The 140,985-nt window shown below is 47.5% G+C and overlaps 4 protein-coding genes and 2 long non-coding RNA genes across 6 annotated transcripts in view; 3 read left to right on the top strand and 3 right to left on the bottom strand.

Moving 5' to 3' along the window:
• Positions 1-499, top strand: part of LOC135825156 (uncharacterized) — a 5,039-nt gene extending 4,540 nt beyond the window's left edge. The window contains exon 6 of the mRNA XM_065337884.1: positions 1-499. This exon is cut by the window's left edge and continues 78 nt beyond it. The gene's annotated coding sequence lies outside the window, so the exon portion shown is untranslated.
• A 1,691-nt stretch (positions 500-2,190) lies between these two features.
• Positions 2,191-4,317, bottom strand: LOC135825400 (uncharacterized). The gene is made up of 3 exons (XR_010555074.1): positions 4,077-4,317; positions 3,562-3,789; positions 2,191-3,034 (listed from the first exon to the last, which is right to left on the bottom strand). It is a non-coding gene; the product is annotated as an uncharacterized LOC135825400 (long non-coding RNA).
• Positions 4,318-4,556: 239 nt separating this feature from the next.
• LOC135824248 (uncharacterized) lies at positions 4,557-5,234 on the bottom strand. The gene has a single exon (XM_065336977.1). It carries the CDS (start codon positions 5,232-5,234, stop codon positions 4,557-4,559), a length of 678 nt encoding a protein of 225 aa, XP_065193049.1.
• Positions 5,235-16,445: 11,211 nt separating this feature from the next.
• On the bottom strand, positions 16,446-18,058 carry LOC135824931 (uncharacterized). Its single transcript, XR_010554977.1, has 2 exons — positions 17,448-18,058; positions 16,446-17,037 (listed from the first exon to the last, which is right to left on the bottom strand). It is a non-coding gene; the product is annotated as an uncharacterized LOC135824931 (long non-coding RNA).
• Positions 18,059-29,374: 11,316 nt separating this feature from the next.
• Positions 29,375-86,363, top strand: LOC135824246 (ankyrin repeat, PH and SEC7 domain containing protein secG-like). Its single transcript, XM_065336976.1, has 8 exons — positions 29,375-29,823; positions 42,472-42,614; positions 47,274-47,402; positions 61,918-62,022; positions 65,754-65,852; positions 66,225-66,323; positions 85,628-85,726; positions 86,286-86,363. Exons 2-8 carry the CDS (start codon positions 42,474-42,476, stop codon positions 86,361-86,363), a joined length of 750 nt encoding a protein of 249 aa, XP_065193048.1. The 5' UTR covers positions 29,375-29,823; positions 42,472-42,473.
• A 9,896-nt stretch (positions 86,364-96,259) lies between these two features.
• LOC135824549 (uncharacterized) lies at positions 96,260-125,210 on the top strand. Its single transcript, XM_065337282.1, has 12 exons — positions 96,260-96,615; positions 97,351-97,449; positions 98,202-98,264; positions 98,681-98,791; positions 99,581-99,622; positions 103,716-104,345; positions 104,590-104,838; positions 106,080-106,911; positions 120,345-120,701; positions 121,817-121,858; positions 122,041-122,367; positions 124,124-125,210. The coding sequence occupies exons 1-11, from the start codon at positions 96,568-96,570 to the stop codon at positions 122,340-122,342; spliced, it is 2,775 nt and encodes a 924-aa protein (XP_065193354.1). The 5' UTR covers positions 96,260-96,567; the 3' UTR covers positions 122,343-122,367; positions 124,124-125,210.
• Positions 125,211-140,985: the final 15,775 nt, after the last annotated feature.

The following is a 140,985-nucleotide window of genomic DNA, read 5'->3' as shown; positions in this document are numbered from 1 at the left end:
AGTCGGTCGTCGATACTCTCGGCAGACTTGCACCCCGGAAACGAGCCGAGGCGAAAGTTAAAATCCAGCAAGTCTTGTTAGAGATGGAATTCGACGAGTAGCTGGACGATTGCCTTCCTTGCTTGTGTGTGTTTTTTCCTTTCGGTTTTTTCCTGCACGTTCTTTTGCCAAGTTGTTGTTTGTTTCCGCAAAGCTTCCGGTTGTTTGCTGTGCAGTTTCTTTTCTAGTTGTGCTTTGCTGTGCACATTTTCGTCTTTCAACGCTTGATGTTCTTTAATACCATTATTATTTGCCATGGCGACCCCCGTAAGTCCACGTAACTGGCAGGGCAGGGTTGGGCCTTTTCTATTTCTTGAAAAAAAAACTGTTCCTTTGAATTGGGATTGAGTGAAATGTTGTGCGAAGGTTTTGCTCTGAACAATGCTACACATTGTTTTTTTAGTCAAGGCAGTCATTGCTTTCTTTTCGCATGTAGGGAATTACAAGAAAATGAAGAATGCCATTCAAGTCTAGTATCTTCTGTGTGTCATGCATGAACACCGATCAGTTTTAAATTAATTTATCAACTATGATGATGACAACTATCCAATTTAGGATAGGGCATACAGATACAACCAGTCCAAAAGGCAAAACGTCCTCGTAATAATATGAACATCGCTTCCGCACCTGGACATCATCAGCTCCAAATCATGCATTTCTTCTTGTATTGTGCCATGTGTGTGTCCACCTGTTGATGAAACTACAACACAGCCTCACAACCTATCTAAATTTTGGTACTGACATTGAAACTTCCCTCGTCACCTCCAAGAACGGTCTCCTCACTGCGATAAATCATTTAACATTATACCGAATTGTCGGGCCTGGCCCATTGGAGTTGAGGAGTGAAGTTTTCCTTCATACTTTTTCCCTTTGTAGCTTTCCCTTAAACCAATGAATATATTAAACGAACACAACAGTTTGCGTACGTACAGTCTACACTCGATAAGTCACGCACCCGATCTTGAAGACAAAAAAGCATATGCCCTCCAATTGCAAAAGTGGGCGACTTATCGCGAGTAGACTATACACACATGAAAACAGGGACTGAGACAGAAAAGAATGTCACCAGAACTGCAAAGCATGCTCACACGTGCACCCCCCCCCCCCCACACACACACATGATGAAGAACAATCATAAACACGCACATGTACACACATACACACACATGATGAAGAACAATCATAAACACGCACATGTACACACATACACACACATGATGAAGAACAATCATAAACACGCACATGTACACACATACACACACATGATGAAGAACAATCATAAACACGCACATGTACACACATACACACACATGATGAAGAACAATCATAAACACGAACATGTACACACATACACACACATGATGAAGAACAATCATAAACACGAACATGTACACACATACACACACATGATGAAGAACAATCATAAACACGAACATGTACACACATACACACACATGATGAAGAACAATCATAAACACGAACATGTACACACATACACACACATGATGAAGAACAATCATAAACACGCACATGTACACACATACACACACATGATGAAGAACAATCATAAACACGCACATGTACACACATACACACACATGATGAAGAACAATCATAAACACGCACATGTACACACATACACACACATACACACACATACACACACATACACACACATACACACACATGCTGAATGCTGACTCCTGCGGCTCACAGTATCTTGAAATGAACATATTTAAATTCTCAATACACTAACAGGATCTGAGACCGAAATGAAACACGACACATGGACAACCACACCGTTGACGGAAATAACGGGAAAAGAAATGAATGAATGGCTAGCATCAAGTTCAGGAAAAGAAGAAAAGAACAGGAGTATGGAACAGGTTAGCATTTTGGAATGGGTAGTTTACTAGTTTGCACTCTCTCTCTCTCTCTCTCTCTCACACACACACACACACACACATGCACACACACACACACACACACACACACACACACACACACACACACACATCCACACATCCACCCACACCCACACCCACACACATGATGACAAGCAATCATGAACACACATGCACATGTACACCCATCCACCCACATAAACATAAAAACAGGAATCCATGTTGCACACAAGCACACAAGCACACACACACACACACACACACACACAATACCCTCGCATCCTCAGATATCTGTATGCAACGTTATCTGCAAAGCTTAACTGCAGTTCAAAGACCGTCATCATTGAATGCGAGGCAACTCACAACCCACAAGAGTTGGAATTGAGGGCTATCCAGCAGTGCAGTTATACAACATCGCATTGAACCAGCAATGATGATACCACAAGCCTTCATAGACGTCAACATTATCAAGCATTTCAAGTCCCCACACTTCCCTTGACGCAGTGAGGCCAAATACAACACTGTTTCCTCATTCATCACCAGGCAACACCTGCCCGAATCACCGGGTGTGGAGTCACAAGGCTACCCAAACATTCACATCGTCAAGCATGTCAGATCCCCAAATTGTCCTTCAATGAGGAAAGTTAAAAACACCCGCTTCATCGCTCCATCACCAAGGAACACCTGCCCGAATCACCGGGTATGGAGTCCCAAGGCTGCCAACAGCTCACATTGTCAAGCATTTCAAGTCCCCACATTTCCCTTCAAGCAGTGCGGCTAAATACAACACTGTTCTCGCGTTCATCACCAGGCAACACCTGCCCGAATCACCGGGTGTGGAGTCACAAGGCTATCCAAACATTCACATCATTAGGCATTTCAAGTCCCCCACGCTTCGCTTGAAGGAGCAAGTTTAAAAACAAGACTGCTTCATCGCTCCATCACCAAGGAACACCTGCCCGAATCACCGGGTATGGAGTCACAAGGCTGCCAACAGCTCACATTGTCAAGCATTTCAAGTCTTCAAGTCCCCACATTTCCCTTGTAGCATACTCGAAGTGTGCCACGGTTGTCTCTGCCATCCACGAAGCCTGCATGTAAAGATAGAAAATACAGGCGTAACGACTATAATGACACAGGCCAATAGCACAAAGAAATGATAATCCTTTTCTTTTTTTAACATACCGGGGGTGTCAGAAGATACTCGACATTGGTGCAATCATGAATAGGTTGAGTGAAAAGCCTTGGCTGCACCTGCCGCACAGGTTCCGACGCCCCTGCATACCCATGCAATATTTATAATATGCAAGATTGTGATAATTGCCATATTCACCCACACACAAGTACATGCCCTTATATTATGTAAGGAAACATTCCATTCATCCCTGAAACAAATGTTCTGGATACAAGGGCATGTCTTTCAATACAAGTATTCAAGTCTTCAAAATACACTCTTGGGTCTTGAGTTTTGTTTCCATGCCTTTATGTGTGGAGGTGGCCTTGTATGAGTGGACTACCATTATGACAAACACAAATAGTGTGCATCCCATTGAAAACTGAAGAAATGCTACATGCAATCAACAAATTCTGCAAGAAAGCTTATTTTATCCATGCTTACCAGCAGGACGAACCTTTCAGCACACGCGGCTTACGGACTCAACCTGCCACGGAACTGAACCGGGTGCCGAAACGAAGTACTGGGACAATCTGTCCCTCAAGGCCCTTGCTTGCGAGGTATAATTGTTACTGGACATCCTGCTGATGGGTGCCACACCCCCATCTTCCAGGTTCTCTCGCCAAGCACCAGTTACAGTATTGCCACGGTTGTCTTCGCCATCCACGAAGCCTGCATGTAAAAATAGAAAATATATACGCTATAACCGATACGCACTGTACTATACATACATACACATGCTGTATTTTTTACAATGCAAGATTGTGCTAATGAAACTTTATTCTAATATACGTTAATTGATTTAACCAGCGTAATTGCCACCCTAGCTACATGTACATTCTTATATGCGTGGACCACCATTATGATAATCACAAATAGCGTACATCTTATTGAAAAGTCACAGAAGAAGTGCTACAATCAATACATTCTTCAAGAAAGCCTATTTTATCCATGCTTACCAGCAGGACAGTAGGATGATGACTGCTCCACTTGCAGGTAGTTGTGGAGAACAACGCAGGCTTTCACGAACACGGCAATGTTTTCCGGCTTTGCATTGATTGGTTGGCGAAATATACGCCACCTAGCAATCAAAATACCGAAGGCATTTTCAATGATCCTCCTGCTCCTGGATAGGCGGTAATTGAATATCCTCTGCAACAGGGTGAGGCCTCTGCCAGGATATGGCCGCATCAAGTACCCGTGGGACAATAAGACATGAGACAATATTTACAGGTAGACAATAATAAAGTATTGCCAAAGGATTCAATCTCCTTTCAACATATTTAAGAAAGAAAACAAATCTAAGAACCTCACAAACCACATGCGCGCAGGCGCATCCAAGTCAAAGCATGCACACTTGCATGATAGAGAGCAGAGTACATCGTATTATCGTATCATATTACGGTACAAGTGTGTCGAGGAGTACTCCATTACATAACTTACCCTCGGAGAGGGAACGCCTCATCGCCAACAAGGCAGTAGGGGAACTCTCCCAACTCTGGCACGGACTGATCTGGCGCTGGCACGCCCAGACTCGCGTTTTCCAGTGCCTTGCCAAATACACTATTGCTCAGAACCCCACCGTCGCTATGGCGTCCGCTTTCGCCAATATCCACAGCCAGGAATCGATACTTGGCATCTGCAACTGCAAGTAGTACGATTGAGTTACTGTTCTTGTAATTGAAAAACTCACTGCCCGAGTTGTTAGGTGCCTGTATCACGACGTGTTTGCCGTCGATGGCACCCAGGCAGTGTGGAAAATGCCAATATCTCACGAAGTCACGAGACACAGCATGCCACTCCGCAGGTGTTGATGGGCACTTCAGGTACTCCTCCATTAATCCAGACCATATGGCGTTGCATACTTCCACCACCACATAGTGGACGATGGAATGTCCCATCCGGAACGCTATGGCCAGTTCCTGCATGGACTGACCGCTTGCCAAATATTTCAACGTTACCACCAACTTGCAAGTATCAGACATCTCTGGTCGTGACCGGGCTGCACGGCGAGACCGTTTCCGCAAGTGGGGCTTGATTTTCGACAGGAGCTTGTCAAATACGGACGGCGACATGCGGACATACTTGAAGTGGAGTTCAGAATCACTCCTCCTCATCTCCAAATAATCGAGGAATGCTCCACGGTGCTCTCTTGCACGGTAGAAAGGACGTATCCACCATCTCCTAGGAAGCGGTCGGCACCGACGACGGCGAAAAACCACCGCAAGTATTATCGCAGCCGCAGCTACACAGGACTGTTCCATGCTGAGGTGATCCATGCTTGAAGCAACTCGAAAAACAACAGCACAAAACTTGAAACTCAAACCACCTGAAGCAGGAAGAGCTGAGCTGACAAACCAAAAATCGCAGAAAAGCTTCTGTGAATCCCGCTACCTGTTTGGGAAACGCGGACGGAAATTTTTTTTGTAAACAAAATATGCTGCATATTTTGCGGGAAAAAGGGGGTTATTCTGCAGCGGGATTTTCAGGATTTTCAGGAGTATTTAGAAAAGCGATCCTGTCAGCTTTTCTATTATTGTGTTCACATGGCAGAAAAAACGACACCGCTATGCTACGTAAGTTTCTACGTAAGGTGCGCGGTACTTCACTTAGGCTACGTAAGTTTCTACGTAAGGTGCTCGGTATTAGATTACCAACGCGTGGTAGCCGCATGCTGTGCACGTGCACGGCAGACATTGTGTTGCATGCAGTGCAGTCCGTTTTCGGATGTGCATGCGCGAGGAACTTCCTTCTTTGGAACTGCTTCTTGCATGAGCTGTTTCGGATATTTCGTGTCCTGGCTTATTTCGCTTCGGCTCTGCTGAGACCTCTTTTCACGGAATATTACTCAATGACAGGTGAGTTGACCAGTTCCCTTTTATTCATTTGCTTGTGTTGACTCTTTCATTTACGAAAAGTGGGCTGATTTTAGGTGGAATACAACAAAATTAATAATGGAAAAGCTGACAGGATCTCGTTTCGATACTATTAACTTTTCTGCTGTCGAGGCCTCCTTTTACGGGATACTCAATGACAGGTGATCTCTGAATTGACCAGCTTCCTTCGATTCATTTGCTTATGCTCACCCTTTCATTTACGGAAACGTGTGCTGTTGTTATTCGGATTTAGATCCATTCGTATCTCTTTGCCCTTGCCAACAGTGTGCGAAGAACGCGAGTTCACCTTCTTGACGGTAAGGCTTATGTTGCTGCTGAGGCTTAGATGTGTTGTCGAAATACTCATGTTCATTGTACATTGGTACGTTACAAGTAAGGCACTGGTCATGATTACTTCCGGCATTCCGTGCTCCGATCATAGGGTAGAATCTGAATCAGTGGCATAGCATCGTTGGCAGTTCCCAATCTGGAGGGAAAGGTTCAAGGACGCATTGGCCGAGTATTAGTATGCAAATTAAATTCGCATATCAGGGAAAATCTCCATTATGGAGAGGTTCATGCATTCAGTGACTTGTTTGCTTCATACGAAACAAGCCAATGGGTGCAGTCTCGTGAAAATCTCGTACGATCGGATTTGTTTACTCGAGTCTGGGCTGTTTGATTTGTGAGTAGCGCCGAGATTGCACTGCCCCAAATAAAGTTGCGTGCCGGTAGAGCAAGAATTACGATCTGCAATCTGTTTGTAGTACCTGCAAGAATGTGCTGTACATGTATCGTATTTTCTCTGTTGTTGTTTCAGTTGCCGTCATGATGTTGCTAAAGAAAGGTTCAGTGACTCATTTCTTTCATAAAAGACTAGTCAATGGTTTGGTCTGGCTTCGAATCTTTCGCTGTAGAAGAAATCTATTCGTGTCTCTATTGGAGAAATAATTGTATTCACTCGTTATAAAATAGGGTTAAGACAAACTCACAGAGCAAATGCCATCGGTCCCTTGATGTTCGTCCTAAAGAGGTTTGACTGGATATCATTCATACTCCCCCAAAGTCGTGTAACATATTATTATTATGGAGTGCCTTGTTTATCTCTCAGTACCTCCAACCATATATCCTTGCCCCTTATATCCTCAGGATCAGTGTAGTTGTTGGAACGAGGTGTCGAACTCAGCAATGTATATGTTTACATTTTAATACATGTTTATTGTTCCCACTTTGCTGTGTTGTTTTAGACAATCGTGGACTTGTAACACTTTGAAGTCATTGAACTGCTTCCAAAAGTTTTATCGACATCAACAGGATTACGATTTCACTACAATATGATGCTGGATGACCTTATCACGACAACCCATGACTACAATTATAAACACAGAATCAACAAAAACATCTGCGGCACGCACCTTGTTACAATTCTCAAGTAAATCTGATTTAGGGTGTGGACACCTGAATTTTCTGAAAGACAAGACAATTTTATGACAGAGTCATGAAATTCTGCAACATCCACAGAATGACCTGCGTATAAAAAAGTATCACCGCCACGACCCATACGATTCCCCTGCGGAAGAACATGAATACATGTATGCAAGACTAGTTCCATTTTCTGCAAGAAAAGGCTTGCACATCAATGCGTAATTGCGTATACTACGGTATTGAATTTGATATGATACACGTACATAGGGGCTCCCGTAAGAAGACCAGAGGTCTGTGGGAAACACCCTAGTAAAATAAAATAATAATAACATGTAGAGGCGCTACATGTAGGCCATCATTTATTTGGGCATTCCATTGGTGACACAATTATATCCTTTAGCCAAAAAAACAAAAGAAATTATAGCAATAAAAACTGCTTTATGGCAGTTTTCTAAAAAAAGTTATTGTGTTCTAGTCCATGGACCCCGTCTAAAAAGTAAAAAATTAACGAAATGTGATAGCCGAAAATTACAATTTCACACAAAACCTCACAATAATCACACACAGAATGCGAGACGACCTTTTCCCCTCGTGGTCCTCTTTCATATGCATGTACTTGTACAAGTACAAGTGTCGGAATAAACAAGTGTTGAAAGTGTCGTGATTATTGTGAGGTTTTGTGTGAAATTGTAATTTTCGGCTATCACATTTCGTTAATTTTTTACTTTTTAGACGGGGTCCATGGACTAGAACACAATAACTTTTTTTAGAAAACTGCCATAAAGCAGTTTTTATTGCTATAATAACTCTTGCTGCTACCGATAACAAACTAACGTTACCGTGAAGTTTTCAGCTCTCACCGCGGCACTGACAAGGGATTTTCCCCTTTTTCCCAGCGCGCATGCAGCCTGAGCACTTTTTTACTGCCGCAGCAGCCGCGGCAGTAAGGCTGTGTTTACATGAGAAATTTCAACCCGGGTCGAGTTCAGCCCGGGTTGAAAGTCTGTACGACAGACAAAAGAGGTGAGCGTTTACATGAAGACAGTTGACCCGGGTCAAATACTGATCATGATGCCGCCAAAAGTCCACTTCTACAGTCCTGTATGGTCACGTGAATCCGTTCGCGCGAAATTTGCATCTGCAGTGCCGTTCAAACCTGGCGCGAGATACGCACAGAAGTACGTTTGTACGATTTTCTTGACCCGGGTTGATTTCAACCCTCCCCTTGGGGGGAGGGTTGAAATCAACCCGGGGCGAAATTTCAACCCGGGTCAAGCGCAATGCGTCATGTAAACGCGCCATTCATTTTATGCACATGGCGGGTTGAAATCTGACCCGGGTCGAACTCAACCCGGGTTGAAACGCTTCATGTAAACCAGGGAGTAGTACAATACCACTCCCTGATGTAAACACAGCCGATTCCCACTACGGTACCGTGAGTGCCGTGCTTACGATTTGGGTAGGTCACGTGTACCCCACGGTACGAGCTTGAAGCTGAGAGTGATTTACACCTGCGCCCAATCATTCCGTGCATTCCGTCGGCAGGCCGGATCACCATTTTTATCAATTTCTGACTTTGGTCCTGAGGGAAAATAGCGGGGGAGATGACTGGAGAAAGCTCAAGAATCAACCAATCGAAAAGCCAAAAGCCAAGAAAAAACTTCGTACCACAAATACAAAAGAAAGAAAAAAACTTCCGTTCAGGGAGTAGTAAAATACCTACTACTCACTGCATTCGACCTCACGGAATACCACGGCATGCCATTTCCACCCCCCAGAGACTCTCGGCACCGGAATGTCCACGGCGCGGTACGGCAGGAGCCACGGAATGAACTCGCGCCAAAACTGCCCCTCACGTGAGCAAATCACCATGGGTACTCACGGCACGGCACTCACGGTACCGTAGTGGGAATCGGCCCTAAAACTTTCCCACTGGTGACCTCAGGTTTTCCCGTGTGTGTGAATCCCCTATAAGGGCGCGCTCACACTGCGACCATGAGCACGCGTCCATGCGTCAGCAAAACGCAGAAACGTGGCAGTCGTGCTCACACTAGGCCTCGTACACGCGTAGACGTGAAGTTGTCACACAAACTTTACGAATTGCAGTTCGTATCCAAAAGAGTTCGTGCGTTTCCTAATAAAGTTGTGGCCCGTTTTGGATGTAATTTTTCGCATGTTGCATGTTGGAGGAAGTGCCTCGTGGCTCGTATCATTCTTGAAGTCGACGAAAATAATTCATACAATCAGGTAGGTTTGTACTCTTGAGGGACTGCCGCTCACATCCAAGCGCTTTCGCTTTCCTGACCTCGTGGTCAGAGCAAGTGCTAGTGCAGTGGAAATTCCGGTAGTGGTTTCTTTCGTCTGTTGCCGAGATGAGAACTGTATTTTCCGATGATATGTAACTGAAATGTCTTGAGGTATGGCATTCCATCATTGCAGAAAAGTAGAGAAAGATAATTTCCGAAACCGAAAAGCCAGACCAAGCTGCCATCGTATTGAACGAGTACACTGTAGAAATAAATTGGTCACTGACCCGATCACAACGAAGCAACTACAAAAACAAAAACAAAATCGACATCGTCCAAAAAGGGCAAAGAATGCATATATGGCGGTGCGTGCGTGCAGGACCACAACTACAAAATTTTAAAAATGTGCAAATGTCGAGGTGACATCGACAACCGCCGATTTTCATGAATCAACACACCGGAATTTGAGAAATTGAACATACTTCAGGCCAGGTTGTACACAAATACGCTTCACGTCTACGATCATGTTGCCGCCAAGTCGTGGCACCCCCCTCCGGAGGTCGCGGTCACGATTTGAAACGTGGCCGCGACGTAGGGCGCGCTCACACTGCGACCAAAACCAGCGTCCATGCGGCCATGCGGCCAAGTTGCATGGCAACGGCATGAACTTGACCAAAACGTGGCGGCCACGTTTCAAATCGTGACCGCGACCTCCGGAGGGGGGTGCCACGACTTGGCGGCAACATGATCGTAGACGTGAAGCGTATTTGTGTACAACCTGGCCTGAAGTATGTTCAATTTCTCAAATTCCGGTGTGTTGATTCATGAAACTCGGCGGTTGTCGATGTCATCCTCGACATTTGCACATTTTTAAAATTTTGTAGTTCAATTATGTGGTCCTGCACGCACGCACCGCCATACATGCATTCTTTGCCCTTTTTGGACGACGTCAATTTTGTTGTTGTTTTTGTAGTTGCTTCGTTGTCAGTTGATCGGGTCAGTGACCAATTTCTACAGTGTACTCGTCCAATACGATGGCAGCTTGGTCTGGCTTTTCGGTTTGGGGAATCATCTTTCTCTACTTTTCTGCGATGATGGAATGCCATACCTCAAGACATTTCAGTTACATAATATTATCATCGGAAAATACAGTTCTCATCTCGGCAACAGACGAAAGAAACCACTACCGGAATTTCCACTGCACTGGCACTTGCTCTGACCACCAGGTCAGGAAAGCGAAAGCGCTTGGATGTCAGCGGCAGTCTTTCAAGAGTCCAAACCTACCCGAATTATTTTCGTCGACTTCAAGTTCAAGAATACGAGCCACGAGGCACTTCCTCCAAAATGCAACATGCGAAAAATCACATCCAAAACGGGCCACAACGCACGAACTCTTTTGGATACGAACTGCAATTCGTAAAGTTTGTGTGACTACTTCACGTCTACGCGTGTACGAGGCCTAGTGTGAGCACGACTGCCACGTTTCTGCGTTTTGCTGACGCATGGACGCGTGCTCATGGTCGCAGTGTGAGCGCGCCCTAACCAAGAGTACGTACTCTTGCTGTTACTGTGGGCGGCAGTGAAGTAATCACAGTATCGGTATTTGGATGCCCATTGCATTTACATTATAGCAATAAAAACTGCTTTATGGCAGTTTTCTAAAAAAAGTTATTGTGTTCTAGTCCATGGACCCCATCTAAAAAGTAAGAAATTACCGAAATGTGATAGCTGAAAATTAAAATTTCACCCAAAACCTCACAATAATCACAACACTTGAAATGCTGCTTTCAACTTTAACTTGTACTGCACCAACAATTGGCAACATGCATGCATAGGAAAGAGGATCACGAGGGGAAAAGGTCTTCTACATGTAGCTTTTGTGTGTGATTATTGTGAGATTTTGTGTGAAATTTTAATTTTCAGCTATCACATTTCGGTAATTTCTTACTTTTTAGATGGGGTCCATGGACTAGAACACAATAACTTTTTTTAGAAAACTGCCATAAAGCAGTTTTTATTGCTATAATGCTGATTGTGTGTGAAGAGCATCAATTACTGTACATGTACATGTATATGGTAGTTGAAAGTACTAGTGTTAGATAACCTTGTTTTGTTGAAAACATGTTGTCGCCTTGTAACATGCTGTCAACAAACAACATAATGTATATAGATGTAATGCTCTCCAGAGTCCAGACACAATCTTCCCCAGCCTACTCAAGCTCAACTGATGAGAGGTGAATCCCCCCCCCCGAAACGCTGTTTATTGAGCAGGGAGTGGTGCTTCCTTGCAGGTTTGCCGAGTCGAAGGTTCCATGGTATGGACCTCGTATGTAGGCATTGGCGGATAATGCTCGAAAAGGTGGCAGATTCTGCTCCAAAAGCAGTGAAATTGGCAGAACCATACAAACCTTATGGTGGGCAATCCCTCGAATTCTGCTCCATTTCTTTATCCTCATACCAAACATGCATGAAACTTACCAGAAAAAGTACCGAATTCTGCCAATTGTTTTCCCGGCATTATCCGCAAAGGCCTACTCGTATGCTCTGGATGTCAGTCGTGAGTTGGTACATTATCAAGTCAAGTCGGCTGAAAAGCACGAGCTCCGGTGTGGGGATCCGGGAGCGAACACCTTTCCTGTTTTTTGTTGTTGTTTTTTTTCCCTGTAATCTCGTGCCATTTAATACTGTGTCATCTCTGCGAGGTTTTCACCATCCTCATATCTTGTTACATGTAGGTTGTTGGTTTTTATTTTACTTCGCACATTCAAAGGGGATGACGACCCAATAAAATGATGGCGAAAGCTTACCCTAGATACTAGTACAGTAGTAGATAGGAAAATAACCTTCACTGTTTTCACACTATACTTGGCCATCACCAACTGAAGAGTACAATAGAGGCCTGCACACAACCATACTGACAAACGCAATTATTTGCTCCAATATAGATGGCAAAATAGCTTTTCTGCTGCTTTCTGGGTAGTAATTTCACTAGTTTACTGATGACAACTCATTCTTCGGAAGAATTTGCGAATTCCGTGATTTCCACGAAAACTGCAAAAGGCACCAATGACGGCGATTTCTGCGAAAATTAATCGCGTCATTCCAAGGGCACGGTAAAAACTAATAGAAGGGGCAGAGAAGAGAAGGGGGAGGAGAGTGTGGCGGGGGGAGGGGGGGGGGAGAAGTTGTGCGCATGTAGAAATGAGGCGAGTGGACAATGAAAGGAAAGAGATTCGTGATGTACATGTACATTGTACATTGACGCCATGGGCAGGACTGAGCAAGGGTTGAGCACATTGAACAAGAAGAGCAAAGCAGGACTGAGCAAGGGGTTGAGTACATTGAACAAGGAGAGCAAGGCAGGACTGAGCAAGGGGTTGAGGTCATTGAACAAGAAGAGCTAAGGCTAGGCAGGATCAAGATAAATTTAGGTGTACATGTATCATCAGTGGCAGGAGCAAGAGTTACAATCATGACGATTGTTGCTGCTTCTGTGTTGCTCCACGTGTGGGACCTTTTTTTTTTTTTTTTTTTTTTTTTGAGAACGGAGAGCGGCAGCAGCCTGCAGGTCTTATTCGATAGTGAGGAAAATGTTATCAACTCCAAAGCACGAAAAAGGCCAAAAACTAAACCAAGAACATATGCAATAACATGTTATTTATAAAGACAGGACAAGTGAATAATTAGTCAGTCCATTGTTCATGATGATCTCCGACGGTTACGTCGGCAAGCGAGCCTCCGCCACTGCCAAAGCAGCGTGGGCTCCGCAGGAGGGTGCAAATTTCAAACCAAAATTTAAACGCCTACAACCGCGAATGCACATGATACAGGATTTCAGAAGGCTGAAGGAAATCCTGCATCTAACAAATGCCATAACATGAGAGTAATGCTCACCCCTCTTCTCCGCCAACAGATGAGCAATTCGTTTGTACAGTGCTGTTGATGCTGGACCCATTCCGCCACTGGCTGACATGACCGCCGGAACAAAGGAGGCTTGCTCAACCTGCCTCACCCGCTCCTCATAGTGCCTTCTCTTTTCTTTTTCATGTCGCTGATACACAATAGTATGTGGTGCAGATCAATTTGAGCGTGAGTGAGGATTAAAAACCCGTATATCAATAAGTGTACGCTCAAAACGACTGCCCCACAAACCATTGGCAGCGACATCCAACCGGGCACGGTCTTCCACATTTGCGGTCCGGTAGCGAAGACGCTCCCCCGTCAGCGGTTGCAGCAAGGGCTCGATGGACACACTGGTGCACACCTCGTCCAGCAGCCGGGCCGTGACGTCCCGAATACCATTGTGTCTAATGGAGGGAAACCCTCCATAGGGGCACGACAGGGAATGCGCGACAGTTGCCTCTTGGCCGCAAGAGCAGTGTGACGGTACCCTGGCCGGTGTCCATCCGTAACGGAGGCAGAGTCCGTCCCAAAACTCTCCCTTTGTTAAATTAAAATGATATTTCTTAAGTGGACGGCACGTCAGCCAGCTCGACGACCCTTTCTCCTTCGCGACGTCTATGACATGTCGTAGCGACTCCGACGCACTGCCCGATATCGCGTCGAATTCCAGTTTCTGATGACGTCGAGAAGATGCCTTGGCGTCTCTCTTGGCCGATCTGATTAACACTACCGAGTCACCGATGGAGTCATCCCCTGACAAGATTCTCCGAGACAAAGGGTTGGTCATCCGAACCGACGAGTCGTATTGTTGGCATAGGGACACAGGGTTAATCAAACCGAGCCCACCCAGACGACACGGCAACGCCATAAGCCGTCGGAGGGTGTCGCCTGGGGGTGCACGGCAAGTTAAGGCGGGAATCAGTTCAGACTTCACAATGTCCTCCAGCGGTGTGGGACCTACTCTATCGCGGGTCATACATGTAAGTCCATGCCCCCCCCCCCGGCCGCGGGTTATAAGTCCATGCCCCCCCAGTCCATGCCCCCCCCCCCCAGTCCATGCCCCCCCCCCCCCAGTCCATGCCCACCCCGCGGCCACTAGCACTAGGTTGACGATCCACTCGGGTTACTGTACGGGTCGGTTGCATGTTTTCGAGCTCTGCGGTTTTTCGCACACTTTGGATCTTTCCGGCCAACCAGTTATCTGTATCTGTATCTAGCTTCTAAGAACAAAGCAATCATTAATTTTGTAGTGTGTGAGTGAACGTAGCTGTGAGTAGGCCATGGCTACCCAGAGCAGAACACCCAGTACGATTTCTCAACGGATGGCCCAAAAAACCAAACCAACGTCACCGTTGGAGGGAGTTCAGAAGAAGAGAAGCGAATCTGCTGACTCTTATAACCTTGGTAAGATCAACGACCTGCTTCTGGAAATCCGTAGCGAGCAGACGAACTCCAGGGAGAGCATGGAGGCCATCGTCCAGCAAATTGGTTCGAAAATGGAAGGCATCATGGCGGAAAACTTGAAGATGAAAAAGACAATCGACAGCTTGGAGAACCGTCTGTCCTCGCTTGAAGTACGGTACGGAACTCTTACCCCCGACTCCGTACAGCCCGTACAGTCTACATCAGCCTGGACTGTCATCAGTCCGAGAGATCGCCTAGTTAGGACAGGTGACGTCCGATTGTTGTTACCATGGAAGAGCCTTGTTTGTACGCGTGGTTGAAGCGTTTTGTACACATTTCGGCTGCATTTGGACCATCGATTTCGATTTTTCAAAATGTGGTTTCCACTTTCCAGACCGCACGTGGTGCTTCCTCCATGATCAATTTTGATACTGAGTCGAGCAAGTCTGGTCACTAGAATTGCAAGACGAAGATATGGACACCAGACCAGCCGTGAGTGGCCATCGTAGGCGCCAAGTGACAGGATATATAGCGGACGGAGCAAGACGGTGGAGTTGCCTAAGCAAAAGGAAAAACGGGCTAATGAAGAAAGTTTGCTCTCATTAAAAAATATTTAGCTCTTATGGTTTAGAAACGTTTGACAGTCGCATCTTTGCGTATTGACAGTTGCCTTGGAATTTTCCCTGCGACGCTCACTAGCAAGAGTACTAAGAAAGCTTCGAAGAGTCGCTGTCCTTACCGTATATACATTTAGCTATAAGCTGATTTTTGAACACTGGCATACCACGTAAAGTGGAGAACATGTATTTTATGTAATGAAGTACATGTACTGCAGTTCACTTCGAAAAGAACAACTCCTCCCAAACAAAGGATAACTTAATTTCATTCACAAAGTCGATACACCATTGAAAGTACAAAATTTGTTCCCTGGTGTGCCTCTAGGCAATGGAGCTGTCAACAGCCACCCAGGCCAAAGTACTGGTGTTGGTGATCGCACCATCTGGCGTCCAACACCTGTACAATAGCCACCCACTACACGACTTCCTTCCTGCACTCCACATCCACACATCACCACAACCACCACCCACGACAACACAGCCACCAACACCAGCTGCCTGTTCTGCAAGGAGTGGTTCACTTCAGCAACCGACAGCAGCAACAGTCACTGGCACGGCACCAGTGCAGCAGCTGCAACACCAACAACCACCACCGCCACAACAACAACAAACACAACCACCACAACAAACACAACCACCACAACCACAACAACAAACACAACCACCACAACAACAGGAGGCTATTGAAATGCCACTGCTTCAGCAGCAGCAGCAACCACCACTTGCGGCAGGAGCGCCAACCCAAACAAATGTGTGTATTGCCTGCAAAGGCGGCCCACCTCCCCTTCTCAGGACATGTCGTGGATGTGCACGACCATACCACCACATGTGCCAATCAATGGACGAAGACGAACAAACATTGTGTGACCAGTGTTATCTCGGTAGAACCTTGAAAGAGAAGGGGCAACCACCTGAACAAGAGCAGCAGCAGCAGCAGCAAGAACAACAACAGCTGATACCATTGCATGTACAGCAACAGCACCAGCTGGAGCAGCAACACGTGATACAACTCTACGTACAGCAACGGCAGCAGCAGCAGCGCCAACAGCAGCAGCAGCAGCAGCAGCAACAGCAGCAGCAGCAGTAATAGTCGCACCTACTAATGCAGGAAACAAGAAGTGGCAAGACAGAGAAAGAGATGGAGCGCAACAGCAGCAGCACTCGGACAAGAAGCATAATGCTATAATTCATGAATGAATATACCAGAAGTTCTGGCCGCATGGCATCAATGATATCAAGATTGAAGAATTACAAGCACACAATTTCCTGTGTGGTGTCATTATGAACTGTCATATTCCTTGTGAGGAACTTCCGTGTAATGCCTTCAAGGCCACCATATTGCGCCATGCATTCATGGGCATGGTGCAGAAAAATTCAGAACTGTTCAGCTGCATAGGACGAGTGACGGCTTGACTGAGAGCATCCAACGCACTTCGCACTACAGTATCACTCCAAACAAAGAGAGCAAACAGCACAAGAAAACGCAGCATCAATGTTCATTGAATGTTTTCTTATGTAGAGCATACTGACCGCCGAGCATACTCAACACGCAGCTCGAGAAACAGAACAGTACAGATTACAGAGGTATGTCAGACGCACATAACAAAGAGGAAATTTGTGTACGAACAACTTAGTTATGAAACCGTTCATCATACATCACTCCCAGAACACCTGCGATGTGCCTCGGAATTCAGCCAGGCTAGATCTTTTTTTCCGTATTTTACTACAACTGTGAAACTACCAGTACTTTATAACAACATTTTTATTCTTAAAATGCCAGTTGCAATGAAAAATCAGGTATGTTTTCATCTACAGTACAACAAATTCGACCCTTAGAATTTCACGGCCCCATGCCCTACCTGCAGAGAGACTTGATGTTCCGTCCGCTGATGCTGGAGAGGACATCCAACAGCGACTTGCTGGCGTTTTTGTCCTTCCTTGTGGACGTACTCCCCCACTGGTAGTGGAAGGGGTTTCCACACTGGTAGGCCCCAGGAGTGGCACGACGCGAGGAACGTCTGGCCTGCACGTCATGCTTCCGCGACGACATGATCAGTGGTCTGGTGGCACTGGACGAAGAGCTCCAAACGTAGACTGGTCAACAGACTGGCGATCACCAAACTAAAAAAGACGAAGTCTGTGCCCTATTTCTAGTATTTGGGCAAGCAAAACCTCTCAACGAAAATAAACTACACATGGAATCCACAATTTTTTTCAGGGGAATGCATGAAAAGGCCATTGCCAACACGTGGCTGTACACGTGTACGCCTGCATTTGTCGCATGTGGTCTGCATTCGTGCATTTCTCCATCCGAATCAGCCCGAATCCACCATTCCTCCTTCTCTGCATCAAAACAGCAGAAACAGATCAAGTGAATTTTGAAACGCTCAAATGACGCGTACGCAGTACTGAATTTCTATAGCAACCACCGCCAACAGTCACCTGTCCTAACTAGGCGATCTCTGAGACCTGGTCATGGAACCGCCCGCAGACAAAGTCGTTGACTTCGCTGCAGTGGTGCAGGAGGAAGTCGACAAGCAACAGCGCAAGAACAGCATCATTGTACGTGGCCTTCCTGAGGCAGATAATGAGCAACTCTTGCAGCAATGCAGCAAGACCCTCCACGTGGAACCATCCCTCATCCAAGTTGTTGAGAGGATTGGAGAACCTCCCAAGACTGTCACGCCCGGTGCAGCTGGGGCCGCCGCTGCACGTGGATATCGCCCAGTACGAGTACAACTGACAACTGCGGGTTCGAAATCTGACATATACAAGCGCCGCTTCGATTTGAAAGCTGATGATGGAGCTCCTCTGTATGTCGGGCATGATCTGACTCGCAAGCAGCAACAAGACAGACGGTCACATGTAGCAACGTACAAGGAACTGCGCCGGCGAGGCATCAAGTGCTCTCTGCCGTTCGATGCAATTCTCATGGAGGGTCGACCGATCTCTGACCAAGAAGTCCAACGGCTCCTGTCGGATTCAACAGCCTAGGATCACGGGGGGTCTCCTAACCACCATCAGTGTCGAACTACCACAGACGTGCAGCCACCACTCTCCCCTCCTCCATCACCGAACACTTGTAAGTTACCCCACACTAGCCTTAACGTACTGATAGCACGAGACCCACCTACGGCAAGCTACCACACCATTGCTCATATCAACATATGTAGTCTTCGCCATAAAGTACACCACATCCATCGCCTCTTGTGTGCTCATAAAATTCACATCTTATCTATTAACGAAACTCATCTTGATAGCAGTATACCCGACTCCAGCGTGCATATTCCAGGCTATAATCTGTACCACAGAGACCGCGATTTACATGGTGGTGGAGTTTGCCTTTACGTCCATTCTGACATTCACTCAGTGAGAGTACCAGTGGCTGACTCAGGAGTGGAGTGCCTGTTTGTCCGTGTACGTATTAGCGCTACACCAAAGGCCACGGAATTGGTTGTGTGCAGTGTGTACCGTTCACCCAGTACTGCTGTTAATTTTTGGGACATGTACAGCCAGCATCTTGACGCCGTAACCCGCAGCGACTGTAGACTTATTGTGCTTGGAGACTTCAACATTGATGTGCTACACCCCACACCCACTAGTAACCATAGTTATAAGCACCTGCTCAACTTGTGTGCAGAGTTTCACCTACACAATGTTGTGACCACGCCAACTCGACTGGCCAAGACATGCCTCGACTTGGCATTAGTATATTATGCCACTGCACCACATCGTGACACAACTGTGGTATGTGTCGATGGTATCAGTGACCATGACCTTGTCCTCAACCAGTTCGCATACACGGTGCCACTGCATGCTAAGTCAGCCTCTCCGATCTTCAAGGTTATCAGGAAGCCTCGTGTCCGCGAGGTAGACCAGGATACCTTGCGAGTAGACCTGGAAGGGCAACTGCTGTCTTCCCACTGTGCAACTGATGTCAACGAGATGGCAAATAGTCTATCAACCGCACTGACCACAACCTTTGATAAACTCTGCCCCATACGCCGTGTTCGCCTGCCGTCCTTCACGAAGCCCAAGCCTCAACCCTGGTTAACCCCTCACCTGCGATACCTTCTGCAGCAGCGCAAGCATTTCCACAGAAAGGTCCGGTTACATCCCTCGGATCAACAGCTAATGCAACAGTATCGAGCCGTGAGAAGGGCAGGGACACTCCTCAACAGGCGCCTGCAGTCAGAGTACCTCAAGCAGCAATTTAGAAATATGAAGCGTGATCCCCGTGGACAGTGGTCCCTCCTAAACAAGTTATCTGGCCGAGCCATTGTAAAGTCTACTCCCGCCGCACCACTTCCAGAACTCACAGATACGTTTGCAGCAGTTGTTCATGACCCAACCCGGCCACAACCACTGCAGATACCTGCTTCGACAGATGCTACCAAAACGAGCACCCTGACTGATTTCACCTTAGTAAATGCGGAGACAGTTATGGACATACTGACCAATCTTAACTCCTACAAGTCTGCTGGTTCGGATGGCATTCCTCCATGCATGTTTAAGTCATGTAAGGCGTCCATTGCCGCCCCGCTAGCGTCAATTATCAACCAGTCTCTCCTCTCGGGTGTGTTTCCTACAGCGTACAAGCACGCACATGTCTGTCCTCTATTCAAATCCGGAGACAAACTGTCAGCTACAAACTACCGTCCCATATCTCTGTTGCCACTTGCCTCCAAGGTATTGGAGAAAATCGTTCATCGACAGGTTGTGGAGTTCTTTAGTGATCACAATGAGCTTTCTGCCCTTCCACCGGAACAGTTTGCATATCGCTCCAACCACAGATGTGAGGATGCCCTTGCTCTCTGCATTGATAGATGGAACCGAGCATTGGACGATGGTCAACGATGCGCAATAGTGTTTGCAGACATGAGTAAGGCAGTTGACCGCGTTCAACATCAGCAGTTAGTCCATGAGCTGGCTGATGTTGGGTTACGGGGCACTGTATTGCAGTGGTTTGCAGATTATCTGTCACGCCGCAGTCAACAAGTAATAGTCAATGGCGAGCATGGTGAGACCGTGCCTTGTACCAGGGGCGTCCCGCAAGGGTCGGTCCTGGGTCCCCTGCTCTTTTGCATTTATATTCGCAAGGTGCCGGAAGTTCTCAAGCACAGCATGTCACAACTCTATGCTGATGACATTGCCTTCTTCATCATCGGACTGGACCTTCCTGCTATGTTACAGGATCTCCAGGACGATCTAACTGCCCTGGAGGTCCATTTAGATCTGAAGGGGCTCATCATGAACCCCGACAAGACGCAATTTCTAATCCTGCAGCGGTCACGCCTGCCAGCAGCGCAGTTGCCACAGCCCTTGACCTGTAAAGGAAAGGCTATTACCCCTACGAGCACTGCCAAATACCTTGGTTTATTGATAGACGAGCATCTCACCTTCCAGCCACAGGTCCATAAATTGTGTAACTCGGTTTTTGCTAAAGTTGCTGCTTTCCGACATGGCCGTAGAAATTTAACAAATGATGCAAAGCGAACATTCTACTTGTCTATTATTCAGTCTACCCTAGACTATGCCAGTAATGCTTACCTACATTGTTTAAGCACAACTCTGTACAATAGGATTGTGACCGTTAGTCACATAGCAATGAAGAGAGTGTTTGGACTCGATCGTACCACGCCCACTGAACTAGTTCTTCGCTTATATCACCTCTATTCTTTGGAACAGCGCATTAGCCTCAAGCTCTATGTTTTTGTGTACCGCTGCTTGGCCCAGCATCTTGCTAGTCCTCTTCTTCAGTCTTTGTACCAGCTTCGGTCAACTGCACCTGGTCACCAGGCATGCACCCGGGGCAAGGCACAAAGAGCCTTAGTTCTCCCACTCGTTTATACGCAGTATGGCATGCGCTCTATTTCTTTTCTGGCGGCAGGCAGGTGGAACTCTCTTCCAGCTGACTGTCGACAGGCCCACACTCTTGCTCTGTTCATTAATATGGTTAAACCTCACCTAGGGTTCCCAGTAAAAAGGCAGTAGCCTGTTGGGACTCCCCTAGTAAAATAATAAAAACTACTACTACTACTACCACTACTGACGCCGAGTGACGGCTTTTCACCATCCTGAGGCGATCCTGACCAGGATGGCAGCACAGAGCGTCGCGGTTCTGACCGTAAACTGGCCGCACTAATTATAGTAATTATTATTATCGCTACTACATTGTACATGCAATTGTTTGATTGACAGCATGAAACAAGGTGGAGGACACCGTGTTCGAAAACAGTGACCTTACTACAACCTTCCGCGGTTTGCAGAGCCCCGGTCCCTGCGGACCATTTGAACCATATGGGTATCGCACCCGGTTGTGACCCTCATTATGCTAGGGGGGGGGGGGGGGGATTAGGAGACTACTCCTGATGTCGTCGTGTTGTCTTCGCTCTTTTCTTTAACTTGTATAAAAACTTCTTTTTTCTTTTTCTTCCAACTTCTGCCCATGGCCGGGGCTCTGCCAACCGCGGAAGGGTGTAGTAAGGTCACTGTTTTCGAACACAGTGTCCTCCACCTTGTTTCATGCTGTCAATCTAACAATTGCGTGAACTACAACAAGGTTTATCTAATGCTGGTTTACCAATGTTGGATTCTATCATACATTGTACATGATTGTACTAGTAAATATAATACTACATAGACCACCCTTTTCAGCTTCTTCTTGCTCTCGCAGCTGTCGGTATTTCGGGAGTGGCCCTGGCCTGGTTCCGATCATACCTTTGTGCCAGACAACAGCGGGTGGTTACCCACACTGGAACATCTCCGTTGGTGGCAATCACTAGTGGCGTGCCACAGGGCACCATTCTGGGTCCGGTGCTATTTAACATATATGTACGGAAGCTCCCATTGACAGCAGAGGCCTTTTCTTGCAAGCTCCCGATGTTCGCTGACGACATGACGTTGTATGCCAGCAGACGTACACAAGCTGAGGCCGTCGCTACCGTTACTGATTCGTTATCTGCAATTTCTGTGGATCTAGACGAGCTTGGGCTGCGCATTAATACAACAAAGACTGTAACTTTGATGATTTCTAAGTCTTCTCAACCCCTCTCAACTCCAATCGTTTTTAACCAACAGCCTCTGACTCAAGTGTCTAGCACGAGAATCCTGTGAGTCATTGTAGACAGTGATGTTTCTTGGTCTGGTCACATAGACTTTATCGTTAGGAAGACTGGTGTAGTATCCCTGCCCGACCAATACGGAAGCAGTACGGAACTAATACGGAGCTTTGCCTGATGTATATTTAGTGTATCTCCGTATGTAAGCGTACGGCGTCTGCTGCATAAAAGCGGCTGCGCATTTCTGTTTTGATAAAGAGAAGATTAGATTAGATAGCAACGAAAGCTAACTCGAAGATGAGATTTTGATAATAACGAGCTATCCAACCTCCAGGTGTGCACCGGAGAGAAAGTCAGTTATTTTGCCGCTTCTTCTTTCACTAATAATTATATCTCAGGTGTGTACCTGAAAGAAGTAGAATAAAAGTAATTCTTGTTGATTTCACCGCGCCTACCACTCGGCTACCCATTACATTGGTGGCAGCGGTGGGATTCGAACCCACGCCTCCGGAGAGACTGGAGGCTACCCATTACACTTGCACGAAAATTGGCGCTCTTCGACGGTGTTTTCGGCAACTAAGTTTGAAGGCAACACGGCAGTTTATCCTCTCGGTTATCCTGCCTGACTTATTATACTGCTGCTCTTGCTTTGCAATGAAGCTATCCGCCAAGGACCGACAGCGACTCTCGTCCGTTTATCGTCGTTCTGTACGCGCTGCTTGTGGCTCGAAACTACAAGAGGACGTCATGCCGCTGTTAGCTAGATTGTCGATTGATCCGTTTGAACATTACCTTGTTCGTAGCATTGCTAAATTTATCCATGTTAATCATGTCGTTTTCCCTCTCCCAAATCTGACGGACCTTTTCCCTCAAGTTTCAACCGGCCCTAGGACAACAAGAAGCTCTTTTAATGCTGCTATTGCAATATCTAAATTCCGGACGACTGACGGTGTCAATTCCTTTTCAAATCGTGCTGCCCTGTTCTTTAATTCTTTGCCTGTGGAGTGGCGCACCCAGCACCGCACTACATTTGCTAAGCACCTTCAGACCATGCTAAAAGACGCAGCGTCTTTTCAGAAGTATTTTGATCTTCTTTTCAGCAAACTCCCTCATTGATCTGCACCGCCTGTATTGTATAACTGTGTTTACTGCGTTCCTAGTTTAAATTCGTTTTTAAAAACATCTCTTTAATTCTTGCATTATCCCATTATGACCATGCTTAAAGACGCAGCGTCTTTTCAGAAGTATTTAGATCTTCTTTTCAGCAAACGGCCTCATTGATCTGCATCGCTTGTATTGTATACCTGTGTTTACTGCTTACTGCTTACTGCTGCTTTATTGTTCCAAGTATCAGTTTAGTTTAGTTTAAATATCTCTTATTATTATTATTATTTATTTTTCTCACCCCACACCCCTCTACCCTGTTATCGGCCCTCTTAAGAGTTGTGTTCATCACTGTTGAGGCTTCCGATGGAAAATAAAAGAATACTACTACTACTACGAGCGGTTTTTCCAGCCGTGCTGCTACCCACAGTCAACTGGGAACTTGTGGCCAGGCACAAGGGGTACATGGATGCAGCTAATGGGGTCGCTTTCGGCACTTGTGCCAGTGGTTGTGAGACTTACCCACTCACCCCCACCGTTAGGCGCTGCATCTGCCGCTAGGGTTTATCGGGTGTTAGCGGCCGTCGTGAGTTCCCTTCGGGAACGGATACGATAATTTACTTACTTTTACTTTACTACTACTACTACTACTACTACTACTACTACTACTACGGATATCTCCCCTCGTTTGAGGGGATTATGGCTCATAATCCCCTCAAACGAGGGGATCCCATATCCACAGGAAATCTTGTGGATCCCCTCGGACGGTGGGTCGGACCCAGTCCTTCTACCAGCATAACCAAGAGAGCTAGCTCCCTTGGCTGCTGTTTGAATATGCAAGAATGGGCCTTCCAGATAAGGTCTAAAAAGGGGAAGTGGCTATAGTTGTCAAAAGAAAAGCATATTGGGGAAACAAAACTAGGGAAGAGGCAATCTTTCTATCAGCAATAAACAAGAGCATCTTTATTTACAGCATACTACATGAACCGGATGTGCCGAACACCGGTAACCATAGAGACAGACCACACTCGCATATAGATTATTATTAATACTGGTCATAAATAGACCGGATAAAGAAAATAATCCGATAGCCCATGAAGAGTAAAAGAAATTGAACCAATCACAACAAAAATGCTCGTCCAGTAGCCCTTTCCCGAAGGTACTCTTTTAATTCGCACTTAGTGCTTTTCGCGTCCCTCAAAATATGCCGAAAAGTGCTCTTTTTTCAGTGAAAACAGGCAAAAAGGGCTCTTTTACATGTTCAGATATGAACCCAAGCTGAGAAATGAATACTAGTACGCACTCTTCCATTTATGGGTCCACGAAAGGCAAAACAGGAAGTTAAGTTAAAAAAAAACCCACTTTTTACAGCATTCTGTACACCGGGTACAAGCTTCACCAACTTGTTGCCCCTCCCCCCCCCCCCCCCCGAAAATGCGGCGTGCCAAGGCCCATCCGGATCGAGCACTCGGAAACTGTGACCGCATGCATGAGCAAACAGATTTTAGCACTTTTTCAGCTAAAAAAGCTCCAAAAGGGCGATATTCACCAAAAACGAAATAAAGGGCGAAAGAAACGGGCTTTTCCAAAAAGGGCCAAAAAGAGCGAAAAAAAGGGCTATCGTCCAGCACACGAGTTGTCATAGAAACATTAGAGAGGTTAAGATGCACGTTATTTCCGACGTGACGCGAAAGTTCAGCTCGCGTTATTTGCTCGCACGTCGAAAAATCAACGCGAGCGACCTGCTGCTCACGTCGAAATTTGGAGTTTTACGCCAAGTTCGACGTGAAATTGCGCGTCACGTCGGAAATAACGTGCATCTTAACCTCTCTATTGCACGAAATGACAAAGACGCATAGTAATGATACTAATGTAATGAGCATCGCCGTTCAATGCAAAATTGGTTTCTAGGTCAGTATTTGGAAATTTCCTTCTTTCACAGACCTGAAAGACAAACCGTTGCAGCAGTTAGCCTACTACTAACTCAATGTCATTGGTTCTACATGTGGCATTCACGCTTTACTGGTCTTGTCAAATTTACACAACACAATCCATCTTATTTCGGATACTCTTACAACATTAGACTAAGCCATAGGACGGACGTCAGTGTCTGACAATTCTTCATTGTAGTCTTTGATTTGTACTGGGAATAAATCGCCTCCACGCAGCATATTTTGTTGGTGTCAGACGAACAAAGCATCTCAAATTATTTTCAAATGATTACAATATCTACTATTTCGTCGTCTTGACTTGATCACAATCAGCACCGCCTTTTCTCACGGTCTTGTCAGCTACCAACAAGCAGCGGACTTCATGAGGCTTCCTTCGTCTTGGGAGACAAACCAAAGAAAGTGTGTGACATTCCGCACTCGCCTCAGTCAAACCAACAAGTGGATCTACATGTAAACCAGGAGAGGCGACGAGCGAATGACTATGTCAGAACTAACTTCAGTGTTCCGTTCGCACTGCACATGTACTGTGTCTGCGCTGCTGGTCACCCGAAAAGTGTGGTTTATACAGGATATTGCACAGTGTCCGCGAGGATTATTTTTCATAATCCCCGCTGCGCTGCGCGCCTTGGGGATTTGAAAAATAATCCCCTCGGAACCGTGCAATATCCTGTAAACTATAAAGTACGTTGTTCTGCTTCGGCATTTCTGATTGCCTGATTGCCGAGAAGCTTGTCGTAATGAGCTAGGGGTAAAATATGTGAATACTAAAATATTAAAACACGGCTGGTTTGATAGGAATTAAATTCTATTGTTGAATATTGAACACAGCCGGCGATCATGGAGTGGAGTTCTACAAACGAATGCCCTATCGTTCACTTCCACAACCGGCTCCAGGCACGCTTGTCGCCAGCCATCTCCCTCAAGTTCTGCAAATCTTTCGTATTTTCCATGGCAATATCCTTCCCTGCCAGGTCCTGTTTGTAGCCCTTGGCGGATTATGCCGGCATAATATTTGGCATAACCTTGGGATTTCGTCAAAACATTATGCTCCGGCATAATATACGGATTCCAACGTGCAAGGTCGGCATAATCTTTCGGTTTAGACAAAAATTATGCTTAGGGGCATAATATAGCTTTGCCAGAAAGCCTGCAGATGTTTTTTGTTTAAATACCCCAGTTACGACTCCTTGTCATAGCCCTTGGCGGATTATGCCGGCATAATATCTGGCATAATCTTCGGATTTCGTCAAAACATTATGCTCCGGCATAATATACGGATTCCAACGTGTAAGGTCGGCATAATCTTTCGGTTTAGACAAAAATTATGCTTAGGGCATGGCCGTGTGTGTATGCGTGGTTTCTCAATCCTCTATGTACAGCGTGAATACATAGTGGAACCGAGCATAATTCAGCATAATTCAGCATATTTGTTGGCATAATTGTGGCATAATCAAAAGCATAATTTGACGATTGGCCGAGCATAGTCCGCCAATGGCTACCTGTTTAATTGTTGTAGCGAGGGTGGTGAGTGGTCGGCCCCTTCTGCCTGGCCCGGTATGCGCCAGATAGCTCTCCATTGCTTTTCGTGGAGGGGTGTCGCCATCCAGTCGAAGCATATGTTCCAGCATGGACATACGGCGTTTCTGAATCATCCGGCAAACCGGTAATACGTATCTAATAATTATTTGTTTGTTTGTATACATGTACATGTACATTATTTGAATTCGCAAATCCAAACGAGCACAAAATGCTCAATGACAAGGCAGTGAATATGTTATTATGTTACAGGGAAGGAGCGTTGGGGAGAAGATGAGGAGAAAAAAGAGAGAATGATAGATATCTCAATGAAGAGCGAAGCGTTATCAAAACTACAAGTAAGCCAGCGAACGACAGTTCTGTTACCCGCCTAATAAACTAAGTACTTTAATAATATTGACTTCGTACTTGGTCAATATTGGAAATAAAAGCCGAGTATACGACCGAGGCGAAGCCGAGGTCTTTTATTTCCTATACTGACCAAGTACGAAGTCAATATTAGGTCTATCACGACTAGCCAAAGCCTGTGTTCAACCCCTAAAAAGGAGTCAAAACTAATATAAGCGGTCAATATAGCCCTAAGGTCCAGGAGTGAAATATGCAGGAATATTTGACTGCTTAGCTATAGCAAGAACCTATGGGAGTGATAATCACCAAGATCGTGATAGCGGCTTCGGCGATGATTAGATAAGAAAGGTGTTTGCTCCCCACACTGAAGCTCGAGCTTTTCCGCCGACTTGACTTGACACTTGACTGAGTCACAACTCGACTCAGAGTCAGACTACCACTGTACCAGTAAGACAACTCCCGGCCTAGAATAAAGAGGGTCAGAACCACCGGGTCTAACACCCATACCGTTCAGATGGTCAGAAAGACCGGGGCTCTACCAACCGTGGATGGTCGCACTCATGGTACTTGAGTATTACGGTCACTGTTTCCGAACACGGTGTCCTCCGCCTTGCTACATGCTGTCAATCAACAACATGTTTTCAACAAAACAAGGTTTATCTAATACCCTGTACAATCATGTACACTACATGACTGTATAAATGCAATTGTTAGATTGACAGCATGAAACAAAGTGGAGGACACCGTGTTCAGAAACAGTGACCTTTCTACAACCATCCACGGTGGTGAAGGCCTACCCATGGCCGCGTCGCGACATCACCAACCTCGTCTACAGAGAGCACCTCGTCAAGACAGTGTCAGGGTGGTGACAGTGACTGTTGTCAGCTGACGAGCTGAGAAAGGGACGCCATGGGCAGAAGTTGGAAGAAAAAAAGAGTGTGAAAAGGAAAACAATTCAGGTTAAAATTGTTACTATGTTTTATGACTATTTAAAAGAAGACATCCAGGAGCAATCACAGAATACACGACTGACGTTAGGAGAAGTCTAAAAAATCTCCCCTGGAATAAAGAGGGTCAGAACCGGGTCTAGACCCATACGGTTCAGATGGTCTCAACAGACCGGGGCTTTGGATGGTTGTAGAAAGGTCACTGTTTCCGAACACGGTGTCCTCTACCTTGTTTCACACACTGTCCAACCTCCTGGCCACCCCAAATCTGGACACCCTAGTACCCTCTATAGTCGGTCTAAATTTTCTTTTCTTTCTATATAACTGAAAAGATCTGAATGCACCCGACGTGATACAGGTGGGCATAAAGCTGCCACGGCAGCCAACAAAAATAATGTGCTTTCGGATACTACAGGGTGGCAAGTACCGGTAAGTAATATTAGTTGCATGAACACGAGCTCGTGAGCTCGGTGTCCGAAGAGTGCACGCATCAGCCATCTTTTCCGTGTGATCAATCGTGATCTGTTGTCGGAGTCAAGACGTGAAAAGCAGGACAACAGTGTCGATTTTCATGAAGTCTGGACAAAAGGCGTCCGGATGAGCACCTCGGCAGGACGCAGGACAATTTCTCTCAATTCCGGACTGTCCAGACGAGGTCTGGACGGTTGGACAGTCTGGTTTCACGCTGTCAACCAACAACATGACTGTGTGAACTAAAACAAGGTTTATTGCACGCAGACCATGGTAGAGGACCTGATAAGACTTGAACGTCTAGTGGTAGTACAGCTAGAGACGTGGAGCCTAGACGTGTGAGACTGTGAGATGATGAGGGATTCCTAGCTGAGACGCAGCGCTAAAATTGAGAAGTAATGAGGTGACATGACGCACGGACGGTCTACAACGCCAACGGTCTACTACAACGGTCGGTCTACCACCCACAGCTCCAGCACTGCAGCACTGCCAGCTCGTCAGGCCCCTGCGCACGCGACTACACGTCTACAGAGTTCCCCCCTGAAGAAAAAAAAGTGAGTCATGCCACCAGTACTAGAATCTTGTTTTCCAGGCACTTGTCGTCCCACGCAGTGCAGTCAGTGTTTATTTGGTTTGATTACAGTCGGTAATGGAACAGGAAGGTTGTGTGGTGTTCGAGCTGGTCATTTTGTATAGCGTTTTGTCACGAGCTCGTGCTAGTTCTGCGGGGAAGTGAAGACTCCTTGCGGCCATCGCCGGACCGCGGAGTTGGAGGAGCCGCTATCAATTGCCAGCTGCTTAGTGCAGCATCGGCAGGTAAAGTTTACGATTATTATTATTTTGTGTTTCCTGAATATACCATACAGTGTATCCTGGAATGCGTGCGCTGTTACCGTACTAGGTAGAAAAATACCTGTAGCAAGAGTACATCACCCGGGGTTACCAGGGTTACACAGACAGCAGAACGAGTAGTTGGGGTTTCGTAACTCTGAGTTTCACGAACTTAATCGATCATCAGACAGGGGGGGGGGGGTGTTATGTAGTCTTGGTACTAGCTGTAGCAGTTTTCCCCTGACCCTGTACAAGACAACCCATTCTAAAACAATTCTTATCGAACCCCTCCTATACAAGACAACATGAAACATTGATCGAGCTACAGGAGCTAGAAAAAAACCCAGAGAAATCACTTTCAAACTTTCCGCCTAGTTGCTGGCAGGGGAACATAGGGGCATCCGAGCAATTTTGTAATCCATGGTCATTTGCTTTGTCTTGTAATGACTGGGAATCGAACCTGTGAGACAGCTAAAGGTGATTTTTATAATGAATTTTTCTACAAACGAATTGTCTCTTATCCGGATTTGCATATACTACCATTATACAAATGAGAGTCCTCCAGCTCAGTAGAGTGCTCAAATAGAGCTATCTTACACACGACACAGAGCACCACACATCATTCGTTGCCGATGGGCATGAAACAATAAGTTACAAGGAATGATTCGTGGTGCTCTGTGTCGTGTTTTTTGTTTGTTGGTTTTTTTACTACGTTCACATACCCAACTCATAAATAATACAGAAAGACAATGGTACTGAGACAAGGACAAACGTGAAAACTACTGAGAAGGGGCTGCACCGAGATGCAGCAGTGATGGTGGGGCATTGATGGCTCTGCCGACCTGAGGTCTCGGCATCACGGCCAGAAACACGCACCAAAAACAAAAGATAGAGCTGTAAGGGTCAGCAAAAATAAAAATAAAGCAAGGGCAAACAACAGCTAGTACTAGTGTGCAGCGCATTCGTAGCAATGGGAGTCGTTGACGGGGCACTAGAATGTAGGTGGGTTGACAGGCAGAATGTCCGTGGACCATCGCCAATCCTGTCGGCGGAGGTACTCGTTGACGTTGCACTTAAACTTTTGAAGATTTTTGCGAGTTGGGGTGGAGTCTAGAAAAGCTGGCGGCAGGGAATTCCACAGCTGGATTGCACAATGTAGGAAGCTGCGGAGAATGGTGTCTGGTGCTTGACGCGGTAGGGGATTCCGTAGCTGGTAACTGTGGCCGGCGACCATGCGGAGATCGTTTCGAGTGCGAGTGGCGTCACGGGGCTCAAGCCTTGGTGGGAGGGCTGCTAGCAATTGAGTTGGACCGGTGATGAAATGCAGTTTGTACGTGTATGTTAATGCAGCAACGTATCGCCGTAGGCTGAGGCTCTGGAGCTCCGTCCCGGGACCAATGATGCGCAATGCACGGCGTTGGATGCTATCTAGGCGTGCAAGATGGGAGGGAGCAGCTCCCATCCAGACGAGCGGAGCATACTCCAAAACGGGTCGTACAAGCCCCTTGTACACCATGAGCCGGCCTTCTCGGGATAGATAGGGCGCAGTTAGCCGCAGGAGGCCCAAACGCTGTTTTGCCACGTATAGACACTGCGCGGATGTGCTCCGCGAAGGACAGCTTCGGATCAAAAGTCACCCCCAAGAGCTTTATTATGGATGACTCTGGCACAGGGTTGCCTCCAAAGAGGAGAGAGGGCAAGGCTAGCTGCGCTCTTTGCAGCGTGACTGTCATAGCCTGGGATTTCGATGGCTCAAACGCTACACGCCATTCCTTGCCCCAGTCTGACAGACGATTGACAGTGTCCTGAAGCAAGGCAGCAGCAGTGGGAAGGTCGTTACGGAGAAGAGTGTACAATGTCGTATCGTCAGCATAGGCTTCCAGCTGCGTGTTCCCAGCAAGGCATGTTGATACGTCGTTAATGTATATGAGAAACATGGTTGGCCCCAAGATTCTGCCTTGTGGGACTCCCGCCTTGATGGGGTATGGACGGGAGGTTGCACCACCGACAACACACTGTATGCTTCGGTTAGACAGGTACGATGTCAGCCATGCAAGGAGGATTCCTTGGATGCCACATTGCTGTAGCTTGAAGAGGACACCTGCGTGAGAGACCTTGTCGAAGGCTCCAGCGATGTCAACTGCAAGTACGCGTGCTGCGCCCCCGCGTCCGATTGAGGATGCCCAGGAGTGGTGTAGCGCCGTAAGAGCGTCGGCTGTACCCAGATTCCGTCTGAAGCCAAACTGATTCGCTGCAAGCAGTGAGTTACCCTCGAGGTAGTTCGTAATTTGCATGTTGATAATGGTCTCCATTACCTTGGATATCACACTAAGGAGAGATACAGGGCGGTAGTTCTTGAGCTGTGAGCAAGATGAGCGTTTATGCACAGGAACAACATTGGCGAGCTTCCAGGCCTGAGGTTGGTATCCATGCCGGAAGCACAATGAGAAAAGCTTGGTCAGGACCGGTGCGAGCACCGAAGCGCATTCTTTCAGGACACGGGGGGGGGGGGGAGATGCTGTCCGGCCTCGTGGCTTTTGACGCGTCGAGACGGCGCAGGAGGCGGTGAACATTCTGGATGCGGAAGTGGACGTGGGTGAGTGGTGGATGTGGGTGAGCAGGCGCTGGGGTTCCAAGGGAGGCACGATGTAGGTCCCTGTCACCCAGGCTGCACTTGCCAGCAAAGAAGTGACCAAAGCAGTCAGCCTTCTCCTTGCTGGTGATGTGTTCCTTCCCGGCATTGTCGAGGAGGAGGGGATGTCAGAGTTTCGGCCAAGACCGCATGCTCCTTTCAGGTTGCACCACCATGCCTTGTCGCGAAGCGAGCTGCAGGTGAGCCGGGCCCGAAGGTACCGTTCCTTCTCCTGCCTGGAGTGCTGAAGTGTGGTGGTAGCGCGGGTAACAGAGTCGATGAAGGATTGCTTCTTGACATCATTGCCGAGGTCGTGCCGCCATTTCCTCCGTTCTCTTTCCTTGATACGCATCACTTGTGTGCACTCAGGGGTCCACCACTTGGGATCAGATGAGCGGATGACGAGAGTCTTATGGGGAATGAACTGGTACATGCCTGCAGCGATGGTATTGGTGATTTGTAAGCAAGACAACTCTGGATCGTCGGTGATAATGGAGGCCCAAGGGACAGCCTTGAGGTGTGCTCTGAGTCGTCCCCAGTCAGCACGCTCGTAACGCCACACAGTACGCGTGGTGGCCTCTCCCCGGCATGGTGAAATGGTCGGGAATTGAGCTATCACAGTTCCATGATCTGAGCGTCCAAAAGGGGCAAGTATAGTGGTGCTGATGGATTGTTGGAAAGTGGACATGATTAGGTCTAGTGTGTTGGCACCTCGAGTGGACTCTCGGACATGTTGCATGAGCTCGTGGGTGATACAAAGATCCTCGAGGGCATCCCCGGCCGGGGTTGACTTCGTGCTACCAAGCCAATCTGCACTATCCACGTTGAAATCCCCAGCGAGGATTACGTTCGGGGACAGCTCTTTGGCCTGATGTAGTGTATCGTCAAGTGAATCGATGAGACAGAGGTCGGTGGGGCTACAGGAGCCTGGACGGTGCACAGAGCCGATCACCAAGCTTGTGCCACCACGGAGGCGGACTTTAACCCAGAGTGTTTCGTGTTCTGCAGACTGGAGTTGGTCTAGATGAGCAGAAGCAAGGGTGGACTTGATCCACACAGCGATACCTCCGCCGTGCTTGTTCCGGTCTCTGCGATATGGGACGCCGTGTCCAGGGATGGACGAGTCAAGGCTAGGTATGGCATCAGCAGAGAATTTAGTTTCAGTGATAATTGCTACATCTATGTCGTGCTGGTTGAGTGCATGCCTCAGGTCGTCCAGCTTGTTACGAAGGCTACAGGCATTAGTCACCAGCAGTTTGAGTCCTGTTGCAGAATTAGGGTCACCCAGTGCTGCCATCATTCTTTATCATTGGTCAGCTGGCATGATAGTTGCATCAAACTTGGTCTTGGTCACAGCAGCGATGTCAACATTGTGATGCGTGACAGCGTGGACAAATTCTCCAAATTCGTTTGCTAAGCTAAAAGCATTAGTCACCAGGAGGCGGAGTGACTGGGTCAAGGAGGTAGGTGGTGCTGTGGGTGTTACATTATAGTTATAGTTCTGCATTTTTTCTTTTCTTTTTCAAGTCATGATTGGACTCTGGCAAGCTGACTAAATCGTGAGCCTGTAGCTAGATTTGTTGGCTTCCGGGAATCCTTCTTCTTCACCCCAGTTGCCAACTCTGGTGAGGACTCAGTGCTGGCATTCCTGCCTCAACGTTCAGGCGTGAACCAAGTGTGGATCGCTTCCGTGTTGATGTTTGATGCCACTTCTGATAGGAGTCGCTCTGTCCGTTCTAGATCTCGCTCTGCAATGTCTACTTCGACGTCCGAGAGGGGAGTTCTGGGGTGTGCTGTCATGCTTGACAGCGATCCCTGTGCGGACGACAAGTTGTTCGTAGATGTTTTCACATACGACGGAATCTGCATGTTGGGGCGAAGAGAGCATGTGGCGAAGCGGATACCAGTGGCAATGGCGAGCCCTGACTTCGTCTTGACAAATCCATGGCGAAGAGGCCCAACGGCCGATCCATAGACACCCAGGCTTTCGATAATAACGCCGTCCTGGACCCAGATGGGCACATCGTGAATTTGGATTTCCACGGAATCAGGCACCAGTTGAGTGACGCGCACTTCCACTGACATGAGATGAAAACCGTTTCGGCAAAGTCGTGTCAGAGTGTCTCGGGAATGAAACGTGGCCTTGCAGCTCAAGTTACTGGTCAGCTGCACGGATATCAGGTCGGAGTAGCCATGTTCAATCAGGGCCTCAGCAACTTCGAGGGTTTCGTGTGCAGTGGAACGTGGAAAGTCCCCGTGTTCCTCTTTAGAACTTTCGGAGAGACCGAATTCCAACTGCGATTTTCACCGGACGTGGGCATTTTGGAACGCTCTAACTATCTACTGCCTAATTTTAAACTATCCAGTCCCTACCCTGCTTCAGACCGGCCTGCTGCCGGCTGGCTCCTACAAAACCTGCGAAAAACTACGGAGCTCAAAAAAGCTAACTGCCCTGTCAGCACATAATGGTCCACGTGTGTACTGCCATTACACAATGTACACATGGTGTCAGGGAATTTTAGATCTTTGTCTGCTAATGACGGTTGTCTTGTAACCTATGTCGTACTAACAACGTTAAATCTACACTAGTACACTCATGTCTCTCTAACCCGGACCTCAAAGTTACGGGCACCTACACTATAGGTATAGCAGGCACCCTGTGGATGGGTTTTACAGTCCATTCAGAAAAAGATGGACTTCTAGCTTTTGGCCATAAATGGGTCAAATGTTGAGCTTTTTTAGAATTTTTTTCTGCAATCCCCTATAGAATCCTCTTCCAATTATGTTTCTGAAGTCTATTTCTCAAAAAAGCAAGCCATAACAAGAATAGGATTTCGGCCAGGTTTTGCCACAAGAGCACTGAATTGGGAAAAACCATCAAAATTCAGGCCGTTTGACCCTGCCTGCAACAGTGCATTGTGCGGTTCGAACCCCAGTTCAGGTACCCTTTTTGGACCCTTTTTCAAATTTCAAATTTCGCAGCACTGCACTGTGTACGATAAAATCTGGAAAAATCGCCAAATACGGGAGCTCGCCAGAGCCAGGGCCCATATTTTTGTGAATGGACTGTAGTGGTAATATTACTACTCATGTTTTGTGCAAATACTGACGTCATGTGGCAGATCTCTGGCCCTTCCCCATGCAAACGCATGTGATTGAGAGCTAGGGGCCGTCCGTAAATACATGTGTTTACTTAGAGACGTCTGACAGGCTAGGCATTTCTTGTGGGTGGGTTCTCCTGTTTCAAAAAAATACGTTTCGGAGTGCAAGCATACCATACCGCGTGTACATGTATATGTGCATGATATGGCATTGCTACAGCTAGTAGTACATGTATATGTGCATGATATGGCATTGCTACAGCTAGTAGTACATGTATATGTGCATGATATGGCATTGCTACAGCTAGTAGTACATGTATATGTGCATGATATGGCATTGCTACAGCTAGTAGTACATGTATATGTGCATGATATGGCATTGCTACAGCTAGTAGTACATGTATATGTGCATGATATGGCATTGCTACAGCTAGTAGTACATGTATATGTGCATGATATGGCATTGCTACAGCTAGTAGTACATGTATATGTGCATTATATGGCATTGCTACAGCTAGTAGTACATGTATATGTGCATGATATGGCATTGCTACAGCTAGTAGTACATAGATATGTGCATGATATGGCATTGCTACAGCTAGTAGTACATGTATATGTGCATGATATGGCATTGCTACAGCTAGTAGTACATGTATATGTGCATGATATGGCATTGCTACAGCTAGTAGTACATGTATATGTGCATGATATGGCATTGCTACAGCTAGTAGTACAGGTAGGCGTTGAGACTGTAGTGCCTGCACGGATTTCTTGCGATTTATCTTTCGTTCCGCGAATTTGTAATTTTGTACATTTCTCAAGCTTCTGTGCGGCAGCATTTTGTTTACAGGATGTAGCCTTTATCATGTTGCCATTGTCGGCAGGCACAGTGGGTTGGTCAAAGACCATGATTGAGATACGAGAGGTACCTGGTTCAAGTCCTGCCTGGGAGCGGTTTTTCCAGCCGTGCTGCTACCCACAGTCAACTGGGAACTTGTGGCCAGGCACAAGGGGTACATGGATGCAGCTAATGGGGTCGCTTTCGGCACTTGTGCCAGTGGTTGTGAGACTTACCCACTCACCCCCACCGTTAGGCGCTGCATCTGCCGCTAGGGTTTATCGGGTGTTAGCGGCCGTCGTGAGTTCCCTTCGGGAACGGATACGATAATTTACTTTTTATTATTTATTGTCGGCTACGTAGAGTACCATGCTACGCATGACCCTCGAAACGTTGCGCAGATGTACCACTTCCTGCGAACTCTGCTACATGCTTATGTACTCTACCATATTTGTATACATGTGTATTTGTTGTTTTTCCACTTCTGGACTTCTGGCAGTAGTTTGTGGTTTGTCTCTGCACGTAGAATTCTTCCCTTGTTGGACTATCTCCTTGCCATTTCCTGTGTGCAATATACCGATTCTCGCTGACTCGATACTGGGAGTTAAAATTTTATGTTAAAAGAACATTGTCTGCTGTACGCGTGATTAGAGGCACATTTCCAAACCCTCTAAAAGACACACTACAATAGTCATTGCACTGCACGCGTCAGGGACACATACCTGTTCGCTAAAAACATGATAAAAGGTCAATTTTGAAAGGGTTCAAACAGGGACATGGACAAGGGTTCGCTATAATTATCACGAAATTCGCTATATGCGAGTTTGTTATAAGTGGAGTCGCCTGTACTGCATATGTGTGCATAGTATCAAGGGTATATATCCCCCGTTATAATCTCTTGATAGTATGGTGTTGATTATGAGTGGTATTATCTGCAGTTTTGGGGGGTGGGTGGGTGGGTCAAGAAAGAAACGCCTGTTAGACGTCTCTAAGTAAATACATGAAGAGAAAAAGCTTCGTTTATGGGTGGGTGGGTCAAGGGGAGTTTCGTTTTGAAAAATATTGATATACGAGACATCAAAGCATTCTTGCAGTCAAGTCAATCTATTTTTCGTTCAGGGGGGGGGGGGGGATCGTAACTACTTCAAAATATACTTTTCTTCGTTTCGTGAAAATTATCGATAATGCCGGATAGCCCCTTCTGGACATTTCAGAGTTACAGACCATTCCAAGTTACAGGCAGTGTCTGGTCTGGGACCGCCCGGAAAAGAGAGATACAATGTATGAGTATGAAGTCGGCATGGAAACAAGCTTCAAATCTAAAAGAAATCAATAGTTAGGATTCAGCAAATTGAAAGAACCCATATAATTAGATACCGTAATTTCCGGAGTGTTAGCCGCACATAGGTCTAAGCCGCACCCCCCGCCCCTCCCCCGTCGGGTCCAACATTGGTAGTTTTGTTGACATTCGGTATAAAAGCCGCACGTCAGACTGATTCTGTGTTTACATGAGAGTTTCCAACCCGGGTCGAGTTCAGCCCAGGTTGAAAGTCTGTATGATAGACAAAATAGGTGAGCGTTAACATTAAGACAGTTGACCCGGGTCAAATACTGATATGCTGCCAAAAGTCCACTGTATGGTCACGTGAATACTTTCGCGCAAAATTTGCATTTGCAGTACTATTCAAACCTGGCGCGAGATACGCACAGAAGTATGTTTGTACGATTTTCTCGCCCCGGGTTGATTTCGACTCTCTCCTTGGGGGGGGGGGGGGGGGTGAAATCAATCCGGGGCGAAAATTCAACCCGGGTCAAGCCCAATGCGTCATGTAAACGCGCCATTCATTTTGTTTACATGGCGGATTGAAATCGGTCGAACTCGACCCGGGTTGAGAACTCTCATGTAAACACTCACATCACGTGACGAACCCGTGTACATTATTTGCACCCTTTGCATGATAGATTCATGGCTGTACGCAATCCTGCTTTGGGTTCATCTATCTTGTGGTCACTTTGCACTGTTTGCCAGAGTAACCTTTCGAACCATGTCACGTGATGTGAAGTTCTGCCGTCGCAAAAACTGCATAGAGGCAGTGCAGGCAGTTGCACACTCTTGGGGTTATGTACTCTTGCTTATTACCTATGCCAAGGATGTCCAGTGATAAACGTGATCGTTGACATCTCACTGCGAACCACTTATAGCACCAGAAGACAACATAAGTGAAGTGTCCAGCACAGAATCCACTTTGGTTATTCGATAAAAACCTATTCACAAGACCACTTATTCAACGCAGTACGATCAATGAGAGGACTTGCGTAGTACGGTTGGATACACAATGGGGCAGAAGTTCGAGAAAGATCCCGATGCCTTTCCTGGATGTTGCAAGGTTATCAATGACCCATGGCCAATGCTCCTCATGAGGATCATATTATTATTACTTTTTTAAAAAGGATCAATCGGGGAAGTGAACTGCCTGAAAAGAGAAACAACGCCAGACCCCCGGGACTCGAACCCGCCGGGACCTTGCTTGTCATGAGCAATGCTCTAACCACTGAGCTATGGGACCAGGCAGACCCTAGAAGGCGCAGACAAGTTTTTCAGTCTGTCAGCACTTGTTGGGGAAGTGATTTATTGCATGTCACGTGAGGGTTGCCTGTACTACAGCCAATGAGCGCTCTTGCTCAGTGGTCTGTATTTCTCGGTATTGCCAGCTCAGGCGGGCAATAGCTTTCAGTATATTGCCCGCTGAATCCGATCACTCTGCGCATGCCCGTTCGTCAGTTGAGTCCTTCACATCTCCGGAGCAGGTTGTCATTTTGGTGCGATCGATGGTAGATGGACAACATCGCCATCAGACACCGATCACCAAAAGAAGCAACAGGCTCGAAAAAACGGGGGACTCTACTGGCGACGAGTATGTACAGAATAATCGGATTCAACAGTCAATACGCCAAAAAGCTACTGCCTACCTGCACGGACTTGTCTCTTCTCTCCGAAGTTAGGACCGGCATTGATGATGTGAGTCGGCCTTCGTTGACCAACTGTTCGAAGAGCTCAGGGAGCATCGCAAGCGCAGGCACCTTGAAAACAAACGGGAGGTGAAATAAAACCTACCTTGTAAATAATTGTTTCCAGTCTTGGACGTATCCGGCATCGCACCACAAGAAAAGTAATGGTGAAGAAATTAAAAATCAGTTCTCAAACTTTCAAAGCATCAAACGACGTACATTTCAGAATTTTCTCAACGAACTCCAAGTCCACAGCAGGATCCAGGTCGAAGAGGTGCAAAAAAAGGACTTGCAATGCTGATCTGCACTCTATATAGAACGTGGGTGTCAAGCATGCAATAAATGATTTACAGCACCTCGTACGCGCTCGTACACGTCCAATACCGGCTTGATACATGACCTCAGCCGGTATTGCCCTTGTACTCGCTTGTACTCGGGCTGTAAATCATACGTATGATACAGGAAGCAAGAAGTCATTTTGGCTCTTCCCTCGCGCTGTTGAACACTTTGGAAAGTACCGTAAAGTACCGCCAAAGCGCCCCACCATCTCGTCCTTTCGTGGTCATATTGTGGAGGTGATCTCCTATCTGTAGGTCATACAACACGAACCTTGTACACATATTGCGCGCTGTGCAGTCAATCCGTACTCAATTTACCTTCAAGCGGACACAAGCTCCACACAAAATCAGCAAAGTGTGACTTTAGTATACTAAGGTTCTCACACCGTACAAACTTCGTTGCACTCTGCCATACGATTTTCCTTTCCCTGGCTGTAAAATCAAGATGGGGCGCTCTCGCGAGACGGGGCTTTCTGGCGGTACTTTACGATACATGTATGAGCAACTTGACTTGCAGTGTTGTTGCCAGAACTACTCTGAGGGGCCGTTTACATGAGAAAAATAAGCCCGGGCTTATTCAACCCTAGGCTTACGATACGCCCGCCTTGATCAGTCACCCAAGTCATTTTAGAGCGCGCGTTTACATGGTCAGGCGGGCTTATTCAGCTCGCCCCGAGCTGAACTAGCCCTACCCTTGACCCCCGAGCTTATCCAACCCCCAGGGCTTATTTTGTCATGTAAACGGTCAAGAAGGGCTTATAAGCGAGTTTTTCCGTATTTTTCGATTTTGCCTCGTGAACCTGAGAGAATGCGGCCGTGGACAGCGCGTCTCTTTTATTTATTTCTTGGTATGTTTTCTTCTGTTTTTTTGTCCAGTGGAAGGTCCTAGCCCATCCTTCACCTTCTCGAAAAATAAGTGACAATTGGAAAGGCAGTAGAAACCTGAGCTGGCATTTCTTGATCCAAATTTCATCAAACACGAACATTTACCACTGCGTTCATGTGCGATTTGAAAAATATAATGCGCGCAGAACTCGCAGTCACTCACCTGAACTCAGCCCCGTACAACCGTCATGTAAACGGTTGAAAAATAAGCCCAAGGCGAATAAGCCCGGGCTTATTTTCCTCATGTAAACGGCCCCTAAGAGACAGTGCTCTTATAGTATAGTGTCGACTATCCGCACCACTCGGGGTGCGGACTGTCTCCAGGGGGTTCGGATGAGAAGATTGTTTGGATAAGGGCGCAGTCACACATCAATCTAAAACATACATATTCCCGCATGTTATCATCATTTTTCTTTGTTAATGCGATTAATAGTATAAGTGAAGCGGACATTACAAAATGATGAATGAGAATACATGTATCTAAAATGGTTGTTCCTAATCGATTTTCTTGAGACTATCGTCAGGGGAAATCGTCTCACAATAGAGGCTATACGGAGAAACAAACTACTTATAGGTTATCGGATAGTGGGAAGAATACAAGGTGAGGTGTGAAAAAAAAACTAAGTGGGAGAGAAGACGAAAGAAATTAGACGAAAAGATGTGAGAGTGTTCTGACGGTGTGAGCTACTACAAAAGGTGAGTGAAATGAAGGCGTGGAAGCAGGTGAATGTGATAGAGTGAGGAACTGTGAGGTGTAGGTGTATGCGAATGAATACGTGTGTGAATGCTAGTTGAAGAGTCTCAGTTTTGTGACATTTTCTTTCTGAATGCATAGATTAGGATTGTGTTTACGAATGAAAACAGCTTTTAATACCTTAAGTTCACGAAACCTACGAGCACGACACAAAACAGTGAAGCATGAATCATCATACACTGAGCGGCATTGGCTACTAGACAAGAGGTGTTTCTTAATTGCTGACCCTTTCGTTGTGGTCTCACCTTCAGTCCGGTCATCCTCATCTTGGTTGTCCAACTCACTCTCTTCATCACTGCTCTCACCTTCCTCATCCTCTTCCTCTTCCATCCCGTCCTCTGCACCCAACGACAATCCCACGCTACTGCTCGCTGTTGTTTGACGCCACACCGTCAGAACACTCTCACATATTTTCGTCTAATTTCTTTCGTCTTCTCTCCCACTTAGTTTTTTTTCACACCTCACCTTGTATTCTTCCCACTATCCGATAACCTATAAGTAGTTTGTTTCTCCGTATAGCCTCTATTGTGAGACGATTTTCCCTGATGATAGTCTCAAGAAAATCGATTAGGAACAACCATTTTAGATACATGTATTCTCATTCATCATTTTGTAATGTCCGCTTCACTTATACTATTAATCGCATTAATAAAGTTATTGTCTCCTCGTCGCCTTTTCATTTTTCTTTGTCTTTGGCAGTACAGCAGAGACTAGGCGCACTTCAGCTCCTTACAATGACACTATCGTTGTACATTTTGACTCCAACCTGTTGTAATACATATTGTGCATCGCTTGAATGGTGCTCCGAGTGGGGAAAATCAGCAAAAATCTCGAAAAGCTGCTATGATCCAACCCTATCCGGATAGTCGATCATCCGGATAGTTGACGTCTGGGTAATCGTCTACTGTATTCTTTAAAATCTAGAAGCCCTTCATGTGCCCCAGGTCACCAGTAGAGGCTTGGCTATTCTTATAACTCTTGATCAGGGTCACTATTACAGACTGGGCTATTCATTACGATGTTGTATCTGATGTGGTGTGTTTAGTGGATATGTTTGTGTTTGATATGCCTTACAGTGATGGCAGCGGTGAATGTAGAGAGGATCTATCGGTACGCTAGGGAGGATAAAGTGGAGGAGCTAAAAGCAGAGATACTTGAAGATGGTGTGCTCAAAGAAGAAATCAAATGCCATACTGGTACCAGGGGAGATCCATTGTTGGTATGCAGAACTTTAGAATTGTGCTACAATCTGTCTGCATGGTAAAGTGCTGTCGCATGAGTGTCAGGCTGAGTGTGTGTATGTGTGTGTGTGGGCGTGCGTGCATGCGTGCGTGCGTGCACTGTACATCGACACATTTTCGGCTTATTCAAATTTCGGCCTCCCAGGGCATCATATTTTCAGCCTGTACTGCTGTCGCCTGTATGTACTGTCACACTAAACTTTGCAAAACCAAAATTTCGGCCGCAACAAATTTTCGGCCAAACATGACCAAGCCGAAAATAGCCGAAAATAAATATGTGCTGAATATTTGTAGACTCACAGTACGTGTGTGTGTGAGAAAACGAGAGAGTGTGTGTGTGTGTGTGTGTGTGCGTGCGTGCGTGCGTACATGTATGTGTGTGTGTGTGTGCGTGCGTGCGTGCGTGGGTACGTGCGAAAGGGAGAAAAGAAGGCGTGGGATTATTGTTGAATGCGAAGGCGACGGAGTTGTGGCGACGTGGCGGCGAGCAATGGAAAGCTATCAGTTCGCGCATTGTAACTGCACGGATTCTAGTCGGAGCGAAGGGCTACGAGATACGACAGGGTAGCAATCTCAAGGGGCGGTCTGACTTCTTCGTGACAGTCGTCAGCGCCTACGCTCCAACAACCAAGGCCACGCCGGTAGTCAAGGATCGTTTCTTTTCTGCCACTCATAGCGTATTTCAATGCTCATGTTGGTTCAGCATGCGACCTGATGTTTGGTGATGTTGCGCGTTTCGATGACATGCGTGGCGACGGTGATGGCTGGAGTCGTGTGCGTGACCGGCTTTTGATCATGCACTGAGGCTGGGGAAAACTTTCGCTCGTTTTGTGCGATCCATGATCTGTCCATCATGTCCTGCCTAAAACACAGTCCAACAAGCGGAGGACGCCCTATGCCGTGCATAGGCTGCAGAGCGATCACATCTTAGAGTCGTTTCGTAAGGAGATGGAGAATGCCTGCGAACGGGCTCCTGACATAGATGAGAATAGCAATGTCAAGGAGGCTTGGGACGCTGCATGTACTGATATATTCAAGATTTTGCATCTAGGGTGCTGGGCCACGGCAAACGCAGACAACATTACTGGTTTCTGGAGAGCCAGACAATGTTGGAGCCCTTGGTTGAGGAGAACCAGTTGATACATGAGCGTACGCGTGCAAACAATAGTGCCTCAACGCAAAGGGAATTCCAGGCTGCCCAAAGGTCAGTGAGCCGAGAGGTTTGTCCGGCGAAGGAGAGGTGGATTGCGGAGGTCGCTACCGGCGCAGAAAACGCACAAAAGGATGGTTGCACGCGCTGGAAATCCAACAGGAAACTGCAGGGAGTACATTCTGGGAGACAACCGGTTACCACTTCAGCCGTTTACAATCAAGAAGGTGTTTTAACGTCCAGCCCTGACAGTGTCAGGGATTGCTGGAGTCACCACTTTGCGCAGGTATTCACCATTGTTAGTAATGTTGATATCACTGTGTTACAGAGTATACCTACTGAGGAGCCACGTGTGAGTCTAGATCTCCCTCCAGGTTTCGACGACGTGATGTGTGCAATGCGGAGACTTAACATGGGTACAGCTGCGGGGGAGTCTGGGATTGCTCCAGAGTTCCTTCGCTACGGCGGGGAAGGCTTGCATCAGTGTATATCTAATCTTGTTCGGGCGGTGTGGTTGAGCGGTTCAGTACCTCCTGAATGGCGTGATGCGGAGATTGTCATGATTCCAAAGAAAGGAGACCTCCACTGATGTGACAATTGGCGTGGCATAAGTCTTCTGGACGTTGTTGGGAAGTTTTTTGCTCGTGTCATCCAGGTTCGCCTAATGAATACTGGCAAAGGATATTTTGCCTGAGTCGCAGTGTCGTTTTCGGAAGGGCCGTGGTTGCTTGGACATGTTGTTTGTGGCTCGCCAGCTTTTGGAGAACCCATTGAGCATACGTCCCAGCTGTACGTCCTTTTTGCCGACCTCAGAAAGACGTACCACTCAATTCCCCTTCATGCGTTGTGGCTAGTCTTGGAGAGAGTTGGTGTGCCACAGCATATGCTCGGCTTAATCTGGAGTCTCCACGATGGCCTAGAGGCCAGGATGCACGTTGCTGGAGGGCTAACAGATGCCATCTCAGGCTGTGGCCAATGGTCTCCGGCAGGGCTGTACCCTGGCACCTACTCTGTTCGATATATACTTTGCCACGGTTCTTGCCTCGTGGCGTTCCAGATCGACTGTGCCTGGTGTAACTCTGCGCTACCGCATCGGACGGAAGCTTGTTGGCGATAGGTCAGCCTAATCGAAGCTGCTGGAGACCGAGATAACGGAGTCGCAGTTTTGAGAATGATGCAGCGCTTTACGCACTGTCTCAGTGTGGGGTGGACATCAAGCGAGGGAATTTGTTAGCTGCACTGCGCGTTGGGGCTTGTCCGTGAGCACTTCCAAGACGAAGGTGATGGCCGTGGGTGATAACTCAGCTCAGTGTGGCGCAACTCTGGAGTCTGGTGATGTAATTGATCAGGTGGCCAGTTTAACCTACCTCGGTGGTTCTCTGGACGATAACAGTTCACTGGATGGCGAGGTAGCAGTGCAGCTGGCTAGGGCGTCACGTGTTTTTGGCTCCTTGCAGATGCCCATTTTTCAATACAAGCCCCTATCCATATGCACGAAAAGACTGGTGTATACGGCCATTGTGCTCAGCACTCTGTTTTACGGTGCCGAGACCTGGGCACTGAAGGCGACACACCTGCGGCGGCCGAACGTCTTCCATCACGGGTGCAGTCGTGCCATCCTTGGTGTATCCCGCTCCACACAGTGGCAGGACAGGCTTACCAGCGAGGAGATTGCAAAGCGAGGCAGACTCCCAGCAGACATCGGTGAGCTTCAGCTATGCCATCGTCTTCGCTGGCTTGGCCACATTGCCAGTATGGATTCCCGCCGGCTCCCCAAGCAGGTTCTCTTCGGGGAACTTCCTTCACGGGGCCCCAGTAATGGCCTCAGGAAGAGATGGTGTGAAGTGGCTAGATCTGACCTGGCCATGGCGGGGATCCCGGAAAGTGACTGGTGTGATGTGGCACAAGACAGGAGGGGAGAGTCCAGGAAGTTGTCTCGTCGTCCTCCGCCAGGGTCAGCGAAGAGTTTTCAGTGCATGTGTGGAGGAACATTTTGCCGGGCGCGTGACTTGAAGCGTCACTCCCCATATTGCTCAGCTCGCACGCTATCATCGCACTAGCGATGGGCGTTCAAGGACCAAGGTGTGTGCGTGAGTACGTGTGTGTGTGGTTGTGTGTGTATGTGTGGGTTTTGGAAGTATTGTACATTTGTAAGCTGTTCCTTGAGCTGTTTGTACAAAATGAGAATATGTTGTCTTTGCAGTTACATGTTGCTAGTCCTCATGAGTGTGTTATTAGTACCATGTGACGTGTTCTCCTGCCTTCTTTCTTTTTCACCCACTGAGTAAATGTGAAATGCTAGATTTAATATCTTACAAACTCGTTGCCTTTATATTTGTAGTCTTTGAATTCTTTCATCATTCCCTGTATAGCCCTGCGAGAATGGAATGAAAATGTTCTCCAGTTTCGCTCTGTCCTTCTGCCTGGTTCTGCAGCGTCGGTGCATGCATGGATTGACATGAGGAAATGTGCATCGTTTAGATTATGTGTGACTGCTCCCTTATCCGACCATTCTCCTTATTCGAACCCCCTGGAAACAGCCTGCACATCAAGGGATGTGAGTAGTCGGCACTTTACTACAGTAAAACATGTAATGGCGACCACTCGGATATGACGACCACTCGACCATGGCGACCACTTTTCCTTGTCATGGACGTGTGATGTATGTGTACAATATCTGTATCAGGTCACGTGTGGAGATTGCCTTGGGGGAATCTCTACCGTATCTGTTCTAGAGTTTTTGGTGATGACGGATCATTGTTCTTTTAGTTTACTAAGTAGTCTTGGTGACAACTCAAGTTTCATCTCTCCAATGTCGTTTGTTTATGTGAGCTCGAACGAACATAACAGGACGCATTCACATTCAAAACAGCTCGGTAAGGCGACCACTCGCTCAATGCGACGGACGACCATCCACTCGCGACCATGTTGCACCCTGCTAGTACATGCATATGTATACAGAGTGCACCATGCATGGTAGATCTACACATCAGTGCAGGAAGTGTAGATGTACATTAACATGGTGCATGCATGACCCTCGACAGGTCTGAGGACCCCAGGCACATGACTCATGACTCATGAGTCATGAGTCATGTGTCATGGTAGCCTAAACTAAAGTGGCATAGGTGGGTGCACTGTGATACACTGAGCAAAATAATATAATACGTCAATTGACATAATACATGTGATATTATCACATGTATTATGTCAATTGACGTGGAAATGGTCCCGTGACCCACTGAACCTGGATAAGAAGACCACCTGGCCACGGCAACCACTTTTTCTCGCCCCTTGAGGGGTCAACTTAGACAGATTTCACTGTATATTTATTATAGTCATTTGCTATTTGGCATGCTGAATTGTTTCATGGCGAGGTATTCTTTTCGTTAGTACTTAAAAGACTAGTTGTTTAGTGCTCTCTGCTCTGTTGTTTGTTATTAACTTTAGTGCACTGTGTTCTACTGTGCTGTGTTATGTTTTCTTGCAGGCAAGGTTACTGAAGGATGCCTGTAGCCACAATGCTACTTCTGTTGTCAAGTTCTTGGCAAGCACTGTTGACAAGCACATGCTGAACCATCTAGGGTATTACAGTTTCACTCTTTCTACGGGAGTACTGGTAAGTGTACTATAAGTGTGAGTGTAACGGACCATCGTTTAGAAGAACACTGCGAAGCGAAGGACTAAAGGGACCGTCACTTAATTTTGTGCCGACTACCCACCAAAAAACCTTTTCGTTTCACGTGTCAGACACGTCCGCGTACGGCTCGCTACCTTTCACGTCAAGCAATCTGTTCACGCCACATGGCTGGATCCATGGATAGTGAGTACATGCAAACATGATTGAAGACTTGCAAAATTAATCTTTACAAGTCCAGGTGCTAGGCCAAGGCGAGCTGCTATGCCTGTTTCAGCCAATCAGGAGCCTCGCTGACCGGGAAATAATAGCCAATACAATCCCGCGCGGGATGATATTCATTATTAACTGGGTTCACTTTTACCGTACCTACGGTGCACCCTGCATTGGCATGCCCCCACCCCCTCTCGATTCGATGCAATGCATCTTGCCACTGGAGTCCTTTCAATCAGAAACCCAGCGACAAAATATACTACACAGAACCGTGAGAGGGTGGGAGTATGCCAATGCAGAGTGTACCGTCGGTACAGTAAAAGTAAACGGAGAGAACTTACCTACGCGACTAAGTCCAAAACCAAATTCCACACAAACAAACAACGAACTCCAATCATTACGGAGGATTAGCAAGACGAAATTCGTGTTCGCATTCGCAAACATTTTTCAGTTCGCGAACTGGATTGCGTACTTTCGCATTTTTCGTTCGGAAAAGTAGTCGGAACACGAATCGCGGATTCGTGTCAGGGCAGTCATAAATTTACCACGCTGTACTGTCTGTACGCAATGTACGTCGTGTCAACGTCATGCATGTGCGAATTCTGTTTGCTAATCCTTCTCATAACGCGAATTCCGTCACTGAGTTCGACTTTCCTTGGAGAGCGAACGCGAACGCGAATTTCGTCTTGCTAATCCTCCGTATTATTCAACTCAACACTACGACACAAAGGAGACTTCGAAGTGCATCTGTTCTAATTCACTCTTTTTAAACTCGAAAACTACACAAAGTATCACCATCCGAGTGAATATTACTAATTGCAAGGAGAGATACCGTAACAACACGAAAAGTACAAGACGTGAAAGTGAGAGGAAAAATCGTGTACAGAATATTCAACAGTGTGAAAGAAGAAGAGCTCAGCAATCCATGTGTGATGTAGTTAAGATATGGATGCAAGATGTGACCTGCAGTGATTATCATGACACTGTATCCAGTACGATTACCACAAGAACAATCTAAAACGTAGATGCTGCTACACATCCAGTATGCCTATAATAATTATAACAAGATCAACGTTTTAGAGCGGGGACGAAACGTACGTCGCAATCGAGCTATGTCGTTGCTGTGTCATCATCTTTGTGCCATGCGCTACTTGATGTACCAGCCTGCTATGCCGGATACCGCCAGCCATGCATCGACCAGGCGCCAGGCGCGAACTGATGGTGGTGGTGGTGAGAAGGAGAGCTCTGTGCCAGAACTTTGCAGCCTAGAGAGCGTGTGTGGGCAGGCGTGTGTTTACCGCCATATTGCCAGGTGTGTCTTTACCACCATATTTATCAACCATAAGATCAACGTTCTTCTGATTGCATAGTGGCCGTTATAGTGATACAACGAAGAGTCTTGATACAACGAAATGCACTTTACTCACTGGTGCCAATGTCCGGCAATATGTACAATGTGGTTACTGCCTGCACGGACCACTGCGGACAGTGTTCAGCAAAGATCACAAACCGTTGAAAGTTCCACGCCGATCCAATGACAAGGAAGTCAGCACCAGCCTCCATACTGGCATACATAATGACGTGGTATCTCGCCGTGACTTTGAAGTATGGCCCTTACTTTGAACCAAATGACTATGTATCATAACAGTGCAATCTTCGTCCATTCTCTAGTCCAACTACTAAAATGCAACTTGTCTCCCGAGCTCCATCGCTCTCAAACCTTGACTGGATTGAAAAGAAAGGCAGCACCTTGTTTTTGGTATAGCTGTACCCTGGTAATTGTATTCAGAACGCAGTTGCGTCGATCCCCAAAATGCGTAGATGTACCTGGGATAAGTAGGATATTGACCCGCGTACTCGGGTTTTACCGTACCCTCATATCATCCCTCCTGCTACGCAGTCGGGATGATATTCGGGAGGTAACACCCTCGTACTTGGGTATTATCCTCTACGTATCTTTCTTGGCTCGATATGAGTTCGTTTATAGCTGTAGCCACCCTGTCCACGCCGGCAGGGGTTCGTATGGGTTCATGACCTTTACGTTTCTGGCGTTTGTACATTTCTGTTGTACCAGCGCTGCTGCTAATTTTTTTTATTTTTTTTTAAAAGCCTCTTGCACGGGCAAAATAACACATTTTGTGAAGAATCAACACTTAAAACGAATCATCAGATACAGTATTTACAGAGTCTGTCACTCAGTAGGATCACTGCACTGTGCAGGTTCACTGGATGCGTGCCTCCGCCGCCACTAGCACAGCAGGGGACTCAGGCACAGCAGGAGCAAACATGCTCCTTGAGCCACGCAGGCACATAGCACCACAACGCACCAGGGCAAAACCAAGGCGGCAGCGCAGCAAGGAGATAATCTGCCCGTATGGCTCCTTACTCTAATTTGTCGTAGGTTGCGCACATGGCCCTGCATGTGCCGTACGCGCGGCTCCTTCTTTGCTTTTTTTTGCTGTTTATCCCTGCTTGGGGGAATGGTCGAGAGAGAGAGAAACAAAGTGAAATGGAGTTTGTCGTAGAACTACTAGAAATAGCATAAGCGTGACTCCGCAACACAGTTCTTATTCGGAACATGCTTGAACACCATCCCAAGTCTGCTGATAATCCGCAGAAGTCCAGAACAGGAGGGAGGGTGGCTACAACTATACCTGGAGTACGAGTCTGTGCATCCCACAGGGGATATGACACAGACACAACATTCTAACACCACACATTTCATCTCGTACACGATTTAGAGGTAGTCCATCATTGTTCTGCTGCACCTCTGTGAAATTTGAGCTCTGTGGGAAAGTGGCAGCATACGCGTCAGTGTGCCATGATTCCAGCACTGAGCGCAAAGAGTTCTTACCTCATCAATCACAACTTGACACAAGTACTTAGTTCAGCTCTTGCCCCATCCTAGGGTTTTGGTGTTCCTCGCGGAGTCCAGGGCGGCAGACCATGTCACTACAGTCCATTTCAAAACTATAGACGCGTAGTGTTTTGCAAAATTCGATGGGATTTATTTAAATATTTTTTAGTTTTTTCTCCAGATTCCGTCTCTGCATCGCTTCACAATTCTGGCTATATAGGCTTTGTTTTCGCTTCAATTGAAGTTTATTTTTAGGCCAGGTTTTCCGGTTTTACATGTTATTTCTGTTTTGAAGGGTTTGACCAGTTTGTTTTAAGGGTTTGACCAGTTTGTTTCGGATTTTTGCTCCTGCTGAGACAGTGCTGCGCCCAGACTATCGCGGGTGCATTTTTGTACGGGTCCTGGTAGCCCCATGGTTTCGATCCGTGATTTCCAGTACAAGTGTGGGGCATTCGAATCCCATCACGCCTCCTGCCATTTTTTCTCTTCTTTTCTGCTTGTTTTGGATCTTGTTGTTGGGTGAAATACAGTAGGGATGATAATTATATTTCTCTTTTTGATTTGATTTGAGCCTCCCTGTTCCCTTCGCCTGACACAACGAGTGACAATGGTTTCACTCACGCCAGTTGCAAGGTGAGTTCGACGACGAGGATTTCGGATACTCGAGCGTCAATCAAAATCCAGCTCTTGTTCGAAGAAACAATGAACACGACTAATCATATCTTTCTCGGCATCACTGAGATTCTTACGGGCCTTGGAAGCCATTACAGTCAGGCACTCAGAAAATGCAAACAAGAAGAAGACTCATTTGAGACTTTCATTTCTTTTGAGACTTTCCTCACACCTTTTCATTTGCGATTTTTCGTGTTTTGCATCTTTTGTATTTCCCGCGGCGACGAAGAAAAACCTGAAAACACATCTGAAAACCAGAAAACACTCATGCAAAACTCACGGCTGTTGTGCGCTACAGTACGTACGACTCGTACGTATGAGTTCACGCGTCTATAGTTTTGAAATGGACTGTAGTGGCAGCGCTCTTTCGTCCGTGCTCGAGTTGATCCAGGACTTTTCAGTTCAACTGCTTCTGTTGCCGTCGCCTCACTAGTTTCTACTCATTGAGTATTTCCCCCCAGCGGAGCTGTACTAAAATCAAAAGGGCCCTACGAGGATTTCCAGATGTCAGAAAGTACTTTCACCAGCACACATCTCCTTTGGCGGAGCGCCTAAATCAAGTTGAATTTTTCGTCACGAAATAGGAATTGGGCGTCGACAAAAACATCTTGTGAGGACTGTCGTCGTGCTCTACCAGACGCGACGATTCCTACCTAGGAAGTCCAATGACATCTGGCAGAGATGGACGGCAGTTGGCCATCGTGAGCGAACGCTGCTACTACACTTGTAGGACAGTCAAAAGCTTTCGTTGTCACCATGAACTAATTTTTGTTTGGATGTGCACAGCAAAGCAAGAGTTTTTTTGCCGTGGCAGAAAATGATTTTTTCTGCAAGAAATGATTTTCACCTGAAGGTCGATTCTCGCTGATACTGGGCCATATATTACCACATGGCACGTGATTGTTGCCCAAACTCCAGCGAATCAGCACCACTCCCGCCACGGGCAATAATATGCGATATTGCCCGCAAAAAAATAGTTTATTTGCCCGCAATACGACTTTGGTAACGGTTTTGCAGACGGAACTGTCATCATGGCATGGACCCTCCACCAGCCGCTAGATGCTGACGCAGTCCGCACGCTGGCAGCGGACCGACGTGCATGGCGTGGAGCCCGCGCCACCTAACAAGACTGATCCTCGTGATCCACGTGATTCCGCCAGACATGTTGTATGCATACTCTATTTTATTTTATACTTTGGAATGAGTTTGGATGAAGTTTTCCATTAGTCCTGTTGGTGTTGTTACTAACTGCTTTTGTTGACGTCACTTCTGCCATTTCATTGTATCGTATTACTCTTAAGACATCGGTCCTGAATGGCATAAGCGAAAGTGGCACCCTCGCCACCTACGCGGACATGCTTTTAAAATAATGCCCGCAATAAAATAATTTATTTCAGTGATCGCGTGACTACGTACTCTGTAGACTGTACGACTCTACGATAGTTGCAGTGTAGCATCGAGACGAAGATGGAATTCTTTTCAGATGGATGTCCCGGCAATGGACATGGCCTCCGACTTCCGCCATGTGGTGCTTGCAGGGATCATTTGTTCAGTCATGTTGGTAGCCTGACCGTCGGTAAGATTGTGGATAGGATTCAGTTCTGCTCGATGTGGTACTGTGATCACAAACAATTATTTGAAATAACACAAATTCAACTCAGCATCGTGCGTTTTCAGATCCTCGCAAAGTAACTACCTGTGTGTGGTCTTCCTGTGCCACGCGCAACGCTTACCAGGCTCATCTGTCCTCTGTCTTCGCCTTTTCTTGAACAACGAACACAACAATTGAGGAATGTTTTGCAATGAAAAATAAAGCTGTCTGGAGCTGAAAAAAAGAAAAAAATTGTCCCCAGAATTACACACCAGGGATGCGTCAAATACTTGTAGTACTGTATTTGACAACTTCCTGATACACATGTAAACATGAAGAAACTCTTTGTGGGAGTACTCTTAATTTTTCAACTGAAATTATGATTCTGCTGTGTTTCATTGTGGTTGCCACGTCTATTGCTATGACGATGCCGTACCGGCACGTTTTTCTGTCTCCGCCTTTCAGTACTGTATACTCTCTGATGGCCTGCAGAAGACTTTTCTGATAATGATAGCACATCAATATAAATTGTGGTCATAATGTGCTGGCATTTGGGCTAGTTTCAACAGCAGCCCAATGGTCTGCTCTGTGGGCCATGTGATGAATTTGTTATCGCATGGTTGCTGCGGGCCTTATGGCATATTATTGCCCCTCCAGGTTAGCCCTCGGGCCTACGGACCTCGGGCTTACCTCTCGGGGCAATAATATGCCTTAAGGCCCTCGCAACCATGCGATAACATATACATACATCGCAACATTACGCTTGTACGTGAAATATAAACCGATATACAAACGGCGCAGGCGAGGTTTGCATGATGGTTTATATTTCACGTACAAGCGTACTGTTGGGATGTAGTATACTTATGCTGACCTTCGTACAAACTGACAGTCAACTCATTCTTCTTTCATTGCACTTTTTTAAAAAAGGAGCGATTTTTGAGTCTGCGCAGTGGAAGTCTGCAGAGCTTCACCTCCGAAAGTAGTTGAAATCAGAACATTAGGGAGTGACGACCTTGGAGAACACGCTGTGTTTTCCTTGTTGCTTAGAAACGCGTCCAGTTTTCCTGGGGGCCAAAACAGAAAGTAAAACTGGCCACACTAGCTGCTAAGTACTCATTCCTTCTGTGTCTCTCCTGGGTTCGGTTAGTGTTTTCGTGCTTCTTGTTTTCTAGAACAATGAGTGACCAGCTCCTCAGAAGCGTGTTTTCGGGTCTATCAGCGATGATGACCAGACCAAGCTAATAGCTGAGGGTGTTCCCAAGAACACTCGCGTGTCTACTCAGTCCTGGCTGCGATTGTTTGATGAGTTTTGTTTGAGTGGTGACGGGCCTTTAGGTATCTTTGAGTTCAAAACAGTCACAAGTGAAAGACTTTGTGATGTTCTCTCGTCCTTCTACACGAATGCAAAGAAGAAGGATGGTTCTGGGTTTGCAAAAAACAGTCTTCAATCTGCATGTGGTGCTCTTCAGCGTCACATATCATCATTCTCGAGGCAGATCAACATCTTCAACGACATTACTTTCTCAAGGGCGAACAAAGTCCTGTACGGAGAGTTGAAAGCACGCAAACGCGATGGTCACAAGCCTACAGTTCAACACAAGCAACCGCTATGCGAAAAGGACTGGTCTCTTCCAAGAGAATACTTCTCCGATGTACTGGAGACAATGGATGTGGGCAAGGTGATGTAATTCGTGTGGTTCCAGCTAACCATCCACTTCTGTTTGAGGGGTAGAGAAATGCAAGGACAGCTGACAAAGGACGATCTCCAATTCACGACCATCAATGGCCAGGAAGTCTTGCGGATCGCAGCATCATTTGTTTCCAAAACCACCAAGGCGGACTTCAAGGCTCTGACTGGTCTTCTGCTGGTGTAATCCGTGATGAGTTTCAGCTCTCGGCAATCAAGCGCTATCTGTCCAGGCTACATTACGATGAAAACCGCTTGTTCCAGCGAGCGCTATCAGGTGAGATGGCCGATTCTGCCAACTGCTGATTCATAAAAATGCCTCTCTCGCACAATATTTTATCTGGTATGATGAAGCGTTTGTCTGCAGATGCTAATTTGTCCATGCTTTATACGAATCACTGTGTAAGAGCAACATCTATTACCAAACGTAGAAGAAATGTGGAGTAGATGATAGGCGAATTTGTTCCGTTTCTGAGCATTGAAATGTTCAATGTCTTACCGCTTATGAAAGGCCCACCTTGAAAGATTCCTGTTCCATGGCTGAAGCTATTGATTTGAGACCGCCTCTTGCTGACATGTCAAACCATTCTGGGCAGCCTGTTACACCCACCCCTGTTCAGAGCTGTTCTTCTACTGCTCAGAGTTCTGTTTCCTCTGCTGTTCAGTGTACTTCTTCTGCTGTTTCCCCTTATCTAAATGCTGCTTCAACCACTTTGAATGGCAGCTCCATTGTTTTCAATATTCACACAGAGGGTGCTGCTGTCGCTCGCAAGAAGTTAAAGCGTAAGCGTTCTCACCCATCCCCTTCTGCCTAGGTGATTTGATAACACTTTGAAGCTAGTTTCCTCCAATCTCTAAAAAGGAGTGTATATTGTGGTGGTATATATGAGGTTTTTATAGGGTATATATTTTATTTATTTTTATTTTATTGGGAACACAGCCCTACAAAGAGACATGTGGAGACAAACACAAGACAAGACACAGGGGATGTAGGGACGACGTGCCGATGTACAGAGAGCAACTCGACCGACCAGGGGTCTCGGCGTTAGCGTTGCAACCTGGCATCGAAAAAAAGGGGGGGGGTTGCATGGTCAGGTAGCAAAAATAATAATTTGGTGCGAGAAAGGGGCGCTAGTATTGCACCAAATAATATAAATACGTGTAATGACTAAACCAGAAGGGAAAAATTAATGAAGAAAGAGAACAATAATCATAATAAGCAAGTAGTAGTAGAGAGGTAAATACTAAATGGGTCTCAAATCTCAATATCATCGTCACAGGTACTGTGTGGACCACAGCCATCTCTTTCGGATTAGATCCTTACATACGTTGACCTTGAAGGTTTGGAGGCGTCTTGAATGAGGCTCGTGAAGCAGGAGGTCCGCAGGCAGGTTGTTCCAGGGTGTGATGGCGGAGAAGGGGAAGGATCACAGGAGGTAGTCAGGGGCTGTGCGAGGGGGTGTCCACTTCACCTGAAAGGCATGGTGCGTCTGACGTTTTTGCCGTGTGCACATGCTAGCTACGGCAGGGGCTTGGTTGGTGGCAGCATGGCCTTTACCTGGGGAGGCCCTGGAATGTAGTGCAGCTTGAACAAGTATGACAGGGCTGCCACCATCCGACGAAGCTGGAGACTTTGGAGGATGGTTCCAGGTCCCAGGAAATGCAGGGCACGTTGCTGAACCTTGTCCAGCTGGGCCATGTTAGTTGCGGCTGCGCTCGACCAGGCCAGTGGGGCATATTCAAGTAGGGGTCGCACGAATCCCTTGTAGACCGTCACTCGACCATGGTCGTCCAGGATGGGTGCTGCCTTTCGTAGGAAACCCAGCCTTTGGGAGGCGCGCAGTGCAACACTGCGAGTGTGCGCTCTGTGGGAGAGAGTAGGGTCAAGCATGACTCCCAGCAGCTTCAGGGTATCTGTCTCCTGGAGTGCTTCACCTCCAAAGGTGACTGGTGGAGTGCAGGGAGGAACGTGCTTGCGATGTAGAGTCATGCGCTGTGTCTTGGCTGGCTCAAAACAGATACGCCACTTGCGGCCCCACTCCTCAAGACTGTTGAGGGACCCTTGGAGGGAGGCGGTGGACTGTTGGAGATCGTCAGTTGGCTGTACTAAGCTGTAGAGTGTGGTGTCGTCTGCAAAGCTGCTCAGCTGTGTTCCTGGAGTTAAACATTGTTCAATGTCACAGGTGTATAGAAGGAAGAGGCTGGGTCCTAGGATGCTGCCTTGGGGGACACCAGCCTGGATGGGTTGAGCATCTGACGTCTGGCCTCCAACCACAACGCGGATGTTTCGGTTGGTGAGGTAGTCCTGTAGCCATACAAGCAGGCGTCCGTCGACGCCGGCCTGCATTGCTTTGTACAGCACTCCTGTGTGCGATACCCGGTCAAACGCACCGGCAATATCCACGGCGAGGACCTGGACACAACCGCCAGTACTTATGGTGTGGACCCATTCATGTTGGAGAGCCGTTAAGATATCTGCGGTTCCTCTACCACGTCGGAATCCAAACTGGCTGTTTGGCAACACCTCATGCTTCTCTAGGTAGTTAACCAGTTGCGTGTTTACAATGCCCTCCATGACTTTCGACATGATCGTTAGCAGTGATATTGGTCGGTAGTTAGATGCCAACGATCTGGAGGACCGTTTGTGAACTGGGACTACATGGGCAAGTTTCCATGCCCCAGGTTGCACACCGGCTAAGAAGCAGAGGGCGAAGAGCTTTGCCAGTGGGTCTGCAAGTTCAGATGAGCACATCTTGAGCACACGAGCAGAGATGCCATCCGGTCCAGTTGCTTTTGATACAGCCAAGTTCGCCAAGTGCCGTTTGACCGTTGCTGCGCGGAAGTGAATGTGCTTTAGCGTGGCATAGGCAGGTCGTTGCAGGTCAGGCAGGTCAGCAGCACAGAGGTCGTTATTGCCAAGGCTACACTTGTTCGCAAAATGCGCTGCAAAGCACTCGGCTTTCTCACGAGAAGAGTGGAACTCTTGTCCTGCAGGGTTGGTCAGCAGGGGGATGTCAGAGCAACGTCCCTTGCCTGCTGCGCTCTTGATGGTTGACCACCACTCTTTGTCCCGGAGGGAACCTGCAGTAAGCTTGTTGCGAATTCTACGTTGATGTGCTAATCGCGCTGCATGACACGCTTCCACTTCGTGGTTAACAGTTGTGATGTACTGGACCTTGTGGTTATCGTTGCGGGGGTTGCGTCGCCACAGCTTCCATGCCCGCTCCTTGGCATGATTGGCGTTAGAACAGTCCGGTGTCCACCATACAGGGTTGGATTGGTACACCACAAGCTCTTTGGATGGTATGAACTGTTTCATTCCATGCATGATGACATCAGTTACGCGCTGACAGGAATGCTCCGCACACCCATGGATCTTGGCGGGCCAGTCTATGTTGCGGAGGTAGGCTCTCAGGTGGTGCCAGTCAGCAAGGGCGTATTTCCAAACCTGTCGAACAGCAGGATCTTCGCGTCGTGGATGCTGTTGGAGAAACTCGGCAATGATAACGGCATGATCAGATCGTCCAAGTGGTGCATAGGCTGTGGTGCATACGGGGTGTGGGAAATCGGAGATGATAAGATCGAGAGTATTGTTGCCGCGGGTTGGCTGGGTGACATGCTGGACAAGATGATGTGCTGCGCAGACTTCCTCCAGGCATTCACCGGCTCGGGTAGTCTTGCTACTCTGTAGCCAGGCTGAATTATGCACGTTGAAGTCCCCTGCAATTATCACATTGCTTCCAAGACGGCGGACATCATCCAAAGTGTTGTCTAGGTAGTCCATCAGGCTGGTGTCTGTCTCTGCACAAGAGCCAGGCCGGTAGAGCGCACCCAGAACAGTCTTTGCTCCGGAGTGCATTGCCAGGGAAATCCATAAGAGCTCGTGATCACGGCATTATCGTCGTGGTGGGTAATGGATAGTTCACTCCTAGCCCACACTGCCACACCGCCACCATGGGCATCTCGATCCTTCCTTATAGGGGGTGAGTATCCTGGGATGGTCAACTCATGGGAGGAATTATCTGAGCAGAGCTTCGTTTCTGTTACTATTGCCACGTCTACATTATACTGCAGGATTGCATGCTGCAGGGCACCTATCTTGTTGCTCAGGCTGAATGCATTAGTCACTAGCAGTCGCAGAGGTCTGGAATCCATCATTGGGCATGAGAGGACTGGGCATCCTGCTGGGGTGGCTGCGCATCATGCTGGTCATGTTGTGGCGCAGATCCGTTTGATCTCTTCAGGTCTCCAGCCTCTGGTGGGGAGAGGTGGGAGTTTCTCCGTTTTTGGCCACTGTGTAGTGGAGTGGAGATGAAGTCTGCCGGTGGTGGTGGCGGCGGTGGTGGTGGCGGCGGGGAGGAGGAGGACGTTGAACCCGGCTGCTGTTGTTGCTGTTGCTGTTTAGTCAGAACACTGGCAGAGGTGCTGTTTCTGCTGCTGTGGCTGCGACTGCTGGTGCTGCCCTCAGAGCTGGTTTCTAAGAACCTCCATGGCCTGCAGTATACGGGCCGTGGCCAGAAGTTGGGCGCTGTCACTGTGGAGAGTGAAGTGGCATCGATGGTCACTCTTGCGGAAGCATGCCCACTTTCTGACAGCCATACACTGCAGGTGTGGACAGGAATTGAGGCGCCCAGAAACTCACTCCTGGTTTTGATAAATTGCCTGAAGTGGCTCTCAGTGCTATCTGTGGCGATATTGCCCACATACACCACAGCACGCTTGTTTTTGGGTCGTTCTGAGGAGACAAGCTTCCATGAGTCATCCTCAATAACATGGAAGATTGGCTTGGATTCTGTCACATCTGTCTGGGACTTGGTGGGGATGGCATCTTGGTCGCCATCCCCTTCACACTCGTCACTGCTACGGGAGATGTTGCAGGGGACGCTGCCATCCTCTTCACACTCGTCACCGCTACGGGAAATGTTGCTGGGGACGCTACGGGACATCGTGGTGTCATGCTTTCGAGTACCTGTACCCGCACTTCCTGCTTTGGTACGCCTACGCGAAGGTTGATCCGCACCCGTACCCTGCTGTGTTTGAACTTGCCTTGGGGTAGCTTTTCGCAAGGCAATGGCGGATTCTCGGAGAGACACTAACTCTTCATTCACATCTTTGAGCTGCCTGGACAGCTCGTCAACCCGTTTGTTTAGGCGCGTCTCCCGATCAGCCGATTCCGAGACAAATGCGGCCAATGTTTTCAGGATTTCTACTACAGATACCTCAATGCCCGGCAACGACTCCATCAGCCTCAGCTTTTCATCACTCAGGGCAGTCGCGCGAGTGTTTGTTCTCGTGGTGGCCCCAGGCATGGCGGAGGTCACCAATTTCTACGAGCACTACTAAAAAAACTTACTGCTACCCTACGGAAACTACCTCCAGTCCGGCCTGATGCCGGCTGGGCTCTACCAAGAAAGATTTACGGGAGCTTCAAAAAGTGCAACCTACCCCTACTGAACAACGTAGGCTCATATGTATACCGTATTTTACCGGTTGTAAGTCGACCCCGGTTATAGGTCGACCCCGTATCCGGAGGTCTCAATTCTGCGTTTTAAAGTTTTCACCCAAAGAAGCACTACTAACCCCTCCCTGCTATTAACACATCAACAAATCATGTAAACATTCCTTGTTGGAGGTTATGACATCCCAATCCTTCAAAAGACCAATAAACTGGAAAAATGTGTACACATAGTGCACTCGTGCATGCAGTTCAGGTCATTTTTTGTAAGATTCTGATAGTTCCCGGTTATAAGTCGAATCCCGGTTGTAAGTCGACCCCCAACCTTTCTCCTTCTATTTTAAGTCGTAAAAGGTATATGGGGTTTATGTGCACAATATAAACCACCTGCATGATGGGGCAGTTGACTGGAAGTTTGTTTGAAAGGTCAGCATAATGTTCCTGATGAGGAACCAAAGGAGAGGAAAGAGAGAGAAGCAGGGTGAGTATCAAACAAGAAGAAAACACTGTGTGCATGCCCTGTGGCGGTTGTGTTAGTTTCAAGCCTAGCAGTCATGGTTATATCGGTGCAGGGTGTGTGGCTGGTGTTGTCAGGAGGCTGTCGAGGTGGGGACAGTTATGTGACATTGTCGAGGCTGAGGAAATATTTGTTCTCATGCCAGCATTTGGACATGAGTTCGGAGCACTGGTGGAGACTAGATGTTGATTTGGCGTGTTGACTATTGAGTATGTGGAGCTTTTCTCTGGTGCAGAGAGAACATCGCTAGGTGATGTTGATGTACGCCCGGGCACCATATTTTACCCTCCACTGGACTTGTACTGGGTGTTTGATTTCTTTAGGTTCCGGATGTGCCTGGAATTTCGTGCTATGAGAATATTGTTCGTGTCTAGTTGTTGTCATGTGGTTAGAATGGCGGGACTTGAATAGTGGCGCCGATGTAACATTTAATACCAGATCATTCTCTCTCTCTCACTCACTCACTCCTTTCTTCCCGGTTGCCGTGCTTGTGACTTTTTTCCCCTGCTGCCGTGCTCATATTAGTTATCTAACTACAGCTGTATCTTCTTCTTGGTTCTGTTTGCCCGCTTATTATTATATATTTTTCTTTTCTCTTATTATCAGTGGGACCATTGTCATTAGGTTTAGGCCTGTTTTGGAACTCCACTTTAAATAAAGCCAAACAACAACAAACAACAACATCATTCAACGGCTTTTGTACCGGCCGCAGTTGGGCCCTAGCCAGGTGGGCCCAGGCCACACCTAAAGATGTCTGGATGCCGGAGAGTATACGTACGGTTTACCGTGAACCTCAAGGGAGTGATGTAATAGGTAGCAAGGTTGCAAAATTTAATGTGCTCTCTGGCTTGTCCATCAACTCAATGTGCATCGTGCGTGCTTGACTCAAGTTACGAGACAAAGCAGACTTGTTGAACGTCACTGCCAGTCCAGGAGCGGATCAGATATCGATCTCTGTAGCTGCTCTCCACTGAAGAAGGAGAGAAGATTGAGCTGAAAGTGAAGCAACTCTCTCTTTCTCTCACTTCGAAATAAGGACATAGCCACTGTTGCGTAAACTGCCTGTGAATGGTTGAGTGGACACACCTTTTCTTTTTCAAGATTAGACAAAAAAGGTGGTTTCCGGAAACCAAAAACACATAAAGTGCAGCGCCTGATTGAGAATGAGGTCTTTCCCACCAGGTTCCATATTTAGCTGCAGTTAGGATGGATACAACTTTTCCGCAATATTTGTAGGTGTTCACTGTTAAAATTGTACTTAAAGTCGGGTGTTGAATGAATCACTTGTAATCTTCATGACAAGGAAAATTGTACCAGGTGTGTGCATCATATCCAGTGGCCAGTATGACAGACTACGGTACTGCACAGAACCACCACTCCGGCTACTAGGGACCCACATCGTCTCAAAAGTCATTAGAATTGCCTTCTAATGTCATCACTTTCAGTATCTGCTCTGTATGTTGCTCTGTATGTTGTATTTCCGCTTTTTCCTACTTTACCTGCAGATTGAACACTACGGTTGCGCTCTTCATGAAGCTGTTGATCGACACTCCGTAAAATGTTTACAGTATTTGCTCGATGCCGGTGCGGATACAAACGTAACTGATCATGTGAGGAAACCAGTTTTATCATAGATATTTGGTTGGCATGGTTCCTGTGTGCACACGTGTATCTGAATGTGCGTGTAAACATGTGTCTGAATGTGTCTGAATGACGAGAGAGCTTGAAAGCTCAGTGCCGTACGCTATGTGTTTTTGCCTAGCTCATCATGCATATTATTCGAACTGATGGAACCGTCTTTGGGCTGATGTTAGGGAGGAAAGGACAGGTATACGTTAGAACTGTAGAGGATGTCATGTAGAATGAGAGAGCGAGTCACATAATCTGCCAGAGATTACATCTCGTCCGGGTCTGACTCATTTTCGCCCTCGAATATCGATATCCACAGATCGGTCTGCTCGACGCCAGATCGAATCGGGACATAACGGTAAACTCTCGACAGAAGCGAAAATCTGCTCTACTGATAACTCCAGCTTCTGGAGACATTCTAGCGAAACAGATCTGGATCTACTGACCGATCTGCAGGTGGATTTCCTACTAACACTTTTTAAAATGTGTATCCTATATCCACCGCCGCTATACTCACCGCATTGTCTGTCACCAGCACAGGATCAGCTCCCTCAGAACCGGAAGGAGAACCTAAAGACATTTCGACACTGTGCGAAGCCACGCTACACGAAAACACAGACTGAACATATTAGCGCCAAGAAAAAATGACACTACCAGAATTTGTTCGTGACGTCTCAATAAATCCTTCGTGAAATGACGCTTCTTTTTCATTTCTCCTATGTTTTTTTTACCATAACATGCGATTCGAACCCGCACTATCGCCCTGCGTGCATTACCCCTTCATGCATTACCCCTTCATGCATTACCCCTTCATGCATTACCCCTTCATGCATTACCTCTTCATGCATTACCCCTTCATGCATTACCCCTTCATGCATTACCCCTTCATGCATTACCCCTTCATGCATTACCCCTTCATGCATTACCCCTTCATGCATTACCCCTTCATGCATTACCCCTTCATGTATTACCCCTTCATGCATTACCCCTTCATGCATTACCCCTTCATGCATTACCCCTATAAACAATACAGTTCACATACATTGTACGTACACATTCTTCCAAGTTGCTTTACATTATTATTTTGCAGTTGAAAGCCCTATTTGAATGAGATTGCCAGCTGTCTTTGATGGTACGGTACGGGCTTCGTAAGGGATAGCGCCAGGCATGCCCGACGACACAACAAACAATGACGGAATTAAAGCTGTGTGGACCCTAGCTAGCGGCAGACGTTATTTAAGTAACGTCTTTTGCATAGCTATGGGAATAAATTAGAGCTGCAGCGAATATTCTATTTCACAAAACGAACGAATTCTCGCCCATAACGAACCAATAACGAATATTCTCCCAAAATGCTGAATTATTTCTAAGGGTGAAACAAATAATTATTATGTAAATAGGAACGAAATCGATTTTTTGTAAACGAATCGAATATTTTATACCAAAGGAATCTTAGAAAGAGTTTGGAAAGAGTTTGGCTAGTCCCCGGTTTTTCCAGACCAAGTAGATGTCTAGTGGAGTCATGGCCACTACTCTTGTGAGTCATATTCCCCTTTCTCTACACATAACACACGTACATATCACTCCATCCGTTCAAGAATTACTACGATAGATCAACACAAGAGCAGAGTGCGTGCGCGTGTCAAAACAAACGAATATTCTAAAGGGGGAAATATTCCTTCCATCGGGTTCCAAACGGATATCAATAGAATATTTGAATATTCCTTGCAACCCCAGAATAAATCCTTAGTATCCAGTGTATATCGTAAGCAGGGTTGGTCTCACGAGCGCGAGACATCTGTTATGCCAATGGCTCAGAGTGATAATTATTGTTTGGTATGATTATGGGTGTGTTATGCCTATTGTGACATGCATCACACTGCATGCCTGAAGGTATAGGGATGACTTGTTAGTCGGTTACAGCTCCATTCACAGCTCAGTTCCTCCAAGGTTCTTGCTGGCCAGCCTGCGAGCCTGCGAGTTTCTTAACAGCCACTTGACAGATAGATCTACTCAGAAAGCAGCAAAGACAGTATATGACGTGTTAGCTGCGCTGGATAAACGGTCCTTTTCTAAGACACTTTAAAAGGACAATACTATAGTTTTATGTAGTGTTGAAACGATCTCACCGGATACTCCTTAGCTCGCTCGCCAGAAACTCGGCTCGTCTGTGCGGCCAGCTCGTTTGCACTAACGAACACCGTACACTGCACTCCGTACACATGGCAGTACATGTCGACCGGGGAGTCGTAAAATATTTTACGACTCCCTGGTCGATCAAGAGTCCAGTCTCGCGCAAAGTGAAAATCACTCGCAGTTACAGTGACTGTATGCCTTCACGACACTTGAGTTGACAATAGTCGTTGCACTTGCAGCTTTGGTGGACTCTACTGATGTCTTGTTCCGCATCTGCTGACCTGTCGCAGGATATGCTTCGGTCACCTCTCCATTCGAGTGAAAGTAAATAATTACGCTCAGTCGTTTGGAAGTTTTCTCCCGCGATGCAGCGAAGACCAGGGCTACTTGCAACCTTTGCAAAACGGTCTATTCTTACAAAGGCTACTCGACGACGGCGCTGAAAAGACATCTCGACACCAAACAGCAGTCCGAAGTGAAGCAGCAGCAACCCCAAATGCCGGCGGTGATAATTTGAACCAGCTGAAAAAATCGAACTTAGAAAAAAAATTGTTCAAAAAATCATATTTGCCACATCAATGAAACTCGTTACTGACGTTAGCTCGCTCGATAGCTTGCTCGTTAGTGGAACTGATCGCTCGTTTGTTATAGATACGCTCGTTTCAACACTAGTTTTATTAGTATAATCAAGAGTATATAAGCCCCCAAGAGTGTACAACTCCTGATACCCTTTCTATGGGGTACGCCGACGGAGAAATCTCACATCACGTGGTGTAGTGTCGCAGTTGTACGTTTCCAGCCCGTTATTAAGCGAGCAATGGAGTAATAAAAAATCACTCTCTGACAGAAACTCACTGCGGGTATACAAATCCCCAGCATGATCATTGCAGATATTCGGATTGCGCGCACCCTATCCTTCATTTGTACGTATCAGGAACGTACCTGAGACATGTGATGTGAGTTTTCGCCGTCGGAGACCCCTTATGCAGAGTTGCACCCTCTTGGGAGGTTATATATTATTATACTCTTGGTATTATTATAGGAAGGAGTAACGCGACACAAGAATGAAGTTCACGAATATGTTATTAGGGAAGAAAAACCACTGGAGCATTGTGCTCTTCTAAACCTGATTGGTTCTGAATAATCACTATGGCAACGAAGCAGTAAGTAAAATACGAAATAGTGAGCACATTACTGTATAAATATATCTAAGACTATGTTGGAAAACTGCTGGAAAAGTATTCAATGCTTAATGCTTATTGCTTAATGGCTACGCCAAAGAACAAGTCACAACAGATCCCGATAACACCCCTATCTCTTTCATTAAAAACAGTTACTATATGTCATAACTCAGAGTGACATGTTGCTTGTGGTGTGAATGCGGTTGGTCGGAGAGCACATTTGGTGATGACTTTAGGAGTCTTCTGAAATCAACAGGCTCAAAGCTGCCACTTGCCCTCGTTCATATCAATATATCCTCCACAGATAATCATGTGGCATACAATGTGTACAATCATCTCTTATAGTAAGCCATGTTCTTTGTTGGCTACTTGCTAAACATTCACTTGTGTTATAGCGGGGAAAGACACCACTTCACTTTGCCAGTGAGCGGGGTCATATTGACTGTATGCGGCATCTACTGGACAGCAAAGCCAATCCAAACCAACCTGACGAGGTAAGTTGCATCTCATGAAGCATTAACAAACAAAACTGTGAAATTGCTACCCTGTGCTGCAATGGTCTTATTGCTTAATGGTTATTTCAAAAAACAAGTCACAACAGATCCCGATTACACCCCGAAGAATCACTATATGTCATAACTCGGAGTGTCATGTTGCTTGTGGTGTGAATGTGGTTGGTCGGAAAGCACATCTGGTGATGACTTTAGGAGTCTTCTGAAATCAACAGGCTCAAAGCTGCCACTTGCCCTCGTTCATAATAATGTATCCTCCACAGATAATCATGTGGCATGCAATGTGTACAATCATCTCTTATAGTGAGCCATGTTCTTTGTTGGCTGCTTGCTAAACATTCACTTGTGTTATAGCGGGGAAAGACACCACTTCAATATGCCAGTGAGCTGGGACATATCGACTGCATGCGGCATCTACTGGACAGCAAAGCCAATCCAAACCAACCTGACAAGGTAAGTTGTATCTCATGAAGTATTACCAAACAAAACTGTGAAATTGCTACCCTGTGCTGCAATGGTCTTAACCACTGCACAATTCTCCACAGGAACAGTGGGATGTGAAGGGGAGCTATGAGACGAACTAATTCATTTTTGCTGATCCAAACCTTTACGATAATGTAAGTTGAAAACATTTGTAACTCGGATGGTGAGCCAATTAAACTATTGTGAAAAAGAAGAAGGACAAAATGTTACGAATTATGACTAACTGTCCACCAACGTAACCAGATCTTATACAGTCAGCGAGTGCGACAAAATGGCACAAAACTGACAAGGAGTACTGAGACATTCGGCGACCTGACACCTATCTCTAACACTTCTCCAAGGCGCAAACCAAATTCCCCACTAGCATGAGTGTATAGTGCAGTTAGCTTTTTTTGAGCTCCGTAGTTTTTCGCAGGTTTTGTAGGAGCCAGCCGGCAGCAGGCCGGTCTGGAGCAGGGTAGGGGCTGGATAGTTTAAAATTAGGTAGTAGATAGTTAGGGCGTTCCAAATGCCCACGTCCGGTGAAAATCGCAGTTGGAATTCGGTCTCTCCGAAAGTTCTAAAGAGGAACACGGGGACTTTCCACGTTCCACTGCACACGAAAACCCTCGAAGTTGCTGAGGCCCTGATTGAACATGGCTACTCCGACCTGATATCCGTGCAGCTGACCAGTAACTTGAGCTGCAAGGCCACGTTTCATTCCCGAGACACTCTGACACGACTTTGCCGAAACGGTTTTCATCTCATGTCAGTGGAAGTGCGCGTCACTCAACTGGTGCCTGATTCCGTGGAAATCCAAATTCACGATGTGCCTATCTGGGTCCAGGACGACGTTATTATCGAAAGCCTGGGTGTCTTTGGATCGGCCGTTGGGCCTCTTCGCCATGGATTTGTCAAGACGAAGTCAGGGCTCGTCATTGCCACTGGTATCCGCTTCGTCACATTCTCTCTTCGCCCCAACATGCAGATTCCGTCGTATGTGAAAACATCTACGAACAACTTGTTTCGTGTACGCTACGAAGGCCAGCCTGCAACCTGTCGTAAATGCTCCCAACCGGGACACATCGCTGCAGATTGCAAACTCGCCACAGGAACGACATACGCCAAGCGAACCGCGCACACCAGAACAAGCGCAACTGCAACTGTCGGAGGGCAACCTGGTGAACTTACCGTACAGACCGGAGTCCAAAACGAGTCGCCAGACTCGGCACGCTCCAGCAGAAGGCCCAGCACCAGCCCGAGTACTCCCTCGAGTACTGGATGTAGTACGAGTGCAACTCCTGTTAGTCCATCGGCCAAATCTCAGAAAGGGCCTCTTTCGGCGAAGGTGATGCACTGAAGCTCCAACTAAACGCCCTTTGGCACACTAGCTCATGAGACCCCATAGAATACGAATCCGATTGTTGGACGTTGCCAATCCAGTCCAGGATAGTCGAACTGGGTCGAATACCTTCTTCCGATTTTCGTAATTTCGTCCACCATTACATCTTTCTCATCGACTTTTTTTCGCTTGGCGAATATTCTTGAGCCGCTGAGCAGAATCTACGCACGCTCGAACACTTGAAATGCCTGCATGTTGACGGTTCGCAAGATTCTAGCGAGCTTGGTGGAAATCTATTATTTATTTTGACATTTTTGGGGGAATCTGAACGGTAGAAGCTCATTCGGAGAAGACGGCGTGTCGCCGCTGTCGGATTGTCGCTACTGTGTTTCAGACGTATTTGCTTGAACGTGCTGTTGAGGATGGACAGAAGATGAAGTGACGGCTTTCTTGAACACGGACGTTGTGTCTACATTGTAGCTGAAACATCTCATCTGGCGTCTAGAACGCAATTATTATGAGTTGTGAGTGCCAGCTGAGCTGAACACAAGCTGGACACCATTCGTCAGCTGGGAATTTGCATCGAAGCTCTTGATAGCCACGATAAGCATAATAATTATACAGAGGTAACCTTGTTTGACTCAATACGCATGCAGGTGATACCACTAGTGGCACTACAATGTAAATGGTGCAAAATTGATGCAACAGCGAATATGTACTTCGTACAATCACGAACAATTGTAAGGCAAGTGTTCATGCCTGTCATAGAAGAATTTCAGCCCGGAAGTCTTGTTGTCATGGTCATAAATAATACAGGACTTGAGTTGGCTCTGGACATAAACACACTTGTGGTGAATACGGTCATTATTGCGAGAAAAATATTTAGCCACTGTATGTTAACTGATGCCGCACTACACGCAATATTTCATGTACATGTATGTGAGACTCAATTGCATCCACAAGGCCGTAGATGCATGTAAGCACACAATGCTGTACAGTATAAGTAGTAGTCGACATGTGGTGCCTTCCTGCTGCACATGCACATGCGGCAAGTTGGCAACGACACATGACCTATCTGCACCGCACAGCGTGAGCTTAGAAAGGAATATTGCACACATAGTGCTATTTGTGTTCCGATATCATTAAGCCGGTATACATGTACTAGTATCCTTATACATGTACCTGGTCACTAGATAGGCGATGCCGACTGTACTAATCTTATCCATATTACCCGATAGGCTATAGCACATTGCGTCAGATCACTATGCCACAAAACAAGAGCTTTGGAGCGAATATACACTGAAGCAAAGTAGGTTTCAACGGTACAGCACTAGTCACGATGAGGGGAGTTACGAGGATGGTTAGGCCGTGACACATAAATGATGATTGTTAATGATTCATGCATGGTGGAAAATTACCACCAATGGCGATGATATTGCTTTCACAACAATGACATCAGTAGGAGCAGTGACACAACCTAACTGCTCCAAGTAGGATTTACAAGCGAGTGAAGGGAGAGCAGACTGGTCTAATAGCAGACCGGGTCTAAGAAAGGAAGTAATCGGCATCAGAGGTGAGCTTGCACATCAGAAAACAGATGATGATCACCAAACACAGAGAAGTTGGCTATGTGTATGTTTGTGTCACTGTGTGTGCATGTGTGTGTGTGTGCATGTGTGTTTGTGTGTATGCGCGCACATCTGTGTGTGAGAGAGAGGCAGACAGACAGATAGCATATGGTGGGAGGGATCAAGGTCTGACCTCAGAGTTAAATGCTGACGGTGTGGAATAGCAACAGTGCGAAACGGCAGGGTGGTTAATGGCCCACACTGGAGCCGAGTAGGAGCGCCAGTGGTTGAGGGCTAGCACAGGAGTAGCAGCAGCTCCAGCCTAGGAAGATCAGCTTCTGGATGAAAATCTCCCGGACACAGTAGGTACCAAGCTTCACTAGCAGATTGCCGGCAGGGGTGCACGGCGAGCACCCGCACATCCCTGAAGCCACCAGAGCCGCAGTACTTGGACACGATCCAGGTGCTTACCCGCCAACAATGCTGAGAAGGCACTGGAGCCATACAGGAACTTATTATCGAGCATGACCACAGACTTGAAATACAGGGTCCGGCGTTGAATACTGAGACAGCGACGTCTCCTCCACAGAACACCACTCAGCCCCACCATTGCATTATTTTCGCTTTTTCATGATTTTACAATTGTGTTAGAGCACACAGCACTCGATGCAACATTTACCAGTGACTAATAACTCCGCGTCTCCGACCATAACTGCAGCGTTCCCGTGAGCCTGTTGGATTTCCGTCAGCCTGTTGAGATTATCTTCATCTCATCACATGTGAGCCTGTGTATTTCATCCGTATCGTGGCACAATTACACAGACACGATTTCCAACTCAGGCCGGTTCCGTTGCTCGAAGGGTTGGCGGTAAGAATTGCTACGCCGTCTGTGGCTGCATGGGAACTTGGCGAGTCGTCGTCTTTCTCCATAAATCCTGATCGTCATGCGAACAACAGCCACTATTGCCTAAAAACTACGACACAACAGTATCAAGCTCGCCCCAGCAGAAGGACACGAATGACGAGCGCTAAGACGGAGAAAGAGAGACAGGGTTAGCGAGAGCTGACGAGTGTAGGTATGCTGTCATCTCCTGAGGTGGTGGGCGAAGCAGCGAAGTGAAACGAAGGAAGATAGAACTTATTAGAAGGCATACGGAGGCACCAAAACCTATTGCCTGTCACATACTAAGTGCCATTTAGGGTTGACAGCTGTCAGCTGACAGCCTCAAAAATTTGAAAATCTGCTCAAAAAACTCTCGATCAGAACTCTGCGCACTCTCAAATGGAGCGCACAGTAAAAAACTCGGCGACGAAGAACGCTTCGTATCGACGCCCTGGACTGAATTCGGCACGTCCAACAAACGGAATAGTGTTCTCTGATATATTCTCTACGTGCTGGGTATGGTCGCGTTTAGTTGGAAGCTCAGTGCATCACCACTTTCGATTTTGAGACTTGGCCGATGGACTATGTGGGGTCAAATGTTGGAGAACCCGCAGTCAGCACTGAAGTGTTCGAAACGGATTTGAATTTGAAAACTAGGAAAGTCGATGAGGGGACTACTGAGGTTACTTCAGCGCTGAACAACCTGACAGATACTGAGCCAGACATGTCGTCCGCACAGGGATCGCTGTCAAGCATGACAGCACACCCCAGAACTCCCCTCGCGGACGTCGAAGTAGACATTGCAGAGCGAGATCTAGAACGGACAGAGCGACTCCTATCAGAAGTGGCATCAAACATCAACACCGAAGCGATCCACACCTGGTTCACGCCTGAACGACGAGGTAGGAATGCCAGCACTGAGTCCTCAGCAGAGTTGGCAACTGGGGGGAAGAAGAAGGATTCCCGGAAACCAACAAATCTAGCTCCAGGCTCACGATTTAGTCCGCTTGCCAGAGCCTAATCGTGACTTGAAAAAAAAAATAATAATAATAATGCAGAACTATAACTATAATGTAACACCCACAGCACCACCTACCTCCTCGACCCAGTCACTGCGCCTCCTGGTGACTAATGCTTTTAGCTTAGCAAACAAATTTGGAGAATTTGTCCACACTGTCACGCACCACAATGTAGACATCGCTGTTGTGACCGAGACCAGGTTTGATGCAACTATCATGCCAGCTAAAGAGATGCGAAAAGACCACCAACAATCTATTAGATCATGACTAGTTCACATTCCACGTTGAAAGTACTGTCCCTGAACATCTGCAGCCTCCGCCAGAAGCTGCAGGATCTAATGCAACTGGCCTCTACTTGTGTGCCCAATGTAATAGCTGTCTCAGAAACTTGGCTCGATGGTACAATTACAACAGCAGAAATGTCCATACCAGGTTACACCCTACATCGCCTAGACCGTTGCGGGAACTTGGGTGGTGGTGTGTGTATATACACTGATGTCGGACTGAAATGCCACCCCCGGCCAGATCTTGCCACACAGGATATTGGAGTGCTGCTGGGTAGAGGTGAGGGCCCAGCCGAAGCCTTGTCTCATTGCCTGTCTGTATCGGCCACCTCATATGCGAGTGTCTTACTGGCAGACCCTGGAAGCGACGTTCACTCGTGCGATGAGGGAGCCAAAGGATGTCATAATCTGTGGTGACTTCAATGTTGACTATAGCTGCCAGAGTGGTCAACTCTCCTATCTATCTGATATCGCGAATACCCTCGGACTGTCACAAAGTGTGAGTCAGGCCACAAGAATCGGAATTACGGGATCACAAACCACCCTGGACTTAGTATTTAGTACGTTGCTGTGCAGAGCCCCAACCATTGTCTCCCCAGTATCATTTAGTGACCATTCGGCTGTCATCTCTACCCTGGCAACCACTGCTGACTGTGCACCCCAGAGTGCTCAACCGCAGACTCGGCACCTCCGAGGCATCAACATGGAAATGTTTCGCAATGACCTCGTGGCTGCAAACTTGTGCTCCTTGGATGGATCGTGTGATGAGATGTGGACTCGATGGCTGCAGAAGTTCCTGGATATCCTAGACAAACATGCTCCTTTGAGGACCCGCCGCACCAAAACACGCAAACATGTTCCTTGGATGGATGCAAACCTGCTGGCCACAATGTCTAGTCGAAACCGGGCCCACCGCAAATGGCTACGCACCTGCAACCCTGTGGACCATGAAGCTTTCCGCCAGACCAGACGTGATGTGAACCAGCTTAACCGACGACTCAAGGCCTGCTACTATCAGGATCAGTTTGCCAATGCGGAAGGTCAGCCAAGACAGACATGGAGAGTGATTAACCAGGTATCAGGCAGAACACGGACCCACACTGCTCCTCAATGCCCCCCCCCCCCCCCCCCGGATGAAATCGGACAAGTGTTTGCGGACATCGTCACCGATGCAACTCGCCCAAAGGTGCTGTCCATCCCCTCTGGTCCGCATGCAAGTACTGATCTCTGCTGTTTCAAGCCAGTATCCATCGCATGTGTACGCAAGTTGCTCAGCAGTGTAGATACGACAAAGTCAACGGGCAGTGATGGCGTACCTGCTCTTGTACTAGCAGCATGCTCTGACCTCTTAGCTCCATCAGTAACTCTCATCTTCAACAAGTCACTTTCCGAAGGGAGATTTCCACTATCCATGAAACTTGCAAATATCACCCCTGTGTACAAGAGCGGCGACCCTACTAAGGCCACCAATTTCAGGCCTGTTTCTCTGTTGCCGATTATCTCAAAGATCCTTGAGCGCATCGTACATTCGCAACTCACTGAATTCTTGACCACCCACAGCCTCTACCCAGATTGCCAGTTCGGATTCCGGAAACAGCACTCAACAGAGGATGCTGTTGTGATGGCATCAGAGGCCTTTGCCAATGCCAAAGACTCCGGTGTAACAGGTTTAATCAAACTTGAAAAGTAAGAGGCCTGGTTGAGCGTGCCTCGACCAGTTATATACAAATGTGATAGTATACATGTGGCAATGGCGCCAATGAAGGTGCTAATAGACAGGCGTAAGACGCATGAGGTGCGAGGGAGTGTAAAGTTATAGAGAACAGGGGAAAACTGTTACATCATCCCCCTCCTATGGAGAGGAAGGAGCTTATAACCCAAATGCTCAAGTGGAATAGAGTACAATAAGCGCAAACACGTGCGAGACGAAAAAAGGCTTTGCACTGAAGTAACACAATAAGATGACTGAAACTCCATGCAAATTAAAGTGTAATAAGCTCAACAAATGTGTAAGGTGAAACTAGAAGTTCAACTGCAAAACTCAGCGGGCAGAAGCCAAGGTTTTGTACTTCTGAAGTGGAACAATGTCATTACCAGATTCATCCAACAAATAATGTTCAGGCTCCCAAGTGGCATCAGAGTAGCCTTGCCACTTGACTAGGTACTGAAGCTGATTCTGCCGGCGGCGGTGACTGAGAATGTTCTCCACCACATAGCGGGCATGACCATCAAGGTCCGTGATAGGCGGAGGCGTAGGCTGTCTCCTATTAGGAATAGCGTTCTTCTCGTAGGCACGGAGTGCCGACACATTAAATACCGGGTGACAGCGGCTGGTATGAGGCAACTTGAGCTTGTAGGCATTCGGGCCGACCACATGGGTTATAGGAAAGGGGCCAAACCACTTGGGGCGTAATTTATGGGATGGTCGGTCCCGAGCTTCAGGAGTCAGGAGGAAATCCCGGTAGACCATTACCAAATCTCCCACCTTCAGCTTTCCCTCGACCCTTGTCCGATCTGCATAGAAGGCCTGACGAGCTTGAGCTGCCACTAACGCATCTTGTGAGATCTTGACCGCGTCTTGTCTTGCTTGCAACCAATCAGCTGAATCTCTGCCTCCCTGAATAGGGTTGAGGAAGTCGGGTGGCGCTCTGGGATTTAGACCGTAATTTAAGAAGAACGGTGTGTTTCCTGTAGATGATTGAGTAGCGCTGTTGATAGAAAACTCACAGAGAGGTAGGAGCATATCCCAGTTATCTTGTTTATGATTTACAAAAGCCCTCAGCACATCCTCTACTATTCTGTTTACTCGTTCAGTTAGGCCATCTGTCTGAGGGTGATTGGCAGTACTAAATGCTAGTTTCGTTCCTAAGCGATCAAACAATTCCTGAAAAAATGCTGCCGTAAATCTTGGATCACGATCACATACAATACTAGAACTCAAACCATGAAGTCGAAATACATGTTGAATATACAGATCAGCACTTCCTTTAGCGTCAATAGTAGAGGAAGTAGGTGCTAAATGTACACACTTTGTCAAGCGGTCTACAAATACATATATAGCATCATGACCTGTATCGGTCCTAGGCAAACCCATGATAAAATCCATCGAGATATCCGCCCACGGCTGACTGGGCACTGGTAAATTCTGCAAGAGACCAGTTTTTAGCTGGCCGCCTTTAACTCGTTGGCAGACGTCACATGACTTGACAAACGCCTTTACATCCAGTCCCATTCTGGGCCAATAGAAATATCTAGCGAGTCTGAAATAGGTGCGATCTCGACCGGGATGCCCCGCAGTCACACAGTCATGGTATTCTTGAAGCAGGGCGAGTCGGAGTTTGCTACTCTTTGGAATACATAACCTGTTCTGTGGTGAAGATCTGAGATAAAGATAACCGGGTGTTTCATTTAGAAGGTAACGGTCGTGCAGATTGTCATGGCTTGAATTTTTCAGTCTCCTGATAATGGGAGCAAGATCCTTGTCGCACTTGTAACCGCTGACAATTAACTGCGCTAAGTCTGGATTAATCTCTAGGGTATGCTCTATGGCATTCAACTGAATGTTAGGAGGATAGGATGACCCGCCTATTTCAGAATCACTGAACAGATCTGGACGGCGTGAAAGCGGGTCGGCAATGTTTTTCTTTCCTGGTTTGTGAAAGACCGTAAAGTCATAGTCAGCTAAAAACTCTACCCATCTTGCCTCACGCTTGGTGAGAGTCGGTTTGGTTCGTAAATAGACAACACCCATATTATCAGTCATCAGGTCAAAGTGGCGGAATAGATAGATTCTCCAGCACTTTAATGCAAATACCACAGCCAACGTTTCCCTCTCGGCCGCAGTATAGTTGCGTTCTGCAGCTGACAGTTTCCGACTACAATAGGCTACGGGATGCAAATCCATATCTTCTCCCTGCTGCAGGAGCACACCCGCCACGGCAAAGTCACTTGCGTCAGTTTCTACCGTGAAGCTTTTCTCAACATCGGCCAGTTGCAACACTGGCGCCTCGAGTAATGCTGATTTTAGAGACTCGAATGCCTTCTGTCTAGCAGCGCTCCATTCAAAGCGTGAATTTTTTCCGGTGATTTCTTCTAATGGACGAGAGATGGTCGAGTGTCGATCTATGAACCTTCGGAAATAGTTTGCAAAGCCAAGAAACTTCCTCACATCAGTTACTGACGACGGAGTTGGCCATGTTTCCACAGCACTTATCTTCTTGGGATCAGGGGAAATTGATGTGCCGTTGATTTTATGCCCCAAGAAGAGAACTTCTCTCACGCCGAATTCGCATTTAGACTGTTTGCAATACAGCTCACTATTTCTAAGTGTTTCTAGAACTGTTTGAAGATGATGCTGATGATCTTCCCAGGTCTTGCTGAAAACTAGAATGTCATCCAAGAATACTACAACGAATTTTCGGAGATGCGGTTGCAGAATAGAGTTCATGAGTGACTGAAAGGTGGCCGGGGCATTAGTCAGCCCGAATCCCATGACTCTAAATTGGAAGTGGCCGAACGGCGTATTAATGGCCGTCTTAGAAACATCCGAGTCTTGAATTCTGATTTGATTGTACCCCGACCGCAAGTCCAACTTGGAGAAATATGCACTGCCCTGGATCGTGTCGAATAAGTCATCAATATTAGGAAGACAAGCTTTGTTTTTGATCGTAATTCTATTCAATTCTCGCCAATCGCACACCATTCTCAGAGTACCATCCGACTTTTTCACAAAAAACACAGGTGCACCGTATGGCGACTTACTTGGCTCAATGAATCCCTTCTCAAGTAATTCTGACAGCTGTGACTGGAGCTCGTCCATCTCCGGTTTCGGCAGGCGGTAGGCGGGTCGAGACGGTGGTCTGGCTCCATCTTCTATCTGGATTTCATGGTCGACTGGTCTCTTCGGTGGAAGCTCATTCGGCAGCTCGTCTGGAAATAAATCCTGGTACCTCTTGAGCAGGTTCTGGATGTCTTGTTGCTCTGATTCCTGGAGTTGTGGCCCGGAACGATTCTCCTCGTTTGCAGCAGTGACCCATGCAAGAAACCCCTCGGCTCCACTCCTCAGGGCATGACGAGCTTGTCGGCCACTGATAAACATGCTTTCCACAGATGGCCGGTCGGCTGTCGGCGGGTTAGCTGAAGGCAATTTGGCAACAAAGGGCTCACCGTCCAACTGAACTTCGTTCGTACGGAAGTTGATGCTGGGGTTGTTCCTTGTAAGCCACGGCTTGCCAAGAATAGCGTCGTAGCGAGTCAGGGGATACACAGTAAAGTGCTGTTCCTCACTGAAGCCCCCGACTGTCACCCTTAGCGTGCGTGTGGAAATCTGCGGGACCTCGCTGGTCGAGCCGTCCGCCAATGTTACGCTCAGCACTGCTGAGCTTGCATCCGTGTCAAGATGATGCTTTCGAACAAAACTGTCTGCAATGAAGTCATGCGTCGAACCGGAATCTATCAGCATCACTGCACGGCGACCGCCGATCTTTCCCTGTATGCGCAGTAGGTCGTGTTCAGGTTCATTGCCGACGCTGACGTTGCTGACATGACACCTTTCTGCAACGGGACAATTTCCTACAGCTATGGGTGTCTCCGGCTCCGTAGGTTCCTGGAGAGCAACGTCTTCAACCTCCAGAGCTCCGAACCGGTTAGCGACTGGTACCGGCGTGGGTGCTTCGGTCGTCGCCAGTAAGCGCACCCCCTTTCTTACTGGCGACCAGCGTTTGGGTAGCGCTGTCCACCGTCAGTACAGTCTTTAGCGAGGTGGCCTGGCTTCCTGCAAGCAAAGCAGTGTCCCATTGCTCGCAGTTGGACACGCTCTTGGTCCGTCAGCTTGCGGAGGCCCTGACCACGGAAGCTGGGCACGGAACGCGACTCTCTACTGGCTGGTGGCCCCGACGCCGGTGGCCCTGACGACTGCTCCACGGTGTTTGCTGCCATGACAGCTTGCTCCAGGGTACGTGGATGCTCACGCATGACCTGTCGCTGGATGTGCGGAACTAGACCCCTGACGAACAGCAGCGCTCTGGTGTGGTGGTCGATTTCCGGCACTTGCAGGCTGAGGCGAGTGAAAGCAGCAATGTATGCGTCCAGCGACCCGCGCTGCGCTGCGGAAATTAGTCCCATACGCGATATTTCCTCGTTGTGCCGTGGTCCGTACACATCGCCAAGTGCCGCTTTCAGAGCAGGCCAGTCGGAAAACACTTGGTTAGCTTCCAATGCCGCTATCAACCAAAGACGAGCGTTTCCAGTCAAAAATCCTGCCGCGTAGTCGACCCTCTGTGCCGCATTTGGGAGTGCCAACGACCGTAGGGCCATGTCCATTGCAAACGTCCATTCTTTGAATGTAGCGGAATCTCCTCCAAACACAGGCGGCTCTTTTGTAAGGCGGGGTGTTGGCTCCCACGGTTCCGAGTTCGGATGTATCGTTCGGTTTCCTTGGCTGACGCGCTGAGCGGTCTTGATATCGTTTATCAGCCGAACGACGAGTACGAGGAGCGTAAGCAGAGCGACCAGAACACCTGCCAAAAGCAGAGTAGTAACCATCCTCTGCTACCAGTGTAACAGGTTTAATCAAACTTGAAAAGTAAGAGGCCTGGTTGAGCGTGCCTCGACCAGTTATATACAAATGTGATAGTATACATGTGGCAATGGCGCCAATGAAGGTGCTAATAGACAGGCGTAAGACGCATGAGGTGCGAGGGAGTGTAAAGTTATAGAGAACAGGGGAAAACTGTTACATCCGGACTCTCAACTTGCGCCGCCTTTGTTGACATGTCGAAGGCATTCGACAAGGTTCAACATGGCACCCTCATCCGCGACCTCTTCAGTATTGGTGTTGGTGGAAGTGCGCTGAATTGGCTGGCAGACTACTTAAGTGACCGGCAGCAAAGAGTTGTCATTGGGAACCAGCACAGCAAGGTATTCCAGCCCAGCAGTGGTGTGCCCCAGGGTTCCGTACTTGGTCCTCTGCTGTTTGTCCTCTATGTCCGTGGTGTGGCAGCTGAAGTGCAACCGTATGGTGTGCGGACAGTTCAGTTCGCAGATGACATCATGCTCTATATTAGTAGCAGGGACAAACATCAGCTGGAACGCAATATGTCTTCTGCAGTTACACACCTGGCCAGATGGCTTGCCAGCAGGAACCTGGTACTAAACGAGAGTAAAACCCAGATTTTGTTCATCCCTGCCCATCGTTCTGTGAATCCTCGTGTCAGCGTTATGTGCTCTGGAGTTCAACTGGCACAAGTAGAATCCGCAAAGTATCTTGGTGTCCACATGGACCAAGATCTAAAGTGGACCACAATGGTCAACCAGATCGCCAAGCGAGCTGCCTGTAAAATAGCTGTCCTGTTTAGAAACAGGCGCTGCATGCCCCTCCCGTGCCGCATCACATACCTGAAGTCCCTGATCCTTCCTGTATGCTAGCAACTGTTTCTCTGCTGGCCTCACCTCACATCAGCTCGAGCGCCTAGAGCGGCTACTCAAGCGCGCAGTCTGCTGTGTTTACAACGCTCCATTTGCATCACCATCTGCGCCGCTGTATTGCCAATTGCGATTGCACTCGCTAGAAGTTATGTACTGCCACAAGCTGCTTGGCTACACTTGGCGCTGCCTTCAGGGTAAATGCAGCACATTGCTTACCAATATGTTCAGTCCTCTTAATGCCGGCCGTGCTACACGTAGTCAGGGAAATCGAGCACTTAAATTTCCAGTCACTAAGACATCCGCTGGCACACATTCTGCCTCATTCCAATGTGTATCACTGTGGAACAGGCTCCAGCCCGACATCAGGAAAATCCCACAGTACCACCGATTCATGCGATCCCTCCCAGCACATGCTGCTTTTCAGTAATGCCACTGCCCGCTGTACTATTATTTCCTTTACTGGCCTAACTGGCTTTAACAAAGTAATACTTTACTACCCACTCTACTCAGTGTCATTACCTTCATTGGCCTTTTATAATTTATTCTCCTTTTTAGTCGATATCATGTAATTAGGCAAATTTGCCTGTTTGTTCTTCGACTCTAAATAAACAAACAAACAAACAAACAACCTTCCAACTTGGAAGGCTCAGGTTCGGAAAGGTCAAAGAGGGGAAGGAAAGCGCAACAAAGAAGAGCACGAGCTACGCATCACGGCAACAAAGAATGCCGAAAGTTACTGGATGATGATGAAACAAGTAAGACTATTGGACATACCGGCCTTACTACAACTCGACGACGCAAAGCAACAGACCACCCAACTTGGGAGGCTCAAGTCTATGTAATAAACATAGAAAGGGGAAGCTAAGCGAAGACGAATTGTGACAAAACGAAACGTCAACATCCTACTGAACTCCACTATCATGTATGATGGACTAGATATGTACAATAACAAGTAGTTCCATACGACGTTACGTTTCGCCGTATAGGTCATGACGGCTCATCAGGTGTGCAAAATGTAACTCGGATGGTGAGCCAATTAAATTATTGTGAAAAAGAAGAAGGACAAAATGTTACGAGTTATGAATAACTGTCCATCACCGTAACCAGATCTTATACAGTCAGAGAGTGCGACAAAATGGCACAAAACTTTTCTTCCCCTCTTGGACCTTTCCGAACCTGAGCCTTCCAAGTTGGAAGGTTGTCGGTTTGCGCCTTGGAGAAATGTTAGAGCTAGGTTGACGTCAGGTCGCCGAATGTCTCAGTACTCCTTGTCAGTTTTGTGCCATTTTGTCGCACTCGCTGACTGTATAAGATCTGGTTACGTAGGTGGACAGTTAGTCATAACTCGTGAAATTTTGCCCTTCTTCTTTTTCACAATGAAAACATGTCCTTGCCTGTAATGTGATAGGCAGTGTATATACCGTATTTTTCCGGTTGTAAGTCGACCTTTTACGACTTAAAATAGAAGGAGAAAGGTTGGGGGTCGACTTACAACCGGGATTCGACTTATAACCGGGAACTATCAGAATCTTACAAAAAATGACCTGAACTGCATGCACGAGTGCACTATGTGTACACATTTTTCCAGTTTATTGGTCTTTTGAAGAATTGGGATGTTATAACCTCCAACAAGGAATGTTTTGATTTGTTGATGTGTTAATAGCAGGGAGGGGTTAGTGGTGCTTCTTTGGGTGAAAACTTTAAAACGCAGAATTGAGACCTCCGGATACGGGGGTCGACCTATAACCGGGGTCGACTTACAATCGGTAAAATACGTTACACCTTCCTCAGGGTGTTCAGACTCCACTGTAGCAACTTCATGTTTCACACAGTTATACGCCACCACCCAAAAGAGGTCTCTCGGGTATAGTGTGTAGACTATGTAATCGTGACATGTAATATAATTGGTTTGTATCTTACACTCAAAAGTTCCAGGAACTGAGACCGACCAGTTTTTATTTACATGGCACGAACGATTACAAAGGATATGCAAGATAGAAAAGGAGACGAAAGAAATTACATGACTGTGTTGAAGCAAGAGAGAAGAAGAACTGGATAGAAAAGCAGGTAAACGGGCTATCAAAGCACAAGCGGATGCAAAAACGCTGTCCTCATCACAGCGTGCACATACAAGTGCACCTACAATCAGCGCATACGACGCCAGCGTACTGCATGCATCAAATACGGAAAACGCATGCACTGAAAATGTAGCCAGGTCGATCCTCGATCTCGACTGAGTACAGTTCGTTCAGTCCGGGTAGCCAAATTAGTACCTCACGACGTCAACTAAACTAAACACAAAAAATTTAAATACACCGTGCGTGCACTTAAACTCAAGAAAATCAAACTACTAGTGCGAAGGAAAATAAAGGAACGTAACTACGTCATCAAACAGTGCAGCAGAGCAGTCTACTGACTAAAATCCAGCATGGATACTACCGTACTGGCAATATGGTCGCAGTGAGGCCATGAAGCGTTACATTGGCACATGTTTACCGCACGCAGGGCGTTACATGCAAAGTCGCACAGGAGCCGTTACACAGGTTTCTATATTGCCGCAGTCCTTTTTTTGCTATTGCCGCATCACTTTTTTGCTATTGCCGCATCATTTTTTTGCTATTGCCGCATCATTTTTTGCAAACTGCAATGAAAAGATCGCCGCACCCCGCCGGACGCGCGTTACGAACGCAACGAAAATTTGTCGCACTAGCCTGGTCGCGCGTTACGCCGCACCCCCCTGCGTTACGCGTTAATAATAATAATAATAATAATACCACAGCACGCGTAATAATATAATTATGTGGGTAGAATTATACGTTCCGCTTCTGTCCTATCTCCTATGATCAAATTCCATTATCAAGGTAATTATTAACACGGCGCACTGATGACCTGTGACGCCAGATCATGGATTGTCGGCCAGATTTCTCCATGTAGGCTTGTCCAGAGCGATGGCCCTCACATTTCCCAGCTGACTGCTGCGCTTCAAGTCGATGTTCCTCCTCTGTAAGTCGCTTGTGATGCGCTTCGCAATGGATGTCCTTGGACGTCCACGCCCAACCTTGGCATCTCCCGCAAAATAGCCCGTCAGCGCGATCCATGGCGGCGCATCCCTGTCCATACGGAGAATATGGCCGGTTAGCTGCCATCTTCTCCTGTCCACGATGTCAGATAGTGGTTCCGTGTTGCACCTCTCATACAGCTCAGTATTTGATATCCTGGCTGGGTAGACTATGCCAATGAGCCGTCGGCGCTGCTTCCGGTGGAAAACGTTAAGCGATTCTGCTTGTGCTGCCGTGAGCCCCCATGCGCCGCAGTTATACAAAAGAACGGGCAGAACCAGGGCATTATACAGGCGGATGCGCCTCTGCTCACTGACCTTCCCACGCCTCAGCCAGAGGCTATACATCCTGCCATATGCACTCGAAGCGAGGTCTTTCCTCCGCTCCAGGTCCTCACTGTCGCCAATGACGGACTCTAGCTGCCTGCTGGACCGCCAGGAGTCTGAAGTTGATGTCAGATGCAAGAATTCGGTCTTGGTCTCGTTTACTGTAAGGGACCAATCCCCGAGTTCTGCGCTAATGATGGGGAGGCTTCGCTTCAGCCACTCCTCACTGGTTGAGTACAATGTCACATCATCGGCGTAACCTGTTTCTCCGGGTATGTGACGGTCGGCGAAAGGGCGTTCGGGAAGGTTTGCTCTCACTTGGCGCAGTGCTGCCTCCAGGTAACAAATAAAAAGAACAGGGCTCAAGCCATCTCCCTGGGGGGTGCCGATGGTGCTGAGAAACGGATTGGCAGTTGCCTTTCCTACTTTCACTGATATTTGTGTGTGGAACAGTAGGTGCTGGATCATGCGCACTTCATCGGGGCCAGTCACTAATGCCATGACGTCTAACAGTTTGGTGCGATCGATCGTGTCGAACGCACGGGACATGTCAATCCCCAGCATGTGGCATTCCCAGTTTTATCGAGTCGCCTTGGCCGCAATCCATCGCTGTGTCCATACCACATCTGTTGTACTTCGGCCTTGTCTGAAGCCAGATTGAGTTGGACCAACATAACGAGCAACGTCCTTTGCGATTCGGCAGAGCATTACAAGGGAGAAAACTTTTCGGATGGTGTTCAGGAGGACAATGGGACGCAGGCTAGTCACGGGTCCTCTAGGTTTTTTTGGTTTTTGTAAAGGAATCAGTGTGCCAAGTCCGATGAACGATGACATGTCGGCACCCTCTGCTACGCTTTGGTTGATGACTATGCGGCAACATATATTGCCAGTACGGTACGACATCTTGGCACTTGCCTAACACATTGATCAAGGATACTGCAGAGCAAATAACGTAGACACAGGTAAGACAATTCAATTACAGATCAATAAATTCAATGCTCAAGAAATAATTCAAACAAACCAGCATGGCATAGCCTAGCATAGCAGCACATAGCCAGGGAATCAAGTAGGAGTTACAGTCATGACGACATCTGACGCACATTCACTGAAGACCTTTCCCATGACAAGGCCATACACAACATTCTCCGCACCAAAGGGCTTCAGTCAACTGAATCAAAAATTACGCCCAGCCGAGTATCCAGTGCCACATTGTGAGACTTTCGGTCCAACTCACAATCTTCTGAATCGGCACACTCAATTCGTTGACAACAAATGACAACAACTTCGCAGCAAGACACGCCGACGGATATCCATGCAACCTGAACAGGATACTGGTGAGATCTGGTAGCAGTGACAGCCCGGGATCGACCATGTTGATCAGCGATGCTGCTCCGGTGTACGCTGACTCGTTGAAGACGACTCGTGTCTTTGTTGTCGTAGCGTCGCGGCGGAATACTTTGTGATGTGGCATGTAGTAACCAGCACTCTCTGGGTGTGGCTCTTTCTCGGTGGTGTCCAACGCCAAATACTCGTTGATCAGGACTTTATCATACACTGTCCGCTGACCTTTGCTCTCCAACTGCTTCAGTAGCACTTGCGCCGCTGCCATCGCTTGGTTGAGGTTGTCTGGGGTTTCATCGATCGCCACAGCAATCCAACCTGGTAGAATGTACCGCAACGATCAATCGGGAAGTCGGGTAACGTCTTGATAACTTTGGGAAATTCTTCCATCATCCATAGGCGGTCTATCTCGACACAGCTGACACTGACGGCCGGTGGCTGGGCAGCGCACATAGCTGGATCCGACAACTCGACCCCGACAATCAGGCACTCTGCCGACGCGAATTGATGCTCGTCATCCATGATCGGTTTCGTCGTCTTCGTCCTCCGACCATGGGTGGTTTGATAGGCCATACCTTTTCGGCGAACGCTTTCATGTCCTTGGCATAAAACTTTTTCTCGATCATGAATGCCTTCATGTTAGCACCGACAGACTCCAGCAGCACTTGCTGTACTATGGACACAAACAGTCCACTCTTGTCCACCTGGCTGGTCCCACTGCGGCTTGATGACTCAGGCATTGCAAGTTTCGCCCACTTCTCTGTTTTTCTTATTGTTCGCACCACAAACTGGTAAAATCTCTCATCGCTCTTTTGCACCATGGACACCAACGCCTGCCAGGCCAAGTCGGCGGTCTTTCCATGTGCAGTTAGCAGCTCACGCTTGGTGTCCGCAAACGTGCTGCATCCGTAGCATGCGCTCTCTAGCTTGCTGCCAGCAACAGCAACGCGCAATGTGATCAGGCGCTCGTCTTCACTGAACTCGTTCTGTGCCGCCATGTCGTCGAATAACTCAAGGTAGGACTCTACCCTTTGCTTACCATCAAACTTAGGTATCTTAATGGCTGGCTTCCTCGTCATGGCACTACTATTCAGAATGCTCCTGACGACTCTAGAGGGTATGGACTGTATGATTTGCTCCTCGAACTCTGCGACCCTCTAGCGACGACAGCAGCATCCTGAATAGTAGTGCCATCACGAGGAAACCAGCCATCATGATGCCTAAGTTTGATGGTAAGCAAACGGTAGAGTCCTACCTTGAGTTATTCGAGGACGTAGCAGCACAGAACGAGTTCAGTGAAGACGAGTACCTGATCAGATTGCGCGTTGCTGTTGCTAGCAGCAAGGTAGAGAGCGCATGCTACGGATGCAACACATTTGCGGACGCCAAGCGCGAGCTGCTAACTGCAGATGGAAAGACCGCCGACAAGGCCTGGCAGGCGTTGGTGTCCATGGTGCAAAAGAGCGATGAGAGTTTTTACCTGGGCTTCTATCTAGTTCTTCTTCTCTCTTGCTTAAACATAGTCATGTAATTTCTTTCGTCTCCTTTTCTATCTTGCATATCCTATGTTATCGTTACGCCATGTAAATAAATACTGGTCGGTGTCAGTTCCTGGAACCTTTGAGTGTAAGATACACAACAATAGTGGACAAACAACTAAACATGTTCTTTGTTTGTTAGTTGCTGAACATTCATTTGTGTTATAGTGGGGAAAGGCACCACTTCACTTTGTCAGTGGCCAGCGTTGTATCGACTGTATGCGGCATCTACTGGACAGCAAAGTCAATCCAAACCTGTCCTATAATTTAAGTTGATGAACATGCTGTTGTACTATTATTGTGGTAGGTAGTATAGTGTCTATGTCATGTACAGACAGTATTATGGGCGCACAAGCTAGTACATGTGACTGAGAACTTCTCTGTCTCATTTGTAAAATATACTGCAGTAATCACACCATCAGAATAATACACCAATTTTCCCCTGAGTTATGCAAGTCAGAAGAGGTTTTCTTTTGTTTATCACTGCTTGTACCTATTGCTGTACTACAGGATAAACGGACGCCACTTCACTATGGCACTATTGAGAACAATACCGACTGCGTTCTGCATCTACTGCAAGCTGGAGCTAACCCAGATCAAGGAGATAAGGCAGGTTATGGAACAGACATTTCAATATACTCTGCTAATGCATTTCCTGCAAACTAACTATAAAGAAATCAAGGACTATGTTGGTAAACTGCTGGAAAAGTGCTCAATGTGCCGGGCGAAGAGATTTTTTCCAAACCAACAAATCTAGCTCCAGGCTAACGATTTAGTCCGCTTGCCAGAGCCTAATCGTGACTTGAAAAAAATAATAATAATAATAATACAGAACTATAACTATAATGTAACACCCACAGCACCACCTACCTCCTCGACCCAGTCACTGCGCCTCCTGGTGACTAATGCTTTTAGCTTAGCAAACAAATTTGGAGAATTTGTCCACACTGTCACGCAACACAATGTAGACATCGCTGTTGTGACCGAGACCAGGTTTGATGCAACTATCATGCCAGCTAAAGAGATGCGAAAAGACCACCAACAATCTATTAGATCATGACTAGTTCACATTCCACGTTGAAAGTACTGTCCCTGAACATCTGCAGCCTCCGCCAGAAGCTGCAGGATCTAATGCAACTGGCCTCTACTTGTGTGCCCAATGTAATAGCTGTCTCAGAAACTTGGCTCGATGGTACAATTACAACAGCAGAAATGTCCATACCAGGTTACACCCTACATCGCCTAGACCGTTGCGGGAACTTGGGTGGTGGTGTGTGTATATACACTGATGTCGGACTGAAATGCCACCCCCGGCCAGATCTTGCCACACAGGATATTGAGTGCTGCTGGGTAGAGGTGAAGGCCCAGCCGAAGCCTTGTCTCATTGCCTGTCTGTATCGGCCACCTCATATGCGAGTGTCTTACTGGCAGACCCTGGAAGCGACGTTCACTCGTGCGATGAGGGAGCCAAAGGATGTCATAATCTGTGGTGACTTCAATGTTGACTATAGCTGCCAGAGTGGTCAACTCTCCTATCTATCTGACATCGCGAATACCCTCGGACTGTCACAAAGTGTGAGTCAGGCCACAAGAATCGGAATTACGGGATCACAAACCACCCTGGACTTAGTATTTAGTACGTTGCTGTGCAGAGCCCCAACCATTGTCTCCCCAGTATCATTTAGTGACCATTCGGCTGTCATCTCTACCCTGGCAACCACTGCTGACTGTGCACCCCAGAGTGCTCAACCGCAGACTCGGCACCTCCGAGGCATCAACATGGAAATGTTTCGCAATGACCTCGTGGCTGCAAACTTGTGCTCCTTGGATGGATCGTGTGATGAGATGTGGACTCGATGGCTGCAGAAGTTCCTGGATATCCTAGACAAACATGCTCCTTTGAGGACCCGCCGGACCAAAACACGCAAACATGTTCCTTGGATGGATGCAAACCTGCTGGCCACAATATCTAGTCGAAACCGGGCCCACCGCAAATGGCTACGCACCTGCAACCCTGTGGACCATGAAGCTTTCCGCCAGACCAGACGTGATGTGAACCAGCTTAACCGACGACTCAAGGCCTGCTACTATCAGGATCAGTTTGCCAATGCGGAAGGTCAGCCAAGACAAACATGGAGAGTGATTAACCAGGTATCAGGCAGAACACGGACCCACACTGCTCCTCAATCCCCCCCCCCCCCCCCCCGGATGAAATCGGACAAGTGTTTGCGGACATCGTCACCGATGCAACTCGCCCAAAGGTGCTGTCCATCCCCTCTGGTCCGCATGCAAGTACTGATCTCTGCTGTTTCAAGCCAGTATCCATCGCATGTGTACGCAAGTTGCTCAGCAGTGTAGATACGACAAAGTCAACGGGCAGTGATGGCGTACCTGCTCTTGTACTAGCAGCATGCTCTGACCTCTTAGCTCCATCAGTAACTCTCATCTTCAACAAGTCACTTTCCGAAGGGAGATTTCCACTATCCATGAAACTTGCAAATATCACCCCTGTGTACAAGAGCGGCGACCCTACTAAGGCCACCAATTTCAGGCCTGTTTCTCTGTTGCCGATTATCTCAAAGATCCTTGAGCGCATCGTACATTCGCAACTCACTGAATTCTTGACCACCCACAGCCTCTACCCAGATTGCCAGTTCGGATTCCGGAAACAGCACTCAACAGAGGATGCTGTTGTGATGGCATCAGAGGCCTTTGCCAATGCCAAAGACTCCGGACTCTCAACTTGCGCCGCCTTTGTTGACATGTCGAAGGCATTCGACAAGGTTCAACATGGCACCCTCATCCGCGACCTCTTCAGTATTGGTGTTGGTGGAAGTGCGCTGAATTGGCTGGCAGACTACTTAAGTGACCGGCAGCAAAGAGTTGTCATTGGGAACCAGCACAGCAAGGTATTCCAGCCCAGCAGTGGTGTGCCCCAGGGTTCCGTACTTGGTCCTCTGCTGTTTGTCCTCTATGTCCGTGGTGTGGCAGCTGAAGTGCAACCGTATGGTGTGCGGACAGTTCAGTTCGCAGATGACATCATGCTCTATATTAGTAGCAGGGACAAACATCAGCTGGAACGCAATATGTCTTCTGCAGTTACACACCTGGCCAGATGGCTTGCCAGCAGGAACCTGGTACTAAACGAGAGTAAAACCCAGATTTTGTTCATCCCTGCCCATCGTTCTGTGAATCCTCGTGTCAGCGTTATGTGCTCTGGAGTTCAACTGGCACAAGTAGAATCCGCAAAGTATCTTGGTGTCCACATGGACCAAGATCTAAAGTGGACCACAATGGTCAACCAGATCGCCAAGCGAGCTGCCTGTAAAATAGCTGTCCTGTTTAGAAACAGGCGCTGCATGCCCCTCCCGTGCCGCATCACATACCTGAAGTCCCTGATCCTTCCTGACTTCCTGTATGCTAGCAACTGTTTCTCTGCTGGCCTCACCTCACATCAGCTCGAGCGCCTAGAGCGGCTACTCAAGCGCGCAGTCTGCTGTGTTTACAACGCTCCATTTGCATCACCATCTGCGCCGCTGTATTGCCAATTGCGATTGCACTCGCTAGAAGTTATGTACTGCCACAAGCTGCTTGGCTACACTTGGCGCTGCCTTCAGGGTAAATGCAGCACATTGCTTACCAATATGTTCAGTCCTCTTAATGCCGGCCGTGCTACACGTAGTCAGGGAAATCGAGCACTTAAATTTCCAGTCACTAAGACATCCGCTGGCACACATTCTGCCTCATTCCAATGTGTATCACTGTGGAACAGGCTCCAGCCCGACATCAGGAAAATCCCACAGTACCACCGATTCATGCGATCCCTCCCAGCACATGCTGCTTTTCAGTAATGCCACTGCCCGCTGTACTATTATTTCCTTTACTGGCCTAACTGGCTTTAACAAAGTAATACTTTACTACCCACTCTACTCAGTGTCATTACCTTCATTGGCCTTTTATAATTTATTCTCCTTTTTAGTCGATATCATGTAATTAGGCAAATTTGCCTGTTTGTTCTTCGACTCTAAATAAACAAACAAACAAACAAACAACCTTCCAACTTGGAAGGCTCAGGTTCGGAAAGGTCAAAGAGGGGAAGGAAAGCGCAACAAAGAAGAGCACGAGCTACGCATCACGGCAACAAAGAATGCCGAAAGTTACTGGATGATGATGAAACAAGTAAGACTATTGGACATACCGGCCTTACTACAACTCGACGACGCAAAGCAACAGACCACCCAACTTGGGAGGCTCAAGTCTATGTAATAAACATAGAAAGGGGAAGCTAAGCGAAGACGAATTGTGACAAAACGAAACGTCAACATCCTACTGAACTCCACTATCATGTATGATGGACTAGATATGTACAATAACAAGTAGTTCCATACGACGTTACGTTTCGCCGTATAGGTCATGACGGCTCATCAGGTGTGCAAAATGTAACTCGGATGGTGAGCCAATTAAATTATTGTGAAAAAGAAGAAGGACAAAATGTTACGAGTTATGAATAACTGTCCATCACCGTAACCAGATCTTATACAGTCAGAGAGTGCGACAAAATGGCACAAAACTTTTCTTCCCCTCTTGGACCTTTCCGAACCTGAGCCTTCCAAGTTGGAAGGTTGTCGGTTTGCGCCTTGGAGAAATGTTAGACCTAGGTTGACGTCAGGTCGCCGAATGTCTCAGTACTCCTTGTCAGTTTTGTGCCATTTTGTCGCACACGCTGACTGTATAAGATCTGGTTACGTAGGTGGACAGTTAGTCATAACTCGTGAAATTTTGCCCTTCTTCTTTTTCACAATGAAAACATGTCCTTGCCTGTAATGTGATAGGTAGTGTATATACCGTATTTTTCCGGTTGTAAGTCGACCTTTTACGACTTAAAATAGAAGGAGAAAGGTTGGGGGTCGACTTACAACCGGGATTCGACTTATAACCGGGAACTATCAGAATCTTACAAAAAATGACCTGAACTGCATGCACGAGTGCACTATGTGTACACATTTTTCCAGTTTATTGGTCTTTTGAAGGATTGGGATGTTATAACCTCCAACAAGGAATGTTTTGATTTGTTGATGTGTTAATAGCAGGGAGGGGTTAGTGGTGCTTCTTTGGGTGAAAACTTTAAAACGCAGAATTGAGACCTCCGGATACGGGGGTCGACCTATAACCGGGGTCGACTTACAATCGGTAAAATACGTTACACCTTCCTCAGGGTGTTCAGACTCCACTGTAGCAACTTCATGTTTCACACAGTTATACGCCACCACCCAAAAGAGGTCTCTCGGGTATAGTGTGTAGACTATGTAATCGTGACATGTAATATAATTGGTTTGTATCTTACACTCAAAAGTTCCAGGAACTGAGACCGACCAGTTTTTATTTACATGGCACGAACGATTACAAAGGATATGCAAGATAGAAAAGGAGACGAAAGAAATTACATGACTGTGTTGAAGCAAGAGAGAAGAAGAACTGGATAGAAAAGCAGGTAAACGGGCTATCAAAGCACAAGCGGATGCAAAAACGCTGTCCTCATCACAGCGTGCACATACAAGTGCACCTACAATCAGCGCATACGACGCCAGCGTACTGCATGCATCAAATACGGAAAACGCATGCACTGAAAATGTAGCCAGGTCGATCCTCGATCTCGACTGAGTACAGTTCGTTCAGTCCGGGTAGCCAAATTAGTACCTCACGACGTCAACTAAACTAAACACAAAAAATTTAAATACACCGTGCGTGCACTTAAACTCAAGAAAATCAAACTACTAGTGCGAAGGAAAATAAAGGAACGTAACTACGTCATCAAACAGTGCAGCAGAGCAGTCTACTGACTAAAATCCAGCATGGATACTACCGTACTGGCAATATGGTCGCAGTGAGGCCATGAAGCGTTACATTGGCACATGTTTACCGCACGCAGGGCGTTACATGCAAAGTCGCACAGGAGCCGTTACACAGGTTTCTATATTGCCGCAGTCCTTTTTTTGCTATTGCCGCATCACTTTTTTGCTATTGCCGCATCATTTTTTTGCTATTGCCGCATCATTTTTTGCAAACTGCAATGAAAAGATCGCCGCACCCCGCCGGACGCGCGTTACGAACGCAACGAAAATTTGTCGCACTAGCCTGGTCGCGCGTTACGCCGCACCCCCCTGCGTTACGCGTTAATAATAATAATAATAATACCACAGCACGCGTAATAATATAATTATGTGGGTAGAATTATACGTTCCGCTTCTGTCCTATCTCCTATGATCAAATTCCATTATCAAGGTAATTATTAACACGGCGCTCTGATGACCTGTGACGCCAGATCATGGATTGTCGGCCAGATTTCTCCATGTAGGCTTGTCCAGAGCGATGGCCCTCACATTTCCCAGCTGACTGCTGCGCTTCAAGTCGATGTTCCTCCTCTGTAAGTCGCTTGTGATGCGCTTCGCAATGGATGTCCTTGGACGTCCACGCCCAGCCTTGGCATCTCCCGCAAAATAGCCCGTCAGCTCGATCCATGGCGGCGCATCCCTGTCCATACGGAGAATATGGCCGGTTAGCTGCCATCTTCTCCTGTCCACGATGTCAGATAGTGGTTCCGTGTTGCACCTCTCATACAGCTCAGTATTTGATATCCTGGCTGGGTAGACTATGCCAATGAGCCGTCGGAGCTGCTTCCGGTGGAAAACGTTAAGCGATTCTGCTTGTGCTGCCGTGAGCCCCCATGCGCCGCAGTTATACAAAAGAACGGGCAGAACCAGGGCATTATACAGGCGGATGCGCCTCTGCTCACTGACCTTCCCACGCCTCAGCCAGAGGCTATACATCCTGCCGTATGCACTCGAAGCGAGGTCTTTCCTCTGCTCCAGGTCCTCACTGTCGCCAATGACGGACCCTAGCTGCCTGCTGGACCGCCAGGAGTCTGAAGTTGATGTCAGATGCAAGAATTCGGTCTTGGTCTCGTTTACTGTAAGGGACCAATCCCCGAGTTCTGCGCTAATGATGGGGAGGCTTCGCTTCAGCCACTCCTCACTGGTTGAGTACAATGTCACATCATCGGCGTAACCTGTTTCTCCGGGTATGTGACGGTCGGCGAAAGGGCTTTCGGGAAGGTTTGCTCTCACTTGGCGCAGTGCTGCCTCCAGGTAACAAAAAAAAGGAACAGGGCTCAAGCCATCTTCCTGGGGGGTGCCGATGGTGCTGAGAAACGGATTGGCAGTTGCCTTTCCTACTTTCACTGATATTTGTGTGTGGAACAGTAGGTGCTGGATCATGCGCACTTCATCGGGGCCAGTCACTAATGCCATGACGTCTAACAGTTTGGTGCGATCGATCGTGTCGAACGCACGGGACATGTCAATCCCCAGCATATGGCATTCCCAGTTGCATCGAGTCGCCTTGGCCGCAATCCATCGCTGTGTCCATACCACATCTGTTGTACTTCGGCCTTGTCTGAAGCCAGATTGAGTTGGACCAACATAACGAGCAATGTCCTTTGCGATTTGGCAGAGCACTACAATGGAGAAAACTTTTCGGATGGTGTTCAGGAGGACAATGGGACGCAGGCTAGTCACGGGTCCTCTAGGTTTTTTTGGTTTTTGTAAAGGAATCAGTGTGCCAAGTCCGATGAACGATGACATGTCGGCACCCTCTGCTACGCTTTGGTTGATGACTATGCGGCAACATATATTGCCAGTACGGTACGACATCTTGGCACTTGCCTAACACATTGATCAAGGATACTGCAGAGCAAATAACGTAGACACAGGTAAGACAATTCAATTACAGATCAATAAATTCAATGCTCAAGAAATAATTCAAACAAACCAGCATGGCATAGCCTAGCATAGCAGCACATAGCCAGGGAATCAAGTAGGAGTTACAGTCATGACGACATCTGACGCACATTCACTGAAGACCTTTCCCATGACAAGGCCATACACAACATTCTCCGCACCAAAGGGCTTCAGTCAACTGAATCAAAAATTAAGTCCAGCCGAGTATCCAGTGCCACATTGTGAGACTTTCGGTCCAACTCACAATCTTCTGAATCGGCACACTCAATTCGTTGACAACAAATGACAACTTCGCAGCAAGACACGCCGACGGATATCCATGCAACCTGAACAGGATACTGGTGAGATCTGGTAGCAGTGACAGCCCGGGATCGACCATGTTGATCAGCGATGCTGCTCCGGTGTACGCTGACTCGTTGAAGACGACTCGTGTCTTTGTTGTCGTAGCGTCGCGGCGGAATACTTTGTGATGTGGCATGTAGTAACCAGCACTCTCAGAGTGTGGCTCTTTCTCGGTGGTGTCCAACGCCAAATACTCGTTGATCAGGACTTTATCATACACGGTCCGCTGACCTTTGCTCTCCAACTGCTTCAGTAGCACTTGCGCCGCTGCCATCGCTTGGTTGAGGTTGTCTGGGGTTTCATCGATCGCCACAGCAATCCAACCTGGTAGAATGTACCGCAACGATCAATCGGGAAGTCGGGTAACGTCTTGATAACTTTGGGAAATTCTTCCATCATCCATAGGCGGTCTATCTCGACACAGCTGACACTGACGGCCGGTGGCTGGGCAGCGCACATAGCTGGATCCGACAACTCGACCCCGACAATCAGGCACTCTGCCGACGCGAATTGATGCTCGTCATCCATGATCGGTTTCGTCGTCTTCGTCCTCCGACCATGGGTGGTTTGATAGGCCATACCTTTTCGGCGAACGCTTTCATGTCCTTGGCATAAAACTTTTTCTCGATCATGAATGCCTTCATGTTAGCACCGACAGACTCCAGCAGCACTTGCTGTACTATGGACACAAACAGTCCACTCTTGTCCACCTGGCTGGTCCCACTGCGGCTTGATGACTCAGGCATTGCAAGTTTCGCCCACTTCTCTGTTTTTCTTATTGTTCGCACCACAAACTGGTAAAATCTCTCATCGCTCTTTTGCACCATGGACACCAACGCCTGCCAGGCCAAGTCGGCGGTCTTTCCATGTGCAGTTAGCAGCTCACGCTTGGTGTCCGCAAACGTGCTGCATCCGTAGCATGCGCTCTCTAGCTTGCTGCCAGCAACAGCAACGCGCAATGTGATCAGGCGCTCGTCTTCACTGAACTCGTTCTGTGCCGCTATGTCCTCGAATAACTCAAGGTAGGACTCTACCCTTTGCTTACCATCAAACTTAGGTATCTTAATGGCTGGCTTCCTCGTCATGGCACTACTATTCAGAATGCTGCTGACGACTCTAGAGGGTATGGACTGTATGATTTGCTCCTCGAACTCTGCGACCCTCTAGCGACGACAGCAGCATCCTGAATAGTAGTGCCATCACGAGGAAACCAGCCATCATGATGCCTAAGTTTGATGGTAAGCAAACGGTAGAGTCCTACCTTGAGTTATTCGAGGACGTAGCAGCACAGAACGAGTTCAGTGAAGACGAGTACCTGATCAGATTGCGCGTTGCTGTTGCTAGCAGCAAGGTAGAGAGCGCATGCTACGGATGCAACACATTTGCGGACGCCAAGCGCGAGCTGCTAACTGCAGATGGAAAGACCGCCGACAAGGCCTGGCAGACGTTGGTGTCCATGGTGCAAAAGAGCGATGAGAGTTTTTACCTGGGCTTCTATCTAGTTCTTCTTCTCTCTTGCTTAAACATAGTCATGTAATTTCTTTCGTCTCCTTTTCTATCTTGCATATCCTATGTTATCGTTAAGCCATGTAAATAAATACTGGTCGGTGTCAGTTCCTGGAACCTTTGAGTGTAAGATACACAACAATAGTGGACAAACAACTAAACATGTTCTTTGTTTGTTAGTTGCTGAACATTCATTTGTGTTATAGTGGGGAAAGGCACCACTTCACTTTGTCAGTGGCCAGCGTTGTATCGACTGTATGCGGCATCTACTGGACAGCAAAGTAAATCCAAACCTGTCCTATAATTTAAGTTGATGAACATGCTGTTGTACTATTATTGTGGTAGGTAGTATAGTGTCTATGTCATGTACAACCAGTATTATGGGCGCACAAGCTAGTACATGTGACTGAGAACTTCTCTGTCTCATTTGTAAAATATACTGCAGTAATCACACCATCAGAGTGATACACCAATTTTCCCCTGAGTTATGCAAGTCAGAAGAGGTTTTCTTTTGTTTATCACTGCTTGTACCTATTGCTGTACTACAGGATAAACGGACGCCACTTCACTATGGCACTATTGAGAACAATACCGACTGCGTTCTGCATCTACTGCAAGCTGGAGCTAACCCAGATCAAGGAGATAAGGCAGGTTATGGAACAGACATTTCAATATACTCTGCTAATGCATTTCCTGCAAACTAACTATTAAGAAATCAAGGACTATGTTGGTAAACTGCTGGAAAAGTGCTCAATGTGCCGGGCGAAGAGATTTTTTCACAAGTATTATTCCCCATTGTTTAATGCCAATTGTTTGATGACTTCTTCGGCATGAAAATTAAATCACAACAGCTCCTGATTGGACCCTTCTCTCTTTCATTGAAAGATGTTATGTGAAGAAATCAGTATGTGCCCTAACTCCGAGTGTCATATTGCTGTTTGTGTGAGTGAGATTAGTCGGAGAGCACATTAATTTGGTGTTGACTTTGGAAGTCTTCTGGAATCAACAGGCTCAAAGCTGCCACTTGCCCTGCTTCATTATGGTATCATCCACAGACGAACATGTGGCATACAATGTGTACTATCATTCCTCATAGTAAGCCATGTTCTTTGTTGGTTACTTGCTGAACATACACTTGTGTTATAGTATGGAAAGACACCACTTCACTATGCCACTATGGAGATCGAGGCGGACTGCGTTCTGCATCTACTGCAAGCTGGAGCTAACCCAGATCAAGGAGATAAGGCAGGTTATGGAACAGCCATTTCAATATACTCTGCTAATGCATTTCCTGAAAACTAACTGTATGAAGAAATCAAAGACTATGCTGGTAAACTGCTGGAAAAGTGCTCAATGTGCCGGGCGAGGAGCTTTTTTCACAATGATTAATTTTATCCCCATTTTTAATGCCAATTGTCTGATGGCTTCTTCAGCATGAAAAATATGTCACAGCAGATCCCGAGTGTATCCCTCTCTATCTCTCTCTCTTTCATTGAAAACTGTTATGTGAAGAAATCAGTATGTGTCCTAACTCCGAGTGTCATGTTGCTGGTTGTGTGAATGAGGTTAGTCGGCGAGCACATTTGGTGATGACTTTGGAAGTCCTCTGGAATCAACAGGCTCAAAGCTGTCACTTGCCCTGCTTCATATTGTATCATCCACAGACGAACATATGGCATACAATGTGTACTATCATTTCTCATAGTAAGCCATGTTCTTTGTTGGCTACTTGCTGAACATACACTTGTGTTATAGTATGGAAAGACACCACTTCACTATGCCAGTGAGTGGGGTCATATCGACTGTATGCAGCATCTACTGGACAGCAAAGCAAATCTAAACCAACCTGACAAGGTACGTTGCATCTCATGAAGCATTAAGTTAACAAACAAAACTAGTTAGCGAGCACCCCTCTTAACTCCTGATAAGTATCGAGTAGTCAACACAATAACACATGCACTTGAGTGCATTGCAATCCATGCGATTACATCTACTGACTTTGTACATTTACAATTTCGGCACTGCCTTGGTATCAGACAAATAGGCATAGTTGGATGGTCTAGGATCATGAATGTGAAGTAGAGGATATCCAATTCAAATTCTGCTTGGAAGGTGAGGGATTTTTCCAGCCCTGCTGCGACCTGCAGGTAGTTGGTCCTCGCATGTGGGAAACATGGATACAGTGAATGGAATTTTTGGTCTTTGACCACTTTGTGGTGGGTCTGATCTACTTACGCCCTACTGCCTTATATGAGGAGCTGCATATTATATTCTGCTCTTTAATCCTTGCGGGGAGTAGCGTTCGGACGCCTGCGGAAACTCAGTTTGGCCCAGTCTCACACGAACCGTGTCTTTTTGTCTCACAACTGTATTTCATTTTTCTCGGGGACATGATAGCAATTATTGTTAGAAACACAACCAATCGACTACCAACAGACACCGATTCGTTTTGACAGAAACGGTTTTCTCCAGAATTCAACAGTGTCTACTTCTGGTGTGTATTTTACATGACACAATATATTATCTTGTTACAATGGAATCCTCTTCCATCTTTTTTTGGTGCCTATTTTTATCATTTTTCTTTTCCAGGATGGCGTCACTCCATTGGACATTGCGGCAATGAAGGATAAACTGCATGTTGTGAAGTATCTAGTCCCCTACGTACTAGATAAGACAACAAAGCATCAGGTAAGACACGAGCGCTTTTATAGTTTTACAGATATCAATGTTCCAGTTGATAAGACAGCAGGGTTTACACTGGTTGGGACCAATTTCCCTAGGTGGGATGACCATTGTACCTGGGTGGAATGACCACTGCCCCTAGTTGAGATGACCACTGTCCCTGGGTGGGATCACCCCTGCCTCTCGGTGGGTTCACGACTGCCCCAGGTGGAGATGACCATCGTCCCTGGGTGGGATCACCCCTGCCTCTCGGTGGGTTCACGACTGCCCCTGGTTGAGATGACCACTGTCCCTGGGTGGGATCACCCCCGCCTCTCGGTGGCTTCACGACTGTCCCTGGGTGAGATGACCACTGTCCCTGGGTGGGATCACCCCTGCCTCTCGGTAGGTTCACGACTGCCCCTGGGTGAGATGACCACTGTCCCTGGGTGGGATCACCCCTGCCTCTCGGTGGGTTCACGACTGCCCCTGGTGTGTGTGCGCGCGCTTGCACACATGTGTGTATGTTTGTGTGTGTGTGTTTGTGTGTACCCATGTGTGTGTTTATGTGTGTGTGTGTGTGTTTGTGTGTGCGCGCGCATGTGTGTGTATGTGTGTGTGTGTGTGTGTGTGTGTTTGTGTGTGTGTGTGTGTGTGCGTGTGCGTGTGCGTGCGGGCGCTCGCTCGCACACGCATGTGTGTGTGTATGTTTGCATATGTTTGTGTGCCTGTGTGTGTGTTTATGTTTGTGCGTGTGTTTTTTTACTTCCTATGCCCAGTGTCTGTCACTATTTGTACAAGCTTGCAACAAGTCTGCTGAAGATTTCCCACCAGCAACCAAGGTACAGTAAACTTATGTAATTCCCATGCTGCTGCTTGAAGTAGCATAGAGATCCACACTGGTTTGGTTGGGGACCTGAAATTGAGCAGGGTCACGCCATACTTTGGATGGAGGGTACCAGAACACAATAGTTGAAAAAGAAGGAACAAAATTGTTACTGTAACAGAACATGATATACGCAGAAGATGACTCCACAAATCACTACACACATAGTAGTAAGGGATACAGAATCTTCCACTCCCCCCCCCCCCCCTCCCTTAGGGCCATGAAGACCATGCAATATTTCCACCATCCTTCCACTTACCCCCCTATAGACCCAACTCTACCCCACCTCACCCTTGACTGGATGTATATCCATCATAACAGGTATGTATCCTGAATACGACTTTTCGGCCCTTTTTTGGACTTCTGTTATAGGGCGGCATCTTGGATTGCTTAGTTGGTGTGCACATTAGTCAAGAAGACATGGGTGCTTGGACTGAGCTACTCGGGAGACTATCCGAACAACGTTTATTGTCGCTCACCCAGGTAAGTGAGTGATTTGTATCTACACTCGCCAAAGTCAGTTTGACTGGTGTACGTACAGCGCACTTATAATTATTCCATTGTCCCCATCGATCGGCAACAACTTTCCTTTTCTCTTCCATTCTCATCACAACACCTTGTTCTAGCCCATGGCTTTCCTAGAAAATGCTGTAATGCAACACCACATTGATGTCCCTGTGAACATAACACACTGATGCCAGGTAGTCATGCCAGGCTGTTACCTGTTCGATCGGCAAAACTTTCATTCTCATCAAAACACCTTGTTGCCCATGACATTCCTAGAAATACTGCAAAACAGCGCCACATTGAAACAATGCCATCTTGAAGACTCAAGGAATGCATCACACTGAGGTCAAGTAGTCACTGCTACCTGTAGACTGCTTTCTGGCAAAATGACGTCAGTGCATGCCATTAGCCATCTGTCCCTTCTTTCCTGGATCATTGTATCTCTGGTGAGTCAACCAATGTTCCCACAATGGAGCTGGTGAAATTTCAGAAGGTATTTCAATAACAGGTGTATTTTCTCTACCGGTGTGTGCTGCGACATGTGTGTGTGTGTGTGTGTGTGTGTGTGTGTATGTGCGTGTGTGTGTGCATGCATTTGTGTATGCGTGTGTGTGTGTGTGTGTTTGTGTGTGTTTATGTGAGCGTGTGTGTGTATGTGCATGTGCGTGTGCGTGATTGTGCATGTATGTGTGTGTGTGTGTGTGTGTGTGTGTGTGTGTGTGTGTGTGTGCGTGTGCGTGTGCGTGTGCGTGTAATTGAACTCAGAAAGCCATAAACACTCGGAAACAACTACCTCCACCGCTTCTGGTGAGTTCAGGGCCAATGTTGTGAGTAGTGACAGTACTCCCACACCCTCTGTAACCCACACAGTTTCTGGACGTCATTGAGGTGCATTTCCTTTCTTGATCCATGTAGTAACAGACAGTGGAGGGGAGACAGAGCAACAGAAATAGGGAGGGAAAGCGAAAGAGAGAAAAGAAGAGAGAGAGAGAGACAGGAGAGAGAGAGAGAGAGAGAGAGAGAGAGAGAGAGAGAGAGAGAGAGAGAGAGAGAGAGAGAGAGAGAGAGAGAGAGAGAGAGAGGGAGAGAGAGAGAGGGAGAGAGAGAAGAGAGAGAGAGAGAGAGGGAGAGAGAGAGACAGAGACAGAGAGAGAGAGAGAGAGAGAGAGAGAGAGAGAGAGAGAGAGAGAGAGAGAGAGAGAGAGAGAGAGAGAGAGAGAGAGAGAGAGAGAGAGAGAGAGAGAGAGAGAGAGAAGAGAGAGAGAGGGGGAGAGAGAGAGGGAGAGAGAGATAAAGGAATGTGAGCTACACGCACAGCCTGTACTTGTGCATCATCCAAGATTTGTGACCACTAGTGGAGTCTGATAATTACATGAGTGGATCATTCACGCTTGCAATTCTGCACATACATTATTGATCTGCCAACTTATGACTCAGACAAAGACGAAAGGGGAAGGATGGCAACCTCTAACCACCCCCCCCCCCCCCCCCCACTAACCACCACCACAACCCCCACCACCACCACCACCACCGCCGCCGCCGCCGCCGCCGCCGCCACCGCCACCGCCACCGCCACCACCACCACCACCACCACAGCCACAACCATACCTCATTCCATGCGATGGCTCACAGGGAATTGGGACAGAAGTGATATAAGTTCTCTAATATGCACATGTATACAGCAGACGTGCTGAAAGATCAAACTGCATGCGTGTGATACATTGTCTAGATAATACTTCAAATAGTACTCCCGGAACAATAAAGCGACAATCGGGAAGACCACTCAGGGACTAATATGTACAGAATACATGACCAAGACCAAGAGAACCAGACCACGGACGAATCACACATGACTCTCATTCCCAGACCAAACTAGCACTGCGCATGTACAGCATTCACTTGACAGTCACTCTCACACAGACGGAAGCAGATCCTCACACTCTGACAACGCGTACTCTTGCATGCACCACATACCATAAACGTCACACATCACACCATACTCGCACGTACACTTAGACCATATAATATGACATCAGACTCTGAACTCTACAAGACAAGAACCACCAAATACAACAACATGCGTAAATCATAGTCGAACAGAAATCCGCAACACAGCCCTCCCCTCCGCGGAGAGTCGCCCTGACTCTAGCAAGTAGGAAAATGCTACACAGGTATATGTACCACGAGACAAAAAGATGGAGTAGGAGAAAAACAAACGGGATGAGAAGCCACGATAACAGTGGCAACTGCCAAGGCCCATCGAGCACTCGGAAACTGTGATCGCATGCATGAGCAAACAGATTTTAGCACTTTTTCAGCTAGAAAAGCTCAAAAAGGGCGATATTCACCCAAAAACGCAATAAAGGGCGAAAGAAACGGGCTTTTCCAAAAAGGGCCAGAAAGGGCCAAAAAGGGCGAGCACCTTTAGGAAAGGGCTAGTAGCAAGTGGTGGCAGACGTGAAACCTTGGTGCAAGACCACGCGGTGTGCGGTCGTCTCGTAGACATCTACGACTTGCCCATTCGGATGTTGAAGATAGGGAGGCGCAGTGTATAACATGTACACAACAGAAAACATAGAGAGAGAGCAGAACACAGCACGCATGTAGGAGTAAGCAATCAGTGGCGACAGCACAGACGAAACGAATAACTATAATAATTATGGCTGCCAGTACGCAAAGAAAAAAATACAGGAACCCGAGAACACAGGGACCGCTGCCTGCCAAAAACCCATCAAGTTACCCACCCTGGCTGGCACAAGTCGGTACCGCCAGCTAAAAAATACCCGCAAGGCAAACCATGAGAACGCAGGAATCTCTCCGGCTAACCAGGTAGACCGTGGCTCACCATGATCGGACGCCCACGGCGAGCCGAAGAGACCCGAAGGACAGCACAAATAAATAGAAACGCTCACGCTCACGACCAAAACCAAACCCACGCCATAAAATATGCTATGAACTACGGAAACTGAGCATGTACAACTCGAAGGGAACACATCGATTCAAGTAACAACAAAAACCCACAACTGGGATCGACTCACCGGGATCGACTCACCGGGAACTTGTCCGCCTTGCGAACGACCACAATCTCCAAACATGTATCACCAAAGTATGGCGGGGCGAAGTCGAGTAGAATCACGCCGCCGGTGTCTAGTAGAGGATCCAGCAGCAAAACAAACAACGCGTCGCCAAACGTTGACGAAAAGAATGGAAAAACGCACAAGAGCATGGCCCAAAAAGAATAGATGAACGAAAACAAAAGGGCAACGACGAGCACAAACTATTGGACTCCTTGAGGTCAAGTAGAAGTCTTGATCGAGCCCATGTTGGGCGCCAATGAAATGGAATTTGTTCTCCCCTGGCCCCCGCCACACAGCAACGCAAACTCTCATGTTGTGTCTCAATTCTTATAATTATAACAACAAATGACGAGGGCGCAGGAAGAGAAAGACAACAAGATTTGACTGAAAACGACGACGGGAAAAGACACCCGGGAAAAGACACCCGGGAAAAGACACGGAGAAACAACAAAGAACAAGCAGCAATAAAGCGACGACAATCGGGAAGACCACTCAGGGACTAATACGTACAGAATACATGACCAAGACCAAGACAACCTCAACCATGGACGAATCAAACATGACTCTCATTCCCAGACCAAACTAGCACTGCGCATGTACAGCATTCACTTGACAGTCACTCTCACACAGACGGAAGCAGATCCTCACACTCTGACAACACGTACTCTTGCATGCACCACATACCATAAACGTCACACATCACACCATATTCGCACGTACACTTAGACCATATATGACATCAGACACTGAACTCTACAAGACAAGAACCAAATACAACAACATGCGTAAATCATAGTCGAACAGATATCCGCCACATTTTGATTTTGAATCCGTGTGACTAAACAAAACATTTTGAAGGTTAGTTCACAGCTAAGGCTTTACCTGAATTGCCCACGTTAAAGTATTCGTAAAGTGAGACTCCGATTTAGCCTGCTACAAGTATACTTTATTCCCGTAGCTATGCAAAAGACGTTACTTCAGTAACGTCTGGCGCTAGCCAGGGTCCACACGGCTTAAATTCCGTGTTTGTGTGTGCCATCGGCATGCCTGGTGCTATCCCGTACCTGTCCCGTACCGTACCATCAAGGTGTGTGTTTTTGTGTGCCGTCGGCATGCCTGGCGATATCCCATACCTGTCCCGTAACGTACCATCAAACACAACTGGTCAACATATTCAAATAGGGTGTTGTACGGTGTAAGGATGTTGTATAGCATGTCGTACAACAGTACGATGAAATTCTGGGAGAAACCAGCGAACGCTTGGTAACGATGAACATTACAACAGCCTTATTGTGAGTGATAGTCAGGCCACGTTTCTGAAGATCAGTAGCGAGTGCTATCCCGAGCATTATGTTAGCATTACGAAAGCATAGACTGGATGCGTATTATAGGAGACCCAAGTTGCTGAAAACCAGTAGTCATTGCTGATAACGTGCAGGGTTTTGTTTATGGCCAAAACACTGTATTATATCCATACAAGTATTTTTTACACATTTTAATTTTGAATCCGTGTGACTAAACAAAACATTCTGAACGTTAGTTCATAGCTAAGGCTTTACTGAATTGGCCATGTTCAAGTATTCGTGAAGTGAGACTCCGATTTAGCCTGCTACAAGTATACTTTATTGTCTGACGTTGCGAGAAATTCTGTGTAGATGAGTGTATGTTGTATAATGACGGTATTGAGAGTGTGTGTTGCTTGTTTGTTTAGCCACTATTGTCCAAGGCAAGGCATGCTGGATAGAGGTTGAATTTTTTTGTATCAAATGTGCCCCGCTTCTGTCTTTGCTTTTTTCTCTTTCGTACTTGACTTGTGTTTGTAGCAAATTTCACTGAACAGAATCCGCCGGAAAACTAACCAGCAATCTCCACTGGTTGTTCGAATTCTGGGTCACCCTGGCGGAGGAAAGTCATCCCTTCTGAAATCAATTCTACCCCGCCGCCGTTTCTTTGGCAAATTCAAGAATTTCATCCGCGGTGACCAATGTGACACGATACTGGCCTCCAGGACACGAGGTATGCGACGTTACGTGGATGCCTACAGTACGATATACCTCGACCTTGGAGGTCAGTATCGATTCATGTCACAACATCAGCGACTGACGAAATTCTCCGACGTCTGGGCTCTCAATCTGCTCACGGTGTCGGGCATGGAGTCCATCGTGAACATGAGACGCTGGATCCGTACCTGGGCAGATTTCATTGCCTGCAGCTGTGCAGAGGGCACAACCATTCGCAACAAAGCTCTTATTGTTGTGACACGCCGGGACCGACTCTCCAAGGACCGCATGACCGCCATTGAGAAGGAGTGTGCGACGCTGCAGAAAATCTTAAGCGAGCATCTGGAATTCCTGGATGAGCCGATCTCATTCGTCAATGCCGTCAATGAGACGTGTGAAGGTGTGGCTGCATTGAGAGAAGTGATCCAACGACACAAGGGAAAGGTGCAACAAGTGAGTATGACAACGTTCTAAAATCATAATCATCCACCGTACCTGTTATTATCGTGTTGGCTTTGGTCTATCATTTTAAACTGTTTGATGTTTTGCCAGTCCAACCCTGATCCCCTCCCCTCAACAAACACACCTCCAAACATTCCATACCCCACCTCTCTCATTTTCTCTCTCTCTTTCTCTCTCTCTCTCTCTCCTTTCCCAAAGTGTATTCATCTTGTTTTCAACGTTATGCTCTCAATAGGCATCTGGACCCTATTCGGACGTGGTTGTGTCCATTTCGGAGGCACACCTGGAGAATGTTCGTGATCAATGCAGAGACAGTCCTGCTATCAGCACCGACCAGTTTATGGAATTTCTGGCTACAGCAATTTTTCGCTTTGATTACAACTACTCCAAATACTATGACTCTTCAATACCAGTTGTACTGAAAGCGCTGAAGGAAGTCCTGGATGTCAACATGGAGCTGTTCAACCTCCATCAGAAAGCGCTGGTAAGTAACTTTGCTGCTCCAAGTACTGTCTTCTTAAGTTTGAGAAATCTTTTGGAATCCGCAATATTCTGGCCGACGTGTAATGTCCAGGGTGCAACAAAATCGTGTGGAAGTACTAATAGGCTATGCTCATAATCAGTGTCAGTCAGGGCAGCTTCAAAGAGTGTTCTATGCAAGTGAGCGAAGAGCAATTTCCAGATATACAGGAAAATGCATGAAACGGTAGGCTGTTTTGTACTGGGAAATTATCAGGCAGCAATAGGCTATCATCACTTGATCTGTTTCATTCAGATTATGTCCTCTATCGTTGCTGTAAAAGCAAATATGTACTTGCACAACAAGTGCATTTGCAGATTTTTGTGTTTCTCTTGCAATGGTTGTACATGTATACATGGTACATGAAACATGGTATGTATTTGCCATATTTGCCAGAGTATAATGTGCACCAACTCCTTTGATCAACGTGTTGGCAATTCAAGGTATATCCGGAGTATGATGGGCAGCCTGGATTTGAGGAAATTATCGCTTTTAAAACGAATTAGTGGTAGCGACTTCGGCAATGATTTGTTTGGAAAGGGTTTGCTCCCCACTCTGGAGCTCGCGCTTTTCCGCCGACTTGACTTTACACTTGACTGATTCACGACTGCCATCCAGAGCACACGAAAAGTCCATCGAACCTTCCAGTATCTATTTTAAGACTATTATAAAGACAGTATTACAGAATCTTCAGTAGTTGAGGTAATGGTAAACAGCATTATAGAGGGAACATTAGCAAAATTATCATAGTATTATTTCGTGTGGCTTTTTATAATGCAAGTGCTACTTATGGGGTCTCGTACCCATCATGCATGTGCAGTTTAGCTGACAGTAGATATCATTATATGCATGCATATGGCTTGCCCCGGGTCAGCGGTGGCAAACTTCGAAAGCATTGATGCATTGATGCAATGCACTAATTTTCGAAGTTCATGCATTCTCATAGTGCACACCTGCGATTTGGGGCCTGAAATAGCTCATCTAAAGTGTGCACTATACTCCAGCACTACAGCATGTGTGATTGTGTGTATGTCACTGTATATGTATATGTATGTATGTGTGTATGTGTGCATGTATGCATGTGTGTATGTGTGCATATGTGTATGTGTGTATGTGGGCATGTATGCATGTGTGTATGTGTGCATATGTGTATGTGTGTATGTGTGCATGTATGTACATGGGGTATCTATGTGTATTCACTACAGGTATTCTATTTTCCAGATGCCAAGCTGGTGGTTGTTCAACCTCTATGGTTGATGAGTGACATCACAGGGAAGTTCTACTCCCCAAGTTCATATCCTCCACCAATCATTGTCTGTGATGAGTTTGGATTCGCTTCACGCAGCCATGTCATTGAAGTACTGGCTAAAGATTCACCGGTGCGTGGTGAAGACGCTCTCGACATTGCCGTACGCCTAGGTATGTGTCATGTAACCGAGGATGGTGAGCAAGTCATGATTCTTCCTGCACAGGCTGAATCACGCACTAGTCTGCACTGGGAGAAAGCCAACCCCGACCTGCACATCTACTACACTGGTCGCCGTCTCTACTGTAAGTCTGGCATCCCTGTCAGCGCAGCGTTGATGCCCACCATACAAATGTCACTCGTCAACTCCTTCGCCAACAGGACACGCAAGTTTCCTGTTTGGCAGGGAGGTGTTTGTGTTTCGCTATCTCAGTACGGGTACACGGACACACTGGTGGAGATCCCACACGGTCAACTCGCGCTCAACATCATAACCAGAGGGCCCGACCAGCGTAGCGTGACTTCTCAGCAGGAAATTGTCTGGGATCACATCTCTGCTCTTCCTCGCCAACAATCTCCTGGTTCTGACATGTCAACGGCGTTCGTTGATGATGGGTGCCTGCCGAGTAGCGATCTTCTGCGACAGCGGGATCAGCAAGGAGACCTGAATGCTACCATGGAGTTCCTTGCCAGTGAGCGACTGCGTGCTCAGTTCGTCATGCCTGATGAGCGGGAGCCCGACACAAGAAAAAATCATCCATATGCTGTGTCTGCAAGCTGCTTTAATGCAGGTCAGTTGCACTGTGTGTCATGCCTCGGTGTGCGTTTGTGTGTGTGTGTGTGTGTGTGTGTGTGTGTGTGTGTGTGTGTGTGTGTGTGTGTGCTTGTGTGTGGCGGTATGTGTTTCTGTCTGTCTTAGTGTGTGTAGCATTGTGAAAATAATGAAGATTAATGGGAGCCCATGGATCCCTGCTGCTGCTCAAATGATGCTACCTTATTAGGAGCAATTGTCTCTTACAGTTTTATTGGCCATCCCCATCAAAGTTCTTCTTCTTTGTTTTGCTCCATTCCGTGTCTGATCACAGTTTGTGGTTATGCCTCATTTCTCGTTGGCTGACGTAGGAAAGAAACGAGAAATGTAGTTCTTTTTGTCTTTCTTTTGCATGACGTAACATTTGCTGCTCGCAAATGCAAGATATTAGGAGCATGCGCTCCGGCTGCGGCATTCTTTTTCTTCTTGCTTTGCAAGTGTAGTGCCCATGCCCGCCCGCCCTAGTGAATGGTTATTTTGTTGAGTCATTTGGATATTTCCGTAGCACACCGCTGGCGGTGTGCTCAGATTGCAGACTGCACTAATTTTGATGATCTAGATGAGTTGAAGCTGTTTACTATTGTTGCCGTGAGTTGACAATACACTTGCTTGCTGTTGCTGCTGTCCCACGGCGGGTCCTTTTTCGGGGAGGCATGTTCTTTTTCTTCTTGCTTTGCAAGTGTAGTGTATTTCTCATCCCGTTTGTTTTCAACGTACTTTCAGGATCCTTTTTAGGAACATGCCTCCCCGAAAAAGGACCCGCCGTGCTGCAAGCGCAGAACCTGCACGACTGCAGCTGCAGGCTGACGCGCAGCAGAACGATGCGGCGGCGGCACGCCTGGAGGAGCAGGCAACTCGCATCAGGCTGCTCGAGGCCCAAATCGAGCTCGAAAGGGCCAGGGCCCCGGAATCCCCACGCGGCAGAGGTCGCAGACGGAGACGTTCTCCGTCATCGTCGTCGTCGTCGCCGTCATCGTCGTCATCTAGATCATCGTCGAGTGCCAGCAGTGCATCGCGGTCACCCAGCCCCAGGAGCCGGAGATCCAGGTCCAAAAAATCCAAAAAATCAAAAAGTTCCGGCAGGAAGGCTCGCCGTCATCGCCATCACTCGAGTGCTACGTCAACGGGCCCCAGTAAATGGAGGAACGTGGCGTATGAACACCAGCACTCAGTCAACGCCCGGCTCCAGGAGCGCCTGGAGAAAGTGCGGAGGGCACTAAAATCCGACCGGCTGAGGAGCGCAACGAAAAACCTAAAGAAAGGTGAGGACATTCTAGAGGACAGGCAAGAGTGGCTCGCCGTCGCCGATACCCATGGGGTAGAGGTGGCGAACAAATTTGTGGAGGGAGGGGGAATCCTCAGCATTGTGACCTCCGCCGAAAAGAGCAAGAGACTGAATGCGGCCGTGCAGTCCGTGGCCATGCAGCGGCCCTTTCGGGGGGGCATCCCATCCAGGTTCGGCAGGGGCGGGGTGGTCACCCCTAAAGCAGCCGCACGAGGGGCTGAGCAGCCACCACAACAGCAGTCACCTTCTGGGCCCAGCGAGGCACCAAGGACGCAACCGGGGAGAAACCCCATCCAGCCTGGCCCCAAAGTCTGCTTCCGTTGCGGCGAGCCAGGCCACTTCATCAATTTCTGCCAGAAGCCAGCCGCTCAGAAATAGCTCTGAGGGCTGTGCGGACGGACTCCCCCCTGATGTAATAGATGATGAAGTGTATTCGGTGCTGAGTGTTGTTGACGAGGGGTGCGTGGCGGGCTTGTGCGAATCTGACGATCAAGGGGAACTAGAGGGGCAAGGGGTGGTGGTGGGCAGTTTAGCTAGGTGCAAGCCATTTTGGGAAACTATGGGGGCATCCGAATTTGTGCTAAGGATCATTTGTGAAGGGTATCTACTCCCGTTCGTGCAGCTACCAAGGCCGAAAACTGTAAAAAATCACAGTAGCGCTCAGTGCCAATTTGATTTTGTCACAGATTCAATTAGAGATTTGATGGAAAGAGGGTGCATAAAGGAGGTCAAGAGTGAGGAGGCAATGATTTGCAGCCCTTTAGGCGTGGTAAATAATGGAAAAAAGTTAAGACTCATTTTGGATTTGAGGTACGTCAATACTTATCTGGCGAAATTTAAATTCAAAATGGAAGACCTGAAAACAGTCGCAAGAGTCTACGAAAAGGGCGACTACGTGATTACTTTTGACCTGAAAAGCGGGTACCACCACATTGAAATTGCACAGGAGCATCAAAAGTACTTGGGGTTTAAGTGGTTTAATGCGGAGGGAACTATCACAACCTATGTATTTTGCGTGTTACCGTTTGGCCTCTCCACGGCTCCTTATGTTTTCACAAAAGTGACACGTGTTTTACTGCGGCGTTGGAGGGAGTTGGGCATAAGATGTCAGCTCTACATGGACGACGGGTCTGGTGGGCACTCTACTGTCGAAGGGGCAAAGGTGGTGGCAAAACAGATGAAAGCTGACCTCTTGAGAGCTGGGTTTGTGCCCAATGAACAAAAATCCCAGTGGGAGCCATCACAAACGGTCGAAATGCTAGGCATGCGCATTGACCTCAAAGAGGGTCGAATTTTTGCGACAGAGCGCAGAGTGGCGAGGCTTAAAGAGTGCCTAGCACGGCTGAGCGGTCTAGCAGCGCCACCCGCGAGGGAAGTGGCGAGGCTAGCCGGCTTCCTGTTGTCTATGTCGCTTGCGCTCGGGCCAATTTGCCGTCTGCGTACCAGGGCATTCTACAGCATGATATTGTCTAGGAGTTCTTGGTACGCCCCAGTGAAATGGCCGGATGCGGCAAGGTGCGATTTGGAATTTTGGAGCACGGTTTTTGAAGACTGGCACGGCCAACCATTTTGGAAAAACTGCCCAAAGGCAACGGTCCTGACCTGGTCCGATGCGAGCGACTCTGGCTGGGGCGGATTTTTAGTAGACGGCAGTGCAGTCGAGGTAGCCAGAGGAGAGTGGTCCAATGAGATTTTGAATGACCGAAGAAGCTCCACGTGGAGAGAATTGAGAGCAATCGCGTTGGTGCTTGAATCATTAGCACACAAACTAGAAGGAGGTATCTGCATTCACAGAAGCGATAACCAGGCAGCTGTGCACATTATCCAGGTGGGCAGCAGAAGGGAGCATTTGCAAAGGGAGGCCATGCGAATCCTCCAGGTGTGCATGAAACACGGAATCCGCCTGATTGCCGAATGGGTTCCCAGAGAACAAAATGAATTGGCGGACTACTATTCGAAAATAGTTGACACAGATGATTGGCGGCTAAACCCGGCTGTTTTTGAACAAATCGAGCGTTTGTGGGGTCCCCATACGCTAGATTGCTTTGCGAGTCTGAGGACGAAACAGTTAAAGCGTTTCTGTTCAAGGTGGTGGAATCCGGGATGTTATGCGATCGATGCCTTTACGGTTGATTGGTCAATGGAAACGGTGTGGCTTACACCTCCGTTCCACCTAATACCCAGAGTTTTGAGTATGTTAAAAATGTGCTGCGGCCATGGCACACTGGTTGTGCCTAAGTGGGTGTCAGCGGATTGGTGGCCAAAATTACATGGGAGGCAAAGCTGGAAACCATTTGTAAAAGGAGTTTTGGTGCTACCCCATGATGAAAACACATTTCTGGAAGGTACCTGCCCTTACAACTTGCTGGGGGGCAAGCAATATTATTCAGAAATGCTGGCTTTAAGAGTGTGCATGAAGAATAACTGTTGCTGATTTGCGTACTGACACGATTGCTGTGGTTTTGTGGCGCGAGCACATGTGAGTGCACGGTGCACGAGGCATTGTCCTATGTTGGTGTTCAGGGAACACCATTGCCTGCAGGGCAGGAAGCAGATGCTGCTGACAATGTCATAATCCGCAGGGCGGATGGATGCTGCTGCTGGTGATGCCGATGACGATGTTGTAGCCCACAGGGCTGGCAGACGCTGCTGCTGATGCCGTTGTATAATGCTCTTCAAGTGATGCTGATAGCTGCTGCAGATGCTGAAGCCGACGCTAATGCTGATGACTCTGTTGACAGGCGCCTCACGTTATGATCTTGTGTTCATGCCTAGAGCTGAGGGCGGTTCAAGTGGAGCCAACCCAGGAGCTCGTGAACCTATCCAGGAAGATTCCCGAAGTCATGTTGGCGAGTAGGGCACCGGGAACAGTGACCAAGTATTTGTCGACATTTCAGCGCTGGCAAGAGTGGGCTAGCAGTCAAGAGATCCCGAGCGTACCAGCCGAGTCTTGGCACATATGTTTGTATGTCGTGAAGCTGCTCCAGGAGGCACGGACAGCGTCACCAATAACATCCGCTATTTGCGCGTTGGCCTGGTCGCACAAGGTGCGAGGCCTACCGGACCCCACAGACAACGCACAGGTTCGGAACCTAGTCCAGGCCGCCAAACGACTGCTGGCGGCGCCGAAGAACCGGAAGAGGCCGATGACGAAGCAGATGCTAAACCAAGTTGCTACCAGGCTCTTGCGCAATGAATCACTGCAGAACTTGCAGACAGCGACTCTGATGACCGTTGGCTTCGCAGGGCTCTTGCGGTGGAACGACTTGTCAAACATATACGTCGACGAGATCGAAATCAAGGAAGATTACATGGCACTATTTCTCGAAGTGAGAAAAAATGATCAACTGCGCCAAGGTAACTGGGTGCTGCTGTCAAGATGGCATGGAGCAGTATGCCCAGTGGCTCTAACAGAGCGACTGCTGTCTAGAGGTGGCTACGAAGGCCACCAGAAGTTGTTCGGCTGTATTCGGCAAGGAAACGCTAGTCAAGTTGTCCGGGACCAGATGTCTTACAGCCGTGCCCGAGAGCTGATCCGGGACGCGCTGTGCCAAGCGAATTTCAACCCAAGCGCATTTGGGCTGCATAGCCTGCGTTCTGGGGGAGCATCGGTGGCCGCGGCAGCAGGAGTCCCGGATAGACTGATCCAACGTCAGGGCGGCTGGAGAAGCGAAACATCCATGCGGATGTACTTCAAGGAGTCACTCTCAGCAATGCTCTCAGTGTCAAGGGCACTGGCCATCCATTAGCTATGCTTTGCTGCTCTTGCTGTTGCTGCTGTCCCCGCAGAGGCTGTTTGTTGTTGCTGTGTGCGTGTGTATGTGGGTGTGCATGTGACTGAGGTGTGTTAGGGGTGGGAGCACGTATGGTGTGGCTGCACACAGGAGTGAGAAAGAGAGTAAAAAAGAAGTCAGATTTCTGTTGTTCACACATCCACGTCCCACTTTTTAAAGTCACTGATTTACTCTTTAAGATATAAAGAGGGTGCTGGGTGCTGGCCACTCGAATCTCTGGCTACTCGGTTAGAGTCCTGTAGACTGGACTACTGCTCTTGGCTCCTTCAAGGCTCCTGCTTTGGCAGTTGCTACCTGACCGATCCCTTCCCATACCGCCAACAGTGAAGTTGTTGTGTATGTGCATGCCTAGGTGTGTGTGTGTGTGTGTGTTTGTGTGTGTGTGTGTGTGTTTGTGTATGTGCACCATACTTGCCAACCGCACCGGTTTCTCAGTACACTACTGGAAAACTAGGGTAACTACCGGCATACCGGGGATTTTTGACTTTGATCGAAAAACTACCCGTATTGCCACTGAACCATGAGTGTTCCAAAAGTATGTAATCAAGTACGCTCAGGAGGTCATGATGGCTGAATCGTGCCCGAGCCTGCAGCCCAAGGGCCGTAGGCCCGAGGGCTGCAGGCAAGGGCAAGATTCAGCCATCATGACAGACAGAGCGTGCTTGATTTGATTTCTTACAGCACGAAGCAACATATTAGGGAAGGTCAAAGGTCAAAAGGTCGAAAAATTATTCCCAAAATGACGTCAAACGGTCCTGACATTCCCAAAATGACGTCAAACGGTCCTGAAACTACCGAAATGACGTCAAACGGTCCTGATGGCCTGATTATGCCCGCGGCGGGAAGATCGCCTATTGGCCATGGCCCCGGCAACGATCACGGGTCATGTAAGAATAGGTTGTTTTGTGGAGTGACAAGGGCACAAGCGGCCCTGCATTTCACAGAATCACACATGTAGGGGCGATCTGACAATGAAGAAACTCAGTTTTTGGTCCCCCAATGAGCAATGGGTTTGAAATCAATAAGAAGAAAGAAAAAATTCCCAAATAATTGCGCAAAATACGCAAAAATACGCAAATATTGCCCAAAAAAAAGTGAAAATGGCCGAAATTGGCGAAAATCAGCAAAATAAGGGATATGAGAGAAAAGTAAGGGAAACTGGGTGTGTGAATAAGGGATTTGCTTCGGCTTGGTTGGCAAGTATGGTGCACATGTGTGTATGTGTGCATGTGTATGTTTGTCTGCGGGTGGGTGTGACTGTTTCTGTTAGGGTAGAAATGCATACATTATGACATGTACATGACTTGATTGCGACTACTAGTACTGTAGTACATGCACGTAAATGTAAGCCTCGTCATAAGCTATAATTAGATCTCCCATGCTTGTAACCTCGTTGTCAGCACTTCTAGAACTAGTACTTCTACCACTTCCTTTTAGTTAGTCAATCACGTCGTTGATTCCGGACTGTTCCATACCTTACAGTAATATGCCTGATGAGTAATGCTGCTGACTAAATTGCATATCTCACCTTCTAGAACACCTCGCTTAGTCATTGTTACGCAATGCTCACTTCATCTACATGTATAGCAATGATGATCTAAGTTTACCTTCTCCACTATTCTAGAACTTGTAGAAGGATGATTTCGTAATCCTTGTCTTACCAACCTTAGTTCTCTACCTTCGCTATAAAAGCCGCTGCCTTTCTAGTTTCCTATGGATTAGTTTCATGCTAGACTACAGTGTATTACCTGAGAACTCTTTCTCTCTCTCTCTGAATAAGTGTGCAATTCTGTATGATAACCATTAACCATTACTGTACCCTCGTGCTCTGCTGACTGAGCGAAACCGGGACCTAACATTTGGCGCCCAACAGCGGTTGTGAACGACACGACGACCTGAGATTGACGCAGATTGCTGTCTCAAGACTTCGCTTCGGGTAGACATTGGTTGCAGAGCTTTGTCTCCCTGTTGCGGCCGGTAAGTCAACCCCTACTTTGTCTGTACGTTACGGAATAGCACTTTACCATTACTAGTCCCCCAGTAGCTCCCTCTCAACGCACATCTACACACTCACCCACCATGGCAGCCTCACTCATAAAACCTCCAACGTTTTCAGGGACCCCGGATGAAGACATGGGACAATTCCTCTTTGAGTTTGATTTGGCCTGTGCGGCAAATGATTGGCCCGAGCCGGACCCGGAGTGCGGGGAAGGGGAGCGGAAAAATATGCGCCACCTAATGCTACAGCGTTCGCTCAAAGGTCGTGCAGCACGCATTCTCCTCACACTGCCAGACAGCATCCTGAGTAACTATGAGCGTCTCCGGACGGAGTTGCTAACACGATTTTTGCCGCCCGAATATCGGTCTGTCAAGAGAGCGCAGCTTCATACCAGACGTCGGCAACCGACAGAAACGCTGCATTCTCTTGCAGATGACATACATATCACTGCCTGTCGGGCTTACCCCGAAGCCCCAGATGAGATGATCCAAGAACTAGCCAAAGATGCATTTATCGATGCGTTGGATGCCGACCTGCGACTTAGAGTGTTGGACGCTGAACCAGCCACCCTGAGTGCAGCGCTTCGCCGCGCTTTGGTGGTGGAAGCAAATCTCCAGCGCACAGTGTCCGCGGGGCATACTGCCACGGCAGCAGCGCTTGCCAATAGCGGCAGCAGGGAAACAGATGAGATAAAGAAAATGTTGGGCGACATCTCAGACAGGTTAGAGCGCCTCGAACAGGAGAAGCGCCGGTTCCACAGGGATGCACCCCATAGCGAGGAGCCACAAAGTCAAAGAACGAACAGACCATGGTGTGAGTTGTGCGGCAGGCCAGGGCACACAAGTGCCAATTGTTGGTCTGGGCAGCAACAGTTTCCTCCGCCACCGCTTTTTCCAAATTCGCATCCCCCACCGCGACCACCCATGCATCCACACTCTGGGCCACCACCACCCCCTCGGAACCACTTTTCGGCAGGGCAACAAAACAAACCTCGACCACAGGGTCCCCACAGACGTCGTTTAAACTAACTTCGGCGAGTGCGACGGGTCACGCGCTTGCCGGCACTAGTTGCGAATCTCCTTACTCCTCCTGCCCTCCATCGCCCATCCTAGATACCGATAGTGTAGATATTTGCATTGCACAACCTAGTCATTTTTGTTGCATGCTGGATACTAAGCGTGCATGCTCTGCTAGCGATCCTTCCCCTCTACCTGATACTAGTACTACCTGTGCATCCCCGAACCTGACAAGGGAGTCCCCTACAGCTTGTTGCATACCACCAGCTTTAGTCCTTGTGTGCACGACCATTGTTACGAGCCTCAGTGTAGTGTCTCAAGTAGTTATTCTCTGCCTGATCTTGTTCTTCACCAACCTAATTATGCTTGTTAGTGATTGTTTCCATACATGTACCCGGTATACACGCACACCCACCATTGACCCAATGGCAACAACCCCACACACTGATCCAGCACCGCTACACGATCCTCCGCTTGCTCAGTCCACCCCCCTCCAGACACCCGCTCTACAGCAAACACCCCCTACACAAGTACTTCCCATTGCTACATGCACTACCCATACAGCATTTTACATTCCATTACACCTCACGTGGCATCCATCTACTCCTGCACACGAGCAAGTGCCGGTCACTGCCTTCATTGATACTGGTGCTTCAGTCTCTATCGTTTCCCTCTCATTTCTCAAATCCATTCACTTCCCTATGGACACCATGAAGTCTCTTTCGTCAGCAGTCCGTCTGGTATCGGCTACGGGTGCCCCAATCCCAGTCCGAGGCCAGCTAGTTCTGAAAACCCACTTACCAGATCGTACACCCCTGCCTATTACTGCGTTGGTTGTTGAGGGGACGACAGAGTCACTTATTCTCGGTGCCAACTCCCTAGTCGAGCACCATATTGCCCTCGACTTCACATCCACTCCATGCATGATCTACGCCAACAATACATACACGCTCCACACCCCTACCACATCATCATCATCACCATCATCATCCCACATTACCAGCGATCCAACCACGTCTTCAGTCAACCCACCGGACTCTACACCAGCTAGCGACTGTCCTTCGGCACACCCACCGCCCACTCCTCCACGACCAGCCACCACCACATCCACCACACCTGAAACACGTCAGTCCACACCAGTACATGAACTATTCCAATGGCAAGAGTTTGCGGGAACGACCTCGGAACGCCAAGACATTATCCAATTGCTACATTCGTTCTCCGACACAGTTGCTCAACATCCGGCAGATGTTGGCTGCGCAACTTCCGGTCATCACACTATCACAGTCACACAATCCACACCAATCCGTCACGCACCACGCCGCCTGGACCCACAACAAGCCACCCTCATCGACACAATGGTCACCGACATGTTGGACAACGGCATAATAGAGGAAAGTTCATCTCCGTACGCCAGCCCAGTAGTACTCGCCCCGAAGTCCGATGGGTCGAAACGGTTCTGCGTGGATTACAGGCGCTTGAATGCCATCACCCGGAAGGACAGCTTTCCTCTCCCGCGTATCGACGACACGCTAGACGCGCTCGCAGGCTGCACCCACTTCTCGACCCTGGATCTCCAATCCGGATACTGGCAAGTCCCTATGGCAGACGATTCCAGGCAATACACCGCGTTTGTCACCAGGAACGGTCTGTACCAGTTCCGCCGTATGCCTTTCGGTCTCTCCAACGCTCCAGCCACGTTCCAGAGAACAATGACCTCCATTCTCCGTGATCTGCTTGGAAAGCATTGCCTGATCTACCTCGACGACATCATTGTGTTTGGCAAATCAGCTGCAGAGCATCTCCGCAGTCTTCGATTGGTTCTGGAAAGACTAAGGTCTGCAGGTCTAAAAGTGAAACCCCGTAAGTGTCGCCTTCTCCGTGCACGTATCCTCTACCTCGGTCATGTCATCTCGGCCGAAGGAGTCCACACCAATGACACCAATGTCGCCAGATTGGAAACCTGGAAACCACCAACATCCGTCAAGGCACTCCGCACCTTCCTCGGCTTTGCAGGCTACTACCGTAAGTTTGTTCATCGCTACACGCACATTGCACGACCACTCCAACAACTCATCGTTCCCAACACACCGTTCCATTGGACAGACGACCATCAACAGGCCTTTGACGCATTACGCACCGCGATTCTTACCACATCCGTTCTCCAGTATCCCGATTTCAACAAACCCTTCATCCTTGACACAGATGCATCCATCGACGCCCTTGGCGCTGTGCTCTCTCAACTTGACAGTACGGGTCGAGAGCGTCCCATTGCCTTCGCCAGTCGTGCTACGAACAAGGCTCAACGGAACTACAGCACCACCCGCTTGGAGATGCTGGGTATCGTTTGGGCCACTGAACACTTCCGCCACTACCTTCTCCATGCACCATTCACTCTCCGCACCGATCACGGAGCTCTCACATGGCTGCATACATTCAAATCGCCTACCGGTCAAGTCTCGCGTTGGTTAGAACGTATGGCAGAGTTCTCCTACACCATTCAACACCGCGCTGGAAAGTCCCACGGCAACGCCGATGCTCTTTCACGCTATCCACATGCGGACATATCCACCTCCACCGACACCACTACCCACCGGCCCATGACATCTACACTGCCAGTTTCCCACATCACCGCACTCGTCTTTACAGACACTCCACATTCTCACACGACATGGCTTCAAGCTCAACAAGAAGATTCCGCCATTTCCTCCGTGATCCACCGCATCACTTCAGGAAAACCATTTCCACAACCAACCGATTCACCCACTGTTACTGCCCTGCTCAAGATCCACGATCAACTCTCTATCCATGACGACCTTCTCTTCCACACACACCATGATAAGCTCCAGATCGTTGTTCCCTCCGTTATGCAGACTCCCCTGATCCACGATGCACACGCTCCTCCGACTTCTGGACACTTCAGTACAAAACGCACCCTTGCACGTGTCAACGAGCATTATTTCTGGCCAGGAATGAAAGCAGCCATTGACCGCTACTGTACTCGATGTCTGGAATGCCAACAGAACAAGCACAAGAATCCTGTTGCCCGAGCTCCTCTTCAACACATCACAGCTACACGCCCATACCAGATCATTGCTATGGACTTCATGGGTCCTCTACCTCGTTCAAATGGTGGTAATCTTTACATCATGGCCGTTGTCGATTACTTCACCAAATGGTTAGAGTTGTTCCCGCTCCGTAATATCCAAGCCACCACAGTTGCAGATACACTCACTAGCCACATCTTCTCTCGCTATGGAGTACCTGAGCAAATCCACTCCGACCAAGGCTCCCAGTTCGAATCCGACCTCTTCCAGGATCTATGCAAGACGCTCCACATCCACAAAACACGCACCACTCCGTATCATCCTCAATGTGACGGTCTCGTCGAACGATCAAACCGTACGATCCAGAACATTCTCAAAGCTTACACGAACGACACGCAATCCAACTGGGATAAACATCTTCGTACCACGATGCTCGCCTACAACACCAGTGTCCACTCAACGACTGGTTTCACGCCCTACTTCCTCATGTTTGGCCGTGAAGCTACGTTGCCACTCCATCTCATGTACCCACTTCCACAACCACATGCACCGCAGCCAATCACAACCTTCGTCACTGATCTCCAAGCACGCCTTCAGACTTCCTTTGACACCGTTCGTCAACACACCGATCAACACCACAAGTACTCCAAAGACCGCTACGACCTCAAAGCCACAGCTTCCCAGTTCAAAAATCAAGAGTTTGTCTGGCTACATGCTCAACCGCCACCTCATGTCTCACCGAAACTCTTCAAACACTGGACCGGCCCCTGGAAAATCATCAATTGTCCTTCTGCCGTTACATACACATTGCAAGCCCATTTCCACACGACCCCGCACATGCAACGCGTCACAACCGTCCACCGCAACAGACTTCGTCCATACCTCACACCTGTGCAGTACACACCACCATCTCTAATGTCCACCCCACCACAACCAGTTCCGCAACCCTCAACACGCACCCGTTCTCAAATTCGGCCTCCTGCCTATTTTCGTGTCTATGCTGCACCAGGTTAGTAACAGCAATGGCCACGCCTACGCAGACGCCACGGTTCAGCACGACGCGGTGCTACCACTCTCCCCCCACTCGACCACCCCTTCTCCCGACCCCGGCGACACCACCACTGACAGTGGCAGGGTTACGAGCCCGCCGCGCCGCTCGCACCATCCCGGCTCGCCGATCCTCAACATCCCCGCCAGCAAAGCGGAAATCACCGCCGCCGGAGGACCCGTCTGCCACCCCTACGCCGGTATCACCACCTCCCAAGGATCACTCTCCCGAACCTACGAGTGGATCGTCACCTGATGTCTCTGCGACTCAACAAGATCTAATCGAACTGCATATTAATGATTCAGATGAGGAAATGCTAACTGATATAGTCTAGTACCCGTAATGTTTCTTCCTTCATCAAGTTCATACATTACTACTGCCTTCAATTTTTTTCTCTTCGCTGCTATGTATGTACATGTCCCTCTTACTTTTTCTTCGCATGTGGACATGCGCCCGCAAAGGGGAGAGCTGTGTTAGGGTAGAAATGCATACATTATGACATGTACATGACTTGATTGCGACTACTAGTACTGTAGTACATGCACGTAAATGTAAGCCTCGTCATAAGCTATAATTAGATCTCCCATGCTTGTAACCTCGTTGTCAGCACTTCTAGAACTAGTACTTCTACCACTTCCTTTTAGTTAGTCAATCACGTCGTTGATTCCGGACTGTTCCATACCTTACAGTAATATGCCTGATGAGTAATGCTGCTGACTAAATTGCATATCTCACCTTCTAGAACACCTCGCTTAGTCATTGTTACGCAATGCTCACTTCATCTACATGTATAGCAATGATGATCTAAGTTTACCTTCTCCACTATTCTAGAACTTGTAGAAGGATGATTTCGTAATCCTTGTCTTACCAATCTTAGTTCTCTACCTTCGCTATAAAAGCCGCTGCCTTTCTAGTTTCCTATGGATTAGTTTCATGCTAGACTACAGTGTATTACCTGAGAACTCTTTCTCTCTCTCTCTGAATAAGTGTGCAATTCTGTATGATAACCATTAACCATTACTGTACCCTCGTGCTCTGCTGACTGAGCGAAACCGGGACCTAACATTTCTGAGCATGTCTCTTTGTCTGTCTGTTTGTCCGTATATGCGTATGACACGACGTGCGTAACATAATTATTTTAAAGGTTTTATGACAACGTTTTGGTCGTAACCCGGGTCATATTTTTTCCTAGTATTTTTGTTCCACTCTTATTTCCGTGTGTAGATACGGTTTCGGAACGCCGAAGAGCCGCATGTCTTTGCTCGGCCTTCTACCAGCATCGCATTCTCCTACGCCACGACTTTCCACTACACGACTGTCTTCTCAAACTGAACGAATGTGGACAGGTGAATATATCCTTCCTGGATGACGTGGACGAACATCTGTGGAACCGTCAGACCAAGATGGCTACTGATCTGTTTCGTGGGTCGATTTCCGACTTGCCTGACAGCGTGGTGCTAACCCTGGTCGATGAAATCCTTCCCAAGATAGCCAGTGCCAAAGATTTGTATCAGGCAATGCTGGAGTGTCCAGGTCGGGTCCTCTGTACTGTCAGCCCTAGTGATAGCCACTCCACGCCTGGTAGGTGGTTGTCTTGCATTGATACATGGACTGGTGTTGTGTGTGCATGTGTGAGTGAGTGTGCATGCATGCGTATATGCATGCATGTGTGTGTGTGCCTATGTGTGTGCGTGTGTGTGTGTGCATGTGAGTGCGTGTGTGTGTGTGTGCATGTGTATGTGTGCATGCTGTGTATGTGTAGCGTATTTTTTTAAGTGACACTTTAAACACCAGCAATCCACCCAAAACAAAATCTGTTTGTCTTATACAACAATGGTCAAATTGATGGGGATAATTAATAGGATAGATGACTGTATTTCATGACAAAAAGACTAGGAGCAGCTTATACTCCAGAAAATACGCTTTGTATTTATTTGTGTATGCGGGTTTAGATGGGTGTGGGTGTGGGTGGAGGTGTGTGGGTGGGGGTGTGTGGGTGGGGGTGCGTGAGTGGATATGGATATGGAGATGGATGTGTGTTGCTGCATGACTGTATAGTCGCTAGTCTGCCTGGGAACTGCTGTTTTGACTGGTCCAGTGGATCTGATCTGAATCCGGATTGGCCAGTCAAACATCCCCTGGTGTGCATGTCTAAGTATGTGTTCTTTGTTTACTGGCTATCACGTGATGCTAATAGATGATGATGTAATGCCAATGAGTGATGACATCATTTCTTCTGACCATGAACTCATCCCTCTTACAATGTTAAGGTGGTGATGTTTTGCGGCATTTCAACTGTCTTGTTTGCAAGAATTGAACTGGTTAACAAAGGAAAAAATCTAGGATTCAATCTCTTTAGTTGGATTGTATAGTGCCCACTATCTATGCACATGCGCTCATGAGCTGGTTTACAGTGATTTAAATGTGTATGTGTGTGTGTGTGTGTGTGTGTGTGTGTGTGTGTGTGTGTGCGTGCGTGTGTGTGTGTGTGTGTGTGTGTGTGTATGTGTGCGTGCGTGTGTGTGTGTGTGTGTGTGTGTGTGTGTGTGTTTGTGTGTGTGTGTGTGTGCGAGTGTGTGTGTGCGTGTGTGTGCGTGCGTGTGTGTGTGCGTATGTGTGTGTGCTGGCAGTGAACCTAGCAAAATGTACTTGTAATCTCATGTGTGTGGTTCCATGCTGTGCCAATTTGACTGCAGCTGCTTCTGATGACGTCGCCAGACAAGCAACTGACGAGTACAGTATGTTGAAGATTATTCCTGACTAATTTTCTATAGCATATTTCATTATTCTTGGTGTGACTGTGCTCTGGATAAGACCCATACCAAGATGCAATTATGCTCTGTTGCTCTGTAGTTCTCTATGCAGATAACAGTAGATTGGTATATTTGCCTGGATTGTGTTCTGTGCTGTATTCCCCTAGATCCCTGGGACCATCCAGATTTCTGCCTGGACAAGTACCGAAGATGGATTATCTCACTGGACCCAAGAACGTTCCGAGACAAAGTCATAGCACGGAGGCTTCTTGCAGACAACCTGATTATCAGGCACTTCAGGGCACTAGAAAAGAGTGCTGGCCCAAATGTACACAACGAGGAACTGCTGCAGCACCTGCAGGGGTGCGGGCGGGCATCGTTCATCATCTTCTTAGACATCATCACAGACATGAACTCACTCTTCGCATTCAAGCGTACTGAGTTTGAGGCTCTCCTTGATCGGCCATGATGCCTCTGTTGTCATGACTACCCGGGTAAGCCAAGTGCAATATAACTGGACTTTGCTTTGAGTTCCGAGTGCAATTCATCCCGTATTGCTATACAGTCAGACCACGCATAACCGCACACATCCGTTTTCCACAAAACAATATCCGGATAGGCGAGGGTACCGGATAATCGAACACACATACTGTATGTATGCATGCCATATGCTGTAAATCGGTAACCAGCGATTTTCTTACGGATGGCGAGGGATCCTGATAAAAGAAGACCGGATAAGCGAGGTCTTACTGTATATCTACTGTTGTGGACATGGAAATCCAGTCGGAGGTCAAGCGGCCCCATGACAGCCATTAGTACATGTGTGCTGCTATCAACACGTGCACTGCATGCACACAATGTTCTGTACGCACTGAGGGTGGCGGCCTTGGTCATTCCACCGGATTTCCATGTCAATGACAGTATATAGGGAATGTACGGTTTGTACTACAAGCTGAGTTGCTATGCACATGTATTTGCACAAAGTGCTCGATATCGCGAGGTCAGGGACAAATCACTCATGTCATTCCCAAAGCTATGCACAAGATATCACTTTAGTCACAGTACAGTAAAACCAGTCAAGGCGACAACTCCGATAATGCCACCACCTGTCCCATTAGACCACTGCAACCCGGGCCAAGGGATGCCATTTCCAGTCAAATGGTCCTGGGTAGCACTGCCACTAGGCGATTCACACTACAGGCACTTGCACGTTTTACAGCGAGTGATTCACGAGAAAGGTGAGTGCGTTGATTCACACGTCTGCACTCGACGACCGGCACGTTTGCATTTTTGAATGATCACCCACCAGTTGCCATGGGTATTTCAAAATTTCAAAACACGCATACAAATATTATCATATTGAAAAGAGCCGCGTAAAAAATCAAGTCTTGGTTCGCGTTTTTGGTGTAAATGCACCCGTGCACACCACGATTATCGTGAAAGTGGGCCCCCAGCTCACGTGCACTTTTCAGCCACTTTCAGACACTTTCTTGTTCGCAGGTAAAATGCCATAGTAACGGTCCGGTGCACGTGGATTTGTCTGTCGTGTGAATCGCCTATAAGGAGACCACCTGATAACAGAGAACACGTTCTGAAGGTCTCTTGAGTGGTGGTCTTAGACATGTTTAACTTTAGTGTCTGTCATAGCGGGTATCCACACCGCTGTATTCCCTATGAATGGGTGTGTTGTGCATGTTCACATGTCACATGACATGCCGTGCCTGGCACGCTATCCCATACATATCCCATACATATCCCGTTCATATCCCATACATATTCCATACATATCCAGGGGCGTCGGACACGGTACGGTCACTACGGTATTTACCGTACCACTTTTTGCCCCAGGTACCCCGTGAATCAATAAAAATTCACTGACCTGGGATCTAAATTTCCAAAATTTTCGGCTCAGCGATCCCTCCCCCAACAGTAAATTGCAGTTCAGATGGTTGACCGTACCACACTAAAACACCTTCCGACGCCCCTGATATCCCATACATATCCCATACATATCCCATACGTACCCCATACATATCCCATACATATCCCATACGTACCCCATACATATCCCATACATATCCCATACATATCCCATACATATCCCATACATATCCCATACATATCCCATACATATCCCATACATATCCCATACATATCCCATACATATCCCATACATATCCCATACCGGACCGTCAATGAGAGCTGGCCAGCATTCATGTACATCTTCTTTCTTGTGTTGGTCCAATACAGGCGATGTTTCTCTGGGATCTTCCGCTACTGCTGACTTCCAGTTGTCCACTTGGACCTACCCTGTGAAGTATAGGTCCAGGATGGATTGATGAAAGGTGATGTATTATGATTTCCTGCATGTGGTTTATAGCCGCGTTTCAACAGACGTTTCTCCAGCTCGTTCTCTTGAGATGGTTTCACTGTCCTTGATCTCTTCCTGATGAGGAAATATTTCCGGCAACATGTATTCTGTTTTCTCTGGCAAGTGCCACAGTTGTGCATTGCTGTTCACTGTCCACAAGTTCATGATGATGATAATGTCATGTCCCATAGTGATGATGTCATGCACTAATCCATGCTTTCATGCCCATAGTGATGATGTCATGCACTAATCCATGCTTTCATGCCCATAGTGATGATGTCATACACTAATCCATGCTTTCATGCCCATAGTGATGATGTCATACACTAATCCATGCTTTCATGCCCATAGTGACGATGTCATGCACTAATCCATGCTTTCATGCCCATACTGATGGTGTCATGCCCCATAGTGATGATGTCATTGCCACGTCATTGAGCAGTGTACACTCCTTATCGATTTGTCTATTATTCAAATCCCAATTGGAGCTCTACATTTTGTATTCACTCACTCTTGTCTTGTACATTATTATTACCAGCTCAGTCCACTGGACAGTGAGCACTCTGAACAGCCTGATGTTGCACTCATGCACATAGAAACTTGTACTTATACCTATTTCTGAAGTATGTACATGATTGTATTTAGCACATAGACACCTGTACTTCCATACATGTATTTAGCACATAGACACCTGTACTTCCACACATGTATTTTACATACCTAGTGTTTCATCCCTCCGCCCTTCTGTTGATTCCCTACTATCCCCCTCTGCCGCTCTGGCCGCTGATGAGCCCTGGGATTGATATTCTATGTCGCTGACAGTTGATTTTATATTATTGGCCCAGTGAATGCTGGAGAGCCTGTCTGCATCTTCTGCTAGCTCTGTGAAATAGCCAATGCCTTTACCACATTCTCCTGGACTAATGCAGTGCCTGCCCAATGAAATCATCTTGTCGTGGGAGTCAAGTTTGCACCCTGCTCCAGTGAATATACCAACGGTTGGCAGGTCTGGCTAGGGCTGCAAGTCACCTGGCATGACATTGGCTAGCTTGCTCGGATCCAGTTCATCGATCAACACTTCACTTGTACATGTAGCTCAATCAATGCATGCAGCCTGGGGGGGGGGGGGGGGGGGGCTCGGCATGAAAATACAATGATAATATTATGAGCGGGGTCACTTAAAAAATAGAATTCTTTATAAGATACAACCAGGAAGTAGTCAAATACCGGTATTTGACGACTCCCTGGTTACAACCTACTCCTGAGAAATGAAGGGGAGAGAGCACAAAAAACTCAACAGCGGGCCTGAGAGTAGGGCCTCCACGGTGGAACCTGCGCTGGTCAGGCACACCAACAACGACACGACCTCTGGTGTCAGCAGTTTAGCACTACCGTGTAGAAAAAACGAAGTTGGTTGGTTGGTTTTTTCTTATTTCAGCTTGTTGCCTCAACAGTGAAAAAAGTCCAAACATCAAGACTGCATGAGGGACGAACGAAAGAGAAAAGTATCCACGAACCAGTACAGTAGCGGGACAAGGCATAACCAAAAATGGCAAGTGTGTCGGTAGACACAGTGACAGTACATGGGGCTAACAGCTACCTGTTTGGGAAACGCGGACGGAAATTTTTTTTGTAAACAAAATATGCTGCAAATTTTGCGTGAAAAAGGGGGTTATTCTGCAGCGGGATGTTCAGGATTTTCAGGAGTATGCTGATTGTGTGTGAAGAGCACCAATTACTGTGTGTCATGTACATGTATATGGTAGTTGAAAGTACTAGTGTTAGATAACCTTGTTTTGTTGAAAACATGTTGTCACCTTGTAACATGCTGTCAACAAACAACATCATGACTGTATACATGTAATGCTCTCCAGAGTCCAGACCACAATATTCCCCAGCCTACTCAAGCTCAACTGATGAGCGGGGTGAATTCCCCCCCCCCCCCCCCCCCGAAACGCTGTGTATTGAGCGGGGAGTGGTGCTTCCTTGCAGGTTTGCCGAGTCGAAGGTTCCATGCCATCCATGGTATGGACCTCGTATGTAGGCATTGGCGGATAATGCTCGAAAAGGTGGCAGATTCTGCTCGAAAAGCAATGAAATTGGCAGAACCATACAAACCTTATGGCGGGCAATTCCTCGAATTCTGCTCCATTTCTTTATCCACATACCAAACATGCATGAAACTTACCAGAAAAAGTACCGAATTCTGCCATTTTTTGCCGGCATTGTCCGCAAAGGCCTACTCGTATGCTCTGGATGTCAGTGTCAAGTCAAGTCGACTGAAAACCACGAGCTCCGGTGTGGGGATCCGGGAGCGAACACCTTTCCTGTTTTTTGTTGTTGTTTTTTTTCCTGGTCTCATCGCCGAAGTTGCCCCCGCGCTATCTCGTGCTATTTAATACTGCATCATCTCTGCGAGGTTTTCACCATCCTCATATTATCTTGTTACATGTAGGTTGTTGGTTTTTATTTTACTTCACACATTCAAAGTGGATGACCACCCAATAAAATGATGGCGAAAGCTTACCCTAGATACTAGTAGATAGGAAAATACCTCTCACTGTTTTCACACTATACTTGGCCATCACCAACTGAAGAGTACAATAGAGGCCTGCAACCAGCCATACTGACAAACGCAATTACATGTATGTGCTCCAATATACATATACATGTACATGTAGATGGCAAAATAGCTTTTCTGCAGCTTTCTGGGTAGCAATTTCACTAGTTTACTGATGACAACTCATTCTTCGGAAGAATTTGCGAATTCCGTGATTTCCACCAAAAGGCACCAACGACGGCGATTTCTGCGAAAAATAATCGTGTCATACCAAGGGTACGGTAAAAACTAATAAAAGAGGCAGAGAAGAGAAGGGGGAGAGTGTGGGGGGGGGGGGGAGGAGAGTGTGGGGGGGGAGGAGAGTGTGGGGGGGGGGGGAGGAGAGCAAGGCAGGACTGAGCAAGGGGTTTAGGACATTGAACAAGGAGAGCAGGGCAGGACTGAGTAAGGGTTGAGGACATTGAACAAGGAGAGCAAGACAGGACTGAGCAATGGTTGAGCACATTGAACAAGGAGACCAAGGCAGGACTGAGCAAGGGGTTGAGCACATTGAACAAGGAGAGCAAGGCAGGACTGAGCAAGGGTTGAGAACATTGAACAAGGAGAGCAAGGCAGGACTGAGCAAGGGTTGAGGACATTGAACAAGGAGACGAAGGCAGGACTGAGCAAGGGGTTGAGGACATTGAACAAGGAGAGCAAGGCAGGACTGAGCAAGGGTTGAGGACATTGAACAAGGAGAGCAAGGCAGGACTGAGCAAGGGGTTGAGGACATTGAACAAGGAGAGCAAGGCAGGACTGAGCAAGGGATTGAGGACATTGAACAAGGAGAGCAAGGCAGGATTAAGATAAATTTAGGTGTACATGTATCATCAGTGGCAGGAGTAAGAGCTACATGACGATTGTAACTGTTTCTGTGTTGCTCCACGTGTGGGACCTACTCTATCGCGGGTCATAAGTTCATGCCCCCCCCCCGGCCGCGGGTCATAAGTCCATGCCCCCCCCCCCGGCCACTAGCACTAGGTTGACTGATGGCTTTTCACCATCCTGACGCGATCCTGACCAGGATGGCAGCAGAGAGCGTCGCGGTGCTGACCGTAAACTGGCCGCACTAATTATTATTATCGCTAGTATATGTATACTATATGTAGTATATGTAGCTACTATGTAGTTATAATAATAATGATAAATACTAACTTACTAGATGCAAACGCTTCACGCCTTTTGGCCTTGTAGTTGTAGCTCGTGTCAAAACTATCTCATTTCCGCTGTCTAGACGTCTAGCGTCTACTATTAGTACTACGCCAATGGGCTACGGTCAAGCGCGGCTGTGTACCACTTGTATTGACTGTGTGAGCAGACAGGCGCAAGGTCTAGAAGCGAGGCTCACCGTACCGGTGCGTATCAACAGCTACGGACTCACCCGACACAGTCGATTTCGTCGGTGCCGGCGTCGGAGCATCGGCCGAAAAATTGGCCTACTGTAGTGTGATGCATGCATGCATGCCAGGCATGGTTGGTCTCAACGAGCAAGAAAAATGTTCACTTTCGGAAATAGCCGGTCGTGTACGACAGTGCAACTGCTGGATGAGAACCGTGAAAGAATGCCGAACACAACATCTGTACTACGTGTAGGTGAGAATTATTTTATCATCGTCTACTGATATCGCTTTATGCCGCGACACCTTTTCCGACCGGCTATCCGAGGTCTTGCCAGGGCCGGAGTGCTACGAACGTGAACTCGTTTCTTCTATCATGACTCTGTGGGCCATTGTCTTGTCGCTGTGGAACAACAGACCTTCCCAGCCGTTCGCTACAGTGCAGGGCTCTAAGGTTGGAGCCGGGAGCAACAACGTCTTTCTGGGAATGATGCTGTTCGGTGGGCAGGTTAAATCCGAAATTTGCCCCGCTGCCGTCTAACTGGTTTGCAACGAGACAAGCTGCAACCGCTCTGGTCGTCTGGACTTGCTCTCCGCATTGCCAGGTATCGTGAACACTAGACTCCTGCGAATTATCCCGCGATAATTATTGTCATAATGTGATGGTTGAAATTTTGGAGCATGATTTGGCATCCTTTCGGAGGTAGAAGCATTTAGGATTTTACGTCGGGCCCTAGACGACGGCTACTTTGGCCAACCGGACAACGAAGAAGTTGTGACCAAAGAGAATGATTTTATTTCTCGCGCATGCGTATGTAGAATGACGTAATACTCAGTGAGTCAGGTCGCTACAGTACTCCCCCGCCAGTGGTGAGGTCGGGAGGAGCGAAGCACGATAAACAAGAAAGAGAAGAGAAAGGAAGCGCAGCATGTACAAGGCGGAAAGGCAAAAATATAATAATATGACATATGTACAAGCGAGAGCGCTGCGTGTATGAAATTTGTTTGTGACGTGGCAACAAAGGCCGAAACAAAATCAAAAATGCAGAAAGCGGAAATGAGAGAGATGCATGACAGAGGCGGTTTAAAGGGGAAGTTAAGGCAAAAATTAAAATTTCACCAGTTGTAGTCTTCGGGGTGCTGAGTCGAATGGTCTTGGTCCGAGGAAGCTGAGACGCTCCCTTCCTACCTGAATCCCAATCGAACTCGCGCACTTCCACCGAAACTGGGTGACTGCGCCCTACTAGATGGGGATTTGTATGCAAAATGTCACTAAAAGCGCCATTTCGTTCTTATAAAAGCACGGATGACCGCGATTGGCCCATATGTTGTAGTCTTTTGGACGCTGAGTCGACTGGTTTTGGTCCGAAAAGGCTGCGATGCAGCGTTCCTCCTTTATTCCCAATCGAACATGGTTGAACAAGCGGTCACGTGCTCCTGGGTGCCAAAATCACCTGGTCACCACGCCAGCAGGCGAGAACTTTCACACCAAGGTTCAACTCGAGTTCAACTCGAGTGACAGGATTGCACCCAAAAAAGGTCAAACAGGCTAGTAAGTTGTACCCTGCAGGCACGGTGACCAGGTGACTGGCGTACGCAAGAGCACGTGACCGCTTGTTCAACCATGTTTGATTGGGAATAAAGGAGGAACGCTGCATCGCAGCCTTTTCGGACCAAAACCAATCGACTTAGCGTCCAAAAGACTACAACATATGGGCCAATCGCGGTCATCCGTGCTTTTATAAGAACGAAATGGCGCTTTTAGTGACATTTTGCATACAAATCCCCATCTAGTAGGGCGCAGTCACCCAGTTTCGGTGGAAGTGCGCGAGTTCGATTGGGATTCAAGTAGGAAGGGAGCGTCTCAGCTTCCTCGGACCACGACCATTCGACTCAGCACCCCGAAGACTACAACTGGTGAAATTTTAATTTTTGCCTTAACTTCCCCTTTAACATGTCAGAGGTGTGTTAACGTGACAGAGGTGGAGAGCATGTCAGAGGCAGAAAGAAAGAAAAGAGGAAATGTACGCGTGACAGAGGAGTGTTATCGTGTCAGAGGCGGCTGCATGTTGCAGGCTTGGCGGGATGCCAGCAGGAGCGCTGCACTGGGGCGAGGCGTGCCGAGTGCGGCGGGGACAGATGGAGGCGAGCGCAGCTCCATGGGGTCCGGTGCCGGGCGTGTGCCTGCGTGCGTGCACAGTGAGGGAGCTGGTACGACGGGTGGAGGTGGCCAATTTCCAGCTTGAGGCCAGGACGAAGACGACTGGACGATGTGCCGTGGCAGGAGAGCGGGGTATCCAGGTGGGCCGGGAGGGTGGCAGGGGCCACAGCAGCTCCGAGGCGGATCCAGTGACGAGTGGTGGTGAGGCTCAAGTTTTACGTCAACAGCCGGCGATTGACGGGATCCCGAGAGTTGAGGCGAGCAGGAAACTGCGGCGGGCCGAGCTCAGGGATGGCATGCTCAAAACTCCGAAGAGCGCAGCGTCAGGGGTCACCAATTTAGGGTTTTACGTCGGGCCCTAGACGACGGCTACTTTGGCCAACCGGACAACGAAGAAGTTGTGACCAAAGAGAATGATTTTATTTCTCGCGCATGCGTATGTAGAATGACGTAATACTCAGTGAGTCAGGTGGCTACAAGCATAACTACATGGTTGTACCAGAGTTCTAGTATGTAGTATGTAGGCTACACAATTGTGTACAATGCACCTGATCAGTGCTGGTGATCTGCATGGCAAAGGGTTCGGAGGTCATGCGGATAGTGTTTTCAATGAAAATCAGGGTAGAAATCATGGCAATACAGTATTGTCTGCTCAGGCCCGTCTTCTACAAAGTTCTTTCTCACACTGATACAGTACATGCAGGAGAAGATGCGACTGAGTGAATCAGTTTTTATCAGGTATCCCGGGGCCGATAGATACTAGTAGTGATGGGCAGTCCGCAAAACTCAGCGCACATGTACATGATTATGCATGTTACAAAGTCATGACCTCTGGATTTTAGCAGCCATGACTGTGCAGGCTATGGATATTGCTCTAACAATTAAAAAAAAAATGAGGTATAGCTGATGTTTGGTCATGATGCAAGGAGAGGTGAAGCTACGGGAGAGATGAGCTGGTTATTCACAGGGTGAGGCCACTGAGGATGACATCGGTTGGACGAGTATGACGACTTGATTACGAAGACAATTGAACATGCTAATTTTCAAAGGTAACTGAAACTAATTTGGCTATAACAATTTACAAAAGAAGTCAACTAATGAATAGAAGAAGAAATGTTTTCTCTTTCTCATGTTGATCTCTAGCATGCATGGACACCTTGGTATGGGGATAATCATGTAACATTTTGTTGTGCTTATGGCCACTTGCAAGTACGAAAAAGGAAATTTTCCGAACGCTGAGGCTCCATAAGCACAACAAAGTGAATATGAATCTCCGCGTGCCAAAGCATAATATGAGGATTCTGCGAGCATAATGCGGGAATCCATGAAAGCATAATTCCATGATTTCGCGAGCCGCATAATCCGCCGGAGCTTAGTAAACACTAAACACAGTAAGTGACTGTTGCAGACTACCGTCCGTTTAGAGAATAACTAACTTGCATGGTCAGTATTGTCAGTTTTCAAAGAAACGCTGCGGAAACGTCATAGAGGGTTTGCATTCCGAAATTCGGTTCGGCTTTCGACGTTCATTTGTCGAACATCAGAACTCGAATTTTCGAACGAAAATTTGTTTTGCAAGTCGAACATGTCCCGGGCTCCTTTTTTTGCTGATTCCAGCAAACCTTTTCAAACAAAGACTCAGGGCCAACGCTGCCTCCTCACTTCCTGGAAATCCACGCAGGAATGGATTTGTACCACCTCTCATTTGCCTCAGAAGAACCGAATCCATGGCCAAGTCAAATTTCATGCATATCACCTTGTCTTTTCCACCCACAGATGATGGTGAGGACTCTGCAGGAAAAAGGGAGAAAAGAGACAATGGAGAGGAGCAATGAGAGGTAGCTGACGATGCTGATGTCGACGAAGAATCGAAGACGCTTGTGAAATCATTACGAGATAAGAAACCTTTTTTTGATTAAAGCACACTAGTGCGCTCTTCTAAAAGAAAATTCTTCCGAAAAATACTTTCGGTGAAGTGATCTTTTTCTGAACAAACATGCCGAGCCAGTCTTCGAGTGCATTCTTGACCTGGCTGTCCCATGCCGAATCTTTTGCCGAATTTCAGAATGCAATACCTCTCTTTTATCGAAAAGAAAAAGGATCAAGGAACTACAAGTTACGCTAATATAATGTCCACGAACACCACCAGTTACTAAACAATCAGCTCATGCGATAATATTGCACAACACTGACCAACGGTACTGACGTTCTACAACTAATTAGGTAGCGTAACTTGTAGTTCCTTGGTCCTTTTCTTTCCTGTAAATTTAAGCTTGGCTCTCCATCCGAGTCCACTCTCCATTGTCCACGATATTTCCTTGCAGCAACCCTGTTAAAAATGGCCGCATGCCTGGGTTACATACCGTATTTTTCGGAGTATTGTGCGCACCTTTGTATAATGCGCACCCCCAATCTTCATTGGGGGTGCGCACTTCAATCTTCATTGAAGTATATGCATTTCATATTCGGAGCATAGTGCGCACCTGCGATTTAGGGCCTAATATTGCACATCTAAAGTGCGCACTATACTCCGGAAAATACGGTAACCTAAAAAAAAAGCCGTTGCTCAACGTACATGTGGAGAGTCTTGGAACTGAAACTCACCTCAGAATTGTTGAAAATTGGTTTCAGGGCAAAACTAGGGCTGCATTCAATTGTGGAAACTGGATCCCGATCCCCACCGACCAGATCACTTCGATCGGACGGATACAATCGAATGTGTACAACCGATAATCCGTTTCAAGGCCTTAGCAACCGCGTTGCCACAGCTCATCCCGTAGTATCTGTACGCGTTGTGGCGAACTCTTGACCTAGTGTACGCATATTGGGAGTTTTGAGTAGAAATGAGTCGTACCATGGAAATGAATCCGTCGAATTCATCGAATCCGTCTCTGGGAGGTGGGTTGACTGGATCCGAATCCGTGCTCTCGGGATCCGGATTCGTACAATCGAACATGTACGAATTTGGCGAATCCGGGTCCGGGGCTGATGGATTCATACAATCGAACATGTACGAATTTGGCGAATCCGGGTCCGGGGCTGATGCATTCGTACAATCGAACATGTACGAATTTGGCGAATCCGGGTCCGGGGCTGATGGATTCGTACAATCGAACATGTACGAATTTGGCGAATCCGGGTCCGGGGCTGATAGATCCGTCCAATCGAACATGTACGAATTTGGCGAATCCGGGGCTGATGGATTCGTACAATCGAACATGTACGAATTTGGCAAATCCGGGGCTGATGGATTCGTACAATCGAACATGTCCTAAGAAAAATGTGGACATCATGCAATTGTATTATGAAGGAAAGGGGGGTTGGTCAACTGGCAACCAATCTATTCAGTTGCTATTCAAAATCTGCGTGAACGCTGCATTGAAAATTCTTTTATTGTGATGTTGAAAAATTATAACGTTTCAGGGCAGTCACCTAACCCTAAAAAACTAAACCCAACCCCAACACTTACCCTAAATCTGAACCTAAACCCAACCCCAACACTAACCCTAAATCTGAACCTAAACCCAACCCCAACACTAACCCTAAATCTGAACCTAAACCCAACCCCAACACTAACCCTAAATCGGAACCTAAACCCAACCCCAACACTAACCCTAAATCTGAACCTAAACCCAACCCCGACACTAACCCTAAATCTGAACCTAAACCCAACCCCAACACTAACCCTAAATCTGAACCTAAACCCAACCCCGACACTAACCCTAAATCTGAACCTGAATCCAACCCCGACACTAACCCTAGACCTAAAGCGGAATTCACAGAAGCTTTCTTGCGATGGGACACGCGATGCGACGTTATCTGCGACGGAAACGTGCGATACGAACTCGCGAAATACCATTCACAGAAGAAGTCAGCGATGCGACGACTCCTTACTGATTTGGCACGAAGTTCAATGCAGGTGGGTAGGTCACCATGGTAACCGGTGTATTGTACATTTGCCACAAGGGTGCACCTCATGAAGATAGTAACTGTGCTTGTCTAGTGCACTTGAAAATTTCGCCTGAAATCAGAATGATGCCCAAACTGGTTCCCAACACTCACGTGTTTGTTGGATGCAGCGGGCACTAGAAGCCGTCATGTTGGCGCTCGAATCGCGTAGGTCCATGGGACAAACAGTCACCGCCGATCAAAACAGTACAGCTAGCTGAAGATAGCCCTTAGCGGATAATAGCGCCAGAAAAACTACTGACAGAATTTGCTACATGTTCTGGTATGTTGCATGCATGTTTGGTGTGTGTATAAAGAAGTGGAGCAGGGGTCAAGGAAGTGCCTGCAATAAGGTTTGTGTGGTTCTGGCAATTTTTCGACCGGCATTATCCGCCAAGAGCTAGCTGCAGATCTACGTGACATCGCACATTGTCTTGCAGCAACTGACTGCCATGCTGCAGCCTTGTACTTTACCGTTTGTCGTCTGGGGATCAAGGAGACCAACTGAGGACTAATAGTATTGTTACTTGATGGACTACTTTACCAAGCAACGTGCACATGTACTCATAGAAGCAATAGCAGTGCGGATTAAAGTCATGTACATGTACTGTGCAAGCAGAAAATTTAGTCAGTGAATAATTTTGCCGCCAACTCCAAAGAAAGGGAGTTCACGAGGTAGAAAATTAGTCCATGGATGGTAAAACATATTGACAAACTGGACGAATCGACATTTGTTCGCTCCTCTTTCGAGGAAAAAGACCGTATTTTATTCCAGACGAATTCTTTGCTTGTACAGTAGACAAAGCGTGCATTGCAGAATGTTGTTGGTGTACGGTGTGCCCCAACACATTGTACACCACAGGGCTACGCTGTGTAACACATTGTACACCACAGGGCTACGCTGTGTAACACATTGTACACCATGCTACGCTGGGTAACATATTGTACACCATGCTACGCTGTGTAACACATTGTACACCATGCTACGCTGTGTAACACATTGTACACCACAGGGCTACGCTGTGTAACACAGTATGTTAGTCTCTTTTGGAAGATGTTGCATTGTTGCTGCCCAAGCAGTTTGTCACGTGACGAGAAACACAAGTTTTGTGCCGTGCAGACGAACATTTCTGCTTATACAGTAGGGAATGCATAGCAGAATGGTAATCTGGTGATGGTGTGCATGCAGTGTACCTCAACACACTCATGATGTCAGTCTGTTTTGCAAGATTTAACATTGTTGCTGCCCAAACAGTTTGTACGAGAAACACAAGTTCTGTGCCGAGGTGCAGCCTATTGATGTGTTTTCTGCAGAATTGCTTGCTTCAAAAGTTGCTTGAAAATTCGTTTTGCTTGTACTGTTGTGGACAGTGAAATCCGTTGAGAAGACAAGCGACCTTGATGGGGCACTGGCCTTGTAGCCATGGAAACAATGCCGGTCAAGCTACCTTGATGGGGCACTGGCCTTGTAGCCATGGAAACAATGCCGGTCAAGCGACCTTGATGGGGCACTGGCCTTGTAGCCATGGAAACAATGCCGGTTTCACTTTTACAGTGTGCGCGTGAAGTAGAGTGGATGTACGCGTGCGTGCGCGCTAAGGCACCGTCCCCAGTCACTCCACCCAGTCACTCCACCCAGTCACTCCACCCAGTCACTCCACCCAGTCACTCCACCCAGTCACTCCACCCAGTCACTCCACCCAGTCACTCCACCCAGTCACTCCACCCAGTCACTCCACCCAGTCACTCCACCCAGTCACTCCACCGGATTTCAATGTTCACGACAGTAGCATGTGTCTGTTCCAGCCCCGAGCTGGATTTGAAATTTAAAAAATTAGATTTTGTTTTCTTGTGTATGTGTTTTGTACAGGTGGATGGTGGCCATTGCAGCAGCCAGAGGAGGAGGAGGACAGTCAGCAGCAAGACAGCAAGAAGCAAGCCGGCGGAGAAAATTCATGCGAAGAAAATTCTAAAATAATAGCCATCCCGAACCCCGACCACCATCCCCTACCAGAAAAATTGCTTATATAGCCTATCCTAGCTCAGAGGTTCACACTAAGTCTTGATGATTGGTCAACTGTCCCCGGCCAATCAGAGTCTTCGAAAAGCGGACTACAGAGGTGTGAGGTTTCACATCACACTTATGAAGATCGAGAAGACTCTGCTTCGCATGGTCGAGGACAGTTGAGCAATCACTGCCCCCCCCCCCCCCCCTTCCATGCCCTTCCATAGCCCCCCCCCCCTTCCATCTCCATCCCGTTCACACAGAGAAAATACTGCAGAAGTCTGGATGGTATTCAGTTCACAACGACACACACACACACACACACACACACACACACACGCAATGCAATACTGGCAAGAGGGAGCGAACCAACAGCAATCATTATGCGGATTCAGAGCAACAGATAATGGCCGCAGCTGTCCGCGGTGCAGGCAGTTCAGCAGTCACACACTGTATTCTCCTGGATCTGGGGCATAGGCACCCGGGGAAGCCAGCTGTTCGAACTTGTGCATACTTCGAAGTACATGTACTGGTAGTTGCATTGTCCACACTGGTAGTTGCATTGCGCAATGTCATTGCTCTCCAGCAATGGCCCTAATATCACAGTGATGGCATTGGTTCCGCGCAAACTACCATACTTTGATTTACAACTTGAACTATGATGGTACTACCACTGCCACTACCACTACCACTACCACTACCAAAACGAAAAACGGGGGGGGGGGGGGGGTGCGACTTACAATCGAGCATGACATACTACTGAATTTCCCATTTCGCTAGCAATGGTACATTGTGACGGGAAGTGGGAGTTGTGCTAGGAGCTGAGAGCCAGATATAACAGTGTATTGCATATGACGTCATAAATATCCAACCGGAACTTCACAGCATGAAAAAATAAAATCACGCAACCACATCACTACAGTTGCCTTTTTTAGTGAAGCGAGACTACGGATATGTGACAGGAAAAAATGAATCATTCCCAAAATATCCACCAACCCATAATGGAAGGGCGGGTGGGCCACTGTTATACCTCGCTCTCAGCTCCTAGCACAACTCCCACTTCCCGTCACAATGTAAAACATCGAAGAATTTAAATAGCGGAAATTGCCGGCAAAATCGGAGCAAAATATCGAGATGTCGGGTAAAATCGATGCCTGACACTGTACAATGTAATTCTTTGTGCATAGGTCCGTCAAATACAGTAGTAGTAGGTTTTTCATTTTGACCCGACGAGACCATACGACGCTTGCAGATCACAGCACGAACAGTTCACCAGCCACACTCCACGAAAGCAAGTAGTAGTACTCCTGACAAGTCTTGTTTCGTTCCATAGAGATGATAACGGGGAACTCATCAGAGGAGAAGCAGTTGTTGAATGAAGGGGTTTAGCTGAATAATGCTATTTTATAGACAAAGTATTGGCGCACTGAGGTGTAAACACTCAACTAACTCACATATGTGACATATCAACACAAAAGGAATAGTGCAGAATGGAGGTGTTCTGAACCCTACCAGACACAACTATCACAAGTGCTAAATCATTCACAATGAGAAGGAGAGGTACACAGGAATAGGTTGCGCTAGTTTACACGTCAAAAACGGTACTGAGGTAGTGACAAGACAGGTGAAAAGTAGACGCCAAGTGAAAGCCAACAAATCATCACGAACGTCTAACGTCACATCTGAAGATTGCTAGCGGCACAAGACAGCTACTTCACAAACCTCGATAATTGAAATTCAGCCAGCGGTATAGTGAAAGGAAGGCTGCTGGGTGTGACATAGAACTGCGGGCTGCTGAGGCGACGTATCCATCCTGATCTTGACTGCAAGGTTGGCATCTAACGCTAAGATCCGAGCAGCAGATCAAATCCTTCCTTTGGTCAATGGCAGATTTCCTGGTCCAGGAGAAGTCATAATTCTTTGTGCCATCTTCAATAGGTCCGTCAAATACAGTAGTAGTAAGTTTTTCATTTTGACCCGACGAGACCATGCGACGCTTGCAGATCACAGCACGAACAGTTCACCAGCCACACTCCACGAAAGCAAGTAGTAGTACTCCTGACAAGTCTTGTTTCGTTCCATAGAGATGATAACGGGGAACTCATCAGAGGAGAAGCAGTTGTTGAATGAAGGGGTTTAGCTGAATAATGCTATTTTATAGACAAGGTATTGGCGCACTGAGGTGTAAACACTCAACTAACTCACATATGTGACATATCAACACAAAAGGAATAGTGCAGAATGGAGGTGTTCTGAACCCTACCAGACACAACTATCACAAGTGCTAAATCATTCACAATGAGAAGGAGAGGTACACAGGAATAGGTTGCGCTAGTTTACACGTCACAAATGGTTCTATGTCACACCCAGCAGCCTTCCTTTCACTATACCGCTGGCTGAATTTCAATTATCGAGGTTTGTGAAGTAGCTGTCTCTATGGAACGAAACAAGACTTGTCAGGAGTACTACTACTTGCTTTCGTGGAGTGTGGCTGGTGAACTGTTCGTGCTGTGATCTGCAAGCGTCGTATGGTCTCGTCGGGTCAAAATGAAAAACCTACTACTACTGTATTTGACGGACCTATTGAAGATGGCACAAAGAATTATGACTTCTCCTGGACCAGGAAATCTGCCATTGACCAAAGGAAGGATTTGATCTGCTGCTCGGATCTTAGCGTTAGACGCCAACCTTGCAGTCAAGATCAGGATGGATACGTCGCCTCAGCAGCCCGCAGTTCTATGTCACACCCAGCAGCCTTCCTTTCACTATACCGCTGGCTGAATTTCAATTATCGAGGTTTGTGAAGTAGCTGTCTTGTGCCGCTAGCAATCTTCAGATGTGACGTTAGACGTTCGTGATGATTTGTTGGCTTTCACTTGGCGTCTACTTTTCACCTGTCTTGTCACTACCTCAGTACCATTTGTGACGTGTAAACTAGCGCAACCTATTCCTGTGTATGGTCTCGTCGGGTCAAAATGAAAAACCTACTACTACTGTACAATGTAATTGGATTTCCTTGTTTCTTACCCGTTGAGCAGGATACACTGGCGAGGACGAGATCATGTCACCGAAATATCACTGGGGTTCCCTGTGGATCGACATCTTTTTGGAAGAACTCAGAGACACATGCGTGGAAACCCCTGTTGAGAAACCGACCCTGCCATTTTTATGAAAAGCTGTACGGGATTGTACGGGAAGTAGATAAAATACACGTTTTCCAGAGCAAATTGGAGCAAAATATCGAGTTTCTTGTACCAGGCTCGGCAAAATATCGAAGATTTCGTAGCAACATTTTGCGGCAAAATATCGAGGCGAGAGGAGCAGAATCTGTCTGGGCCTAGGCTACAGTCCATCCTCAAGCGTTCCATCGAGACTTACACTGATTTTTGCGATCTCTTTCTTGAGTACGATTCTCACCCTGAAATGACTTTCGGCGACTGACTTGAAAGAACACTCATGACACCCACCTCGTCGAATGGAGCATGCATTGTTTGTGGTGTATGGGTGCAGGAAGGTGGTATGTTCGCGTGGTGCATATCGAAAATGATGCGAAAGACTTTGTGATGGTGCCATTCGGCGGAGAACATTTGAATTTTTCGTACGATTCAGAGCAGTCGGCGAAAACGAGCCAGTAACCTGAAAGGAGGGTGTGAACAGGTGTAATTTTCGACAATGTGGTTGCCCTCGACCCTGCTCTCGGACACTCGAGTAACGGTTATGGCAAAATCGATGGTGCTCCAGGTTTTTCAGACGCATTTCTTGACCATACTCAATTCCGTAGATAAACCTGTGCACAGAAAGCACGCAAGAGTTCAAACTAACTCCACTGTATTCAGTTCACGTGTTTTCCACAGATCCAAAACACTCCTGGGACCAGGAAAGTGGACAATACGCTGGAGTATAGACGTGCACACTGCGAACACGCCCACGCGCCACTCCTGCACACCCGTGTCGGACATCACATACTGGCCATGTCACAGTGCCGCAGACGTAATGGGTGTGCCCCACACGCTTGCGTTACACACGTTAAGATCCTACATGCACACGTGGAGCACAAACATGCCAAACATGCGTGCCGCAGATGCACACACACACTGTTCGTACATACCGGATACACTTCGCATACATCACATGTGTGTGCCACACCGTCGGAGGAATACAAACGAGCACGGATACGCACCAACAAAGCCTAGCCAGGTTCGCACTCAGTTTCCCTATCAACACTAATTTCTGGCTAGAACAGTGCAGTAGCAATAGCCGAAACAGAGAGAACGCAACACAGGTGGCCGAGCAAGTGACATACAGCATAAACAAGACAAACGTACTTTGTACATTCACATACAGTCAACTTCTCTAATAACCACTGCGGATATAACGACAATTCGCGAATACGACAGAATTTCCATGCCCAGAGCAAAGTGACACACAGCATAAACAAGACAAACGTACGTTGTACATTCACACACTTTTAAAAGTTTGTATACATGTATGTGATTGCAGTGATATGCTTTGGTTTTCTTTCCTCAAAGGAGAAGTGACGTGTGCATGGTATATGCATAGACCGTTGAAGGTCGTTTGAATGCATCAGACGCACACATGTACAGGACACTTTGCATTTTTCAAACTGAAACCGTATACATAAGCATGTGTGCGTGCGCGTGTGTGTTTGTTTGTGTGCGGGGGGGGGGGGG

The sequence above is a fragment of the Sycon ciliatum genome, chromosome 9, assembly GCF_964019385.1.
Source record: "Sycon ciliatum chromosome 9, ocSycCili1.1, whole genome shotgun sequence".
NCBI classification, from domain to species: domain Eukaryota; kingdom Metazoa; phylum Porifera; class Calcarea; order Leucosolenida; family Sycettidae; genus Sycon; species Sycon ciliatum.
This window is presented reverse-complemented; position numbering and strand designations above follow the sequence as displayed.

Coding starts and splice junctions, on each gene's coding strand:
- LOC135824248 (XM_065336977.1), bottom strand. CDS start 5,234: ATGAGGAGGAGTGATTCTGAACTCCACTTCAAGTATGTCCGCATGTCG.
- LOC135824246 (XM_065336976.1), top strand. CDS start 42,474: ATGGCAGCGGTGAATGTAGAGAGGATCTATCGGTACGCTAGGGAGGAT. Junction 42,615..47,273: donor CCAGGGGAGATCCATTGTTG/GTATGCAGAACT, acceptor GTTTTCTTGCAG/GCAAGGTTACTGAAGGATGC. Junction 47,403..61,917: donor CTCTTTCTACGGGAGTACTG/GTAAGTGTACTA, acceptor CTTTACCTGCAG/ATTGAACACTACGGTTGCGC.
- LOC135824549 (XM_065337282.1), top strand. CDS start 96,568: ATGCAGCATCTACTGGACAGCAAAGCAAATCTAAACCAACCTGACAAG. Junction 97,450..98,201: donor ATAAGACAACAAAGCATCAG/GTAAGACACGAG, acceptor TCCTATGCCCAG/TGTCTGTCACTATTTGTACA. Junction 104,839..106,079: donor ACCTCCATCAGAAAGCGCTG/GTAAGTAACTTT, acceptor TATTCACTACAG/GTATTCTATTTTCCAGATGC.